The sequence below is a fragment of the Leopardus geoffroyi genome, chromosome E2 (assembly GCF_018350155.1).
Source record: "Leopardus geoffroyi isolate Oge1 chromosome E2, O.geoffroyi_Oge1_pat1.0, whole genome shotgun sequence".
NCBI lineage: Eukaryota > Metazoa > Chordata > Mammalia > Carnivora > Felidae > Leopardus > Leopardus geoffroyi.
In genome coordinates, this window is record NC_059335.1 from 6,799,358 (window position 1) to 6,920,674 (window position 121,317).

The 121,317-nt window shown below is 48.7% G+C and overlaps 4 protein-coding genes and 1 long non-coding RNA gene across 18 annotated transcripts; 3 read left to right on the top strand and 2 right to left on the bottom strand.

Moving 5' to 3' along the window:
• Positions 1–8,471: 8,471 nt before the first annotated feature.
• FPR2 (formyl peptide receptor 2) lies at positions 8,472–40,948 on the bottom strand. 2 transcript variants are annotated; one of them, XM_045440495.1, is made up of 5 exons: positions 40,836–40,948; positions 33,612–33,855; positions 30,128–30,372; positions 16,294–16,583; positions 8,472–10,622 (listed from the first exon to the last, which is right to left on the bottom strand). In XM_045440495.1, the coding sequence occupies exon 5, from the start codon at positions 10,609–10,611 to the stop codon at positions 9,556–9,558; it is 1,056 nt and encodes a 351-aa protein (XP_045296451.1). In that variant the 5' UTR covers positions 10,612–10,622; positions 16,294–16,583; positions 30,128–30,372; positions 33,612–33,855; positions 40,836–40,948; the 3' UTR covers positions 8,472–9,555. The 2 variants fall into 2 exon arrangements, with proteins under 2 accessions (XP_045296451.1, XP_045296452.1); XM_045440496.1 differs by lacking the exons at positions 33,612–33,855; positions 40,836–40,948 and having other exon boundaries at positions 30,128–30,486.
• HAS1 (hyaluronan synthase 1) lies at positions 36,532–46,811 on the top strand. Its single transcript, XM_045440473.1, has 5 exons — positions 36,532–36,847; positions 40,774–41,481; positions 43,215–43,440; positions 44,044–44,176; positions 45,831–46,811. Exons 1-5 carry the CDS (start codon positions 36,839–36,841, stop codon positions 46,504–46,506), a joined length of 1,752 nt encoding a protein of 583 aa, XP_045296429.1. The 5' UTR covers positions 36,532–36,838; the 3' UTR covers positions 46,507–46,811.
• Positions 46,812–51,826: 5,015 nt separating this feature from the next.
• Positions 51,827–63,930, bottom strand: SPACA6 (sperm acrosome associated 6). Of its 10 annotated transcripts, XM_045440498.1 has the most exons (10): positions 63,241–63,930; positions 61,901–62,488; positions 61,283–61,360; positions 55,132–55,200; positions 54,421–54,444; positions 53,965–54,074; positions 53,768–53,872; positions 53,174–53,330; positions 52,866–53,076; positions 52,433–52,537 (listed from the first exon to the last, which is right to left on the bottom strand). In XM_045440498.1, exons 2-10 carry the CDS (start codon positions 62,112–62,114, stop codon positions 52,504–52,506), a joined length of 1,002 nt encoding a protein of 333 aa, XP_045296454.1. In that variant the 5' UTR covers positions 62,115–62,488; positions 63,241–63,930; the 3' UTR covers positions 52,433–52,503. The 10 variants fall into 10 exon arrangements, with proteins under 10 accessions (XP_045296457.1, XP_045296454.1, XP_045296462.1 ...); XM_045440501.1 differs by lacking the exon at positions 52,433–52,537 and adding an exon at positions 51,827–52,431 and having other exon boundaries at positions 61,901–63,930; XM_045440506.1 differs by lacking the exon at positions 61,901–62,488 and having other exon boundaries at positions 61,283–61,386; positions 63,699–63,930.
• Positions 53,164–57,391, top strand: LOC123578028. The gene is made up of 3 exons (XR_006702197.1): positions 53,164–53,276; positions 53,983–54,144; positions 56,699–57,391. It is a non-coding gene; the product is annotated as an uncharacterized LOC123578028 (long non-coding RNA).
• Positions 63,931–107,039: 43,109 nt separating the features above from the next.
• Positions 107,040–115,270, top strand: LOC123578004 (sialic acid-binding Ig-like lectin 14). 4 transcript variants are annotated; one of them, XM_045440489.1, is made up of 7 exons: positions 107,045–107,182; positions 107,260–107,634; positions 107,858–108,136; positions 108,431–108,478; positions 111,107–111,364; positions 111,480–111,615; positions 111,751–112,809. In XM_045440489.1, exons 1-7 carry the CDS (start codon positions 107,146–107,148, stop codon positions 111,818–111,820), a joined length of 1,203 nt encoding a protein of 400 aa, XP_045296445.1. In that variant the 5' UTR covers positions 107,045–107,145; the 3' UTR covers positions 111,821–112,809. The 4 variants fall into 4 exon arrangements, with proteins under 4 accessions (XP_045296447.1, XP_045296448.1, XP_045296445.1 ...); XM_045440490.1 differs by lacking the exon at positions 111,751–112,809 and having other exon boundaries at positions 111,480–111,619; XM_045440492.1 differs by lacking the exons at positions 111,107–111,364; positions 111,480–111,615; positions 111,751–112,809 and adding an exon at positions 114,823–115,270 and having other exon boundaries at positions 107,042–107,182.
• The last annotated feature ends 6,047 nt before the right edge of the window (positions 115,271–121,317 follow it).

The window sequence follows — 121,317 nt, forward strand, 5'->3', positions numbered from 1 at the left end:
GACAGCATGGAGCCTGCTTGTGATTCTCTCTCCCTCTCTCTCTGCCCTTCCCAGGGCACATGCATGCCTCCTCTCTCTCTCTCTCTCTCTCTCTCTCTCTGTCTCTCTCAAAATAAATAAACATTTTTAAAAACTAATTAAAATATAAATAAATAAATAAAATGGTACAGACAAATAAGTTTCTTAGAGAGTTATATATAGTAAAGCTATAAAGAATAGTTAGAGGAATGCTAGACACAAAATTTAGGAAAGTAGTTACTTACAGGTATAAAAGGGGAATTTGGTCAGAGAAGGGCAAAGACAAAACTTTCATAGCATTGGTAGTGTTCTCTCTCTTAAGCCTGGTGGTGAATGGGAGTCTTCACTAATTTTTTTTTCTATCTTACATGTATATAATAGTCCTTTGTATGAAATACTATAATTTCATAAAGTACTAATCTGTGAATAAAATATCAACACATCACCTTTTTTTGTTTTCACTGTGATACCTGATGTAGAAAATGTTGGGGTTCAGAGCCGATGGCCAAGAAAGCATTCTTGAGAAGTCTTTGGTGCAAAAAGGTGGTTTTATTAAAGCAGGATCCATGGGCAGGAAGAGCTACACTGGGTGACTTGTATATTTTCTTTTTGGTTTAAACAATTTTTTTTAATGTTTATTTATTTTTGAGAGACAGAGACAGAGAGACAGAGCGTGAATGGAGGAGGGGCAGAGAGAGGGAGACGCAGAATCCTAAGCATGCTCCAGACTCTGAGCTGTCAGCACAGAGCCTGACACAGGGCTCGAACTGTCTCTTGAACCAAGAGATCATGACCTGAGCCACCCAGGCACCCCTATACTTTCAAGTTGGGAGGGGGTTCGAGACAGCACAGGTATTTTGGAAAGGTATTTTGGAAAAAAGGTTTCCAGGACCTTGAAGGAGCGAACTATTGTTACAAAAGGTCGTTTATTACTGTCTAATAAAACTTTAGTCATGAGACCCTTCTGATGTATATCAGTGGGCCATATGCTTGGAGGATGATTGCTAATATATATTTTGGGTATAGAGACAAAGGAAGTTTCCAGAGGAATTTGTGTATGTTAAAGTAGACTTACAGCGGGGGGGGGGGGGGGGGGGGGGGGGGGCGGGCGGGGGGAGGGGGGGCAGGTGGGCTAAGATTGCCTTTTGCCCTGAGTAGTATGTCATCATCCAGGAAGCTAAGCTCCTAGAGGAAGGTCACTCTGCCTGTTTCAAGGACTTGCCAATGGGCTGTAGGCAGTGATGAAATTTAATTTTTCATTTGCCTTTGTTTCCCGCATCAATACCTACCTACTTGACAAAAAGTGTCTAACCCAAGTACTTGTGATCAGTACTTAACTATATTTGAACAGTAAGATTTCACAGTGTCTTTCCATTTTTATCATCATAGGAATTTCATGAAGTGCCTGACGATAATGTCACAACACCCTTATTATACTAGTCACATACTTAAGAGAATTTGGGACATTTGGAGCAGTAAAAAATAATTTGGCTTCATTTTTGTTTCACTACAAATTTCCACAAGACAAAATCATTGGAAACCAAGCGTTTTATTGTTTTAAAGCAATAAGGGGGTGCCTGTCTGGCTCAGTCAGTAGAGCATGCGACTCTTGATCTCAGGGTTGTGAGTTCAAGCCCCACAATGGGGGTAGAGATTACTTAAAAAAAAAAGAGAAAGGACATTGCAGAAAACATAAATGAATATACCACGGTTTATCCACACACCTATGAATACACTCCTGGGTTGTTTCCAGTTGGGGGCTATTATAAATAAAGCTAATATGGGGGTACCTGGGTGGCTCAGTTGGTTGGCCTGACTTCAGCTCAGTCATGATCTTATGGCTGGTGACTTTGAGTCCCATATTGGGCTCTGTCCTTACAGTACAGAGCCCACTTCGGATCATCTGTCTCCCTCTCTTTCTGCCCCTCCCCAGCTTCTGTTCTCTCTCTCTCAAAAATAAATATTAAAAAAAATAATAAAGCTACTGTGAACCTTCTTATAGTCTTTTTGTTGAAATATGTTTTGGGTTTCTTTGGGTAAATATCTGGTATCTGAGGAGCCGTTTAAAATATGTAGTTGTAGGGGCACGTGGGTGGCTCAGTTGGAAGCATCAGACTTCGGCTCAGGTCATGATCTCACCATTTGTGAGTTCGAGCCCCACATCGGGCTCTGTGCTGACAGCTCCGAGCTTGGAGCCTGCTTCAGATTCTATGTCTCACTCTCTCTCTGCCCCTCCCCTGCTTATGCTCTGTCTGTCTCTCTGTCTCTGTCTCTCTCTGTCTGTCTCAAAAATAAATAAACATTAAAAAAAATTGGGGGCACCTGGGTGGTTCCGTTGGTTAAGCATCCGACTTTGGCTCAGGTCATGATCTCGCAGTCTGTGGGTTCGAGCCCCATGTGGGGCTCTGTGCTGACAGCTCAGAGCCTGGAGCCTCCTTCGGATTCTTTGTCTCCCTCTCTCTCTCTGACCCTCCACTGCTTGCTCTCTCTCTCTCTCTCTCAAATATAAACATTAAACAATTTTTTTTTAATATGTAGTTTTAGGGGCACCTGGGTGGCTCAGTCATTTGAGTGTCTAACTTCAGCTCAGATCATGATTTCACGGTTCCTGAGTTCAAGCCCCCTGTGGGGCTCTGTGCTGACAGGGCAGAGCCTACTTTGGATTCTGTTTCCCCCTCTCTCTCCCCTTCCCCCACATGCGTTTGTTTTGTATCTCAAAAATAAGCATTAAAAAACATTTTTAATAAATAAAGTAAAGTAAAACATGCAGTTTTGTTGGGATCTAATTGACATGAAACACCATTAAGTTTATGGTGTATCACACAGTAGTTTGGCTTACATATATTGTGGAATGATCACCACAGTAAATTGACTTGTCCATCATCTATCATCTCTTAGATGCAATAAAGAGAAAGCAAAAAGAGAAAAAAAATTTGTTTTTCCTTGTAATGAGAACTCTTAGGATTTACCCTCTTAACAACTTTCAAGTACCCTGTATGGTAGTGTTCCCCATCATCATCATGGTGTCCATTCCATCCCTAGTACTTCGTCATCTGGTAACTGGAAGTTTGTACCTTTGACCACCTGCCTCTGATTCCCCTGCCCCCGTTCCCACTGTTGGTCACCAACAATCACTGTTGGTTGATCTCTTTCTCTAGGAGTTTGATGTGGGTTTTTTTTTGTTGTTTTGTTTTTAGATTCCACACTTAAGTGAGATCATACAGTACTTGTCTTCCTCAGATTTGTTTCACTTAGCATAGTGCCTTTAAGGTCCATCCTTGTTGTCGCAAATAAATGTTGTGGACATTATGGAAAGTCCACTGTGGACTTATGGAAAAATTGCCACAGGTGGTATTTGGGGAAGATATTTGGGGGAGGGTGGGGGAAGCTGGGAATTCAGGGGCGAACAGTATACAGCAGTTATAACCTGTTTTCTTCAGCCTAGTAACAGTGAGGGGTGAGGTGAGGGCCAGTCTCTTGAATACACATTTGGATGGATGAGGATATCCTGGATTTCTTGGAAGGTTGTTTGTTTAGGGGCCCCAGAAAACTCAATCTGGAGAAGCTGACAGAGAGGTAGGCGAGTTAGGAGTCTCTCCCAATGGGGGTGAAGAAATGAGATTCTGCCAAACTTCCTCTTCCTTAATTGTGCCAGAGCTCCAAGTAACCACTGGGTGGGGTTTGTGTTCTTTTTTTTTTTTCTTTTTTCTTTTTTTAAATTTTTATTTATTTTTGACAGAGCATGGCAGTGGCGGAGAGAGAGGGAGAAGGAGAGAGAATCCCAAGCAGGCTCTGCACTGTCAGGACTCTAGTGAGGCTCGAACTCATAAACTATGAGATCATGACCTAGGCCAAAGTCAGATGCTTAACCAACTGAGCCACCCAGGCGCCCCCATTGGGGTTGTGTTCTAACTCAAGTTTTCATTAGCTCTTGAACAAATAAAATAGGAGTGGCATCAATCTCAGGTCAGGCCCAAGTTGTTTTGCTTGCTGTCTCTTTGATCTCCCAGATTTCTCTCTTCTAATAAGCCCAATTTTAGATGACATAGCTCTGATATGAATAGGATGCCCTACTTCAGACTTCCTGGATCCCAGAAGCCAAGAGGCTTCTTTAGTGTAAAGGGAAAGGAATGAATTCATTTTTTTAATGCCCCCCCCCTTAAAAAAAAGTTTATTTATTTTTTGAGAGAGAAAGAGAGAGCACAAGCAGGGAAGGGGCAGGGAGAGAGGGAGACACAGAATCTGAAGCAGGCTCCAGCCTCTGAGCTGTCAGCACAGACCCCAAAGCGGGGCTTGAACTCACGAGCCACAAGATCATGACCTGAGCTGAAGTTGGACACTTCACCAACTGAGTCACCCAGGTGTCCCTACCATTACATTGAGTTAATTGCTTTTGCATTTTCCAAGGCATGTTTGTATCCCCATTACTGAAGGTTTTGCTATTAAATACATAGTTTAAAAATCTAAAAAGAAAATAAAATAAACCTAATTATGTGTACCTAAGTAGTAGAGTAGAATATAACAGATCTATTCTGATATCTGTGGCTTTTTCATTTAGCGTGATGATCTTAAGATTGATCCATGTTGTACAGACTACTTCAGTTATCTTATTGTATAGTAATTCATTTTAGGAATATACTGCAATTTTTTTAATGTTTACTTATTTATTTTTGAGAGAGAGAGAGACATTCAGAGTGCAAGCAGGGGACGGGCAGAGAGAAAGGGAGATACAGAATCTGAAGCAGGCTCCAGGCTCTGAGCTGCCAGCACAGAGCCCAATGCAGGGCTTGAACCCACAAACTGTGAGATTGTGACCTGAGCCGAAGTCAGACGCTTAACCAACTGAGCCACCCAGGCACCCCTGCAATTGTTTATCCTACTGTTGATGGACATTAGATTTGTTTACAGTTTGGTGCTATTATGAAATATGTACGTATTTTATAATCTTGGACACACACTTGTTCAGCTGTGTTTTTCCCTTACCTACGATGTATGTGCCCTAGTGTTCATAGGCACACATTTGTTGGTAGGGCATTTATGCATTTATCTAGGAGTGGATTTGTTGGGTCATAGAGTGACTTTTAAAAGACTTTGAAGTGGAAAATGGAAACATATACAAGAGTAGTAAGCTTCAAAAGTTGAAAACATTCTGCTGATCTCTCACTGATTGCCTTTTTTTCTTCTGGGGATTATCTCTAATCAGATATCATGTGTCATGTCATTTTCCCTGTAAATACTTTAGTATGTATCTGTAACAGATAAGGGTTTAAAAAGACTATAGCCACCATTACACCCAACAATTAACAATAATTTTTAAAAATATATTAGGGTTCTCCAAAGAAACAGAACCAATAGGTTGCATGGGTGTGGGTGTGTGATTTATTGTAAGGTATCCACTCGCATGATTATGGAGGCTGAGAATTTGGAGTTGGAAAGGGTGAGGAAGATGTCTTCCTGATTAGTAACTTGTTAGCTGTTCCTGAGAACCTCTCCTTTTAGAATAGAATTACCTCACCCCCATCTGCCATTTCAAGACCAAAGCAGCTCCAGAGGATCTCAAACAAGATACTGTACAGCATCCTTTCTGTTAAGATTTATTTTGCTGGGGTGCCTGAGTGGCTCAGTCGGTTGGGTGACCGACTTTGGCTCAGGTCATGATCTCATGGTTCGTGAGTTCAAGCCCTGCATCAGGCTCTGGGCTGAGAGCACAGAGCCTGCTTGGGATTCTCTCTCTCCCCCTCTTTCTGCCCCTCCCCTGCTCATGTGTTCTTTCGCTTGTGTGCTCTCTCTCTCTCTCTCTCAAAAGCAAATAAACATTAATTTTTTTTTTTTATTTTGCTAACTTAACTGCCCACATTGATCTCCTAAGAGCTGCCTCACCACCCCATAAGAAGACCATTTGTTCTTGGGTGTGGACTTTAAAGATATATCTGTGTCTCCAAGATCTGTTACTGGTTCTTAGTCGGTTCTCTTGTAAAGAGAACACTTATTCAACTGCTAATCAGCACAGGAATCTGATTGTATACACAGCTACCAGGGAGCTTTGTGAATGAATACAGATTCCTGTATTCTGTATCAGACTCTGTCGATCAGATGGCTTGGTGCTGCAGTGACCTAACCCATATTTAAAAACACACCTCCCCAAGTGATTCTGATGGAACAGCATCAGTTGTAGATCCTTATTTGGGAAACAGTTACCTCGATGGTATTTGGAGCTGGGAGAGCCAGGAGATGGAAACACAAGGAAAAAACACAGTTGCTCAATCCTCAGTGTCCCAAGATTATGAGACATTCACACAAAGTCCCTTTTTATCTAGTAGCGAGTTTATCTAGTATCTTAGGGTGGAATGAGATACAGGAGACATGCCCACTCTCCTATCTCTGGAATGAACATTCTGGAATGAATGAGGGGGACTTCCTGGATTACAAAACAGATTTCCTTGTTCAGATGCACTTGGAAATTCACTTTGGGGGAACTCACCTGGAAGAGAATCTGGTTCTTCTAGAGGATCTCTCCCAGTGAGGTTAGGTTGTAGAGCTGAGGAGGCAGCCAGACGCCTGTTTCCTTGCTTAGTTTTCTGGAAGCCACAAGGTGGAGCTCTGTTTCTAAGTCTGTTTTCTTTAGTGCTTAAAGGACACCAAAGCTGGGATTGTTCACTGCTGCTTGCTTCCCTTTGACCCCTCAGCTCTCCCTGTCCTAATAAATCCAAATTTAGAGAACTGCAGTGTCTGTATGAATGGGTTGCCCTACTTGAATCAGCCTAAATCCAGAAGCTATGAAGTTTTCCTGGTATGAAGGAAAAGGGATCTGAATTTCCCTGAACTGTTAAAAAAAAAAAAAAAAAAAGGAATATAACAAACCTAAGGGCAAAAACAGATAGAAGATAAACATGGAGATTAACATATTTGCATAAAGGAAATCCCCATGTACCACCAGCAGTAGAGATCACAGCATTCCAGAAGCCATCAGCTGCAACATACATTTTCCTGATCAGTTTCTCTCCTTTCTTCCAATTATATAACCACTATCTTGATTATGGCAATCAATTCATCACTTCCCTTCATAATTTTACTGCATAGGTCTGTATCTCTAAACTGTATAGTTTAGGGGCATCTGGGTGGCTCAGTCATTTAAGTGTCTGACTCTTGATTTGGGCTCAGGTCATGAGCTCATGGTTTGTGGATTTGAGCCCCGTGTCCAGCTCTGCACTGATGGTACAGAGTCTGCTTGGGATTCTCTCTCTTCCTCTCTCTGCCCCTCCTCTGCTTGTGCTCACCCCCTCTCTCTCAAAATAAATCAATAAATAAAAATACAGTTCAACTTTATTAACTAAAAATTTTGAAAACATAAATGGAATGCTGTACATACTGTTGTCTTTTTATTTTGTCCATGTGATAGATTCATGTTGTAGTTTTTAAATATTTTATTGCTGAAGAGTAATTTACTATTACTACACTTTATTCTGTTAATGAACTTTTGGGTTGTTTATAGTTTGGGGCTGTTGTAAACAATTCTACAGTGACCATTTGTGAAAACATGTGCTGTTGACATGAATATATAAAATTGAGGGTATGTGGGATTGCTGGGTATAGGAATCTTTTTTTTTTAAGATTTTTTATTTATTTTTATTTTTTTTTTAATGTTTATTTATTTTTGACAGAGAGAGAGACAGAGCATGAGCAGGGGAGGGGCAGAGAGAGAGGGAGACACAGAATCCGAAGCAGGCTTCAGGCTCTGAGCTGTCAGCACAGAGCCCGATGTGGGACTTGAACCCACAAACCGTGAGATCATGATCTGAGCCGAAGTTGGACGCTTAACCGACTGAGCCACCCAGGAGCCCCTGGGTGAAGGACTTTTGATAACAAGACTACCTAATATTTATTTTGAGTTCTTTCTTTTGCCAATGCATCAGGAAAGTATGTTACACAGTAATGGATTATTTGCAAGTGATTATTTGCAGAAAGCCAAAAAAAAAAAAAAAAAAAAAAAGGAAAGAAAAAAAAAAAGAAAGAAAAAAAAAAAAAAACCCGAGTATTATTGTAGACTGATTTATGTCAAAACAGAAGCACCAAGCAACAGTCAGAGTGCTTTACTTGAAGTAGAAATTCAAAACCAGATTCATAAAAATGTAAGCCACATGGGAATTTGTAAATCTTGTAAACTGCAATGATATGAGGGTCAGAGATCATTTTAGCTAGCTTTAAAGGTTCTCACTTGGGGCGCCTGGGTGGCTCAGTCGGTTAAGCGTCCAACTTCAGCTCAGGTCATGATCTCATGGTTCGCAAGTTCAAGCCCCATGCTGGGCTCTGTGCTGACAGCTCAGAGCCTGGAGCCTGCTTCAGATTCTGTGTCTCCCTCTCTCTGCCCCTCCCCTAATCATGCTCTGTCTCTGTCTCTCAAAAATAAATAAAACATTAAAAAATTTTTTAATAAAATAAAGGCTCTCACTTGATATTTGGATGATACCATTGTTTATTCATCAATTCAATATTTATTGAGTGTCTGTCTATCACATGTTAGGCACTATTTTACACATATGGTATGGGGATCCATTGGTGAACAATATGGACCAAAGTCCCTGCCTTCAGATAGCTTACATTCTCATTATGTAAAGGAAAGCATACCAAGTACTACACACAGTTATTATACCATTTCATGCCAATAGATTTGACAGTTTGGATGAAATGGCTAAATTCATTAAAAGTCACAGTTTGTCAAAATTGATGGAAGAGGAAATAGAAAATCTGAATAGTCCCATAACTATGAAAGAAATTGAACTCGTTACTAAAAGCCTTCCCAGAAAGAAAACCCAGGGCCAACTGTCTTCGCTGGTGAATTTCTGAACATTTATGAAAGAATATAGTCAGAGAAATCACTTCCCAAGTCTGTGTAGGAGGCCATTAGAAGTTTGGTGCAAAAGCTGACCAGGATATTAGTGGAAAGGAAAATAACAGACCCATCTTTACATAAACATAAATGCATAAGTTATAAACAAATCTAGTGACGTAAATTATAATTAGACAAAATACATCATGACCAATCCTGGTTTATTCTAGGAACGCATGCAAAAATCAATCAAGGTAATGTATGATGGCGTAAATAAAGGATAAAAATAATATCTTCATATATGCATAAAATTCATTTGATACACTTCTATAGCCACTCATGATTTTTAAAGGAAGAAAACACTTAGTAAACTATTAATACAAAGAAATTCCTGTAATCTTATTAAAAATAGCTTAAAATAAAACCTACAGCAAACATCTTAATGGTAAAATAACTAAAGTTTTCCCCTTACCATACCCTCTTATCTAAGCGTTACCAGTTCCCCATCACTTTCTCTTCTCCTCCCTTGTACCCCTTTACAGTCTCCACTTATCCCAGGGGAAGAAGCTGAGGCCCAAAATCCAAAAATGACATCTTATGTTACTTTTTCCTTTCGTGATGCGTGTCTCAGTATGACCCAAGGTAAGATGGAGCTGGAAATGGGAGAAGGGTAGGAGCATACAGAGCTCAAAAATGTCCCCCAGCTGCCCTCACATTGCCTGTAACTCTGCTTCTTCATGAGGCAAAGTGGATTTGTTTGTTGTGTCACTGGTCTGGGATAAGTCCTCAGTAAGGGCCCTCTCCAGACTGGCAGGCAGGGAGTGGATCAGTCTCTCTCGGAAGTCTTGGCCCATGAAGACGTAAAGGATTGGATTGAGGCAGCTGTTGAAGAAGGCCAGGGAGCTTGTTGGATTAGTCAGGACATCAAGGATTTTGTACTTGCCCTCAAACAGTATCTGTTTGAGCCAGACTGTGCTTAAAAGGGCAACCATTTGAAAGGGGAACCAACAGAGAAAGAAGGAAGCCACAACAGCAGTAAGGACCCTTAAGGGACGGCTGGATTTAATCATGCCTTTTTTACATATCTTGGCAGCAATGAGCCCATAGCAGATAGCAACAATGGACATTGGCATACTGAAGCCAATGATAAACCGGATGATCCCTCTGATTGTCAACATGGTGATAGCCACCTTCAACCTCTGTTCAATACTGTTGCCCCAGCGTGCAAAGTTGAAAGTACAGTATATATTCCCTCTTCCATCATTTACTGTAGTGAAGAAGATGAAAACTGGCAAGGTAAGGACTAGGGCAAAAATCCAGGGTCCAATGATGAGTTTTGTAGCCAGACTTACAGTGCGGTGGTTCTGGGCCCAGACTGGATGCAAGACACAAATACAGCGGTCCAGGGCAATGAAAGCAATGAGGAAGACACTTCCAAACAGGTTGATGTCCACCACAATGTGAATTACCTTACACAGGAACCAGCCAAAAGGCCACCGTTCTTTCATGGCCATTGAGACAATGAGAAATGGCAGAGTGGCAGTGAAAGAGAAGTCGGCCAAGGCCAAGTTCAGGTAACAGATGGTGGTGACACTGCGTGCCATCCGGAATCCAGCCACCCAGATCACAAGCCCATTGCCCAGGATGCCAAGGACAAAGGTGATCCCAAGCACCACCAGTGATAGGATCCACAGAACAGTGTAGCCAGCAGACTCGTGGAGTATCTCTTCATATTCATTCGGAGTGATGGAGAGGTTGGTTTCCATCTTGCACACACCTGAAACATTTCAACAATGGCCATTTCCAATCCATGGTCCATCTTACAGTCTCCCTATTCATGGACAACATCAACTACCACTCCAACTAGGACCCCCACTCTACTGAAACTTGGCCGGTTATACTATAAAATTGACACTCTTTTGGCTATTACTTTGGGAAAGGATAGTTCTCCATATTCCCATAATAATTCATATGCATTCCACCTATCAGGCTGATTGCTTAGCCAAGAGGATTATAAGGCTCCTGTTTACTAGCAGAAAACTACACCGAGGGTGAATAGATAAGAGAAATTGATTAGGAGCCAGTTACAGCTTAGTGAGGGAAGCGCTAGACTCAGAGTCAGCAGAGGAGGCACATTGCTTAATGTCATGCAGTTTCTCAGCCTTGGCACCATTGAACATTTGGAACTGGATAATGCTTAGCTGTGGAAGACTTTCCTATACATTGTACAATGTTTTAGCAACATCCCTGGCCCCCATCTAGCAGCCGCACCCCCAGTTGTGACATGCAAAAGTATCTACAGACGTTATCAAATGTCCCCTGGGTGGGTGGGTGGGTGGGTGGGGGAGAATCACTCCCAGTTGAGAGCCACTGTTAACAGTATGAAGAGTGTTGGGCTCTGGGGGGAGGTCAGTCTGTATTCTCATCTGACACCTGCCCAGTGGGTTCTTGGTGACATCTCTTTGAGCTTCAGTTTGCTCCTCCACAGAATAGAGGCCATTTTATGGAGGAGACTGATTTTCAGGTGAGGGTTAGTTGAGAGCGGACATGGAAATCTTTCAGGCAAGACCAAGTGAGTCTAACAGATGGGAACTTTCTGTTTTCCCCAGGCTCTATGCTGTGCCCTGGGGCTTAGTCCTGGGCCATCCACGCATCATGGAATCTCAAGTTCAGGTCAAGTACAGTGCTCACAACAGTAGCAGCTAGTACTTACGAGCATTTTCCATATGCCAAGAGTTCCTGTAGCCCTCACCACAACCCTTGTGTATGGCGTTTGAGGATTGACGTGTGCCAGAATTTGAGCTCAACCAGACACATTCCACCAGAATTGTCCTCTCAACCTTCTTCCACCTGCTATAACAGAGTCAAGTTCTCTCTACCCACTCACTAAGCACCCTACAGAGTCAAGTTCTCTCTACCCACTCACTAAGCACCCTACAAGGCACTCAGAAGGGATGATGTTGCTGCAACAGGGAAAGCCAATTGTGCAATGACAGGAGAGGAAAGACCAGTGAGACAAAGTTGTAAAATTAGGGCCGCACCCTGGTTGCAGTGTGGGACACAGAACCTGCAAACCACAGACGATACCCCAGTGGATTATGACGACTACTATTTGGTAAGCCCCTCAAATGTGCCAGTCACTGTACCTTTTATGATCTCCAATTACAACAGTCTTGCTTTTGGATAAGTATGATTACCACATCATTGGGGCGCCTGGGTGGCTCAGTCAATTAAGCGTCCCACTCTTGACTTCTGCTCAGGTCATGATCTCGCTGTTTGTGAGCTCGAGCCCAACATCGGGCTCTGTGATCGCGGAGCCTGCTTGGGATTCGCTCTCTCTCCCTGTCTCTCTGCCCCTACCTTGCTCTCTCTCAAAATAAATAAATAAACTTAAAAAAAAATAAAAAACTGAAGTATCATTACCACATAACGTAAAAGGAAGCCATGACTCTGGCAGGGGAAGTGACTTGTCCAGTGTCGCAATTACTAAGGGGCACAGTTGGATTTCTGACCGAATTTCATATGGCAGCTCAGCATTTGTGTGTCTGCTGACTCTACTTCTCCAGCATATGTGCATTTCCAAGTTTTGAATTAACCGTTGTAGTTCCACTTCCTCCCATCTGCTTTTCCCCGGCCTCTCCCCTCCTCATCTGTGCGCTCATCTGGTGCCTTTGCCTCATATTTTAACGGGAAAATGGTAACCATTGGAACTTTTTAGCCTTCCCTGCCCCAAACCTTCCAATCTGCCTGCACTGCTACAGTCAGTGTAGAGTTCTCGTTCATCCCAGTGGCTACCTTCCCATGTTTGCTCTGGATCCCTCTCTACCTCACCTTCCCAAGAACTTTCCTCCTGCATTATCCCTTTTTTTTTTTTTTTTTTTTTTTTTTTTTACCAAGAACAAAAACCCAAGATTTTCTTAATACTAGATTATGTTATCTTATCTCTTCCCCTTACAAAGAAACCATCCCAGGGGCTCCTGGGTGGCTGAGTCAGTTAACCAACAGACTTGATCTGGGCTCAGGTCATGGATTCGTGGTCGTGAATTCAAGCCCCGCATCAGGCTCTGGGCTGACAGTGCAAAGCGTGCCTGGGATTCTTTCTCCCCTCTCTCTCTGCCCCTACCCAGCTCTCTCTCTCTCTCTCTCTCTCTCTCTCTCTCTCTCTCTCTTGAAATAAATAAACTTCAAAAAAAATTTTTTTTTTAAATAAAAAGAAACCATCCTGGGGACCCAAGGGGCCCAGTTGGTCAAACATCTGACTCTTGATCTCAGCTCAGGTTTTGAGCTCAGGTCTTGATCTCAGGGTCGTGAGTTCAAGCCCCACGTTGGGCTCCATGCTGGGTGTGAAGCTTACTTTAAAAAATAAGTGGGGCACCTGGGTGGCTCAATGGGTTAAGCATCCAACTTCAGCTCATGATCTCACAGTTTGTGGATTCAAGCCCTGAGTTGGGGTCTCTGCTGTCAGCACAGAGCCTACTTTAGATCCTCTGTCCCCCTCTCCTTTTGCTCCTTCCCCACACTCTTCTCAAAAATAAACCTAATAAGTAAATAAACAAATAAATGAATATTTAAAAATAAAAAGAAACCATCCTGTTCTGTTTTTTAAAGATTTCATTTTTAAGAAATCTCTATACCCAACATGGGGTTTAAAGTCACAGCCTTGAGATCAAGAGTCACACACTCCACTGACTGAGCCAGCCAAGAGCCCCCTCTAAATTTCACTTTCAATGTTAGGGCAGCCCAGGGTTTGTACCTGCTCCCCTCCATCCTCTCTATGTAGTCTTTCCATAGGTAGTATCATCTGGTCTCATGGCTTATAATACTACACTGATAACTTCCTTTTTAGGTTTTGTTTATTTAAGTAATCTCCACACCCAACAACCCTGAGGTCAAGAGTCCCACACTCCACCAGCTGAGCCAACCCAGGGCACCTATACTGAAAACTTCTCATCTAAGGCATCAGCCTTGGCTTCTCCTTAGAGCTCTAGCCTGATATAACCACCTGACTTCTTGACAGCTCCCTGTGGGAATGCCATAGGCACTCCAAACCTGACATTACCCAAACCAAACTCAACTATTCCATCCTCCCAAACCTGCCTCTCTTACAGTATCCTGTATCTATTTGGAATGTAAACACCCAGCTGTTAAAGCTCCAAATCTAAATCGTATCCTTGCTGTCTTTGCCTTATCACCCAAAGCAATCCAAGTTTATAGATTCTGTCTGCAAAGCAACTGAATCCACACCCAGAATCACTTCCATCTCCACTGCCCTTGCCCATGCCCCCTCTTCTGGTCTGCGTGTTTCCACTGACCTTGCAAATAGCTTGTTCTTGTTCCGAATGCCTCCCCCCACTCACCCCAAAACATCCATTCTCCAGGCAGTGGCCATATGACCTTTTAAAAACACAGATCATGACATTATTCTGTTCAACACCCTCCAGTGGTTTCCAAACTCCTAACTCAAGCTTACCAAGCACTGTTGGATCTGCCCTGTCTATCCTTCTTTTGTGACCCAATTTCCAAAGTGTGGGGGAGTCCCCACACCAACAAACAATTGCCAAGAATTCAGCTCAGTTCTGACACCGTCAGATCACACCGGTTAAAGGTTCAGTCCTAAAAGATGCCCCTCCTGCCCCTGGGCCAAATCAGACACCAGCTGCAAGCCCAGGGTACCTGTGCGACTGACTGACTGGCTGTGAATCAGAGGTTCCCATAACCTCTTCCTCACAAAACTTAATGATTTCCAGAACCCAGAGAAATATTTTACGTACTAGATCACCAGTTGATTAGAAAAGGTTGTAACTTAGGAACAGCCAGTTGGAAGAGATGCACAGGGCCAGGTATGAGGCAAAGGCGCGAGGCTTCTATGGGCCGTCCAGGTGTGCCGCTTTCCAGGCATCTCCATATGTTTTCACCAACCCAGAAGCTCTCTGAACCCTGCGTCCTTTTGGGGTTTTATGGGGTGTTCATTACATAGGCATGACTGATGAACTCATTGGGGTTAATGAGGATTGGGGATTGAACTGGGGATTGAACTCAGTTTCTACCACTTCTTCTCTCCCTGGAGGTCAGGGGGCTGAACCGGAAAGTTCTGGCAGCCAGCCCCCAGCCTTAGGTGCCTCCCCCAAATCACTCATTAACATAACAAAAGACACCTCTATTGCTCTCATCACTTAGGAAATTCCCAGGGTTTTAGGAGCTTGGTGCCAGAAACAGGGTGAAGACCCGACATATATTTCTTATTATGTATCACAACATCACACTGGATCGTACTTCATACATTCACTGTGATCTTACATAATGGGCTCCATCCAAACTGAATTCCTTCAATTCCTCCAACATGCTGAGCTCACTGCCATCTCAGGGCTTCTGGATCCTCTGTTCCTTCTGCCTACGATGCTCTTTCAGGCTTCCCACATTTGGCTCTTACTGAATATTCAGTCCAAGCTTAGATACTAACATCTTCAGAGGCCCCACCTGGCCCATAATGCAGAGCAGCTATACCAGATATGTTTCCTGTGTACCCATTTGCTTTTTTTTCTACTCTAAATATCCTCCACATTAGCATGTATGCTAGAAGACTACCAAATTCTTTCAATGTTATACTTCTAGAGTAACGCTCTCCAATGGAGACATAAATGTAAGCCATAAATATGAGCCATATGTGAGGGTTACCATTCTCTTTACAAAGTAAAATAAATTGGGGCGCCTGGGTGGCTCAGTCGGTTAAGCGTCCGACTTCAGCTCAGGTCACGATCTCACGGTCCGTGAGTTCGAGCCCCGCGTCGGGCTCTGGGCTGATGATGATGGCCCAGAGCCTGGAGCCTGCTTCCGATTCTGTGTCTCCCTCTCTCTCTGACCCTCCCCCGTTCATGCTCTGCCTCTCTCTGTCTCAAAAATAAATAAACGTTAAAAAAAAAAATTTATAAAAACAAAGTAAAATAAATTGATTATAATAACATATTAACTTTGATAAAATATTCTATGTAAGCCAACGTATCAAAAGAATATTATTTGAAAATGTAACCAATATAAGAGTCATGAGTCAGGGGGCTCCTGGGTGGCTCAGTTGGTTGAGCGTCATAATCTCACAGTGAGTGGGTTCCAGCCCCACTGTGCTGTCAGCACAGAGCCCGCTTTGGATCCTCTGTCCCAGTCTCTCCTTGCCCCTCCTCTGCCTGTGCTTTCTCTCTCTCAAAAATAAATATTAAAAAAAAAAAAAAAGTTACCAATCAGATATTTTACATTGTTTTTTCATGCTAAGTCTTTGAATATAACGTTGGTTTCACACTTCCCAGCACATCGCGGTTTGGCCTAGCAAGAGCTCAACAACCGTATGTGGCAAGTGGATTCTGTATTGGACAGCCCGGCCTAAGGGCTTAGGAGGTATCTGCCACACGGTAGAGGTTCAAATAATAAGTTTTGAAATTGTCAAGCCCCCAACTTACCACCAGCTGAGATCCTTTTTCTGTCTCTAGTTCCTGGCTTCCTGCAGAGTGACTCAACTCGGGCAGATGCTTTATTGGACGAGGGGGAGGGTCAGTGGAGCTGGGACCTATCAGGTGACAGAAACCCAGGCTTCTTGCAGTTTCCAGAAAGCAGCCTGGATGTGTTGTCAGCATCCCCTTCTTAGAAGTCTGAATATTCCCCTCACCTCCAACCTCCTGTGGGAGACAGGAATTCAGCCCTCTAAATGTTAAGAATCAAGGAATCTGGATGTCCAGGCCCTCCCTTTCTCCTTCAGGGATTCAAGAAAATGAAAGAAACAATTAGTGAGATGAGAGGAACTCAAGGCAAGCAATAAAAAGCATAGGAGATAGTCAAAAACTTGTTTCTCTACTCACACAACAGTTTTTTCTTTAGTTTATTTTTTAAGTAGGCTCCATGCCTAGCATGGAGCCCAAAATGGGGCTTGAACTCATGACCCTGAGATCAAGAGTCAGATACTTAACTGACTGAACCACCCAGGCACCCCTGCCCATGTAGCACTCATGATACCAAATGTGTAGTAAAGGGCTCAATCCCACAAGCCTGCCCCCATTTCAGATGCTACTTCTCAGCTTGCCACCTGTACTTCTGACTGACCAGCTAAATCAGGGGCTCCTGTGACCCCCTTAGGTTCAATAATTTGCTAGAGTGGCCCAACAAACTCAGGAAGGCAATTTGCTTGTGTTTACCAGTTTATTATGTAAAGGTTATGACTCAAAAACAACCAAAACCTGTGTCCATCTTGTCATTTCAGATGAAATAAAGAACAATAGGGTTTGTATCAACCCCCAGGCACAGCTGGACAGCCAAGGAATCTGTGGGAACCCTACTAGCTTGTAAGCAGTTAATCAGCACTACCCTAAAGATATAATCACAAGGGGTACCTAGTGAAACCTCTAACATAAAAAATAAAGATATTTTTCAGGGCACCTGGGTGGCTCAGTCAGTTAAGCGTCCGACTTCTGCTCAGGTCATGATCTCACAGTTCATGAGTTCGAGACCGCATCAGGCTCTGTGCTGACAGCTCGGAGCCTGGAGCCTGCTTTGGATTCTGTGTCTCCTTCTCTCTCTGCCCCTCCATGACTCTCACTCTATCTCTCTCTCTCTCTCTCAAAAATAAAAATAAACATTAAAAAAATTTTTTTTAATTGGAAGGAAGTAGGTTCTGAGTCTGAACAAGAATTGAGTTTATTATAATTCTTCCAGTCCGCCATCCCATTGGTTTTCTTCCAGGGGCTTCCTGAACATGACCACGAAATGGCTGCCATTGTTCCAGACATCACCATCATGGCCACATAACCTCCCAAGCCAGGAGAATGGGGATGGGCAGAAAAACAGACTTCATTAATATGCCTCTCTCATTTTATAAGGAAGGAAAATCTGTTCTGCCGTCTTTGCAAAACCTCTTCTTACTTTCCACTGGCAGAACCAAGTAATATACCCATTTCTAGACCAATGCCTCACACACACACACACACACACACACACACACACACATACACAAAGTTTTAATGAAGTTGCCCTGATTGGCTTACGATGAAGGAAATTGCCACCTGGATAAAATGGAATCCACTTATCAAGGAATAAAGGTGGTAGATAACTGTATAGGTATAGATCTCCAAAGGAGTTCTCCCTTGCTGGTTCCTGGGGACGTAGAAAGTAATCAGACATGGGCTCTGACCGACTGGATGAAGAGATGAGACAGTGAAGGGCTTGTGTCACTGACTTAGGTCCTTTGGGTTCTCCGAGCAATAGAAATTTACTAGAGGCATTGACTAGAGGAGTTTCAGGCTTTCATTGGAGCTTATGCTCAAGCACAAGGGTCCTTTGTGCTGGCTCTCTGGCAAAGGCCAGAGAACGTTCTTTAAAATAGACTGAGATGGGGCAGGAGTGACTCTAAGTCATGTAGTTGGGGAGAGATACAGGAAATTGGGTGCACAGGTATAGTGAACAGAACATGCTTCATCGTGCATTGCATGTCTCATTAGTATGTTAAATCTCCACTCCTGGGAGTGTTTTTAGTATTATAATCAGGGAAGAAGTCAGTGAAAGGTCAGTGCTGGGGTCCACTCTTGGCGCAGGCTGGTTTCGATTTGTCTTTGCCAGTCGAGACCCTCCTTTGGTAAGCATCCTGCTCCCACATTCCTGCAAAATATGCTACTTAAGGGGCCTAGGGCTTCACCTATCAAGGGACACTGGGTTGCTTAATCAGGATTGAGGGGACTTAAGTCCAGTCCCTGCTCTGTCTGATTTGGTCACAGTAGAGTGAGAGTATACATAGTGATAGAGAGATGCCTGGGTTTTTATGCGATCCTCCAAAAGAAACAGCTAAACTCAGACTGACAAGACCTAGTAGTATAGAGTTGTTGCCTAGAGGGAACATCTAGGCTGGGTCTTAGAGGCTCAGGTAAAGAAGAGAAAGAAAATTGCATTCCAGGCAGAGGGGAGTGAAAATGCACAGGAAAGAGGCCAAGAAATAGGTTAAGTTGGTTATTGGAGCGTAGGTAGTGAGGCAGAGAGCAGTAAGTGATAGCAAGGGCCATCTCTTAGAGGCTCTCCACTGCTACAAGAAGGACTTGGACTTTCTTCTTAAGGAAATGAAAAGCCATTGGGACCATACCAAAATAGAAAGCTTCTGCACAGCAAAGAAACCCGTTAACCAAACAAAAAGACAACCTAATGAATGCGAGAAGATACTTGCAAATGATATATCCAATAAGGGGTTAATATTCAAGATCTATAAAGAACTTATACAACTCAACACCGAGAAAACAAAAACAAAAACAAATAATCTGATTTGAAAGCGGGCAGAGGACCTGAATAAACGTTTCTCCAAAGAAGCCATCCAGATGGCCAACAGACACATGAACAGATGTTCAGCATCTCTAATCATCAGGAAGATGGAAATCAAAACCGCAATGAGATACCACCTCACACCTATTAAAATGGCTAGAATCAAAAAGACAGAAATAACAAGTATGGTGAGGATGTGGAGAAAAAGGAACCCTCATGTTGGTTGGAATGTAAACTGGCGCAGCCACTGTTGGAAACAGTATAAAGGTTCCTCAAAAAATTAAAAATAGAAACAAAAGTAGAAGTTCGACTACCGGGTATTTATCCAGAGAAAGCAAAAACACTAAATTAGTGTTTCATTACGATTTAATTCTTTTTGAATTAAAAAAATAAAAGCACCCTTATGTTTATTTGCAGCATTATTTACAATAGCCAGTGGGGTGCCCAGGTGGCTTAGTTGGCTAAGTGTCTGACTCTTGATCTCAGCTCAGGACTTGGTCTCAGGGTCATGAGTTCAAAGCCCTGCGTTGGGCTCCATGCTGGGTGTGATGTGTACTTTAAAAACAAAATACAATAGCCAACATATGGAAGCAACCAAAGTGTCCATCAACAGATGAGTGGATAAAAAATATGTGGTATACGTATACAATGGAATATTAGCCATAAAAAAGAATGAGATCTTGCTATTTGCAACAACACGGATCGACCCAGAGGGTATTCTGCTAAGTGAAATATCGGTCAGAAAATGATAAATACTGTATCATTTCATTTATATGTAGAATCTAAAAAAATAAGACAAGTGAGCACACATGCAGAAACAAAACCATAAACACAGAGAATGAACCGTTGGTTGCCAGAGGCGGGTGGCGAGTGGGAATTGGCAAAATGGGTGAAGGGGAATGGGAGATACAGGTTTACAGTTATGCATAGAATAAGTCATGGGGATGAAAGGTACAGCATAGGGAATATAGTCAATGGTATTGTGATCATGTTGTATGGTGACAGATGGGAATTACATTTGTGGTGAGCATAGCATAATGTGTAGAGTTGTTGAATCACTATGTTGTACACCTAGAAGTAATGTAACATTGTCAACTATACTTCAATTTTTAAAAAATAGGCAAAATGAAAAGCCATTTAAACAAGAAAGGGACTTGTCAGATGCATGCTTCAGGGGAAAAAAAAAAAAAAAAAAAAGCCCTAGAGTTCTGCAAAGGAGTAGACTTGAGAATGCTCCCAATTGAAGCCAGAGACCGTAGAGTGGAGGGTCTTGCAAAAGATTAAAGGAAAGTTGTTGAAGTGCTGCCCAGGGCAGGAACAGTGTCATAGAGAGGAAGTGTGGTCTGAGGAAAGATTGTTCAGGCTCAGGAGATGGGCTCTGGAGACTGGGCAGCCATGGGGAATGAGAAGGAAGAAGGGCTCTTAATGAATCCCTCGGTTTTTGAGTTCCTGTTACTATTGCTACATAATAAGCCACCTTAAAACATAGCGATGTTTGAAAACCAATTTGACAATAAATTATATTATTGATTATATTATATCATATTAAAAAAAACAGGGGCGCCTGGGTGGCGCAGTCGGTTAAGCGTCCGACTTCAGCCAGGTCACGATCTCGCGGTCCGTGAGTTCGAGCCCCGCATCAGGCTCTGGGCTGATGGCTCAGAGCCTGGAGCCTGTTTCCGATTCTGTGTCTCCCTCTCTCTCTGCCCCTCCCCCGTTCGTGCTCTGTCTCTCTCTGTCCCAAAAATAAATAAACGTTGAAAAAAAAAAATAAAAAAAAAAAAACATAGCGATGTCAAACAACCATTTTATTATTCTCATGGATTATATGGGTTAGGAATTAGAACAAGGCACAGAGGAGATGTTTCTTTCTGCCCCCCTAAGACTTGAAAGTTTGGAAGTGACTTGAAGGTTGGAGACTGGAGTCATCTGGAGCTTCCTTCATCTACGTGTCTGGTACCTGGGTTGGGATGACCCGAATGCCAAGAACCTACACAAGGCCTTTCCAGCATGGCGCCCCAGGATAATCAGATTTCTTCCATAATGACTGCCTTCCTCCAGAACGAGAGTCCCAAGAGAACCAGTAGAGGGGTGCCTGGATGGCTCAGTCGGGTAAGCATCTGACTTTGGCTTAGATCATGATCTCGCCATTCCCGAGTTCGAGCAGGGCTGTGTGCTGCCAGCTCAGAGCCTGGAACTTGTTTCAGATTCTGTGTCTCCCTCTCTGCCTCTCCCCCGCTCATGCGCTCTCTCTCTCTCTCAAAAATAAATAAATGTTAAAAGAAAAAAGAAAACAAAGAACCAGTAGAAGCCTCATGGCCTTTTCTGACCTAGCCTCGGAAGTCACGTAGTGTCATTTCTACTACATTCCATTGGTCAAAGTAGTCCTGATCCCACCCAGATTCAAGAGGAGAGGGCACAGACCCTACCTCTCATGGGGAGAAGTGTCAAAGGATTTTGCAGCTATTTTCTTTAAAATAACCATACCAGGGGGCACCTGGGTGGCTCAGTCGGTTAAGCGTCTGACTTCGGCTCAGGTCATGATCTCACAGTTCGTGAGTTCAAGCCCTGCGTCGGGCTCTGTGCTGACAGCTCAGAGCCTGGAGCTTGTTTCAGATTCTGTGTCTCCCTCTCTCTCTGCCCCTCCCCTGCTCATGCTCTGTCTCTCTCTGTCTCAAAAATACATAAACATTAAAAATAAAATAAAATAAAATAAAATAACCATACCAGGGTAATTTGGTGGGTTTGGGGGCCATCACTGATAGAATTCCATGAAGAGAAACAGAGAATATTTAGTTTCCTAGGGATGCCTCAACAAAACCACCACAGACTGGGCACCTTAGACAACAGAAACCTATTTCCTCATGGTTCTGAAGGCTGAAAGTCCAAGATCAAGGTGTCAGCAGGACTGTTTTTTTCTGAGGGCTCCCTCTTTGGCTTGTACACGGATGTCTTCTCACTGTGTCTTCACATGATTTTTCTTCTGGGGCACCTGGGTGACTCAATTGGTTAAGTGTCTGACTCTTGATCTCAGCTCAGGTCTTTTTTTTTTTTTTTAAGTTTATGTATTTTGACACGGAGAGAGAGCAAGTGAGGGAGAGGCAGAGAGAGAAAGGGAGAGAGAGAGAATCCCAAGCAGGCTCCACACTCAGCACGGAGCCGGATGCGGGGCTCGATCTCACAACCACAATTTCACGACCTCAGCCGAAATCGAGAGTTTGACACTTAACCGACAGCCACCCAGATGCCCCTGGTTTTTATATTTTTTAATTACTGAATAAAACCAAAAGGATAATAATCTGTGTTCAATGAAATGACATGAAATTCCATTTTCAGCATCTTAAATAAAGTTTTCTTGGCACACAGCCGTGCTCATCGTCTACATACAGCCGATGGCTATACTCATGCTATAACGGCAGGGTTGCATAGTTGTGATAGAGACACTACGGCCTGCAAAACATGAAAGATTTCCTATTCTGGCCCTTTAGAGAAAATGTTAGCCAACCCCTGGGTTAGATGGCCTGATTGATTGCGGAAGGAGTTAAGGGTACATTTGGGTTTCCAGCCCAGGAAATCTGGCTTCACCATCTCAGGCACTGCAGTTTACTGAAAGACTTTGAGGTTCACAGAGGCCACTTAGGATATCAGCTACCACAGGGGTCAGGGATTTTGCAATAAAAGCAGGAATTTGCCCCACCAGGGCCAACCCCAAAATCATTTCCCCTTTGGCCTTACACACAGTAGACAATGTGGACACTCAGGAATCAGAGTCCACTTGGGACTTGCCCTTTTTTTCACCTTAGTCACTTTGCCTCTGTCAGTTCTGCAAGTCCCGGTGTGTCAATCATGGGCCACTTGGTAGCAAAGAATAAAACCTGCATATACTTCATGGCTTATGGGAAACAGGCAGGGGCATCCAAGAAGTCTCGTTTGGGGAAGTCAGACTCCCAAAGACCTGGAAGTTTGAGAGTTACACTCCATGGGGTCCCATGTCTCTTGTTTTCTCTCAGCATCTGGGCCCTTCTCCTCGATGAATAGTAGTGCCCTCTGCCATTCTTTTCACTTTAATTCCCAGCAAGACTGTGACTTCCTTTTGACTCTTGGTCACATCCACACTTGTTACCCTTCCTCCCCTGGGAACATTCTAAACTGTGTCTTCTATGTGTGCCTCCAGAGAAATTTTTATAAAATACACATCTCAACATACCCTACTTCTTTTAAAAATCTTCAGTGATTCCCGTTTCATCCTCATCCTCCTGACTTGAAGTGCTGTGGTGTGAAGTTAGGAGCTGTGGCAGCTGTCTTGCAGCCATTAGGTGGCAGTTGCCAGGAAGAAAGCCACCATATTGGGGATGATAAAATGGAAGAATTAAAAGTAAATGTTCTCTGAATAGACACTTCTCCAAAGACATCATCCAGATGGTGAACAGACACGTGAAAAAATGCTCAACATCACTCATCATCTGGAAAATACAAATTAAAACCACACTGAGATACCACCTCACACCAGTAAGAATGGCTAACATTAACAATTCAGGCAACAACAGATGTTGGCAAGGATGCAGAGAAAGAGGATCTCTTTTGCACTGCTGGTGGGAATGCAAGCTGGTGCAGCCACTCTGGAAAAAGTATGGAGGTTCCTCAAAAAATTAAAAATAGAACCATCCTACCACCCAGCCATTGCGCTACTGGGTATTTATCCAAGGGACACAGGTGTGCTGTTTTGAAGGGGCATGTGCACCCCAATGTTTATAGCAGCGCTATCAGCAATAGCCAAAGTATAGAAAGAGCCTAAACGTCCATCAGTGGATGACTGGATAAAGATGCGAGGGGCGCCTGGGTGGCTCAGTTGGTTAAGCGTCCGACTTCAGCTCAGGTCATGATCTAATGGTTCGTGGGTTTGAGCCCTGCGTCGGGCTCTGTGCTGACAGCTCAGAGCCTGGAGCCTGCTTCAGATTCTGTGTCTTCCTCTCTCCCTGCCCCTCCCCTGCTCACACTCTGTCTCTGTCTCTCAAAAATAAATAAATGTATAAAAAAATTTTTTTAAAAGATGTGGTATATATACAATGGAGTATTACTCGGCAGGCAAAAAGAATGAAATCTTGCCATCTGCAGTAACGTGGATGGAACTAGAGGGTATTATGCTAAGCAAAATTAGTCAGAGAAAGACAAATATCATATGATTTCACTCATATGAGGAATTTAAGATACAAAACAGATGAACATAAGGGAAGGGAAGCAAAAGTAATATAAAAGCAAGGAGGGAGACAAAACATAAGAGACTTTTTAAATATAGAGGCCAAACAGAGGGTTGCTGGAGGGGTTGTGGGATGGGGGATGGGCTAAATGGGCAAAGGGGCATTAAGGAAGACACTTGTTGGGATGAGCACTGGGTGCTATATGTAGGGGATGAATCACTGGAATCTGCTCCTGAAATCATCGTTGCACTACGTGCTAACTGGATGTAAATTAAATAGTTAATTAATTAAAAAATATATGTGATTGGGCGCCTGGGTGGCTCAGTCGGTTAAGTGTCCGACTTCAGCTCAGGTCATGATCTCATGGCCCGTGAGTTCGAGCCCCGCATCGGGCTCTGTGCTGACAGCTCGGAGCCTGGAGCCTGCTTCAGATTCTGTGTCTCCCTCTCTCTCTGACCCTTCCCCGTTCATGCTCTATCTCTCTCTGTCTCAAAAATAAATAAATGTTTAAAAAAAATTAAAAATATTAGGGGCGCCTGGGTGGCGCAGTCGGTTAAGCGTCCGACTTCAGCCAGGTCACGATCTCGCGGTCCGGGAGTTCGAGCCCCGCGTCGGGCTCTGGGCTGATGGCTCAGAGCCTGGAGCCTGTTTCCGATTCTGTGTCTCCCTCTCTCTCTGCCCCTCCCCCGTTCATGCTCTGTCTCTCTCTGTCCCAAAAATAAATAAACATTGAAAAAAAAAATATATATATATATGTGACATCCAAGAAAATAAATAAATAAATAAATAAATAAATAAATAAATAAATAAATGAATAAATACAAAATAAAATAAATGTTGTCCTTAATGATATCACTGAAACAGAACCTAACCTAGTAGTATCCATTTCCAAAATTCTTTTTTTTTTTTAATGTTTATCTTTGAGAGAGTGTGTGAGTGGGGCAGGGGCAGAATGAAAGGGAGGCAGAGGATCTGAAGGGGCTCTCTTCAACAGAGAGCCCCATGAGGGGCTCAAACTCACAAACTGTGAGATCATGACCTGAGCTGAAGTCAGACCTTTAACTGAAGTTGGATGCTTACCCAAGACTGAGCCACCAAGACACCCTTCCATTTCCAAAATTTTTGTAGAAGCGCTGTTCTATCCACGGGGCGTGTGATTCTTGATCTCAGGGTTGTAGGTTCGCGCCCCACATTGGATGTAGAGATTACTTAAAAATAAAATCTTAGGGGCGCCTGGGTGGCTCAGTCGGCTGAGCGTCCGACTTCCGCTCAGGTCATGACCTCGCAGTTCGTGAGTTTGAGCCCCGCGTCGGGCTCTGTGCTGATAGCTCAGAGCCTAGAGCCTGCTTCTGATTCTGTGTCTGCCTCTCTCACTACCCCCCCCCCCGCTTTTGCTCTCTTTCAAAAATAAATACACATTAAAACATTTTTAAAAAATAAAATAAAATCTTAAATTTTTTTTTTTTTTGTAAAGAGTAAGTGTCTGGTTTAAGACATTGTTAGGTGTAATTGTAAATTGTAAGTGACTTAAAATTGAAAAGACCTAATTGATTCAGGGCCTTGGGAATAATGTTTTTAGGAGGACTGCCTTTACTCTTCTCAGGACACCAGAACTTAGAACTATCTGGAAGAAGAACAGGAAAAGGCCAGGTGGGAAATGTATCCTTAGAGTCTGGGGAGCTTGACAAGGGCACACTCGGAATGGAGGGGACGACAGACTCTTTGGAGTGAGTTATAGAAAAATGCACGGTGAAGAAATCAATATATTGAGCATACAGTATTCCTTCAGGATGTTTTTCTGTGAAAGACAGCCAAGGAATTTGTTGGAAACTAAAGAAGAATGTGGCATCTAAGAATTAATTTCTTAAAAGATAAGAGTTCCTGGGGCACTTGGGTGGTTCAGTGGGTTAAGCGTCCAGCTCTTGATTTCAGCTCAGGTCATGATCTCACGGTTTGTGGAATCGAGCCCCTCATCCACAGAGCCTGCTTCAGATCCTCTGTCTCCCTCTCTCTCTGCCCCTCCCCGACTTGTGCACATGCTCTCTCTCTCTCTCTCTCTCAAAAATAAATGTTTAAAAAAATTTTAATAAAAAATAAAAGAGGTTCAATACCATATCAGGGTGCTGATGGGAATGATGGAGTCTCAGAGAGAAAATACTGTTGCGACAGGAGAAAGAGGGGAAAACAGGAGGAAAGTTCTGGAGAAGGCGGGGGTGGGATTCCGAAGAGAAGTAGGAGGATAGGTCTTGGGCAGGGGTACTTGCTTTCTGGTCATGGAAGCAAAAGCAGAGAACGGTGATGTAGTCACAAGACAGGAGGGTAGATTTGGTGGAACATAAAGCAAGTACATCGGCTGTGAGTGGGCATGATAGAGGAGGTCCAGAGCTTTATGGAGAAAGCAGAAGGGCCAAAATAATTATTATAGGGGTGCCTAGGTGGCTCAGTCGGTTAAGTGACTGACTCAATTTCAGCTCAGATCATGACCTCACGGTTCGGTTCGTGGGTTTGAGCCCTGCATCAGGCTCTGCACTGACAGTGCAGATTTCTCTCTCCTTCTCTTTCTGCCCCTCCCTCTCTCTCTCTCTCAAATAAATAAATAAACTTTAAAAAAATAATAGGGGCGCCTGGGTGGCTCAATTGGTTACGTGTCTGACTTCAGCTCAGGTCATGATCTCACTGTTCGTGAGTTTGAGCCCTGCGTCGGGCTCTGTGCTGATGCCTCAGAGCCTGGAGCCTGCTTCAGATTCTGTGTCTGCCTCTCTCTCTGCCCCTCCCCTGCTCAAGCTCTGTCTCTCTCTTTCTCAAAAATAAATACACATTAAAAAATTATTATTATAGAACTTGGGGAAATGAAGGCAATAGGGAAGCAGTAGCCTTCCAGAGCAGTGATCATGCGTCCCCACATGAAGAGACTGGTCCTGGAGGTCCCATGGGACCAATCAACAGGACTCAGCTCTGCCTCCTCGAAATTGCGATCTTTGGGGCACCTCGATGGCTCAGTCCCTTAAGCATCTGACTTCGGCTCAGGTTATGATCTCATGACTCGTGAGTTCAAACCCTACATTGGGGTATGTGCTGACAGTGTGGAGCCTGCTTGGGATTCTCTTTCTCTCTCTTTGCCCCTGCCCCCCCCCTCAAAATAAATAAATAAACTTAAAAAAAAAAAAAAAAAAAAGAAAGACATTGTGACCTTAAACCTTAGGGCAGTCATTTCCCCTCTCGAAGCCAGAGTTTTTTTCTGTCATTTGGTGATGACGATGGTTAGCCAGTTTGGAGCTTGTTGAGCTCAGAGGCAGGAAGAGTCGGGATGCGGTACAGTGACTGCCCCAATAGAAGCGGCTCAACGAGGGCAGCCACCATGATTTGTATTGGTTACAAATAAAAGGTTTCCTCCCCACCCTCAAGCCTTGATGGAGTAACAACCACACAGCCTTTCCTCTGCGGTGTGTCCCTTCCTGGTATTACAGAATCTTCCCTATGCATTGCTTTTCAAATGATTGCCTTAAAGATTCTTGAGGACAAACTGTCCTCAGGGCATCTCTGTGGTTGGTTGGGGGCGAGAAAACATCTACAAGCTATTTCTAGGCTGTAGAGCATTGAATTCCATCGCAAGGTGAACCGTGTCTGTGACACCGGGCATCTTGGGGCACCTGGCTGGCCCAGTCAGTAGAGCATGTGACTCTTGGTCTCAGGGTCATGAGTTCAAGCCCCGTGTTGGTTGTAGGGATTACTTTGAAATAAAATCTTTAAAAATTGGGGAGCCTCGGTGGCTCAGTCAGTTGAGCATCCAATTCTTGATTTTGGCTCAGGTCATGATCTCACAGTTCATGAGATTGAGCCCTGCATCAGGCTCTGCAATGACAGCATGGAGCCTGCTTGGGATTCTCTCTCTCTCTCTGTCCCTCCCCTGCTTGTGCTTTTGCAAACACACACACACACACACACACACTCTCTCTCTCTCTTAAAACAAATAAATAAACTATAAAAAAAGGAAAGAAAACCAACCAAATATTGTGCCTGACCTTTCACAATGGTGGAGGAAATGGGGGCTTTTGTGCCCCTTAAGAGGGGGGGGGGGCAGAATCTGAGACAGAGAAGTTGCATATCTTACAGCTCTCAGGAAGAGACTCATGGGAGGAAGAAAGTCTGAGCTCATGTCTGTCTGTCTGTGAGTCACTGGACTCATCCTCAATCTCATCAATCAATCATCAACCAGATATCCACACACCTTTTTTTTTTTTTTTTTTTTTTGCTTTTTAAAAATTGTGGTATGGGAGCCTGGGTGGCTCAGTTGGTTAAGCATCTAAGCTCAGGTCATGATCTTGCAGTTTGTGGGATCGAGCCCCAAGCTGGGCTCTATGCTGGGAGCAAGGAACCTGCTTGGGATTCTCCATACCCACTCCTGCCCCCCAGCTTTCCCTCACTCATGCACACGCTCTCTCTCTCTAAAATAAATAATAAACTTTTAAAACTTTAAAAAAAATAAAAAAATAATTTTAAAATTGTGGTAAAATACACGTAATATTTACCATTTTAAGTACATAAATCAGTGGCAGTAAGCATATTTGCATTGTTGCACAGCCATCACCACTGCCTAGTTCCAGAACTTTCTCATCACCCTAGACCGAAACTATGTAGCCAGCCAACAGTAACTCCCCATTCCCCAGCCCATGGCAACCTGAATCTGCTTTCTGACTCTGTGAATTTGCCTGTCCTGGACGTGTCAACTATGTGGAATCAGACGATACGTGACCTTTTACGTATGGCTTCTTTCTCTTTGTGAGGCTCATCCGTGTTATAGCCAGCATCAGGGCTTTGTTCCTTTTTCTACAGCTGAAAAATATTCTGCTGTATGGATGGACCACACTTTTGTCTCTCCATCCATCTGTCGATGGACATTTGGGATGTTTCCACCTTCTGGCTGCCCTGGAGAGTGCTGCTATGACCATTTGTGCACATTTTTGTTAGAGTTTTGTTTTCTACATATACCTTTTGCCCAGTCTGTTCTCTTGGAGGGCAAGGACTTTATCTTCTTCTTCTTCTTCTTTTTTTTTTTTTTTTTTTTTGATATTTATTTATTTATTGAGGGAGAGAGAGCAGGGGAGAGGCAGAGAGAGAGAGAGGGAGAGAGAGAGAATCCCAAGCAGGCTCTGCACTGTCAGCACAGAGCCTGATGTGGGGCTCAGTCTCACAAACCATGAGATCGTGGCCTGAGCGGAAGTCAAGAGTCCGATATTTAACCGTCTGAGCCCCCCAGGCACCCCTGGACCTTATCTTCTTTAGCTAAGTGGTCTCCCTGCTAGGTGGCTTGTATGTTAACATCTGTGATACTGTGATGTATAATAAGAAATATCTATTTGATCTTTATCCCTGTTTCTGGCATAAAGCTACCAAATCTGTTGGAATTTCCTGCGTTGGGAGTGATGACGGTGTCTTTGGTTACGTTAATGAGGTGGCTTTTGAAAAGCACCCCAGGCCCGCAGACCCATGGGTGGGACATTGGGATATTCAGACCAAGAGTAGATGGTGGAACCAGTTTCCGGTCACATGCTCCTGGGCACTCTCCTTCATCACCTCCCTGAGTCCCAATTTTGGCATTTGGGAAAGGGAACTCAATACAGGAATCCGAGTTGCCCCGGGGAGGATAAGAGCTGAGTTAGAAACACGCAGCCGGGGTGCTGGCACCAGATGGAAAGCGGAGTCTGCATTGTTTCCTTTTCTCGTCTCCCAGCTTTGTGACTGGAGCCCCCGGAGGGCGCGTGCCTGCAGCACCGACCACAGAAAGGGGCTCCAGGCATCTCACCTGCTCCTCTGACTTCCTCCGTCTGGAGCCCACAGGGGCAACTCTCCTCGACACACCATCTCTGCTGCACGCCGTCTGCTCCCTAAACTTGTCCGAGCTCCTCGAAATAGCCTGGAGTAGGCAGGATCTTCACTCTCCTCCAGACAGGAGGAGGCCGGGGCCCAGAGATTTGCTCCATGGCCGGCCCAGTCCCGTCCACGCACATCAGTGGGGTCGTGGGCTCTGCTGGTCTGCAGGTGGGACACCTGGCCAGGGTAGGACATAGCTTGCCTCAGGCCACCAGCCTCGGAACCCTGGAGCAGCTGACTCCAGACCGTGGGCCCCTCCAGGCCCCTACCGGGCTGACTCCCCAGAGCACCAGTGAGGTGGCCAGGACAGGTGGAGAGTCCCCCTGTTGCCACCTGAATCATTCACGGAGACCCTCCGTGCGGCCACTTCAGGAAGAGCTAACACGTATCTCACGTGGCAGTGTGCCAGGTCGAAGCCCTCTCTCTGACTCTTACGCTGACAACTTGAGATATTCCCATTTCACAGATGAGGAAAGAGAGGCTCAGGGGAATGAAACGGCTCCTTGCCAAGAGCACACAAGTCACCAGGTCCTCCTTGGGGCCCCAGACTGTGCCTCCAACTCCACATCCTCGCATCTGTCTTCTGACTCAGATGGCTGTGTTCCTTCCACGGAAGCTCATCAGGCCTTGGCCTGTGCTGGAAGTGGACTTGGGATTCACAGTGGACTGCTTCCGGAAGGGAGTGGCGGAGGCACGTGGCCAAACCATGCGTGTAAGAGTAACCTGGTTCTCACAAGATCTCCTGTCCGAGCTCGGAAGAGAGGCCAGGGCCAGTCCTCTGCAGTACGCAGAAGTGCAGACCCCTCGCTCAGACCCAGGGGTCCTGCCCCAGCCCCTTCCTCCCTCAGACCCAGTTCAGGCCCCCCGCCCCCTCCTCCTTCAGACCCAGGGGTCCTGCCCCAGCCCCCTCCTCCCTCAGACCCAGTTCAGGCCCCCAGCCCCCTCCTTCCTCAAACCCAGGGGTCCTGCCCCAGCCCCCTCCTCCCTCAGACCCAGGGGTCCTGTCCCAGCCCCTTCCTCCCTCAGACCCAGGGACCCTGTCCCAGCCCCTCCTCCCTCAGACCCAGGGGTCCTGTCCCAACCCCCTTCTCCCTCAGATGCAGGGGTCCTGCCCCAGCCCCCTCCTCCCTCAGACCCTGGAGTCCAGACCCCAGCCCCTCCTCCCTCAGACCCAGGAGTCCTGCCCCCGGCCCCCTCCTCCCTCAGACCCAGTTCAGGCCCCCAGCCCCCTCCTCCCTCAGACCCAGGGGTCCTGCCCCAGCCCCCTCCTCCCTCAGACCCAGGGATACTGTCCCAACCCCCTCTCCCTCAGACCCAGGGGTCCAGCCCCAGCCCCCTCCTCCCTCAACCCAGGGGTCCTATCCCAGCCCCTCCTCCCTCAGATCCTGGAGTCCTGCCCCCAGCCCCCTCCTCCCTCAGACCCAGGAGTCCTGCCCCCAGCCCCCTCCTCCCTCAGACCCAGGGGTCCTGCCCCAGCCCCCTCCTCCCTCAGACTCTGGAGTCCAGACCCCAGCCCCTCCTCCCTCAGACCCTGGAGTCCAGACCCCAGCCCCTCCTCCCTCAGACTCAGGAGTCCAGACCCCCAGTCCCTCCTCCCTCAGACCAAGAGTCCAAGCCCCAGCCCCCCTTCCCTCAGACCCAGGAGGCCTGGCCCCCAGCCCCCTCCTCCTTGCTGCCTCACTCTGGCTAAGGAACTGTTCTCCTCAGGCGTCAGGCTCCCTCTCTGAAAAAGGAGACCCCTCCTCTCTTTCTTCCCTGGAGAGGACAGAACTCCCAGAAAAAGAAGTCTCCTTCTCCCCTCTCCCAGTCTGTGGCTGTCTCTGTTTCTGTTTCCTACAGGGACGTAGACAGCAATGAAGGAATCTGGGATGTGGCTGCAGGGACGTGGTCACGGGAAGACAGGGCCCCGCAGGCCCCACAGATGCTTCCCAGAGGCAGAAGACAGACCTGCAGTCACCCCTGCCTCCCTCTCTCCCTCCCTCCCAGATTTCCGCAGAATCTTGGAGGCCTAGGTGTTTCCCAGAATTCCAGTGTTGGCTGCCACTGTCCAGGGCTCCCCTGAGAGCACTGGACCCAAGCCCTCTGAGTTCCTGGAAGTCCAGAGGCAGTCTGCTTCCAGATTTGAATCTTGGCCATCCTGGGGCGCCTTGCCTAGGGTCCCACCTCCCTGGGAGCCCCTAACCCCACCCCTGTGAGGACTGGCCACTCTGGGATGCTCCCCAGCAACTGGGTAGGGGTGGGGGTGGGGGGGTCCCAGCACGGGGGCTCTCTGCCTCCCACTTTCTCCTCTCTCTGCCCCTCCTCCTCCTCCCTCCCTCCTTCCTGTTCTCTCCTTTCCCTTCTCTTCTTTCTCTTTCCTCTCCGTCTGTCTCGACAACTACCATTCTGTCTCACCATCAGGATCTCACTCATGCCCTCGACACGTGTTTGCTGAGCACCTACTGCGTACGGGCCACGGTCTGGCTCCTGAACAGTCACAAACGAGACAGGCAGAGACCGCGCCTGCTGGTGGCTGGTGGGGAGCTTGCATTCTAACGAGGGAGATGCCCATTATCCAAGAAGGGCAGTCAGTGGGCAAGTGACGCTTTAGGTAGGAAGGTGGAAAATGCTGTGAAAAGCAAGAAAGGGCAGAGGGAGGGAAAGGGGAAGGGGGCTCCCGGGGTGGGGCACGTTTCCGTATTCGACTGGGTGGCCAGGTAAGCCTGCCTCCCTCTTCCCTTCTCTCTCCCTGCCTTCCTTCCTCCGTCCCTTCTCTCCCCCCTTCCTCCCTCCCACCCTCCTCCCTCCTTCCTCCCTCTCCCCCTCCCGCCTCCTTCCATCCTCTGTCTCTCCGCATCTACTCTCCCAAAGCGCTTCCTCGTCCCCCTGGAGGCAGGCAAGTAATCGTCGCAAAGGGTACCCGCCCGAAATGAGGCAAATGCCGTCGGAAGGAGCGCAGCCGAAAGGCTCCGTGCGCTGCCTCCCAGTCCCCTCGCTCCTCAGGGTTTTCTCAGGGACCTCTGCTCGGCCTCTCTCTGTGCGCTTCGTCTCTGCTCCAGCCCCACAGCTTCTGCCCGCATCCCGGCTCAGACTTGCTCAGAGAAGACCGTGATAGAAACACCCTGGCCAGGAGTCCCTGGGCCCTCCATCCAGTCTCTCCCTCACGGGCACCCGCAGCTGACCCAGCCCTCCCACAGCATAGCTCTCCAGCACCCCCAGGACGAATCCCAGCCCCCGAACCTGTCAATCCAAACCCTGCTCCAGGTGAACTCAGCCAGGCACTGCACCCCCACCCCAGGGCTCCACCTATATGCCTCTATGTCAACCAATCTATACTTTGCTGACTGGCCCAGGACATTTCCTGCCTTGCAGGCCCTTCCAACTCCACTTTCTAACCACCAGCCACTGCCACCCCCCCCCCCCGCCCCTGCCCTTACCTTGGCTAATTTCCCATCAGTCAAGACTCTGCTCCTCCAGGACATCACCTCCACCACGAAGCCCTCCCTGACTCTCCAGCGGGGTTGGTGCATCCATGCACTGGTCTTTGATCCTCTGTTTACACAGCTGTCTCCTCCCCAAGATTGGCATCTCCTCAAGGGCAGGGCCCAGGTCTGAGTCATCTCTGTGGGCCTGGCATCACCCAGCCAAGAGCCTGGAGCACCAGCGGTGCAGGAGATGTCCCTACAGTGAACAAGTGTTCTTTTCTCCTGCCTTCTCTCCATTTCTGCCTTATTATCTCCCCACTCTTCACTCCTTCTGTCCTGGTGTTCTGTAAACCAGACCCTGAGGTTTTCTGATGATGATTGAAATCTCGGGAGGGCCACTGTGCACCCAGGGCAGGGACAGAGATCGGTCTCCACTGGAGTGGAGGGTTCTGGGAAAGAAGGCTGTTAGGGCAGCAGGACATCATCCCACCACTACCTCTTGCCTCCCGTGGGAGTGTCCGGTTCCATCTGTCCTTGTCTTGGCTACCACCAAGCCTTGGTCATCTCTCCCTGCAAGGAATTCTGGGAGACTGGATATGTAAATCTGAGGGAGGAGGGGGCTGGGGGCTTGGACTTTTGGGATTGAGGGAGGAAGGGGATGGGGGTCTGGACTCCTGAGTCTGAAGGAGGAAGCTGGGGGCCAGGACTCCTGGCTCTGAGGGAGGAGGGGCTGGGGGCCAGGACTGCTGGGTCTGAGGGAGGAGGGGCTAGGGGCAGGACTTCTGGGTCTGAGGGAGGAGGGGCTGGGGGGCAGGACTCCTGGGTCTGAGGGAGGAGGGGGCTGGGGGCCTGGGCTCCTGGGTCTGAGGGAGGAGGGGCTGGGGGCCAGGACTGCTGGGTCTAAGGTAGGAGGAGCTAGGGGCCAGGAACTCCTGGGTCTGAGGGAGGAAAGGTTGGGGGCCCCCCCCCCGGACTGCTGGGTCTGAGGGAGGAAGGGACTGGGGGCCTGGATCCTGGAAGGGGAAACCATAGGGGTTTAAAGTCCCGGTCCCTCCTCCCTCATCCACACTCTGGTTTTAGAAACATCTGGTTTTATACAGCTGCTCCACCCGGGCAGGGTGGGGTGGGGGCTGGGCAGCCAAATGCCCAGCTTCTGAGTGGAGCCTGGGCTGTCCCCACCCCCACCCTGGGGTAGAGGAATCTCCCTCCCCTCCTGCTCTGGGCTCAGCTCCCGCCGGAGGATCCATCATCCTGACACAGCCGGACACCAGGCAGCCCAGGCTCCAGGCAACAGCGTCACAGACGCGGTCCCGCCCTGGTGAGGCAGGCGGGGTGCCTCTCACTTGGGCCCTGAACTGGCCTCCCCGACAGCCAGGCTCAGGCAAGGCCCAACCCAGCGATGGCCCCCCACACCCTGCGTCCCCGGGGAAAACCAGGGAGTGAGGACTTGGTGTCCTGCAGGGGAAAGCTCCGGGACAGTCTGGGCCGGATGGAGCCGCAGGGAGAAAGAAAGGAGCACTTAAGAGACGGAAAACACAGAGAGAAACAGTGAATGAGAGAGCGTGAGAGAGAGAGAGACCGAAAAAACACACACAGCGATGGAGCCTCAGAAGGAGATGCACAGAGATGCGGGGAGACCGAGGGAGACCGACCGAGACAGGGAGAGAGAGACAGAGAAACAGCCACTGAGAGCAACAGGGAGAAACACAGAAAAACTGGGAGATGGGGCGGGGGGAGGGGGGAGATACGAATACAGATACTCAAAGAGAAACAGAGAAGATAGACAAATGCAAAGGAAACAAAGGCAGAGACACACAGGACGCTGAGAAAGGAAGAGAGACACAGACTAAGAAAGTCAGGGAGACCAGAAATGAAGAGACAGACAGAAACCCAGAGGGTAGCAGGTAGAAAATGACACAGACAGAAGAAGGAAGGGGGGGGGGGGGAGAGAGAGAGAGAGGCATGGAGACAGGAACACATGGAGAGAAGCAGACAGGGGGACTGGGAGGTAGAGCCAGAGTGACAAAGTGACAGAGACTCAAGAAAAAAAGGAGATGGGAATGTACAGCCAGGGGCAGAGGGAGAAGCAGGGAGAGGCAGCTACAGAGGGAGAGAGATGGGCGTTGTCAGTCCACAGGAAGAGAAACAGAAACAATTAGATATAGAGAATCGGGGGGCGGGGGGTGCACCCGGGTGGGGCTCAGTCGGTTGAGCTTTGGACTCTCGATACCGGCTCAGGTGAGGATCTCAAGGTTCCTGGGATCCAGCCCTGCGTCGGGCTCTGCACTGACAGCTCGGAGCCTGCTTGAAATTCTCTCTCTGTGTCCCTCTCTCTGTCACTCAAAATAAATAAAACATTAAAAACAAACAAAAATTTTTTTAAAGATATACTTTTTTGTTTTTGTTTTTAATCATGGAAAGAAGGGCATGGAAGCAATGGCATTTATCACAGTCTCCTTGTCCTGAGGGGCTGGGGGCTTAGATGCCCGGGACCCAGTCTCTTTGACCTCTAAGCGAGGTCACTGCCGCCTTCGCTCTCAGGTCGGGGGGGGGGGGGGGGACGGCAGCTGGGGGCAGCTAACCTACAACTCTGAGTTCGCCAGGGAGCCCCTGGGAGACAACAAAGCCCAGCGCCCAGCGCCCTCCCCAGCCCTGGCACACGAGGACACGCACGCACACGCACACACGCAGACCCACAACCACTCACAGCTCCTGGCAGACGGCGCGCCCCACGGCCAGCGCACGCGGCCACGCCCACAGCCGCGCACGTGTGCGCATTTTCTCCATCCCCGGGGCTTCAAGGGGAGGGGTTGGGGTGCGGGGGGCTGGGCGGCGGGGGGAGAGATCAGACAGACTGGGGGAAAGACGGGCGTGGGGGGCGCCCGAAGGCAGAAGGAACGCGAGGGAGAGGAGCGCAGAAATGGAAAGAGACCAGAGGGGGAAGAGAGCGGAGAGCCGGAGAAGGACGGGTGCGACGGAGGGGAGGCCTCGGAGGGCAGGGAAGGGCGCGACGGCGGCCCTGGGAAGGGAGGCCGTCGGGCGCGGGGGTGCGGGCAATGGCGGGAAGCGGGTGGAGCTGCCCGGCTCGTCCGTGACCTCAGAGCCCCTGGCCCAGCTCCGCCCTGACGTCAGCCCTCCTCCGCCCCCGCCCGCGTCGGGCTTCAAATGACCCCCGGGCTTCCCAGCCCCAGCGAGACCCGGGAGCCCGCAGAAGAGGAGCGCCCGCCGGAGCCATAGCGATGACACAGGTGCGTGCGAGAGTGCGGTCGTGCGGGGCCCGCTGGCACCTGGGTGACCACGTGGGTGGGCGCACTGCGCGCGCTCCTGTGCGTGACCGCCACCGTCAGTGTAGGACAGGGACCCCGTGAGGCCGAGTTCGGGTTCCATATCCCTGTGTGGGTGGCCATCCCGCCGGTAGTCTAGATGTGACAAGTCCATGCTTATCCTGCTTTAAGTCCGCGCCTGTGTGCGGGGTGCGGGTGGGGAGGCAGGGCGGTATTTGCTTGACACATGGCCTGGATTTGTACTTTTTTGTGTCCAATAACTATTAAGTTGAACCAAACGAAATCGCCGCTGTCTGGTCACTTTTGCCCTTTGAAAAGGGCAATTTCATGCAGTTCAACCTTAACCCTGACTTTCTTCTTGCTCCGGACCCAACCTTAACCGTTACTATTTCTTCTTGCCCATGTGTTTCTTGTCCTGTGGGCTTCCCTTCTAGGCTTAGCTCCTTTCTGCTCAAGGGCACGTGTTCCCAAGTTCCCCTGCATGGCTGTTGGTGGGGGTCTCAGGATCACTAAGTTGTTTCTTTAAGTTTATTTATTTCTTTATTTTTGAGAGAGACAGAGCGTGAATTGGGGAGGGGCAGAGAGAGGGGGAGAGACAGAATCCCAAGCAGGCTCTGCGTTGCCAGCACAGGGCCGGACTTGGGGCCCGAACCCACGAACGGTGAGAACATGACCTGAGCACAAACCAAGAGTCGGCCACTTAACCGGCTGAGCCACCCAGGTGCCCCAGGATCACTAAGTTCTAAGAGCAAGTGCCTGGGGAGATCTTCTAGAACATGAATGTTCTCCTATGTTGGCACACTCTCTGGGTCTCCTGTCATGTGTGAGTATCTGTGTGGGGCTGTGTGTCCACAGCTGATACAGGTGTGTTTGTGAGTGTTGGCATTAGAACCCTCTGTTCACCCACCTGTCCCAGCATGAATTGGGCCACCCCCAGCATCTCAGTCAGGGCCAGGTTTAGGGCAAAAGGACAGAGAAGGAGAATTCCAGAAGAAATAATGATGTAATTATTAATATTGAGCATTTATTAGCACCAGGCCAAAAGCTCTACAGAGAAACTAAAAGTAAAGTGAATTTCAATAATATATTTTATTCAACTCCGTGTATGAAGGGTCACCAAACTTTTTCTGTACAAAGCTAGACAGTCAATATTTGAGGGTTTTGTGTGCCATATGGTCTCTACGGCAACTACTCAACTTTGGCCTGGTGTGAAATCAGTCACAGACAACATGTAAACAGAGGAGTGTGGTTGTGTGGCAGTAAGACTTGATTTAAGGATGCTGAAGTTTGAATTTCATGTCATTTTCATATGCAACAAAATTGGGTTTTTTTGTTTTTTACTTTCTTTACCCATTTATTTATTTATTTATTTATTTATTTATTTTTTCAGCGTTTATTTATTTTTGGGACAGAGAGAGACAGAGCATGAACGGGGGAGGGGCAGAGAGAGAGGGAGACACAGAATCGGAAACAGGCTCCAGGCTCTGAGCCATCAGCCCAGAGCCCGATGCGGGGCTCGAACTCACGGACTGCGAGATCGTGACCTGGCTGAAGTCGGACGCTTAACCGACTGCGCCACCCAGGCGCCCCTACCCATTTATTTTTTAACTTTAGAGAGAGAGAGAGAGAGAGAGGCATTGAGAGAATCCCAAGCCAACCCTTGCTATCAGAAACATAATTTAATGGGACGCCTGGGTGGCTCAGTCATTTAAGCGTCCAACTTCAGCTCGGGTCATGATCTCCCGGTTCATGAGTTCGAGCCCCCCATTGGGCTCTGTGCTGACACCTCAGAGCCTGGAGCCTGCTTTGGATTCTATGTCTCCTTCTCTCTCTCTCTCTCTCTCTGTGTCCCTCCTCCACTTGTTCTCTCTCAAAAATAAGTAAACATTGGGGCGCCTGGGTGGCTCAGTCGGTTAAGCGGCCGACTTCGGCTCAGGTCATGATCTCGCAGTCCGTGAGTTCGAGCCCCGCGTCGGCTCTGTGCTGACGGCTCAGAGCCTGGAGCCTGTTTTGGATTCTGTGTCTCCCTCTCTCTGACCCTCCCCCGTTCATGCTCTGTCTCTCTCTGTCTCAAAAATAAATAAACATTAAAAAAAAATTAAAAAAAAATAAATAAACATTAAAAAAATATTATAATTTCATGAATAGATGCAGTAGACTATATTTGCTACAACATAACAAACTTCATAACAAGATTTTTAAAACTATCATTTCCATATGTAACCAATACAAAAATATTAATGACATATTTTCCTTTCTGTTTTTCAAAGGAAAGCCTCAAAATCCAGATGCGTGGCACATCACATACAGATGCTATATTTTCATTGGAGATAACTTGATCTGTATTTAGATTTCATAAAATTTACACTTGAAAAAGTAGGGCTTCCCACGCCCTACTTGTTTCAGACATACTTAAAAGCTTTCCAATAACTGAATTAAGTATCAGTTCCTAAACTTAAATATTGAAATAAAATTAGAATTTCAGTTCCTCTGTCATTCTGGCTGCTTCCCAAGCGCTCAGGAGCCACACGTGGCTGGTGCCTCCTGTACTGGACAACACGAATCTGTATCTTAACTCCCTTAACTCATAAATAAGCCCATGAGGCAGGAGCCCGTGACACACGAGGCAGTTGAGCATAGAGGACGATGCAGCCAAACTGTCTGAGTGCCCCTGGGCCAGAGAATCCCCTCTCCGTGCCTCAGTTTCCTCATATGGAATAGGAGTGATAACAGTATCTACACCATGGAGCAGTCCTTGGCATGCAGAAGGCGCTAAATCCCCATTTTACAAGATGAGAAAATGGAGGCACCCCCCCCCCCCCGTTCTGATTCTGAGCTCTTCCAGCAACATGAACTGGGCACTTGGCCCTGTTGGGGAGACCTGAGCAGTGGAGTTGGAGAAGGTGGCCATGGCTTTGGGAAGTCAGAGAAAAGATTCCTCCTCCTGTGAGCTTCATGACCTTGAGCGAGCCCTTCTTCCTGGCTAATCAGTCCTGTTTTGCCATGTGTATGGTGGCAGTAAACATTATTTGTCCCCCCCCCCCCACCCTCTCCTGAAGAGTAAAAGCAGTATATGAGCTGGTGATTCAGTGACCAGATTCCTGAGGTTCAAATCTTGGCTTCTCTGCTATCCAGGTGTGACCTTGGGCAGGTTGCTGCCCCCCTCTGTGACTCAGTGACCTGATCTGTAAAATGGGGATAATAGTAATAGTACCTATTCCTACGGCTGTTGGGAGGATTAAAATAAGTTAGTTTCTGGGGGCGCCTGGGTGGTTTCAGTCTGTTAAGACTGGGACCTCAGTTTAGGTCGTGATCTTGCCTTTGTGAGTTCGAGTCCAGCATGGGGCTGGCTGCTGTCAGCGTGGAACTGCTTCTGATCCTGTCCCCCTCCCTTCTTCACCTCCCCCCACCCTGGGCTCTTTCTCTCAAAACAGTTTCTGTAAAAGGCTTACAGCAGTACCTGATATATGTCAAACTGCATTATATTTTAGATAATGATGATGGTTGTATCAACACTAGGAAACCTTTGATTGTGAGATGAGTGATTATGTTCTGTGCCACTAAGATAAGAAAGGGGGGAGGCGGGGAGAGAACCCCTGTTCCCCTGTGACATTCCATTGAGTGTAATCCTCACGGATTGACTAGCTGTTGAAAATGTGAAAACAAAAGTACCAGAATGCATATAATCAGGCATTAAGCCTTGCTGTTTGCCACAATTATTTTCAAATAACTTTGCAGTACCCAGGGGATTTTTTTTTTTTTTTTTTTAACGACAAGGGGATGCTATGTTGGCTTGGGGCGGGGGGCGTGGGTGGATCTAGGTCTTCTCTTCCCGGAGGAGGATTTCAGAACTCTCTTCCCTTGCTATCCCCTCTCCCCGCTCCCAGCAGGACGTGCCCAAGCCCACCCCGGCCGCCCGCCACTGCTCCGGCCTGGCCCGGCGGGTGCTGACCGTCACGTTCGCGCTGCTCATCCTGGGCCTCATGACCTGGGCCTACGCCGCCGGGGTGCCGCTGGCCTCCGATCGCTACGGCCTCCTCGCCTTCGGTCTGTACGGGGCCTTCCTCTCGGCGCACCTGGTGGCGCAGAGCCTCTTCGCGTACCTGGAGCACCGGCGGGTGGCGGCGGCGGCGCGGCGGGCGGCGGCGCGGGGGCCCCTGGACGCGGCGGCGGCGCGCAGCGTGGCGCTGACCATCTCGGCGTACCAGGAGGACCCCGCGTACCTGCGCCAGTGCCTGGCGTCCGCCCGCGCCCTGCAGTACCCGCGCGCGCGCCTGCGCGTCCTCATGGTGGTGGACGGCAACCGCGCCGAGGACCTCTACATGGTGGACATGTTCCGCGAGGTCTTCGCCGACGAGGACCCCGCCACCTACGTGTGGGACGGCAACTACCACCGGCCTTGGGAGCCGGCGGCCACGGCGGGCGCGGCGGGCGCGGGCGCCTACCGGGAGGTGGAGGCCGAGGACCCCGGGCGGCTGGCGGTGGAGGCGCTGGTGAGGACGCACCGCTGCGTGTGCGTGGCGCAGCGCTGGGGCGGCAAGCGCGAGGTCATGTACACCGCCTTCAAGGCGCTCGGCGACTCGGTGGACTACGTGCAGGTGAGTGGAAGGCGTCCCCTCCCCACCGTGCCCCTGACACTCGGGATGCCCCTTCTCTGGGATCCTTTTTCGGTGCAGAGATCGGAATGAACCTCCAACTCCCTTTATTTATTCATCCGTTCAAAGTAGCGATTCTTTCCTTCACTCGTTCATTCTTACAGGGAGACAGACTCATTTGTTGTTTTCGTTCGTGCGGCGATTCATTCATTCCTTCCTTTCTTCACTCATTCATTCTCGAGTGCGTGCATACTCTTTCTTTCATTTCTACTCTTTTTTTTTTTAATTTTTTTAATGTTTATTTAGTTTTTTCAGACAGAGACAGAGCACGAGCGGGGGAGGGGCAGAGAGAGAGGGAGACACAGAATCTGAACAGGCTCCAGGCTCTGAGCTGTGGGCACAGAGCCCGACGTGGGGCTCAAACTCAGACCGTGAGATCATGACCTGAGCCGAAGTCGGACGCTCAACCGACTGAGCCACCCAGGCGCCCCACTACTCTTTTTAAGTTGAAGTGTAGTTGACATCACACATTGTTACACCCACCTCCAATATGGAGATTATTCATTTTACTCATTCATATATCTGTTGGATGCAGACTCTCCTTCATGCATTCACTCATCTGTCCATGTAGTCATCCACTCAGTCTAAAGAGTTATTCATTTATGCATCTAATATAAATTTATTTGTTTGCTTGTTTAAGATTTTATTTTTGAGTAATCTGTGCACCCAACATGGGGCTCGAACTCACAACCCCAGGATCAAGAGTTGCACGCTCTACTGATTGAGCCAGTCAGGTAGCTCTTATTTCTGTATTTTCATCCATTCCATGTAGAGATTTCTTGCTCTCTTCATCCAGTGTAGAAATTCTTTCCTTTACTCATCGGTTCATGCATCCATTATCCATCTAATAGGGAGACCGTGCATTCATTTATTCATTCATTCACTTACCCATTGAACGTAGAGACATTCAGTGTGGAGATTACTTTGTTCATTTATTCATCCACTTATCTATTCAATATATTCATTTGCTCAATTAGTCATTCATCCATTCAGTGTAGAAATTCATTCATTAATGTACTGCATTCGTTTTCTATGACTGCATAACAAATTACCACAAATTTGGCCGCTGGAAACAAAACACTTATTATCTCATAGTTTCCATGAATCAGGAAAGTCTGGGCAAAGTCTTACTGGATCCTCTATTCAGGGTATCATCAGGCTACAATCACGGTGTCAGCTGGGTCCTATCTCAGGCCCGGGGCCTCTAACAAGCTCATGTGTTTGTTGGCAGAATTCATGTTCTTGCCGTCCTAAAACTTGCCTCTTCCAGACCAGCAAGAGAAACTCTCAGACTTCTAGACCTCCTTTCAAAGGGCTCACCTGATTAGGTCAGACCTACGCAGGAAATGTCAACAGATTAAGGATAAATTACATTGCAAAACTCCATTACCATTTGTATACAAGGTAGTATAATCATGAGAGTTGTGTCCCATCACTTTTGCCATATTCTGTGGGTTAGAAGCAAATTACTGGTCTCACCCACACACCAGAGGAGGGTGTTACACAGGGGAATGGGTCTCGGGGAGGAGGTCATCTTAAAATGTGATTAGGCGTTGGAAATAACGACAAAATTCAAACGTATGTTCAGATTGGCTGTAGAACTTCCCAGCAGCTCCCCACCCCTGGGTGTCCTCCCCTCAGGATCTGCCCTGATCCCAGCCCCTTCCGCTCCACAGGTTTGTGACTCGGACACGAGGCTGGACCCCATGGCACTCCTGGAGCTGGTGCGGGTGCTGGACGAGGACCCCCGGGTGGGGGCTGTTGGGGGGGACGTGCGGATCCTTAACCCCCTGGACTCCTGGGTCAGCTTCTTAAGCAGCCTGCGGTACTGGGTGGCCTTCAATGTGGAACGGGCTTGTCAGAGCTACTTCCACTGTGTGTCCTGCATCAGTGGTCCCCTAGGTGAGCAGAGGTAGGGCTTGGGAGGGCCATGGGTGGGGTGGCGGGGGAGAAGGGGAGCCAGAACGGGTTGAGGATGTGATTGAGACTGGGGACAGAGATGGGGCTGCAGCAGGAATTGGGATTAGGGATAAGACTGGAAGGTGGGATGGTGTCTGGTGGGATTGGAGAAAGGGTGTGGATGGGGGATAGGTGCTGGGTGGCTTGGGGAAGGGGATGGGATGCGGTTGGAGTCAAGGACAGGGTTGGGGCCAAGTCTGGGGTTGGTGATGGGTTTTTGGATGGGGATGGGTAGGGGAGAGGACTGAGAATGGATACGGGGTTGGGGATGGAGTTGAGGTGGCTTCGCCATCAAAAATGGATGTAGGTGTGGGCCAGGGGCAGGACTGGGGCAAGTTTGGGCATAGGATTGCAATGTGGGTTTGGGGGTAGAGGGTTAAGGAAGGATCGGTGTTGAGAACGGGATCAGGGCTGGAGGTAGGGCTGAGGACAGGACTGAGGTGGTTGAGGATGGGCTGGAATCGGAGGCGAGCTGGGTTGGAGATAGGATTGGGGACAGTATTGGCAACAGTAGAGGCTGATGCTCTTCCTGTACTCCCCACCCAGGCCTGTACAGGAACCACCTCCTGCAGCAGTTCCTTGAGGCCTGGTACAACCAGAAGTTCCTGGGCACCCACTGCACTTTTGGGGATGACCGGCACCTCACCAACCGCATGCTCAGCATGGGTTATGCCACCAAGTAAGCTGAGGGCTTGGGTGGGGTGTGTGTGTGTGTGTGTGTGTGTGTGTGTGTGTGTGTGCTGGGGATTACCCAAACCCAAAATACCTTGCCGCACAGTGGGCTCTACCAAGTGAGACATTAGGGGAGAGTGGAAGACACCAGAAGGGACAGGGGTGGCAATCCCATTGATCACGTGACCCAGTGGACTCTACCAAGTGAGGCAAGGTGAGGGCGGGGGATTCCACCTAGGAGACACAACACGAGATCGGGGCAAGGTGGCTCTACCATGGGCGGCACACATTCCTCCCAGTGACGTGGGAAGGGAAAGAGATAAACAGTGGGATCTAGTGAGCGAGTGAGTGAGAAGAATCACATGCTTCAAGAAGAGTTGTAATTCCATGAAACTAGGGGAGTACATCTTCCAGCAGATCAAGTTCGGGTGGGGTCGGGGGGAAGAATTCTACAAAGCTAGACCCCATGAAAGGGCCAGAGAGCACCTGGGGTATATCAAGAGAACCCATGCATTCATTCACCCAGCAAGTATTTATTACAATGTTTTTGCTTTTTTTAAGTTTATTTATTAAAGTAATCTCTATGTCCATTGTGGGGCTCGGCCCAGTGATCAAGAGCCATACTCTCCCGCTGAGCCAGCCAGGCGCCCCTCATTACAGTGTTCGAAGCTCTAAGAATGCAGCAGAGACACCCGGGGACACAGTAAACACGTGGATGATGGCACATGCCGTGTGGTTGGATAGTCCGGGAAAAGGGGGCATAGGGTGTTTGGGAGCAGGGAATGAAATGTTAACTAGGATGCCCCAGGAAGGGCAGAGGCAGAGGCTGGAAGCGGTGCCGCTGGAGCCCTAGCAAGGGGGAGCGCATCAGGGCAGGACGGAATGGTCACGGGGGCGGGCCTACTACGAAAGGCTTGTAGGCCACGCGAGAACTTTGAAGTCGGGGAGGGTTCCGGGCTTGTGGTAACAGGATCCCTCTGGCTGCTGTTTCGAGTACAGACTGCAGGAGGCAAGGGCAGGGCAGGGAGGCTGCACAGGGGAAGGGGACCGGACACTGTCCAGTAATAACCCGCGAGGATAGAGTAGTTGGACGCCTCCTAACCAACCGACTGCTAGCGGCCACCTGCTGACGTTCCCTAAGAGGGATTCTAGCCTTGCGTGGGCTTAGCTGGAAACTGGGTGGGGACCGATCAGGATGTCTGCTGCGGCCACGGGAAGGGGGCTTGATGGGTCCCTTGAGCTCTAACCCGTTGGGCGGCTGCCTTCGGCGGGAACATCGCCTGGCTTGTGCCTCACCGTGAGGCCTGCCAATACTAGTGAGTGCTAGAGTATTCGTAATAGATTAGTGATAGCATTAGTAATAGGTCAGTAACTGTAATGCTGTTAGTAACGACAGTAGTGGCATTAGTCACCGTGAAAACAGTAGTAGCTGCTAATATTTATTGAGTAACCGGGCTGGTAATCCTGATTCAGCGCTCACGGCAGCCCTGTTAGGTGGGAATCCTCGTGGATCGCATCTTGCCTACGAGAACCGGAGGCCCGGGGAGGTCAAGAAAGCTTACAGCCCAGTGGCCGCGCCGCAGTGGCCTCTTCTGGCCCCGAGCTCTGTCCCGGCCACGGGGAGGGCCGTGCTGACGCCCCGCCTCGTCCCTCCCGTGCAGGTATACATCCCGGTCCCGCTGCTACTCCGAGACACCCTCTTCCTTCCTGCGCTGGCTGAGCCAGCAGACGCGCTGGTCCAAGTCGTACTTCCGCGAGTGGCTGTACAACGCGCTCTGGTGGCACCGGCACCACGCCTGGATGACGTACGAGGCGGTGGTGTCGGGCCTCTTCCCCTTCTTCGTGGCGGCCACCGTGCTGCGGCTCTTCTACGCCGGCCGCCCGTGGGCGCTGCTCTGGGTGCTGCTGTGCGTGCAGGGCGTGGCGCTGGCCAAGGCGGCCTTCGCGGCCTGGCTGCGCGGCTGCCCGCGCATGGTGCTGCTCTCGCTCTACGCCCCGCTCTACATGTGCGGCCTCCTGCCCGCCAAGTTCCTGGCGCTGGCCACCATGAACCAGAGCGGCTGGGGCACCTCCGGCCGCCGGAAGCTGGCCGCCAACTACGTGCCCCTGCTGCCGCTGGCGCTCTGGGCGTTGCTGCTGCTGGGGGGCCTGGTCCGCAGCGTGGTGCAGGAGGCCAGGGCCGACTGGGGCGGCCCCTCGCGGGCCGCCGAGGCCCGGCACCTGGCCGCAGGGGCCGGCGCCTACGTGGGGTACTGGGTGGTGATGCTGACGCTCTACTGGGTGGGCGTGCGGAGGCTCTGCCGGCGGCGGGCGGGCGGCTACCGCGTGCAGGTGTGAGTCCCGGCGTGCGGGGACCCCAGGGGCCACGGACTTGCCGGCCTCGGGTTCTGTGGGCCTCGCTTGCCCTCCTCCGTGAAGCGAGGGGGTCGACCCGAGACTCTTCAGCCTGGACTATTTGGGGGCTGGGACTCGGGGTCTTTGGGCAGGGGTATTTATTGATCAGGGTGTGGATTTTTAGGGGCAGGGGGAGACAGGGGTCCCCGTATGCTGTCCTGGGGTCTGCTTTCTCCCTGTTCGTATTTAATATCCATTTGTACTGTGTGATTAGGACGTAATAAAGAATTTTATTTATTTTCTTCTGAGTCTCTCCCCCTTTTTTTTTTGAGAATGGAGGAGCTGTGTGGTTGAAGGTTGGAGACTCATGGGTCTGTAATGTTTCTTTTTGAGAGACAGAGCATGAGCGGGGGACGGGCAGGAAGAGGGAGCCACGGAATCCGAAGCAGGCTCCGGGCTCTGAGCTGTCAGCACAGAGCCTGATGTGGGGCTCCAACTCATGAACGGTGAGATCATGACCTGAGCTGAAGTCCGATGCTTAACCAACTGAGCCACCCAGGCGCCCCAAGCTGGTTGTTGTTTTTGTTTGTTTGTTTTATTTATGGAGGGTGAGAGAGGGAGAGAGAGAATCCCAGGCAGGCTCTGCACTGTCAGCACAATGTCTGATGTGGGGCTCAAACCCAGGAACCGTGAGATTGAGACCCAAGCTGAAACCAAACGTTGGCTGTTCGACTGAGCCACCCAGGTGGCCCAGCTGCTTTTTGTTTGTTTGTTTATACATTTATTTGCGGGGGGGAGGGGTAGGTGCAGAGAGAGGGCGGGGGAGAGGGCGAATCTCCAGCAGGCTCTGCACCATCAGTGCGGAGCCCGATGTGGGGCTCGGACTCAGAAACTGAACTGTGAAATCATGACCTGAGCAGAAGTCAGCTGCTTAACTGAATGAGGCACCCAGGCGCCGCACCCCCGCCCCCCCCCCAGCTGTTTGAACCTAGACAGGATACCCTCCTTCTTCGGAGTCTCGGTTCTCTGGGAAACGGGGATACTAATCCCATGGGTCAGAGGTGTGAGGGTGAAATTTCTCAACTCCTCACTCACAGACACTTATGGAGTACCTACTACATGGGGACACTGTCAGGCACTGTGGGTGGTGTCTTCTAGTCCATCCGCTCCGCTCCTAAGAAGGGGAACTGGTACCGTCTCTCCTCAAACCCCTAGCATCTCACCCTTGGCTTGCTTCCCAATCACTGAGAAAACAGAGTTGGACGAGAAGACTTCCAGTTCCCACCCACGTCTTCCCACTGCCTCTGTGCCCACACAGGCCACCTTCCCCCACTACTGCAGGTGAACCCTCTGTGTTCCGATGCCAACCCCTTCAGGCACTAGACCTCACGCCGTCTGGTCTGTCTACTCAAAGATCTCCCACGCGCTCACCGTCATTATTCTTCCCTTCCCACAGGGTCCTTCCCACCAGCATCCAAATGTGCCATCACTCGAATTTTTAACACTCCCTTCCTATTCCTATTTCCTCCTGAGCTACTCATTGTTAAAAACGTAATCTCAGGGGTGCCGACCTCGGCTCAGGTCATGATCTCGTGGTTTGTGGGTTCGAGCCCCCCGTCGGGCTCTGTGTTGACAGCTCGGAACTTGAAACCTGCTTCGGATTCTGTGTCTCCCTCTCTCTGACCCTCCCCCACTCACGCTCTGTCTCTCAAAAATAAAGTAAAATGTTTTTAAAAATTTTTAAAAAATAAAAATAAAAAAGTAATCTCCTAGGCACCCCTAGGCGCCTGGGTGGCTCAGTCGGTTAAGCGACCGACTTTGGATCAGGTCATGATCTCGCGGTTTGTAGGCTCGAGCCCCACATCAGGCTCTGTGCTGGCAGTGCAGAGCCTGCCTGGGATTCTCTCTCCCTCGATCTCTGCCCCTCCCCCACTCGTGCTTTCTCTCTCTCAAAATCAGTAAACAAACTTAAAAAGATTTTTTTAAAAGTAATCTCTACCCCCAGTGGGTCTTGAACTCACAACCCTGAGATCAAGATTTGCAGGCACCCCAAACTGTCTCGTTTCTAACAACAAAACTCCTTGAGGGCTGTTTATATTTATCTCCAGTTTCCACAAAGTTCAGCCGTGTAAGTGTATAATTCAATAGACATGTGCAGCCATTACTGTCCTCTGATTTTTGAACATTTTCATCACCCCCAAAAAGGAACCCCATACCCACTGGGAGTCACTTGCATTCCTCACGCACTCATTCTGGGTCCACCTCCACACCCCAGGCAACCATAATCTACTGTCTCTACAGATTCGCCTCTCCTGGATATTTCACACAAATGGGATCACGCGATATGGATCTTTTGCGACAGACTTCTTTTGAGGTTCATCCGTGTTGTTGCATGTATCGGTGGCTCTTTCCTTTTCAGGGCCAAATAACATTCCACTGTAGGGATGTATCGCATTTGGCTGATGCATTTATCAGTTGATCGACATTTGGGATGTTTCCATTTTTGGGCTATTGTGAATAACGCTATGAACATTCACATTCAAGCTGTTGTGTACACACAGGTTAAATTCTCTCGGGTGGAATTCTCTAGGAGTGGAGTTGCTGAGTCACAGGGCAATCCTACGTGTAATTTATTGCCAGGTGGTTTCCACAGTGACTGTACCATTTTATATTCCCACCAGCAAAGTATGAGGGTTCTGATTTCCCTGCATCCTCACCAACATTTGTTATCACCTGGCTTTTTGATTATAGCTTCCCAGGGGGTGTGAAGTGGTATCTCACTGTGGTTTTGATTTGCATTTCCCTGATGACTAATGTTGCCTCCCACTGACTTTTAAACCCATGCCAATCACATGGTTCCCCCACCTCCCACCCCATTGCTCTATAGAGATTGCTCAGGGTAAGTTCATCAGTGTTGTCCATGTGGCTAAAACCAACGGCCAATTCTCAGGCCTCCTATCTCATGATGTGACAGCATGTGACCCAGGTGGTCACTCTCCTTGAAATGCTTTCTTTGCCCGGCTTTCAGAATGCCATAGCTGCCTTGTTTTCCCTCTCCCGTTTTCCTTCTCGGCTCCACGTAATGTTTCAGACCGCTTCACCTTGGAGAAGCCTCCTCCTACCCACTTCTCTTCTCCTACACTCGTTTCCTCTGTGTATCCAGCGATAATGGCTCTGAATGCCTCGTTCATGCTCCCTGCCTGGAGAAGGGACTCTGGAACTTGTATGTTCAGATCAGACCTCACCCCTACATTCGAGACTTGTATCCCCAACCGCCTCCAGGACATTTCCACTTGGGATACCTCAAAACCAGACCCAGCTCCTCATCTGTCTTCCCCTTCCTCCCCCTTAATCCCTAGGAAACCTGACCCTCCAGCAGCACCGATATCCAGAAACAGAACCCCTGCCTTAGAGCTGCTCATGCCGTGTGCGTTGTGCACAACAGTAACCCCTACCACACAGGACTATTTGATTTCTTTTCATTCACTCATTCTTTGACAAAGTCAATCAGTCACAGACCCACTTGCCAAGTATGAATTGAATTCCACACTTTGCCAGGTTTGCAAATACAGAAATGCCTTAAGAGGCAGTGCCTGACTTCCAGGCGCTCCTAGTCAAGTAAACAAAGAGTGTGATCCAGACTATACCCAGGATGCCCAGACACGTCCCTCTGTGACTACTGTTTTCAAAGATGAGGGACAATTTAAATTATCAAAGCTACAAAAGATTATAAATTTAGCTCCTCAGTTGCACTGGCCACATTTGAGCTGTTTCGTGGCCACAGGTGGCTGGCAGCCACCATGATGGACAGTGCACATCTAGAACATTCCCATCATGGCAGAGGGTTCTACTGGACATTGGTGCTGCCCTGACCATTGACACCTGCCCCTTCTCCTTTCTTCCCCTCACACCCAACATTCCGACCCACAAGCAAGCCCCACTGCTCCACCTTTAGGGCAGATGGAGAACGACTGCTCTCACTGTCAGCACTTTGTCCCTGATGCCGGATCTCTTTCCTGGATCAAAGCTGTCCAGGTTATCACAGCACCAAACAGTGGTTTCTGCTTCTACCCTTCCCGCTACGGTGTAGTATCGACACAGGAGCCATGCAAATCAAATCAAATCATGACCTTCCTTGCCTCAAAAACTGCCCATAACGTTCATCTCAGAGGAAAACGCAGACCTTCCAGTGGCCAAGGTCCTGCCTGACCTGGTCCCCTCACATCCTCTCTGACCTCACTGCGTAGCCATTTCCTAAAGTCCTGCTCCAGACGCCCTGCCATCTGGCCACGTCCCCGAAGCTGGGCACACTCAGGTTGTTTCTGACTTGATCCATGCCTCATTTTTGCTTCATTTTGCTTATCGTCTGACCATACGTGAGGACATAAACTCCATGAGGGTGCAGACTTTTGTCTGTCCTGATTTCTTCATTGCTGTCTTGACAGTCTCTTAAAAATGCCCGGCACATAGGAAGTACTAAGTATTCTCTAAACGAATGAGTAAAGGGGAATATATCAGTGAATAAGAACGAGTAGATGCCTAAAAGGAGCTTATCTTTCACATGCGAGGACACAAACCCAAATAAAAAACACAAGCTGACATTAAGTCCCAATGAGTGCTTATGCACAAGCTAAAACAGGGGGATGTCCATGGAGGGGGAGCGTAGTCAGAGAAGATGGCATTTGGGCTGGGACGTGTGCACTGAGAGAGAGGTAGCTTCATGCGGTTCACAGTAAAGTCATTTCAAGTAGGAAAAACAGCATGTGCAAAGGCCTGAACATGGGACCAAGCTTTGTATGTTCAAGGACCAAAAAATGGCCAATGGGGATAGAGAGTAAAGAGGGGGGACAAGAAAAGAGAGTCAGGCAAATACAGTGCCAGGCACACAGAGCTGTCGTGGGGATTCAATAGGTTAATACATGTAAAGGCTTTTCAGAGGAAACCCTAACTGGGTTAACTAGCCATGTAACAAGGTCCTGGAGAGAGTGACAAGAATCATGACAAACGCAAGGAATAAGCAAAGGCCAAACGAACTGCAGGGTAGAAAGATCAAGGGGAAGAGTGGGACAAGGCTTGCCTGATCATCAAGGGCCAGAACCTGGGGTATCTCGGAGGCCTTGACAAGGAACTGGATTCTGTCCCAATGGCAATAGGGAGCCACTGAAGGCTTTTGAGCCGGAGTAACCTGATCTGACACACTTATTTTTTTAACTTTATTTATTTTGAGAGAGAGCATGAACAGGGGAAAGGAGCAGAGAGGGAGAGAGAATCCCAAGCAGGCCCCATGCTGTCAGCACAGGGCCTGATGTAGGGCTCGATCCCATGAACTGTGAGATCATGACCTGAGCCGAAATCCAGCGCTGGACCCTTAACGGACTGAGCCACCCAGGCGCCTCTGATCTGACATACATTAAAATATTACTCTGGCTGCTATGTGGAAGACGGACTGCAGCGGGGCAAGGCCGAGTCGAGGCAGGGGGGCGAGTGGGGATGCTGCTGCAGTGATCCAGGCAAGAGATGATGGTGACTGGGACCACAGAGAGAGGGCAGCTGCACGAGATGTCTAGGAGTTAAAAAGGCTCTGGCATGAAAACCGGAGAGGAGGAGGAATTAAACTTAGGTTTCTGGGGGAGCAGCTGGGTGGACGGGGGCGCCTTTAGCAGGAAAGCCTCAGGGAGGCACGGGCTTTCAAGGAGACATCAAGGACTCTATTTGAGGGTGTCTTCTGCAGGCTGCAATGTCAGAGAGACTGCCAGAAATCCCGGGAGGGGTCTGGGCTTGCACCTAAAGCCCTCAGCACAGGCCCTTGCACTGCGACAACTGTACATACTCCCGCCATTAGGAGCCTATCCGCCTGAACGTATCTGGGGTCCGCTGCCTCTCCTGCTACCTGCGACAGTACTGATCAGCTTCAAAGATGGAAAGAATCTAGAGAGCGGAAAGACATTCTTTATTTTAGGGATGAAAACAGGACAAAGAAGTAAGAAACAGATACCTTTGTTAGTTGCCCTTGAAGTACCATCGAAAGAATACCCTGGGGAAACAAGGAGGCATTTTGTGTTGGGGGGCAGGGTTGGGGATGAGTTCCTGGGGTCCTGGAAGCCTGAGTCCCAAAGGTGGATAAGGCCTGAACTCTTGGATCTGAGGGAGGAGGGGGCCGTGGACCTGGACTTACGGGTCTGAGGGAGGAGGGGCTGGAAGCCTAGATTCCTGGGTCTGAGGGAGAAGGGGCTGGAGGTCTGGACTCCCGGGTCTGAGGGAGGAGGTGGATGGTGGCCTGGACTCCTGGGTACGAGGGTGCCGGACACTCAGGTCTGAGGAAGGGGAGCGGATGCTGGCACTCCAGGGTCCCAGGGACTCACCACACCATAAGGGTCGCACTGGCTGACGCTACGGCTGCGAGGGCCGCGAGCAGGCACTGGTTGCCCGGCGTCAGAGCCTCGGGCCTGGCCAGCAGCTCGCCCAGGCTTGGCCTCCATGGTTCCAACGTCTCCGTCTCCTTCGGCGCCCAGCGCAGCACTTCCCGAAAGGAGACCTGGAGCTCGAGCTCCCCACGCGGGGGCGCACTGGTCACTGCGGGGGCGAGCGCGTCAGTCGGGCGCGCTCCCGGCGCCCCGCGCAGCCCCGCCCCCTCGCGCAGCCCCGCCCCCTCGCGCAGCCCCGCGCGCACCGTTAAGAAAAAAGTAGAGCCGCGCCACTGGGCGCTGGTCGTGCAGGATGGAGCAAGAGAAAGTCCCGCTGTGCGTGGGCTGCACCGGCCGGATCCGCGCCAGGTATCCTTGAGCCCGCGGGATGTCTCGGAAGTAGGACTGGTCCTGCGTCCGGAGCTAAGGGACGCTCGGGCTGAAGCGGTGGGAGGAGCGGAGCCCTGCCCTAACTTGGGTCAGGTTCCCCCTGCAAGCGTCTCGCCAAACCAGAACGTTCGAGTCCCGACCCGAACTAGACCACGCCTTCTCGAGCCTTGGCCCCACCCCTCATCCCTTATTAGCGGCTCCCCCCCCCCCCCCCCCCCGCCTCTACGCATAACCCCGCCTCCTGGGCGCCGTACTCACTCTCCGGCCCTAAATCCTTCCTTACACGTAAGCCACCCTCCTGAACCTTGACTCCACTTCTAAATCCTGGGACCGTCCCCTTGCACGAAACGTGAATCTAGACTCAGCTCCCTCGAGTCCCACCCCCGAGTCCTGACCCCCCCCCCCACCCATCCTCTAGAGAAGCATAACCCGCCTCCTAAACCCTTCGCGTTGGCCCCGCTCCGACTCACACCTCCTCCTGCGAACTTCCAGGAATAGGTGATTTCTTCCTTAGGCAGTTGGAAGTTCACAGTGCAGGAGAACTTAGCCTGCTGACCCCGAGTCACCGTCAAGTCCTGAACTGAAGACATGTCCGCGTCACCACCCGGGCCCGCCCCCGTGCGGCCGCTTCCCTTCCCGGCTCAGCTCTAGTTTCTCCAGTTCGTACCGTTTCTTCTCCTTCCAGGCCCCGCCTCTCACCTGGGCAGTCCAGCGGGAAGTTGCAGGCCTTGGAGTAGCACCCGTAGCAGAGGAAACGCCGGGCGACATCCTGGAACCCTGTGGGACCGAAGCGTGCACCTGGGCTCCGTCTGCGTTCCCCAGCCAGGGTCCCTTTGGCCAACTTAAGGTCTGTTAAGCCTCCGGGCTCTATCGGCCAGACAGGCCCTGGGCGCCGCCTTCCCTGCGCTCACTGGCTGACTCGCCACACTCTCCGGCCTCTAGGACTCCTATTGGCTTGTTTTTGCTGTCAGGCCCGCCTTATATGAGGTTTGTGAGCAATACCTGGTTTTATTCCTTTTCTCCAGGGCTCTTATTGGCCTCCTTCGGACCCGACGCCCACCCAGGTTTCGATCCCGACCACCTCCCTGCCCCCTCAATTCTGAGCTTTGAATGAGGTGCTTACCGCAGGGAGGGACGCAGGCCTGGGCTGTGGAGAGAGAGGAGACATAACTACCTTGGAGGGCCTGGAAGTGCCCATCTGGAGCTCCCATAGGGGATGTTACTGGGCCCGATGCCTTTCTCCTACGGGGCGGGGCCAGGCCTGCCGCGGCCCACCTAGGGGGCGGAGCCAGGCCTGCCGCGGGCGATCCAGGGGCGAGGCCTGATCTGCCACCGCCCACCTAGGGGGCGGGGCCAGGCCTGCAGCATTCCAGTGACATCAGGCCCAGGCATGCTGTTTCTAAGGGCGCTAGGCGGACCCCAGTGTGTTCCACTGAGGGAGCCGGGCTAGACCCCGGCTAGACCCCGGGCGATTGTTTTAGGGACAGGGCCTAACTAGCGGGCTCAGAGTAGAGGTGTTGGCTAGGCTAGAATTCCCCCACTGAGGGGGTCCACTTGGAAAGGAAATGTCAGAGTGCGCCGACAGATCCAGGGAGAGGCCCAGGCCAATCTGGGACGGAACCATCCCAAGAAAGGGTCCTAGCTGGAGAGGAAACCTTCCACCGAAGCGGGGACCACATCCAGAGTGGTCCTGGCAGGGGGAGAGGCTGTGTCAGGAGTGACCCACCGAGGGCAGCGGCTCAGAGGGACTGGGCAGAAGGGAAAGGATGGCTGGCTCAGGAATTTTCTAATCGTGTGTGTCGCGCCTAAGGGAAGGAACTGGAGCCTCTTTTACCTCCTTTAAGCTTCATAATGACCTTCCGCATTTTCTCGGCAGCATCAGGGAAAGCAACGTTAAAGGAGCCTGGGGAATGGAGGGGGGGCCTTGTAGTAAAGACCCTTCCCTTCCTCAGCCCCTCCCCGTCCCTATGTGTCTAGTATATACTGCACCCCCTCTTCTCACCTCCTCCCACCCTGTCTACCTGGAAGCCTGACGGATCCCCAGATGTCCTTCCATCTGCCCCTGGACTATCTCTCCAATGGAACCCCTCTGCATCCTGTGTTGATCTTATTGAGGGGAAAGGGGAAGATAAAGATCAAATTCCTCACCAAGTCCTACTACCCCTACATGGTCTGGCTGGTTTCCTCTGGCTCTCTATTCCATCGTGCCCACCTATCATTTCCCCTAGTGTGAAAACAGCCATATTCTCTAGCACCTCAGGGCCTTTGCACATGCTGGCTTCTGTTTCTAACACATCTTTCCCCCTATTCCTACCCATCCTTCATCTCCAACCTCATGTCGTCTCCTGCGAGGTTTTCCCTGACCACAGATCTAATCCAGTTCCCTATTTTTGTCTCCCGAAGTGTTCCATTCATTCCATTTAGAGTTCTCAGTTTAGAATGATATGTATTTATATAATTTATTTTAAAAATTGTAATGTTTATTTTTGAGATAGAGAGCACAAGCAGAAGGGGCAGAGAGGGAGACACAGAATCTGAGGCAGGCTCCAGGCTCCGAGGTGTCAGCACAGAGCCCGACGTGGGGCTCGAAATCACAAACCGCGAGACCATGACCTAAGCTGAAATCGGACGCTTAACCGACTGAGCCACCCAGGTGCCCCCTTACATAATTTGTATATACAGCAATCATGTAAGGGTGTCTTTTAAGTTCGTAAACACATTGTTCTTCGTTCTTCAGTGCCGTATCCCCAGAACCCAGGGGAGGGCCCTGAGTCTTAGAAAGTGCTCAGTAAGTATGTGCAGAATGAATTCCAGGATCCGGCTGGAATGGCGACCACAACCGGTGGCCTGTGGCTCCAGTCCATCTCTTGCATGTGTTATATTTGGACTGGAATTTATTTTTAAAAATTAACCAGTTGCCAGCATGTAAAATTTGGGAAAGTCACATAAAACGTTTGGCATTCCTTTTAAAACATTTGGAAGAGGTGCAACACAGAGGCTGTGTTTTTGTGAGGGGGCAAGTAACTACAGCTTAGGGGCGGCTACCTGCTCTACACAGGGCATGCACCTGACCCTCCTCTGCGGTCTCCAGTCTCTGTTCGTTCCTACCCCCCTTTTACGCTTTCTTTCTCCGTCCTTGTGGGTGTTGGCAGTTTTGACCCTTGCAGGGGCCTCCCAAATGTAAGGTTTTGTGGCTTTTCCCAAAGTGAACGGCTGGATGGTGGATTGGCGATTGGTGGAGATGGCTTTGCAAATTAGAAATGTGGCAGGTGTTATGGACTGAATTGTATGCAGTCTTCCCAAATCCGTATGCGGAAGTCCTAACCCCGAGTACCTTGGACTGTGACTGTACTTGGAGGTACAGCCTTGAAGAGGTCATTAAGTTAAAATTATGTCATCAGGGTGGACCCTGATCCAGCATGACTGATGGCATTGTAAGAGGAGGAAAGCTAGACACAGACACACAAAGGGAAGAGCGTGTGAAGACACAGCAAAAGAGAAGACAAAGAGAGAGGCCTCAGAAGGACCCAGCCCTGCTCACCCTGATGCCTTGATCTTGGACTTCTAGCCTCCAGAATTGTGAACAAATACCTTTCGGTTGTTTAAGCAACTCAGTTGACGGCACTTTGTTATAGCAACCCCAGCAAGCTAACACACAGGGATTGCTAGTTGCCTCCAAATATCTCTTTAGTAACATCACACTGCATTTCAGCTGGGAAAGCACCCCCGGCCCCGCCAACCACCCAGCTAAAAGGCTAGATTTCTCAACAGCCCTTGCAGCTTGTAGCTGCAGTCATGTGACCCAGTTGTGGTCATATAACCAAGTTCATAGGACAGAGTCTTAAAAGAGACATAGCACATTTTATCAATCCTTCCCCTTTCTCCATTTTGCTGCCTGAAGCTTGGATGGATGGCCGGAGCTCTAGCAGTCATGTAGAACCACGAAGATAAGGGCTCCACCCTAGGATGGTAAAGCAGGCAGCCGGAAGGGGTTTGGGTCCCCAAGAAGATGACATGGTGCTGCCGTACTGAAGTGCCTACCTCAAGACTTCTTTTACATGGGAGAAATAAACTTCTAGCTTGCTTAAGCCGTTGCACATTCCTCTGTGACTTTTTTTTTTTTTTTTTTTAAGTAGGCTTCATGCCCAGCGCAGAGCCCAGCACGGGGCTTGAACTCACAATCCTGAGATCGAGACCTCAGCTGAAGTCAAGAGTCAAATGCTTAACCAACCCAGCCACCCAGGGGCCCTGCTCCTCTGTGATTTAAGACCATATAAAAATGGAAGATATTGGCAAGTGTGGCTGATGTGGTGATCTTTGGGTATAAATTGGAGAGAGGGGGCACTGAAGCCAGGAAGTGGGTTCAGAATGAGGGGTCAAGGACTTAGGTGTCTCTCCTTGGTCACAGGGCAGATGTGTGGTCTGGAGACGGCAGGATGATCAGGAAGATGTGGTCAGAGTGGGGTGCTCAAATGAGAGGCGAGGATGTTGGAGTCGTCATCCAAGGAATATCTTTGGGCCAAACCAAGTGACTCACAGGGAGGATGAGTGTGGGATATACCAAGTGAGCCATGCCCAGGGTATGTGTGCGTGCGGTATCGATCGAGTAAATCATGGGAATAAAACAGGGATAGAGTGAAATGTCCAGAGGCAGAGGGGTGGAGGTTGTCTCAAGTGAGCCACAAGGGGGCGTGGGTAGATGTTGTAAAGTCTCCCCAAAAGAGGTGCATGTAAAAAAAAAAGTGCGTATCCGTAGGAACTTCAACTGTTTCAGACCATCCGGGTTTGAGTCCCGGCTCATCCATCTGTTATGGGTGTTGGGAGTTTTGACCCTTGCAAGGGCCTCCAAACTGTAAGGTTTTGTGGCTTTTCCCAAAGTGAACGGCTGGATGGTGGATTGGCGATTGGTGGAGATGGCTTTGGAAATTAGAAATGTCACAGCTGAGACATCCATTTCCAGCCCTCTTCCTTATGTGACCTTGGCCAAATATTTAGCTTTCCTGATCCCCAGTTTGCAAGACGGGGACAATATCAGCGCCTGCCTCTTGGGGCTGGGGTGGAGGGCGGGGGTGAGATTTAATGCCATACAATATAAAGGGCGTCCCCATGCCAAACGATGTGCCGTTTAATGGCCGCGTGACAGAATGTCTGTAAGCGCTTCGGATGGCACACGGTGAGTGTTACGGACGGGTCAGCTGCTCGTATCGACCACCTCCAGGTTTGAGATGGGGAAACAGGCACAGAGAAGTTAGGAAGGTGGCCCGAGGTCACACAGCTAGACTTCAACCCAGGTGGTTGAGCTCCATGACCTGTGGCATACCTCCCTTCTCTACACCATGCCGTCCACTCCCTGGTTTTTATACGCAAACAGGATCACCTGCCACCACGGAGAGCCTCTCGGAGTCAGCGTGTCCATCTCTTGGGTCGTCCGTCCCGGAGACCTGGAGCTGCCCTTCCCATCCCCCTCACCCTGCACACGCCCAATCCAGCATCTCCTGGGTCCGTCCAGGACAGAAAGTCCAGCTGGGCCCCAGCTTCCCCATCTAGAAAATGGGGCCACAAAACCCCACCTCACAGGGCCGGTATGGAGATGTCCTTGAGGAGGATAATTAACATGTGTAACCGCAGACACGGCCCCTCCCATGTACGGGGCACGTTTGGCACGGTCACATCCTTGACCTTCCTAATCTTCCACGCTCATGCCCAACCCTCGTCTTGGCCCACCTGGCCCACTACAGCTGGTCCAAACACCGCTGACCTTCTCAGTGGTTGCCCTGCTTTTGCCCTTGGCCTACATGGCCTCAGTCAGATACCGTCTCTTTCTTTCTCCCTGAAATCCTCCAGTGTGGCTCCCGCCTCGAGAGCAAAAGCTGAAGTCCGTTCAAGGGCCCACAAGAACGGTTCTCAAAGTGTGTTCCTGGAGCATCACCTGGGAACTTGTTGGAAATGTGCCCTTCCCGGCCCTGCCTCAGACCTACTGGTCTGAAATGGAGGGTGGGGCCCAGGGGTCTGCATTTTAACCGGCTCCCGGGTGATTCTGACATCCACGGGAGCTTGACAACCACTGGCCTACGAGGTCCTACAGGATGTGGTTCTTCGAAGCCTCTGATTTCATCTCTCGCTTTTTCCCTCCGCTCCAGCCCCTTGTGCTGGCTCTTCCCCCAGATTATCTGCATGGCTCTGTCACCTCATGCACATCTTTGCTCAGCCGCATCTTCTAATTTGCAACTCCCCTGACCAACCTACGTGACATAATCACCCCACGGGGCGCCTGGGGGGCTCAGTCAGTTGGGTATCCGACTTTGGTTCAGGTCATGATCTCGCGGTTCGTGAGTTCGAGCCCTGTGTCAGGCTCTGTGCTGACAGCTCGGAGCCTGGAGCCTGCTTCAGACTCTGTGTCTCCCGCTCTCTCTGCCCCTCCCCTGGTCGTGCTCTGTCTCTCTCTCCCTCCAAAATAAATAAAAACATTAACATTTTTTTTTTAAATAATCATCTCATGGGGCACCCTGTTCCCTTTCTGTCCTCTGTTCCCCTCCATATCCTGGATTACCAACTGACACACTATAGTATTTCACTGATTACATTTATTGTCTGTGCCTCCCACCGCCCCCAATACAAGCAACCTGAGGGCTAGTGGTTTGGAGTTCTGGTCACAGCTATGTCCTCAGTGTTGTTTCCGGCACATTCAATAGAAACTTGTCGCTTATGTTGCACCAGCTTCTCCCGGCCTCCGGTCTGTCCCCCACACAACCCCAGAGGATCTTGCTACGCCCAGAGCTGAGCCTGCCCTTTCCCCACTCATAGCCCTGCTCCTTCAGGACAGTCTCCAGTCTCCCTGACCTTGCAGCTAAACCCTGGACGCATGTGTCTAGCTGCCTCCTGGATGTCTCCCGCGTCCCTCTCGGTCACTACATCCTAGCCCAGCTCACCACCTACTCCCACTCCTGCTCTTTTGTCCGGACTCCCCATCTCCAGGGATGACCCAGCCCCCACCCTCGCATGGGGACCCCGGGTGCTGTCTGTTATCATGCAACTCCCCGAACAGCCCATCAGACCCGCCCCCTGTCCCTCTTGCTCTGGACTCTCATCTGCGCCCGTGTCCTCTCCTGCACTGTCACAGCCCTTCCCCGGCTCAGGCCTCCCGGCCTCCACTGTCTCCCCACTCCAGTGTGTCCCACACACAGCTCTAGGGGGAGATCTTTTCCGTGCAGAACGGGACTCGTTCCTGCTCTTTTCAGAAACTTCTGTGAGGAGGTGGTCTACGTGGGGAGAAAAGGTGTTTTCTGGAGTCCTGAGCCCCTCCCCCCACCCCAGCTCTCAGTTGCCCAGGCCTCTCTTTGGGGTTTGGGGGTCTGTAGCTGAAGTCTTCTCCATGCTCACCCCCTCCCCAGACACCCCCTGGGTGGACGGGAACCTCCCCATCTTTCAGGGTCGTTGTCAGAAAGCTTGGTGGGCAAGAGCAGAAAACAAAAGGCCTAACTGCAGATGTAGAAATAAACCCTGAGCCCTGGACCCCCAACGGGCCAGTTCATGCTGCAAACAGCGCTCAGGCCTCCCTCCTCCCTCCCACCCTCGAGGTCTATCTGGTCAGGAGGCTTCTTCCGCTCACCACGCTGCACAGCCGTCAGGGAAGCAAAGCAATTGTCCCATCTTACAGGTGGGTGAGCTGAGACCCTGAGGGAGGCAGCAACACATCCAGAACCTCACAGCCAGGAAGAGGGGGAGCCACACAGCCAGGTGGCTCGGAACTCATGTCTGCCTGCTCCCGACTGGGCTTCAGACTCGAGGTCATTTCTGCACTATTCTTTGACCTCCCTGCCAGCATCCGGCCGTCCCTTCTTCCCGACAGATAATCAAGCTCACTCAGCCTATGGCACCGCCTCAGGATCTGCCACATTTGCCCCCCACGCCCCGCCCTGCACACACACACCTACCCCTTGGGGGCTTCCAACCCACATCCGCCAGACCATCCCCACCCCACTCACCCTGGGCGGCAGCTACCTCCTGGAGAGAGTGGGTCATCTGGGTGAAGGCGTCATGCAGATGGCTTCTCTCATCGTAGTCTGGGAGTAAGGGCTGAGGGCAGAGGCTGGGAAAAGCGGTCCCCTCAACACCACGTCCGAAGTGTGGAGATTCTCTGTCTCTCTAAGATACCTTCTGTCTCCGAGTCTCTGTCCACCCCCCCCCCCCCCCACTGCTATCCGCCATCTCTGAGTCTGTCCCCTCCCAGTGTCTATCCTGCCCTCTCTGAGTCTGTCCCCTATCTCTGAGTCTATCCCCCCATCTCTCTCCTCCCTTGAGTCTGTCCCCCTACACCTCTATTCTCCTCCTCTCTGAGTCTGTCCCCCATCTCTGGTCCCCCCCGTCTATCCCCCCCATCTCTATCCTCTCCTGAGTCTGTCCTCCATGTGTATACGATCCCCTTCTGAGTCTGTCCCCCCAAATGTCTGTCCTCCCCCGAGTCTGTCCCTCACTCTCCATCCTGCTCTAAGTCTGCCCCCCCCATCCCCTCTCTGTGTGAAGCCCAGTGGTTCTCAAGGCACTCGGGGCCCTCCCTGCACATACCCCCCAGGACCCCGGAGGAGAGTGGCAGGTCTCCTCACTGATTTCAATGTCGGCGAGGTCCGCAAAGGCGCTGCTGAATGCCTCCTGACACTTGTCCAGCTCGGGGCCCTGTTTACCAGCAAAGATCTGGCAGATGCGGGTGCGTTCCTTATAGGATGTGAAGCAGATCAGACAGGCCCAGGCGGGGGCCCTGAAGACCGTGAGGGCCACCAGGGCACACGGGACAGCGCTGTCTTGGGCCAGCAGGGCCATAGCGGAGGGTCTAGGCCCGGGGAGAAGCTGGTGACCTTTGTGAGGTCACCATGGTGGGGGGGAGGGGCACGTGGTCTAGGGTCAGAGGTCGGATTTCTGTGGCTGGCCAAACGTCAAGCTCTGGGTTTTCCAGGAGGAAGGGTGTGAGCGGTCAGGGGTCAGGTGGGCAATCCCCAGGCTTGTGGTTGGTCCGGACGCCAGGCTCCCAAGAACCTCACCTGTGACCCTGGATGTCCTCACAGGTTAAAGGGTCTCAGGGACCCAGAGGCCGGCAGTGTGGTATGGGGTGGCCTGACAGGCGCTGGCGTGGGGTGGGGGTGTGGGGTCAGAGTGGAGATGGCACAGAGATACTGTGAGATCCCGAGAGACAGGAGCTGAGACATGGAGGGATGCCAGAAAACACAGTAAGAGAGAGATGAAGACAGAGTCTGAGAGGCCGCTGTGCAGACACACAGAAGACTCCAGAGACACAGTGGAGATGGAGAGACAGCCCAGCTCCTCCACCCAGGGTCCCCCCGGCATGGGGCAGCGGTCCGGGGCTGGGGTCCCCGCCGGGCGTCCCGTGCAGGGCGCAGCCTGGGGAAAGCTAGGAGGCCGTATAGTGATCTCCGTGGGTGTCCTCCTCAACTATACAACCTCCTACCTCAGCCCGGGGGGCGCGGCAGGTGGACAGACAGACGGATGGACGGACAGATGGGGGCCAGGAGGACCAGGGAGGGCGGGGAGGGCCGGGAAGACCCCAGCCGCGATGGTGAGCCCCCGACACGGACCCACAGACTCGAGCTTGTGTGCGGCGAAGGCCCCGCAAGGTCGGTTCTACGGGTGGGTGCCAGGACCCAGGAATCCGGGACCCCGGCCCCCTCCTCCCCCAGGAACCCAGGAATCAGTCCCTTGGCCCCTTCCTCAGCAGGGACCCAGGAGTTCAGGCCCCTAGTCCCTTCCTCCTCAAAGGGCCCTGGAATCCAGGCCCCCCCCCCCCCCCCCAGCCACCTCCTCCCTCAGACCCGGGAGTCCAGCCAGGCCTGCCTCACTGGGGAAGGCATGGCCTGGCTTCCCGGATGCAGAGTCAGAGGGAGCCTCACCTGTTTTGGAGTTGGGCCCCTTGGGCAAGCAGCTCCCTACCTACCTGTCAGATTCTGGAATCCAGGACTAGGGCGGAGGCGGGGATATGAAACCTTCGAACATCTCTGGATATTTTTCCCCTCTCTCATTTCTTCTTTTGGCCTCCCATCATTTATAAGGATGACAGCTGTGATCCCTGAGCGCTAACACTGCCCCAGGCCTAGTAAGGTGCTGTCGGCTCCCCCCCCATTGGGCAGGTGAGAAGGCCGCCGGCGCACTGCCCCACGAGGGGGAGAGGCTGGGCCAGAGCAAGTGGGAGGGGCCGGGCCTGGTAGGCTCCGGGGCGGGCACCCAGCCTCCCCACCCGAGGGCTAACCTTTAGCCCGTCTGTGCACCTGCAGGCGGCAGGTCGGTCCCTCCGTCCAGTTCTGTCTGTCCCTCGCTCTAGCTCCACCTTTCTGACTGTCTCCTCCTGCTGTCTGTTCCTGCTGCGCCTGGTGTCCGTGTCCGCTCCCGGCTTACCTGGTCTCTACCTCCTTCCGCGGCTGTTTCTCCCGGCTCCGCATTGCTCATTCCCCGCTCTCGGCCTTCTCTCTCGGCCTCGCTCAGTCTGTTTCTCCCCTCCTGGGTTCCGGCACTCTCCCTCGCAGATGGCCTCTCCCTCTTTTCTCCTTCCTTATTCTTTTTCTTTCCCTTCTGTCTTTCTTCCTCCCTTGTCCTCCTCCCTCCCTCTCTCTTTGTCTCTCATGCTCTCAGTCTCTTTCTTCCTCAATGTCTCTGTCTCTGGCCGGCTCCCTTCTCCTCTCCCTTTCTCTCCATCTCTGTCTCCCTCTGTCTCTTTCCTCCCTTCCTTCCCACCCCCTTCTTTCTCCCTCCCTTCTCCTTCGCCCCCTCTCTGCCTCTCTCTTCGCCTCTCTCTCTCTCTCTCTCTCTCTCTGTCTTTCTCCTTCCCTCTCTCCCTCCCCCTCACAGCTCAGAGCCAGGTCTGGAGCTGGGGGTGGGGTGGGGGTGGTTGGAGAAGGGGCCCAGGGCTGGGGTAGCGACCTGCTGAGGAGGGGGAGGAGAGGCGGGAAGGGGGCGGAGGAGGAAAGGAGGAGATGGGGGGCCAGAGTCGGTCCGGCTCTCATCCCCCTTCCCTCCTTCCCAACCTCCCAGACCCTCAGGCGGGGGCGAGAGTCAGGCCAAGGTGGGGAGGAAGGGGAAGGGAGGAGGCTGCCCCCGCCCCCCCACAACCTGGCCCAGAGCCCAGGCCGGGTTCCCAGCATGCCCCGGGGCTGCCTGGGGCCTGAGGAGGGGGTGAGAGGGGAGCTGAGAATCTTAAAGATTTGCAGGACCCGAGCATCTCCCCACTCCCCCCCAAAATTTCTCCTTGGGGAAACTGAGACGCAGAGAAAACCGTCAGGACTTGTTCAAGGTCACCGGACACGGCGCTGATGGAGACACGAACTCCCTGGGCCCATAGGCCCGATTTGGGGAGGGGGTTGGCGCTGGACTTCCCTCAGGTCTGGGTCCCCCTCCCCCTCTCTGCAGACCCTGGGGAGCCCCCAAGGGTCAGAGAGCAGACCCAAACAGTCTGGCACCATGGCAACCGGCTGGCCCCGCCCCCTTAACCCCCAGAGGGCTGGGATCCAGCTGGGGCTTAAAGAGGAGGTGGGGACGCCTGGGTTCGGGGGAGGAAGGGGCAAGGGGCCCGGACTCCGCCGTTTTGTGAAGGGTGGGGGCTGGGCTGTGGACTCCCAGGTCTGAGGGAAAAAGAGGCCCGAGGCCCAGTCTCTCTCGGGTCCTGGGGTAAAGAGGGCTAAGGGTTCGGATTCTGGGGGAGGGGGCTGGGTTGCGGACTCCCAGGTCTGAAGGAGGAGGGGGCTGAGGCCTGGAATCCCAGGTCCCCAAGGGAGCCTGGATGCTGGGCCTCTCCTCCGCCAGACATCCCCTGCCCCCGCCGCTGACCCTGGCCTGTCTGGCAGCCCAGACAACCTCCCCCCCCTCCTCCGCCCCCACCTCGCACGGCTCACCCTTGACCCCTCAAAGCCCCACAGCCCCTTCCCTGCCCCTCCCCCTCCCCTCCAGCCAGACGTTAACCCTTCCGCTGCCAGAGGCACCTCCAAAGCCAACCTCTCTCCCTCCACCTCCCCTGAGGGCTCGGGCGGGCGTCTTGCCCCAGTGTCCTCCAGCCTCCGCGTCCAGCTACCCCGGCCCCAGCTCCCTCCTCCTCTGGAATCCGGGAGGCGTTCCCCGCCCTCTCCTCCTCCGGACCCCGGAATCCAGGCCCCCAGCCCCCTCCTCCGAGGATTCAGGAGTCTGGGTCCCCAGACCCCTCCTCCTCCAAGAACCCAGAAACCCAGGCCGCCGCGGCCTCCTCCCCCTGGGACCCCGGGTCCGGGCCCCAGCGCCCTACCCCCGCCCCCCGCCGCCCCACCCCCCGCCCGCTTTCCGCAGACTCACGGCTCCGCCGCTCCCGCGTCGGAGGGCAGGGGCTCCCCGGCCAGCCCCCAGGCCGCGCCGCGCCGGGCCCGCCGCCGCCGCCGCCGCCGCCCGCTCTCCATCCTCTCCCCGCCTCCGCCGCCCGACGGCCTCTCCCCTTCCTCCCGGCGGCCCCGCCATCCTCCTTCCCTCCTCCCGACTCCCTCCGGTCCGCGTCTCCGCCCGGGACCCCGCGGGCCGGCCCCCTCCCCGGGCGCCCCCGCCCCGGCCCCTCCCCGCCGCCGGCCGGGCCCGGCCTGCCTCCCCCGGCCCCGGAGCTGGCCCCGGTCCAGGGGAAAAAATTCCATCCAGCCCCGGGGAGGAGGCGCGGGCGGGGGAGGGAGCGCGCGGGGAGGCCGGCCGGGAGCGTGACGCAGGGCGGAGGGAAGGGACAAAAGGGGCCGGGGCGGCGGGGCGCCGCGCTCCACTTCTCCCTCCCTCCGCCTCCTGCGGCCGGCCCGGCTCTCCCCTCTCCGCTTTCTCCCGCGCCCTCCACCTCTGCGCCCTCGCCTTGTCGCCGCGGTCGCCGCCTCCTGCGCGGTGCATTCTCCTCCCGGTCTCTCCGTCTCTGTGTCTCTCCTCTTCCTCCCCACCCACCCCCCCCCCCCGCCCCAGCGGGGTCTGCTCCCCTCCTCGCTCTCCCCCCTTCCTGCCCTCCCAGCCTCCTTCCCCTCCCTCCGCTTCGCCACCCCCCGCCCCCCGCGCTGGGGCCCCAAAGGTGAATCAGACCCATAGCTGCCCTCGCAGACGGAGCTCACAGTCTGATGGAGGAGACAGCCCCAGACGCAGACAGTTCCAATGCAGGGCGATCGGGGTATGACAGAGCCAGAGGCCAGCGGCTGTGCGAGCCCAGGGGAGGAAGGAGCCCTTTCGGCTGGAGACAGCCGAAGGGACCTCCGAGAACCGGGAGAAGTTAGATCTGGATGGCCGAGAGGGGGGCTGGCCGCAGCAAGGACGTTCCTGGCAGAGGCTCTAAGGCAGGGAACCGGGGGCGATTCCGGGAGGACCGCAAAGCAGTCAAGTCCGCCTGGAGCCTTAGAGGACAGGAGCCGAGGAGCTCTGAAGATGCGGCTGAGGCGGTGGGCGGGGCCAGGCTCGAGAGCGTTTTGAAGGCCAGGCTGGGAACTTTCTCCTGGGGGTGACCGGGAGCCGTGGAGGGTGGTAGTCAGGTCTGGACGTCTGAGAGACCCCTCTGGGGCCCTGTGGGGGATGGGTGGAGGGGGCGGATGCCCGGGCTGGGGCTGGGACCCTGCGGACAGAAAGGAGAGGGTGGGGCAGAGAATGTGTGCCGGCAGGAGGGACTGGGCACTGACCGACTGTGGGCGTGATGGGGAGGGGAAGACGTGAAGAAGATACAGCCACCAGGAGTCTGGCCCAGGAACTGAGGGGACAGAAGTTGTTCCCAAATGGGGACCAGGAGGAAGAGGGAACTGGGGAGGATAGGTGCTATGCGCAGCTTGGAACTTTGTGGGCGTTTGGGTCAGGGGACGTTTAGGGAACACATTCAGGCAGCGGTGGGTATGTGATTCTAGGGCTCCAACAGTGAAAAATGCGTTTGCCAGACACCCAGTACTTGCTGGAGCTAGCTTAGGCTTACCAATTTCTTGTGTATCTTTTCAGCCGAATTCTATATATCTATGCACATATATTATGCCACCCCTTTCTCTTTTTTTGTCCCCAGCTGGGATCACATTGTCCTACACTTTGCTTTTTTAACACTGCGTCTTGAAGAGCCTCCCCTACCCCTGCTTCTAGACCCAACTCCTCCATTTTAGGGGCTATATAGTATTCCATTGCATACATTATCCATACTTAACTCAGTCAATTGGGAGATTTGTTTTCTTGCATACAGAAACTAATGCTTATGCATATGCACATTACTTCTTTTAAAAAATGTTTAATTGTTTTGAGAGAGAGAGAGCGCGCACGCACAGGAACTGGGGAGGAGCAGAGAGAGAGAATCCCAAGCAGGCTCCACACCATTGGCACATTGCCTGATTCCGTGCGAAGCTCAGGAACCCTGATACCATGACCCAAACCGAAATCAAGAGTTGGATGCCTAACGGACTGAGCCACCCAGGAGCCCCATTTGTTTTTTATTTTTATTTTTTACTGATTTCTTCCGATGCTCTTAAGCCTCTGAACTCAGATATTGGATACTGACCTCAAAGTCTTTTAAATTTTGTTTTTAATTACTAACAATAGGAATAATGGTAATGACAACACATACCCTTTGCTGAGTGTCTAGTTTGGGGTGGGACCTGGGCTTGGTATTTGTTATAAATCAGATCATCCAGTCATCACAGCAATCTTACTATTTATTTTTTTATTTTTTTTATTTTTTATTTATTTATTTTTTTTTTAAATTTTTTTTTCAACATTTATTTATTTTTGGGACAGAGAGAGACAGAGCATGAACAGGGGAGGGGCAGAGAGAGAGGGAGACACAGAATCGGAAACAGGCTCCAGGCTCTGAGCCATCAGCCCAGAGCCCGACGCGGGGCTCGAACTCACGGACCGCGAGATCGTGACCTGGCTGAAGTCGGACGCTTAACCGACTGCGCCACCCAGGCGCCCCATAATCTTACTATTTTTAAAATATTTTTAAAATTATTTTATTTATTTTATTTAATATTAATATTTTAGATTTAAATTTTATTTAAATTTAAATATAATTAAAATTAAATTTATTAATATTTTAAATTTAAAATTAATATTTTATTTAATATTTTTTAATATATTTAAAAAATTTTTTAAATGTTTATTTATTTTTGAGACAGAGAGAGACAGAGCATGAATGGGGGAGGGGCAGAGAGAGAGGGAGACACAGAATCGGAAGCAGGCTCCAGGCTCTGAGCCATCAGCCCAGAGCCTGACCCGGGGCTCAAACTCACGAACCGTGAGATCGTGACCTGAGCTGAAGTCGGACGCTCAACCGACTGAGCCACCCAGGCGCCCCTAAATATTTTTGATTTAGAGAGAGAGCGTGGGAGGCAGGGGGAGGAGGGGCAGAGAGCAGGAGAGAGAAAATCCCAAGCAGGCTCCAGGCTGTCAGCACAGAGCCCTATGTGGGGATTGATCTCATCGTGACCTAAGCTGAAACCAAGAGTTGGACGCTCAACCAACTGAGCCACCCAGGCGCCCCTCAGAGCAGTCTTACTATTGGAATTGTTTTATCTCTGTGTAAGGATGAGGGAACTGAAGTTCTGAACAGGGAGTTAGCCAACCTCCAAAGTGAATGGCAATGGCAGGACTTGAACCCTGGTCTCTGTGGCTCCACAGTCCATGCCTCGCCTTTGGAGGTGAGCTGCCTCTGCAAAAATATGCAGCTTACTTGGGATTAGTATTTGGGTCCTGTCATGCACACGAATTCACATGGGAGAAAAAGGACATTCTGTCAGGCCCTACACCTTGATTTGGTATCCAGAATTACTGTCACTCTACATTTACCCCAGATGCCCTATAGTCTGGACAGGACAGTAACTGCACCACCCTGCTGTCTCCTTTTCCTGGCTCTGATCCTGTCATGTTGTGATTCTCGGTGTCTGGGTCTGGCTCTGGGAATTCACTGAGGGCACCATCTATGCCTGAGTCATCTCTGTGTCCTCACTATCACCCAGCATAGGGTGTGGCTCATAGCAGGGGCCCAGGAAAGGGTTTGCTAACGAAATGGAGGGATAGATGAATAACAAACAGCTTTATGGGTTGGGTTGGCTTGGGACTTGCTTAAGCCTCTGGGGTAAAAGAACATACATAATTCCCGTTAGTTCCTAAAACATAAGGCCTACATTCTCATTGGTTAGTGAGTCACAGGACCAACTGTTTCCATCATTCTCTGATACAGAGTTTGCGACTCCCTTGGCACCTAAGACTCAGCTGACCCGTTCCCACTAATCGCTGAGACTCAGGACCCACCATTCCAACGAGTCCCTGAGAGTCATGACCCACCCTTCCCATCAGCCCCTGGGACTCTGGACCCACCCTTCCCATCAGCCCCTGGGACTCAGGACCCACCTTCCCATCAGCCCCTGAGACTCTGGATCTACCTTTCCCATCAACCCTGGAGACACCAAGGCCACCATTTTCATCAGACATTGGCATACAAATACTGTTGTTCTTTTCAGTCCCTGAGACCCAACATCTATAATTCCTATACCCCTAAGATACAGGGCCCACCATTCCCACCAACTCCTGAGATACAAGTTCGGCCATAATTGTTATCCCTTGGAACAGTGTGCCAATGGAGAATAGAACCATCCCACCCATCACAAATACATCCCCACGATCCCAGAACGGGAACTATTAGCCATGAAGATACCTGTCTTGAAGTAGGTCGGAGTCAATAATGCACTGATTAATACTGTAGAAAAGAAGGCACCAGGTCATGAAGAACATCAAAGTAGCAGAGAATCCTTCCATATGAGGGATCAAACCCAAACCCGAGATAATCCTACAGTGCCGCCAGAAAATCCTTCCACGTGGGGGTGAAACTCCAAACTCAAGATAATCCTACAGCGCCATTTAATCCCCACAGGTGCGATAATCCTCAGGCTGGCCGAGCAACCAAAACACCAGATGATCCAAGTACAACACAGGCCCCCGTTGCACCATTAAGTTATCCCAGATGGGCACTTGCCCCTCGTAGGACTTGGGGACAGGGGCACCTTTTCTCTGTGTGTGTGTGTGTGTGTGTGTGTGTCTGTCTGTGGGGCAGGTGCAGAGAACACAAAGCTTTGTCCCTTTATTAACCCTTTCCTGGGTGGAGGGTAGGAAACATGGGAGGGATTTTGAAGGGAGAGTTTCTCTGCAGCCTGTTTCTTCCCCTTAGGGCCGTGCCTTCTGTTCATCCAAATAGTGAAGGACCTCCAGCTACCCTGTTTTTTTTTTTTTGCATCTCTTCAAAAGGTAGGGAGGGTGGTTCTGAGGTTCAAGGAGACTGGCGTGGATGGGTGGTTTTCCAAGCCTCTCAGAGGCCATCTGCTTCCGCTTCCTCTGGTAATAGAGCCTCTTTGGTGTACGAAATCCACCCATGTGACTCTACTGAGAATGTTCTGGGACTAATGCAACTTCCATTCCGCAAAACATGTGGTCTGGGCATTTGACCCAACACAGGCCAATCAGAACATTCATTTGTGTCCCCCCCCCGACCCTGAAACAGAACTGATTAGAATCCAAGCTTTTACTTTTTAATCTTAAAAAAAATTTTTTTAGAGGATTTTAAGACTCATAACCCTGAGATAAAGAGTTACATTCTCCACTGACTGAGGCAGCCAAGCGCCTCTTTACTTTTTTATTTTGACGCCTCGTTTTGTTATTTATTTTTTATCTATTTGGTCTTATAAAATATACAAGCATTAAAAATTTTTTTCTTTAACGTTATTTGTTTTTGGGAGAGAGAGAGAGAGAGACAGAGCGCGCCTCGGGGAGGGGCACAGAGAGAGGGAGACACAGAATCTGAGGCAGGCTAGCAGCACAGAGCCTGACCCAGGGCTTGAACCCACGAACCGCAACTGAGCCACCCAGTGACTCCAAGTATACAAGCATTTGTACACACATGTAGTGTTTTTGTTTTCCAAGAACAGAATTATATTGTATATAGCAAAGTGTTTAAGAGCACAGATTCTGAAGCCAGGCTGAATCCTGGCTCAACCATTTTCTTAGCTGTGTCTTTTTATGCCTCAATTTTGGCATCAGAGAAATGGGTATGATAATTAATAGTACCTACATCACAGGGTTGAGATATGAGGATTACAGGAGTTAATATGTATAAAGTGCTTAAAACAGTGTCTGGCTCCTAGTAAGCCACAGATAGGATTATCTGTTGTTATTATTCCCACAAAAAATAGAAAGCTAGCTCTTTAGTCTAATTTCTACATAAACATGCACAGCATTTTCTAGAAACAGGACAATTTATACTTATGGAAATATTGTTTACTACATTCTTCCTCCTCTCCCTCCTCTTTCTTTTTCCTTTGCTTGCTTTTTTTTTAAAGGTCTTTATTTATTTATTTTTGAGAAAGAGAGCGAATGAACACAAGTAGGGTAGGGGCAGAGAGAGCGAGAGGCCGAGGATCCGAAGCAGGCTCTGTGGCTCAGCGCAGAGCCGGATTTGGGGCTTGAAGTCATGAACCGGGAGATCATGACCTGAGCCCAAGTCAGACGCTTAACCACCCGAGCAGCCCAGGCGCCCCTAGCTTGTCTTTTCTCGACTCCTTCCTTCTTGTCCACACCCCAGGCACCTCTTCACCCTGAATTACATATGGTATCTGTCATGGGTTGAATTATGTGCCACCCACCCCTATGTTGAATTCTTAACTCCCAGTACCTGTGAATGTGACCTGATTTGGGGGTCTTTAAGATGTAATCAAATTAAGATGAGATCATACTAGACTAGAGTGAGCCTTAAATCCAATGACCGGTATCTTTTTTTTTTTTTTTAATGTTTATTTATTTTTGAGAGAGAGAGACACAATGCGAGCAGGGAAGGGACAGAGCATGAGGGAGACACAGAATCTGAAGTAGGCTCCAGGCTCTGAGCTGTCAGCACAGAGCCTGACGTGGGGCTCGAACTCACAAACCGTGAGATCATGACCTGAGCCGAAATCAAGGGTCAGACGCTCAACCAACTGAGCCACCCAGGCGCTCCTAAGATCATAATAGCCACTTTTAAATTTAAGCATCCTGGTGTAAGGGGAGTGAAAACCTTGTGTGTGCATTCAAAGTCAAAATTTTATCTGTCAGTTGAAGTGTGTGTATATGTGCGCGCATGAGTAATTGCATAATTACAGGAGTAAGACGCTGAAATAATTAATGATGATTGCAGGCTGTAGGTTGGGTTTTCAGGAAGGGGACTCTGAAAAAGAAATTAGGGTTTAGGATATTAACTGGGGAGCGCTGTCAGGTTCAGCAGCGTAAAGGGGGGCAGGGAGAGGAAGAAGCTGAACTATGATACCTCATCCAGTCCCACAGGCAGCTAGAGCTGAATGCCCCCAGGCATGTGTCTCAAGAGGCAAGAGGACCAAGTCTTTGTATTACACATTGACCTGGCATTGGATGTGGGCTGCCCCTAGGGAGGGGCTGTGACCAAGGGCAAGGGAGTGGGCAAGGCAGCCCTTTTCCTCTGAGGGCAGGCTCTGGGATGGGCACTCAGCTGCAAGACCTCAACACCCTCAGCAGTGTCCTGGAGGGGAAGTCTGTCCATTATAGCATGCCTTTTACATGCCCCAAACAAATTTTGAGAGCTTCCGTGTAATTAGGTAAATCAGGAAGGAGAGTGAGTGTTGGTGTGAATATTAAAGGTGCTTCATTCAGATACCATTAGGAAGACAGTTTTCTCCTCTTGCAATGGACAAATTCCTGTAAAAATGTGAAGAATAAATAACGTGAGGCAAAACAGCAAAGATCAGATCGAATGGAAATTCAGAGATCATTTCTATGGCAGGCAGCCTTCTTTGTAGAATTGTTTTGTATTCTACCATTCATACTATTAAAAATAATCTTTAATAACTATATTTGATTTTTTAGTTATTTAATTGTATTTTTTTTTAATTTTTTTTCAACGTTTATTTATTTTTGGGACAGAGAGAGACAGAGCATGAACAGGAGAGGGGCAGAGAGAGAGGGAGACACAGAATCGGAAACAGGCTCCAGGCTCTGAGCCATCAGCCCAGAGCCCGACACGGGGCTCGAACTCACGGACCGCGAGATCGTGACCTGGCTGAAGTCGGACGCTTAACCGACTGCGCCACCCAGGCGCCCCTCAGAGATCATTTCTATGGCAGGCAGCCTTCTTTGTAGAATTGTTTTGTATTCTACCATTCATACTATTAAAAATAATCTTTAATAACTATATTTGATTTTTTAGTTATTTAATTGTATTTTTAAAAAGTATTACTTCAGGGGTGCCTGGGTGGCTCAGTCGATTAAGTGTCCAACTCTTGATCTCGGCTCAGGTCTTGATCTCAGGGTTTTGAGTTCAAGCCCTGTGTTGGGCTCCACACTGGGCATGAAGCCTACTTAAAAAAATAAAAAATAGGGGCTTCTGAGTGGCTCAGACAGGTAAGCATCCAACTCTTGATTGCAGCTCAGGTCATGATCTCACAGTTTGTGGGATCGAGCCCCACGTTGGACTCTGCACTGGCAGCACAGAGCTTGCTTGGGATTCTCCCTCTCTCTCTCTCTCAAAATAAATAAACATTAAAAAATTATAATGAAATAAAAAGGTAAAAATAAATAAATAAATGGTAAAAAGTATTCCTTCACATTTGTGAGGATGAATTTTAAAAGTTTGACAGCTTTGCTGACTTAAATTTCTTGAAGTGGAAATAAAACTCTCTAAAATTATGTACAACAACTTGTATGATAAATCACCTTTGATCCGGACATAATAGTGAATGCAAAGAGCATGAGGAAAATAGGAAAGTGTTAGAAAATTAGATCCGCTGAATACATGTTGTTCTTACCAATCAAACCTCAAAACAACATATTTTATAAGAATACTTTTGAGGGGTGTCTGGGTGGCTCAGTCAGTTAAGCATCCAACTTTGGTTCAGGTCATGATCTCGCTGTTCCCGAGTTCAAGCCCCATGTCAGGCTCTGTGCTGACAGCTCAGAGCCTGGAGCCTGTTTCAGATTCTGTGTCTCCCTCTCTTTCTGCCTCTCCCCTGTTTGCACTCTCTCTCTCTCTCTCTCTCTTTCTCTCTCTCTCTCTCTTTCTGTCTCTCTCAAAAACAAACATTAAAATTTTTTTTTAATAAAGTAAAAGAATATTTTGGAAGGATAATTTATATAGATACAAGTGCATATATAAGTTTTGAGCCTATTAAGGCCAAAAGCTTACATCAAAGCTGCCAAGTTGACTGCAAAATACTGTCAACTGTTTTCAGAAGTGGAAAATGAATGATTTTCAAAATTTTCCCAAGCTATTAGTCCCACAAGTTCTTTCTAGAAAACATGGTTTGAAAAATTGTCTGGATCTTATTAAGCTGTGCACGGACTTCCTGTGTGTATTACTTCCGTATCTTTTTTTAAAAAAAATTTTTTTTTTCAACGTTTATTTATTTTTGGGACAGAGAGAGACAGAGCATGAACGGGGGAGGGGCAGAGAGAGAGGGAGACACAGAATCGGAAACAGGCTCCAGGCTCTGAGCCATCAGCCCAGAGCCCGACGCGGGGCTCGAACTCACAGACCGCGAGATCGTGACCTGGCTGAAGTCGGACGCTTAACCGACTGCGCCACCCAGGCGCCCCTACTTCCGTATCTTGTACATGGAACATTTGGATATGAAGAAACCATCAGGTATCTTTTTATCTGATTTGTAATGAAAAATTTTTAAATTTATTTATTTTGAGAGAGAGAGAAAGAGAGCACATGTGCATGCACAAGCAGGGGAAGGGGCAGAGAGAGAGAGGGACAGAGAATCCCAAGCAGGCTCTGAACTGTCAGCACAGAGCAAGATGTGGGACTTGATGTCACGAACCATGACATCATGACCTGAGCTGAAATTGAGTCAGATGCTTAACTGACCGAGCCACCCAGGTGTCCCTGATTTATAATGAACTTAACCCTGTTTCTACTTGATTGCTGAGATATTTCTAGGTCTTATACATAGTTAATAAGACAGTGAATATGGCTTATGAAATATATGTGGAATGGAAAAGCAGTGTTGTCATTGATGATGGAACGAAAATGGAGATGGCTATGAGGGAATTAGAAATTGCAAGCGTATTATGATGTGTTCACACTCTTTAGCTGTGTGTCTAAAGTGACTGGAGCTCAGTACCAGGTGAACAATTACCGGCCATAAGCAGAAAGATGGTGGGCTACACTGTTATGGTTCTTCTTCAGCCAAAATCAATCTCATGACATACAACAGGTTTTGGAACTGCATTCAAACAAAATGGCAAAAAAGCTTTTCTATGTTCAAAGGCCCACTTGAGCAAAAGAAGATATTTTTTTATTTTTTAAAGTTTATTAATTTTTTTTTTTTTTTTAGTAATCTCTACACCCAAGGTGGAGCTTGAACTTACGACCCTGAGATCAAGAATCTCATGCTCGGGGTGCCTGGGTGGCTCAGTTGGTTAAGCATCCGACTTCAGCTCAGGTCATGATCACACAGTTTGTGGGTTTGAACCCTGCATCCCGCTGTGTGCTGACAGCTCGGACCCTGGAGCCTGCTCTGGATTCTGTGTCTCCCACTCTCTCTGCCCCTCCCCGACTCGTGCTGTCTGTCTGTCTGTCTCTCTCTCTCAAAAATAAAACATTAAAATATATTACAAAAAAAAAAAAAAACCAACAGAAGGTCATGCTCTTCCAACTAAGCCAGCCAGGTGCCCCAAGAAGAGATTTTATGGTATACTCTGCATGGCAATATTAACATATCAAGACTTCCTGACAACTGAGAGTTGCTTGTAGAAAAAGCGGTTGGTTTATCTGATGAGCCTCCTGAAGAGGTAGCCAAACCAAGGTGCTTGGAGCATGGAGGTAGTCTATACAGATACGTGTTATAAAAAGTTTGTCGCCATCCTGCTCCTACCAAGGTGCCAAAATTGGTGTGCAGCTGTTGAAAACCGGGCTCACAGATGGAAATTCAGACCCCATTCTTGTAGTGTAGGTGCCTTCTAAAATGGCTCCCAGGGGCGCCCGGGTGGCGCAGTCGGTTGAGCGTCCGACTTCAGCCAGGTCACGATCTCGCGGTCCGTGAGTTCGAGCCCCGCGTCGGGCTCTGGGCTGATGGCTCAGAGCCTGGAGCCCGTTTCCGATTCTGTGTCTCCCTCTCTCTCTGCCCCTCCCCCGTTCATGCTCTGTCTCTCTCTGTCCCAAAAATAAATAAACGTTGAAAAAAAAAATTTAAAATGGCTCCCAATGATCTCCACTTCCTGGTACTCATGCCCTCGTGTAACCCAGCTCCCCTGAGTATGGGCCGCACCCATTGACTTGCTTATAACTCATAGAATATGATGAAAGTGATGGGATGTCATTTCATTTCCAAGATCAGGTTACAAAGGCCTGGGATTTCTGTCAAATTCTCTCTATTGCCTTCCTGGCTTTCATTATTAATGAAGTAAGTGGCTATACTGTGATCTCCCATTTTGGAAGGACCTAGGTATTAAGAACCTGAGGGAATCCTAGCAAGAAACTGAGGCACTCGGTACAACCTCCTATGAAGAATGTTGCACAAAACCAACGAATGAGCTTGGAAGTGAGTCATTCCAAGTGGAGCCTTCAAACGAGACTGCAGGTCTTGGATCAGCACCTTGGTTTTAGCCTAGTGAGAAAGTATGAAACAGAAGACTGAGATAAGCTATGCTCAGACCCTTGACTCACAGAAACCTTGAGATAATAAACGTGTTGGGTTTTTTTTCTTTTAATTAAGTAGTCTCCACACCCAACGTGGGTCTTGAACTCATGACCCTGAGATCAAGAGTCACATGCCCTACCAACCGAGCCAGCCAGGTGCCCCAATAAATGTGATGTTTTAAGCTGCTTAGTTTTGGGATCATTTGTTACACGGCAAAAGATGACTAATACAGTTTTGACATCCTGGAAGTCAATGGCCTTGCTCCATTGTCATGTTTCTCATTCGAGATGGAAGAACAGATTATTCCTGAGTAATTATGCGAAGTAGCCAGTGCCTGCAAAAACCTCAGGGGATGGGGCGCCTGGGTGGCGCAGTCGGTTAAGCGTCCGACTTCAGCCAGGTCACGATCTCGCGGTCCGTGAGTTTGAGCCCCGCGTCAGGCTCTGGGCTGATGGCTCAGAGCCTGGAGCCTGTTTCCGATTCTGTGTCTCCCTCTCTCTCTGCCCCTCCCCCGTTCATGCTCTGTCTCTCTCTGTCCCAAAAATAAATAAACGTTGAAAAAAAAATTAAAAAAAAAAAAACCTCAGGGGAAAAGAAAAAAAAAATGTGAGAGAGGGCAGGGCTTTCTCGCTTTTGACAATGTCAGGCTGGGTTATTTCAATCAGCCCTTCTAATGAAAACAACTAAAAGCACTGGATAAAATGCTAACAACAGTTCTTGCAAAATCATGAAAGATAGGACAATCTAGTGAGGAGTTTCCCAGGTTAGGGTTTTTTTTTTTTTTAATTTTTGTTTATTTATTTTTGACAGAGAGAGAGAGAGACAGAGCATGAGTGGGGGAGGCAGAGAGCAAGGGAGACACAGAATCTGAAGCAGGCTCCAGGCTCTGAGCTGTCAGCAGACAGCCCGACGTGGGGCTTGAACCCACCAACTGTGAGATCATGACCTGAGCCAAAGTCAGATGTTCAACCGACTGAACCACCCAGGTGCCTCTCCCAGCTTAGGTTTATTAAGGGGGAACTCAGAGAAATAAGAAAAGCATTCTGAGCTGCTCTGATTATGAAAATGAGCCATAGTTTTCAACAGGCTCCCGGAATGAAGGGAACCCAGATCAAAGTGGTACCCTGCTGCTGCTATGGCAAATGGAAAAGCAAACTTACACCCTCTCTGGAGGAAGGTTCTTAAATCACAAAAAGAAAATGGTCCCAGCTGGAAGGTGTGAGATGGACAGAGCAAGAAAGTGGTCAATGTATAGAGTTTCCATCAGAATCTCACTGTGAAACTCATGGCCCTGTGAAGGGCTCAGTTGAACATAAGCTAATGGCCCAATTAAACATAACTAGTTACAGAGGTGTGGCAGGATGAAGAGGTCCAGTAAGGGATAGTGGGATTTCTGGTACCAGCAATGGTGGGGAGCCATTACCACCCCCAGATCTGATGGGACAAGGAAGGAAATGATGGTACCTGAAGCCAGTGAGACATGTAGGCTTGGAGGATGGGTCTCTTAGGGTGGTCTGGAGAAACAGAACCAATAGGGTATAGATACATAGGAAGAGATTGTTTATATGGAATCGGCTTATGCAATTATGGAGGCTGGGAAGTCCCACAATCTGTTCCATCAAGCAGACACTAAAAACATTCCCAAACAGGCTGATGGTGGCTTGGTCCGTTAAGCATCTGACTCTTGATTTCAGCTCAGGTCATGATATCCCAGTTCGTGAGTTCGAACCCCACGTCCGGCTCTGTGCTGACGGCACTGAGCCTCCTTGGGATTCTCTCTCTCTCTCTGCCCCTCCCCTGCTCACGCTCTCTCTCAAAACAAATAAATAAACAAAAAAAAAGCATTCACAAAAATGTAAAACAATGCCATTCTTTTCATTGGCTTTTGTTTTAAAAGAGTGTTTTCTATTAAATACATTCTTTGTGTTAACTTGTAGTTTTAAAATGTGATTTTTAAATGAATTAACACATAAATATTTTGAAAGTTCCTCTATTTTAATTCCTCATAAGGTGCGTATTCATAGTTATAAACTGCATAAGCCAAAGCTCTTGGGGCTCTCAATACTTCTTTTTTTCATAGCGTAAAGACGTCCTGAAACTGAAAAGTCTGGGGCCTGCTGAGAAGCATACAACTATGTATAGAATTCTCACACACACTGTGTTGTAGAAAATAAGATACAAAAGGATACAGAAAGTCTTGTTTCATGTGCATAAATATCTATCCTTGAAAACAGGCAAAAGAAAACTTAAGTGAAGGCATTAAAAAGAAGAGTCAGAACAATGGTGCCTGGGTGGCTCAGTCTGTTGAGCATCTGACTTTGGCTCGTCATGATCTCATGGTTTGGGAGTTCAAGCCCTGCATCGGGCTCTCTGTCTCAAAGATAAATAAACATTAAAAAAAAAAAAAAAAAAAAAGAAGGTTGAGGACAAGTTTAGCAAAAAGTTAGAATGTTGCAAACTTCTGGAGGTGTGGAGGAGTTACCACTGAAGAAAAGGAAAACACAGCATGAGATCCTGAAATATTGTGTATATTTTGTTTCTTGACCTATGTGACAATAGAGTGTTGAATTTTTAATTTTTTTTTTCAACGTTTATTTATTTTTGGGACAGAGAGAGACAGAGCATGAACGGGGGAGGGGCAGAGAGAGAGGGAGACACAGAATCGGAAACAGGCTCCAGGCTCTGAGCCATCAGCCCAGAGCCCGACGCGGGGCTCGAACTCACGGACCGCGAGATCGTGACCTGGCTGAAGTCGGACGCTTAACCGACTGCGCCACCCAGGCGCCCCTAGAGTGTTGAATTTTTTAAATGTTTTTATTTATTTTTGAGACAGAGAGAGACAGAGCACGATCAGGGGAGGGGCAGAGAGAGAGGGAGACACAGAATCTGAAACAGGCTCCAGGCTCTGAGCTGTCAGCACAGAGCCGGACGCGGGGCTGGAACTCTCAGACTGAGAGATCATGACCTGAGCTGAAGTCGGACGCTTAACCGACTGAGCCACCCAGGCGCCCCTAGAGTGTTTACTTTAAAATTACTCATGTGTAGGGGCGCCTGGGTGGCTCAGTCGGTTAAGCGTCCGACTTGGGCTCAGGTCATGATCTCATGGTTTGTGAGTTCGGGCCCCACGTCAGGCTCTGTGATGACAGCTCGGAGCCTCGAGCCTGCTTCGGATTCTCTCTCTGCCCCTCCCCTGCTCACACTGTGTCTCTGTCTCTCTCTCAAAAACAAACACCAAAAAAATTTAAAAATAAAATAAAATTACTCATGTGTGAAAATAAAATAAAATTACTCGTGCGTATGAATACATTTGTTTTATGCATCTTTATGTAATATTTCACAAGAAATATATAGCTGAGAGCAAGAATCTTACATATGCTTCTGAAATGGTTGAGGAAGCAGCAAAGATTCAGTCTGTGGAACATCTTTAATGAAATTACATCATTGCTTTTGACCAAATTTTCCCGAAGAGGAAGTAATCCTTTCCTTTAATCACTTTCTCTTCTTAGGGAGGAAGGAAAGCTTAATACCCTGATGGTGACATCACTATCACGGGGATCCTTTACTGGCAAAGTGAGCATTTACTTAGTATCAGAACTGTGCAGTTTTGGTGAACAGAGAGAAAAAGAAATAACAGGTGTTAAGTGCCGAGGGGGCGCCTGGGTGGCTCAGTCAGTAAAGCATCCAACTTTGGCTCAGGTCATGATCTCACAGTTTGTGAGTTTGAGCCCCAGTCAGACTCTCTACCATCAGCCCAGAACCCGCTTCCGATCCTCTGTCTCCCTTTCTCTCTGCACCCCCCCTCCACCGTGTTCTATGAAAAATATATAAACATTAAAAAAATAAAAGTGCCTAGAAATCATTGTTCCCACTCTCTACTGTTAAAATGTTAAAGTTAGATCATCATACAGTTTTAACTCTTTATGTTGAACTCATTTTAGTGTTTTGAAAAGTTGCAAAAATAGTACCGAGAATTCCCACATACTCCTCTAACTTTCCCTAATGTTAACTTCTTATATAACTGGTGCCAAGAATACACAATGGGGAAAGAATAATCCCTTAACGAATGGTGTGGGGGAAACTGAATGTTCATGCAAAATAATCAGATTGGACCCTTATCTTATAGCCTACACAAAAGTCAACTGAAAATGGGTTGAAGACCTAAGCACCAGACCTTAAACTATAAAGCTCCTAGAACAAAACACAGGGAAAAGCTTCATGACAAAGGTCTTAGCACTGATTTCATGGATATGACCCCAAAAGCACAGGCAACAGAAGCAAGAACAAACAAGGAGGACTATATCAAACTAAAAAGCTTCTGCACAGCCAAGGAAACAATCAAGGGTGAAGAGACAACCTATGGAAGGGGAGAAAATATTTACAAACCATATATCCGATAAGGAGTTAATCTCTAAAATATGTAAGGAACTCCTACAATTCAAGAGTAAAAAAAAACAAAAGCCTTAGTTTAAAATTTAGCTCAATTTAAAAAATGAGGTGAAAATTGAATAGACATTTCTTCCAAGAAGACACATAGATGGCCAACAGATACATGAGAAAATGCTTAACATCACTCATTATCATGGAAATGTAAATCAAAACCACAATAAGATATACCTCACACCTGTCAGGATGGCTATATAAAACAAAACAAAACAAAACCCCAAAAGTGTTGAAGATGTGGAGAAGTTAGAACCTTTGCACACTGTTGGTAGGAATGCAAAATGGCAGGGGTGCCATTGGAAACAGTATGGAGCTTCCTTGAAAAATTAGAAAGAGACTACCTATGATCCAGCAATCTCGCTTCCAGATATTTATCCAAAAATATTGAAAGCAGGATCTTGAAGAGATATTAGTGCCTCTGTGTTCATTGCAGCATTATCAACAGTAGCCAAAATGTGGAAACAACTTGTATGTCCATTGACAGGTGGATGGATTGAAACAGAGAAACAAACAAACAAACAAAACCCCTGTGGTATATACATATGATGGGATCTAATTCAGCTTTAAAGAAAGGAAATTCTGCAACATGCAACAACATGTCCTTGAGGACATCATGCTAACTGAAGTAAGCCAGGCACAGAAAGACAAATGCTGGATGATTCCACTTACATGAGGTACGTAAAATAGTCAAACTCAGGGATACCTGCCTGGCTCGGTCGGTAGAGCATGTAATGCTTGACCTCAGGGTTGTAGGTTCGAGCTCCACATTGGGTGTAGAGATTACTTAAAAAAATAAAATCTTTTAAAAAATAGTCAAAATTTGGGGCGCCTAGGTGGCTCAGTCAGTTAAGTGTCTGACTTTAGTTCAGGTCATGATCACAGGGTTCGTGGATTCGAGCCCCGCGTCGGGCTCTGTGCTGACAGCTCGGAGGCTGGAGCCATCTTCGGATTCTGTGTCTCCCCCTCTCTCTGCCCCTCTCTTGCTCATTCTCTGTCTCTCTCTGTCTCTCAAAAGTAAATAAATGTTTCAAAAAAAATTTTTTTTTTTCAACGTTTATTTATTTTTGGGACAGAGAGAGACAGAGCATGAACGGGGGAGGGGCAGAGAGAGAGGGAGACACAGAATCGGAAACGGGCTCCAGGCTCTGAGCGGTCAGCCCAGAGCCTGACACGGGGCTCGAACTCACGGACCGCGAGATCGTGACCTGGCTGAAGTCGGACGCTTAACCGACTGAGCCACCCAGGCGCCCCTCAAAAAAATTTTTTAAAAATAGTCAAATTCACAAGATCAAAGAGTGGAATGATGGTTGCCAGGGGCTGGAGGAAGGAGGAAATGGAAAATTACTTATCAACTGACATAAAGTTCAGGTAAGCAAGATGAATGAGTTCTAGAGATCTGTGGTACAACACTGTCCCTGCAATCAACAGCACTGTGTTGTACCCTTAAACTTTGTTAGAGGGGGAGGTGCCTGGGGGGCCCAGTGGGTGAAGCCTCTGGCTTTGGCTCAGGTTGTGATCTCACAGTTCTTGAGTTCAAGCCCTGCATCCGGCTCTGTACTAACAGAGCAGAGCCCATTTTGAATCCTCTGTACCCCTCTTTCTCTGCCCCTTCCCTGCCTGTGTGCTCTCTCTCAAAAATAAGTAAAGACTTAAAAAAAATTGTTAAGAGGGTAGATCTCCTGTTAAATTTATTGCAATAAAATAAAAAATGTCAAAACTCAGGAAATTGGGGCACCTGGGTGGCTCAGTCGGTTAAGCGTCCACTTCGGCTCAGGTCATGATCTTGTGGTTTGTGAGTTCGAGCCCCAAGTCAGGCTCTGTGCTGACAGCTCGGAGACTGGAGCCTGCTTCGGATTCTGTCTCCTTCTCTCTCTGCCCCTCCCCAACTTGTGCTCTGTCTTTCTCTATCTATCAAAAATAAATAAATGTAAAAAGAAAAAAATTTTTTAACTCAGGAAATTAACATTGGTATAATGCTACTGACCTTACTGTATACATATATATTTTAATTTTTAACGTTTATTTCTTATTGAGAGACAGAGACACAGATCGTGAGCAGGGGAGGGACGGAGAGAAGGGGAGACACAGAATCCGAAGTAGGCTCCAGGCTCCGAGCTGTCAGCATAGAGCCCGACGGCAGGCTCGAACTCACGAACCGTGAGATCATGACCTGAGCCGAAGCCGGATGTTTAACCGACTGAGTCACCCAGGCGCCCCTGTTATATTTTTAAATAATAAAGTTATCAAGAACCTTTTAATGTAACCCGTGGTCATTTGGACTTTCTGTGAAGTGTGCTCAGGGCATTAGGCAATTTTGGTATTGGGTTGCCTAATTCTTTTTCTAATTAAGTTTGTGGTTTCTTTACAATCCTCATCCAATGAGAATTGCTGTCAAAAGTATTACAACCACATTGGTTGTAGGGATCACCTAAATAAATAAAACCTTAAAAGAGAGCGAGAGATTGTTTTACATTTTTGCAAACCTCTTTAGTCTCCGGCTTAATGGGAGTTAACAGAATTCTCATACCTGCGTCTTCATTCAATTTGTTGTGATAGTTGGCTTTTTTTTTTTTTCAATTTGCCTTGTTTTCAGTGATGTCAGTGAGCCAAAGTTCATTCATCCATGATTCAGTTGGTGAGCGTTCAGTTGGTGTTCAGTTTTGTGGGTTTCGTTTGGTTTGCTACCATTAATATCCTTGTTTGTTCATCCTTACGTGTTTCTACCTCTGCTTCCGTGGAATTAATTCTCTAGAGTGGGATGGTTGCGATCAGGGCAGCGTGTAGATGTAATGCTAGTGGCCGATGCCGTATCGCTTCCACATGTAAGCGTGTTCTTTCGTCACACTCACGCCAGCTAAGGGTGTTCAAATTCCTTATAATTTTGCCATCTAAAGGGGCACCGTATTTTTACTCAGATACGCACTTTTCAGACTCCTGGTTAATTTGAGCATTTGTTTCATGGGTAGCTTTTTGGATTTATTTTGTTCTATGAATTCTCTATTCTCATTCCTTGCCCATTTTCTATTGAGTTGTTTCTCTCTTTTTAGCTTCTTGTAGGAGAATGGATCTCGATTTTTAATAGCCATCGGTGTTGAAAGATGTACTATCCATGACCCTCGGTACACTGATGATTGTTTGGGTGCATTTTGCTATATAGAAGTTTTTATTTTTACATATAGAGAGTATTTATTATTTCCTCCCCCAGGTTTTTATTTAAATTCCAGTAGTTAGGGGTACCTGGGTGGCTCAGTCAGGTAGGCATCCGACTCTTGATCTCAGCTCAGGTCTGGCTCTATGCTGGGTGCGAAGGCTACTTAAAAGAAAAAAATTCAGCTAGTTAACATACAGTGTAATATGAGTTTCAGGTGTATTTAGTGATGCAACACTTACATGCAATACCCGATGCTCATCACAAGCGCCCTCATTAATACCCATCGTCTATTTAATCCATCCCCTCACCCATCCGCCCTCTGGTAACCATCAGCCCATTCTCTGTAGTTAAGAGTCTGTTTCTTGCCAAAACTTCTTTTTTTTTTTCATGTTTTCATTTAATTATTTTGAGAGAAGGCGAGTGGGGAGGGGCAGAGGGAGAGGGAGAATCCCAAGCAGACTCTCCACTGTCACCACAGAGCCTGGCACGGGGCTCTTTGTCATGAACCGTGAGATGGTGACCTGAGCTAAAATCAAGAGTCGGATGCTTAATGGACTGAGCCACCCAGGCACCCCTTGGCAAAAGTTTTTATATCCATATAGTCACATGACTATTTTTTCCCCCAGACCTTTTGGTCTCCTGCTTAAAGTTACCTCCACAGTCGCATAATCGCCTTGATTTTCTTCTAATATGTTCACAACTTAAAAAAAAAAAAAAAAAAGTTTAATCCTCTCATGCCTTTCTGTATGTGATGTGACCGGAGATGGGAGTCCAGCTTTATTATATTTTCATGTAGGTCTGTTTAGCCAAGACCTGTTTTTTTTTAAGAAGTTAGCGTTGTTTTTTTTTTTTTATAAAATTTTTTTTTTCAACGTTTATTTATTTTTGGGACAGAGAGAGACAGAGCATGAACGGGGGAGGGGCAGAGAGAGAGGGAGACACAGAATCGGAAACAGGCTCCAGGCTCTGAGCCATCAGCCCAGAGCCCGACGCAGGGCTCGAACTCACGGACCGCGAGATCGTGACCTGGCTGAAGTCGGACGCTTAACCGACTGTGCCACCCAGGCGCCCCTAGCGTTGTTGTTTTTAAGATTTTATTTATTTTATTTTTTTTAAAAAAAATTTTTTTTTTCAACATTTATTTATTTTTTTTTGGGACAGAGAGAGACAGAGCATGAACGGGGGAGGGGCAGAGAGAGAGGGAGACACAGAATCGGAAACAGGCTCCAGGCTCTGAGCCATCAGTCCAGAGCCTGACGCGGGGCTCGAACTCACGGACCGTGAGATCGTGACCTGGCTGAAGTCGGACGCTTAACCGACTGCGCCACCCAGGCGCCCCAAGATTTTATTTATTTTAAAAAAATATTTAATGTTTATTCATTTTTAAGAGAGAGACAGAGCATGAGAGGGGAGTGGGAAGAGAGAAAGGGAGACAGAGAATCTGAAACAGGCTCCAGGCTCTGAGCCATCAGCACAGAGCCCGACGCGGGGCTTGAACCCACAAACCATGAGATCATGACCTGAGTCGAAGTCGGACACTTAACCGACTGAGCCACCCAGGCGCCCCAAGATTTTATTTGAGTAATCTCTACACCCAACGTGGGGCTTGAATCCACACCCCCAAGATCAAGAGTCACATGCTCTACCAACAGAGCCAGCCAGGCACCCCAAGGCCTGTTTGTTACATACACTATTCTTTCTCATTTGAATGGGACCATCACCATTGTTATATTTAAAATTCTCATGTAGACTTGGGTCTATTCTGGATTCCTTATCATGTCCTTTGATCTATTTTTCTATTCCTATTCCAATATTACACTAGTTTGATAACGCCAAATTGATAGTATATTCTTCTGCATTAAAACAACCAAACAAACACACACACACACAAACACCCTTCATTACTTTTCTAAGAGGTTTGATAAATGAATGACAGGAAAGAGTAAGGACCCTACATGCTCTGTCATCGTAGATTGTAGGAGCCATAAAAGCCTGGATCAGCCTGTAGCCACCTTCCTGAGCGTCAGTGGAAGCAACTGTCTGTAGGTAGTGAATTAAAGATCATTTATTTATTTATTTTTTAATGTTTATTTATCTTTGCGAGAGAGAGAGAGAGACAGAGTGTGAGTGGAGGAGGGGCAGAGAGAGAGAGAGGGAGACACAGAATCTGAAGCAGGCTCCAGACTCCAAGCTGTCAGCACAGAGCCCGATGCTGGGCTCAAACTCACGGACCCTGAGATCACGACCTGAGCCGAAGTCAGACGCTTACCCAACTGAGAGCCACCCAGGCGCCCCAGATATCATTTAAAAAGTGGAGAACTAGCTTCTTGCCATTTCAGTCTCTTCAGCAGGAGGTGAGAACAATAAAAGGGGGAAAGACCAGCTATGGAGCAACCAGTCAACTGTACCAACCCTCCTACAAAATGATGAACACCAACTCTACTTACCTGCTGGACTCAGAGTAAGACAATGATGGGGATTGTCATCACAGAACAGAAGTATAAATCTATAAGCCTATAAGAGTAACACGCTGATAGGGGCACCTGGGTGGCTCAGTCGGTTAAGAGACCGACTCTTGGTTTCAGCTCAAGTCATGATCTCTCAGTTTCGTGAGTTTGAGCCCCATGTCCAGCTCTGTGCTGATAGCTCAGAGCCTGGAGCCTGATTTGGATTCTGTATCTCCCTTTCTCTCTGCCCTTTCCCTGCTCACACTCTGTCTCTGTCTCTCTCAAAGATAAATAAAACATTTTTAAAAAGATATAAAAGTAAAAACCAGGGGCACCTGGCTGGCTCAATCAGTAGAACATGAGACCCTTGATCTAAGGGTCGTGAGTTCAAGCCCCACATGGGGTGTGGAGCCTACTTTAAGGAAAAAAAAAAAAGTAAAAACCAGAACTAAGAAAAACAGCAAAATCAACTAAAAATTGGGTGTGGAGGAGATGAAAGGAAGTGGAAATATTCTAATTTTGTCATTGCTCATAGTGAAGAATGATCACACACACCCACACACACACAACAAAAAGAAATATAGACCATATTGTGAAATATAATTTCAAAAGAAGCAATAAAAACAGAAAGTATAACATTAAAATGTTGATAAAACTAAGGGAAAATATATGTCATAAAAATGAATTTAAATGTGCTTATTCTACATTTTTTTTAAAAAGCAATTATCACATCAGATCACACAGTAAAACCCAACTATTTTCTGGAAATAGTAGAAACATGTTAAAACAAATGGATGCAGAAGGTTTGCAAATGAAAAGATGGGCCAAGGCATGTGAGACCAATTGAAAGAAAAAGAAAGCAGGGCTTCAATTTTAATATACAACAAAGTTGAATTTAGGACAATAAGCCATAAACAGGATAAAGAGAGATACTTTATGAGAATAAAAGATATATATACACAAGAATGATCTAATAACACCCATGATATTCTACATACCAAATAATATAGCATCACAATTTTTTCTCAACAGAAATGTCTTTTTTTATATATATAATTCATTGTCGAGTTAGCTATTTATATATATAATTCACTTGTCAAGCCAAGTGTGCTCTTGGCTTTGGGAGTGGATTCCCATGATTCATCACCTACATGCAACACCCAGTGCTCATCCCAACAAGTCCCCTCCTCAATGTCCATCACCCATTTCCCCACCCACCCCACCCCATCAAGTCTTAGTTTGTTCTCTGAATTTAAGAGTCTCTTATGGTTTGCCTCCCTTCTGTTTTTAACTATTTTTTCCCTTCCTTTTCCCCATGGTCTTCTGTTAAGTTTCTCAACTTCCACATATGAGTGAAAACATGACATCTGTCTTTCCCTGACTGACTTTATTTCACTTAGCATAATACCCTCAAGTTCCATCCACGTTGTTGCAAATGGCAAGACTTCATTCTTTTTTGTTGCTGAGTAGTATTCCATCATTTTTTATCGTTTTTTACCACATCATTGTTATCCATTCATCCGTTGATGGACATTTGGGCTCTTTCCATAATTTGGCTATTGTTGATAGCACTGCTATAAACATGGGGGTACATGTGCCCCTATGAATCAGCACTCCTGTATCCTTTGGATAAATTCCTAGTAGTGCTATTGCTGGGTCATAGGGTAATTCTATTTTTCATTCTTTGAAGAACCTCCACTCTGTTTACCAGAATGGCTGCACCAGTTTGCATTCCCATCAACAATGCAAGAGGGTTCCCCTTTCTCCACATCCTCCCCAACATCTGTTGTTTCTTGAGTTGTTCATTTTAGCCACTCTGAGCAGTGTGAGGTGGTTTTGATTTGTATTTCCCTGGTGATGAGTGATGTTGAGCATTTTTTCATGTGTCTGTTAGCTATCTGGATGTCTTCTTTGGAACAGTGTCTATTAATGCCTTCTGCCCATTTCTTCACTGGATTATTTGTTTTTTGTGTGTTGAGTTTGGTAAGTTCTTTTTTTTTTTAATTTTTTTAAATTTTTATTTATTTTTGAAGGAGAGAGAGAGACAGAGCATGAGTGGGGGAGGAGCAGAGAGACAGGGAGACACAGAATCCGAAGCAGGCTCCAGGCTCGAAGCTGTCAGCACAGAGCCTGATGCGGGGCTTGAACCCACAAACTGTGAGATCATGACCTGAGCTGAAGCCGGATGCTCAATCGACTCAGCCACCCAGGCTCCCCGGTAAATTCTTTTCAGATTTTGGATACTAACCCTTTATCCGATATGTCATTTGCAAATATCTTCTCCAATTCTGTTGGCTGCCTTTTAGTTTTGTTGATTGTTTCCTTGGCAGTGCAGAAGATTTTATCTTGATGAGGTCCCAGTAGTTCATTTTTGCTTTTATTTCCCTTGCCTTCAGAGACATGTCAAGTAAGAAGTTGCTATGGCCGAGGTCAAAGAGATTGTTGCCTGTTTTCTCTTCTAGGATTTTAATGGTCTCCTGTCTCACATTGAGGTCTTTCATCCATTTTGAATTTATTTTTGTGTATGGTGTAAGAAAGTGGTCCAGGTTCATTCTTCTGCATGTTGCTGTCCAGTTCTCCCAGCACCATTAGCTAAAGAGACTGTCTTTTTTCCATTGGATACTCTTTCCTACTTCGTTGAAGATTAGTTGGCCATACATTTGTGGGTCCAGTTCTGGGTTCTCTATGCTATTCCATTGGTCTATATGTCTGTTTTTTTTTTTTTTTTAATTTTCTTTTTTAACGTTTATTTATTTTTGAGACAGAGAGAGACAGAGCATGAACGGGGGAGGGGCAGAGAGAGAGGGAGACACAGAATCCGAAACAGGCTCCAGGCTCTGAGCCATCAGCCCAGAGCCCGACGCGGGGCTCCAACTCACGGACCGCGAGATCATGACCTGGCTGAAGTCGGACGCTTAACCGACTGCGCCACCCAGGCGCCCCTATATGTCTGTTTTTGTGCCAATAACATGCTGTCTTGATGATTATAGCTTTGTAGTAGAGGCTAAAGTCCAGGATTGTATAGCATCACAACTTAAACAGCAAAACCACCGAACATTAGGAGAAATACACAAATATTGACCTGTACTAAGAGATTTATTTATTTATTTATTTATTTATTTATTTATTTATTTAGAGAGCTAGAGTGAGCAGGGGAGAGGTAGAGAGAGAGAATCCCAAGCAGAATCCCAGGCAGGCTTTGTGCTATTAGAGTGGAGCCAGACGAGGGGCTCAATCCCATGAACTGTGAGATCATGACCTGAACCAGAACCAAAAGTCAGATGCTCAACTGACTGAACCACCCAGGCATTCCTGTACTAAGAGATTTTAATTTACCCCTCTTGGCTATGGTAGAATCAATGGGTAAAAATAAATAAAATTTTAGAGCTGTCCTGTCTAATACAGTAGCCACTAGCCACATATGGCTATGTAAGTTTAAATTAATTAAAGTGAAATAAAACTGAATATTCAGTTAGTCACAACTAGCCATATTTCAAGTACTCTTTAGTCACATGTGGCTAGTGACCACTCTATTAGACAGCACAGATGGAAAGTACTATTAGACACATTGTGTAGAGGATCTATTTCATGTAATTAATGAGTCATCGTATCTATCACAAAATGGTAAAAGTCACACATACACAGAGCCAAAATGGAAGGAAAACATTCTCTGACAATAGGCCCGTCAAAATCGCTATTTCAGAATATCTAGAAAAATAATCATATCAAACCCAACAGAGTCCAGCCATCTCAACTGCTAAAGAAATTTAAGAGTCATTAGTGATAATGGTGAAATTCTAAAGTCTTCCCAGTTATGCCAGGAACCGGGTGGTCTATTAACCCAATTGTAATTGCTTCTGAAATGCTAGCACAGGCAGCTAGACAGGAAATTGAAATAAACAGTGTAGATATGAGAAATGAGCGGCAAGCTGGTCATCTTTTGAAAATGATATGATCCTTCACCTAAAAAACCCAAGAGAATTTACAGAGAAACAGAACTCCTTATCAAGTTCTTTGACTTGGCAAGATATAAGATAAATATACTCATCAAGATCTTACGAAGAATCAACAGGTAAAATTAAAAAAAAATTTTAATGTTTATTTATTTTTGAAGGAGAGAGTGAGACAGAACATGAACAGGAGAAGAGCAGAGAGAGAGGGAGACACAGAATCCGAAGCAGGCTCCAGGCTCTGAGCTGTCAGCACAGAGCCCGACGTGGGGCTCGAACTCACGAACTGTGAGATCATGACCTGAGCTGAAATTGGATGCTTAACCGACTGAGCCACCCAGGCTCCGCAACAGGTAAAATCAGATGTGTATTTCAAACAATACACAGTGTCATTCCAGATGGATCTAATATGATTTTTAAGGTAATTTATGTACGAACAAAAAACATTTTCCATTATAATTTTGGATTGGGTGTTTTTTAATGTAAGAAAGTTATTGATTTTTTTTATATTGATTGTACAACCCAATCCAAGCGGGGACAATTTTGCTTTCCCTCCTGGGGGCACTTGGCAAGGTCTGGAGACATTTGTTCATCCTGATTGGGGGAGAGGGGTGTTCCTGGCATCGGGTGAATGGAAGGCGGATCAGTAGTGCCGAAATTGAAAATCTGTGGTGTAACTCGACACCTTAATGAGATATCACGTTGTTTCTAACAGTGTTTCCAGTTCATTTTGGATTTCCCAGGGATGCAATCCCACTAATCGCAAAAAATAAGGATATATCCTTTCCAGTATTCATACCTCTTATTTGGTTCTGTTTTGTACTTGCATTTGGCCGGCACTCTTAACCCGTGTTTGCACTGAGCAGCTGAACTCTACTTCTCTGTTTGGGAATTCTGTCATTGTGAGGGCCCACTTCCCACCATTAAGGACCTAACGGCTAGATTACTTGCTTTCCCTGAAACCTAGCGTGCAGGTGTCTGACTGAACTCACACTGAGACTTTATAAAGACATCAAGAAGGGGTCAGTGCTCACTTTGATGGCTTTGGCACTGAACCAGGCTGTCCCTAGGCAAACTTGGCGATGATTCTCCTTTCATTGTTTCCTTGGGTTCTGACCCATTTTCTAAACTTGGTACTTTAGCTTTCTCAGCTGCCCCGTGTCCTATGAATGAACTCCTTTTCTTTTTTGTTGTTAACCCAAATTGGTTTCCTTCGCAACCAAGAACCCGACTATTAGAATGTTAAATAATAATTGTGATAGCAGGTGCCATTGTCTTGTTCCTGACTTCGCTGGAAATAGTCTCTTGTTTGCACACATTCATTAATTCATTCACAAAATGAATATTGAAGTCCATGCATTCATTCCTTTACCTCTGGTTCCAACCCAATTACCACATGGGCCATTCTAGTTTCCGCTTTCCTGCTTGTGTAAATCCCTTCTCTGAAAAATGGGAAACCTGTTTCCCATTATCCATCATATGTATACTTATTTCATCAGTCCCTCTGAATGTAACTAGCTCTCCCTCTCAGCCACCATTCCTCCTTATTGGCTCTGCTTTCGGGGCTGGGATGTTCCCACCCTCCTCCACCAAGGACTCCCTCTCATTCTGCTGGGTCATTCCAGAGAGTAAACACATGCAAATGCCCTCCTCATCTTGCTCAGGTTCTGACATTCCCCCATGACATTCTTCTTCTTCTTTTTTTTTTTTTTAATGTTTATTTATTTTTGAGAGAGAGCATGAGCAGGGGAGGGACAGAGATAGATGGGGACAGAGGATCTGACGTGGGTTCTGCACGGACAGCAGCGAACCTGATGTGGGGCTTGAACTTACAAACCATGAGATCATGACCTGAGCCCAAATCAGATGCTCAACCGACTGAGCCACCCAGGCACCCCTCCTCTATGACATTCTTGAGTAGACACCCTCTTCACTGTGTTTGAGACACCTCATTCTAGGCCACCACTCTACACAGGTATCCGTCTTGCACCTGAGCCCTCCTGATCAGAAGAGAAAGAGAAAAGAAGAGACAGGAAAGGAAGGAGGGACGGGGCGGGGAAAGGAGAAGATGAATTTTCAATATATTTTGAATGCAGAGCCGAGGGGATTTCCAGCTGGATGTAGGGTGAATGAGGAAAGGAGACAAGGATAACTCTGAGGTCTTTGGCCTGAACAGATGGAGTTAAGCTCTCCCGAGATGGGGAAGGCTGTGGGAAGAGCAGGCATGGAGCAGAAATCTAGACTAAGGTTTGGGCATGATGAGTTTAAGAGACATATTATTATTATTTTTTTAAAAATTTTTTTTTTCAACGTTTATTTATTTTTGGGACAGAGAGACAGAGTATGAACGGGGGAGGGGCAGAGAGAGAGGGAGACACAGAATCGGAAACAGGCTCCAGGCTCTGAGCCATCAGCCCAGAGCCCGACGCGGGGCTCGAACTCACGGACCGCGAGATCGTGACCTGGCTGAAGTCGGACGCTTAACCGACTGCGCCACCCAGGCGCCCCTAAGAGACATATTAGATACCCCAAGCAGGCAAGTAAATTGAGGAACCTGGAGCTTTGGTGAGAGGATCAGAAGGAAGATACACATTTGGGAGTTACCAGTATTTTGTCGTCTTTAAAGACTTCAGACTGGAGTAAATTGCTTCGGGAATGAGTAAAGATGGCAGAGAGAAGTGGCCCAAGGCGTAGGTCTTGGGGTAGGCTGCCAATGCAGTGTTTTACAAGGAAGCATTTAACTTGTCTTTGGTTTTATGTGACCTGAGAGATTGGTAAGTAGAACTCTCAAGGTTTTTTTTGTTTCATTTTTTTTAACGTTTATTTATTTTTGAGACAGAGAGAGACAGAGCATGAACGGGGGAGGGGCAGAGAGAGGGAGACACAGAATCTGAAACAGGCTCCAGGCTCTGAGCAGTCAGCACAGAGCCTGACGCGGGGCTCGAACTCACGGGCAGTGAGATCGTGACCTGAGCCGAAGTCGGCCGCTCAACCGACTGAGCCACCCAGGCGCCCCTCAAGGTTTTTTTTAAGTGCATGTATTATTTTTAGTAATCTCTACATCCAACGTCGGTCTTGAACTCCCGACCCTGAGACCAAGTCCCATGCTCTTCTGATTGAGTCAGCTAGGCGCCCAAGTAGAATTCTAAATTAAAGGAAATAACCCTATGTAAGGGGATTATTGTTGGGAAAGGTATCTGAAAATTAGGAGATCTATCTGGCCATGGTATGTGTGTGTGTGTGTGTGTGTGTGTGTGTGTGTGTGTGTGTGTTTGTATAATATTTATTTAATTATATAAAAGAAACTGGAGGTTTCTTTTATTTATTTATTTTTATTTGAGAGGAAAAGAGAGGAAGAGAGAGAGAAGAAGAGAGAGAGAGAGAGAGCACAAGTAGAGGAGAGGGGCAGAGGGAGAGAGAGAGAGAGAGAGAGAGAGAGAGAATCCTAAACACGTTCCACGCTCGGTGCAGAGCTCAACATGGGGCTCAATCCCACTACCCTGGGATCATGACTTGAGCTGAAACCAAGAGTTGGGTGCTCAACTGACTGAGCCACCCAGGCGCCCAGTACTGGAGGTTTCTATTGCTTGTTATCTATGTGTCTGTAGTTTTCCCTTATTGTGTTACCATATTCAATTTTTATATTATGCAGTGCTGACTCTATAAAGATAATTTGGGAGTTTTATTTAAAAAAAACATTTTTTAATGTTTATTTTTGAGAGAGAGAGACAGACCGTGAGTGGGGGAGGGGCAGAGAGCGAGGGAGACAGAATTTGAAGCAGGCTCCAGGCTCTGAGCTGACAGCAGAGAGTCTGACAGGGGGCTCGAACCCATAAACCATGAGATCATGACCTGAGCTGAAGTTGTATGCTTAACCAGCTGAGCCACCCAGGTGCCCCAGGAAGTTTTAATTTTTATCTTTAGTTTATGTGGAATCAGAATCGTCTGTCTGTTGATAGTTTAAAATAATATGCTTCTGTCCATTTATTTCCAAAGAATTTTTTTAAATGTTTATTTATTTTTGAAAGAGACAGAGAAACGGAGCATGAGTGGAGGAGGGGTAGAGGGAGAGGGAGAGGGAAACACAGAATCTGCAGCAGGCTTCAGGCTCCCAGCTGTCAGCACGGAGCCTGATGTGGGGCTTGAACTCACGGACCGTGAGATCATGACCTGAGCCGAAGTCAGACGCTTAACCCACTGAGCCACCCAGGCGCCCCTCTGTCAGTTTATTTCATCGTGACCAATCTATTTAACATGTTCATCTCTTCCTGGGAATATTTTTGCAACTTAGGTTTCTGAAAAATCATCCATTCATCCCACGTGTTTTACTTATTAGCAAGGAGCTGAACAGAGTTCTCTAATGTGGTTCCTCCAGAGCTGTCACCGTCCCTCTCATTATTTTCACCCTTTGGCTCTTTCCCCCGCATCCTGTGTGATTTTCCTGAACTTGGAAACCATGCCACTCGTGTTTATTTTCTGTGTGCGGAGTCTTGTATTTTATGCTTCTAAGTCCCATTTTAATTTTTCATTGTCATCATTTTCTCCTTAATAGTTTGCCCTCGATTTACCAGTTCCATTTGCATTTTTCTTTCTTTTTTTTCCAAGTTTTATTTCTATTTATCTTGAGAGAGAGAGAGAGCGCGCCTATGCACCTGCTCGAGCAGGGGAGAGGCAGAGAGAGAGACAGAGACAGAGAGAGACAGAGTGAGGGAGAAAATCCCAAGCAGGCTCTTCACCGGCAGCGCACAGCCTGACACGAGGCTCATTCTCACTAACTGTGAGATCATGACCTAAGCTGAAGTCAGATGCTTCACCGCATGAGCCACCCAGGTGCCCCTGTATTCTGCTTTCTTATCATTGCTCATATAAGTTTTCTTCAATTTCCATATAAGTGGAAGCTGCTAGAGCCTACCATTGTTTTGCTTCCTGCAGTTAATAAATTAAAATACTCTTTTATAAATAAATAAATACTCTTAAAAAAAAATCTTTTATTTTTAAGTAATCTCTTCATCTAATGTGGGGCTCGAACTCACAACCCTGAGATCAAGAGTCACATACTCCACCGACGGAGCCAGGCGAGCAGCCCTCTTTATAATTTTTTCATTCTCTTTTCTTTTTCTCCTTTATTATTTGTCAAAATTGTGTTGGAAGAGAGAGCTGGAGCGTTTTTTAGGCATCTAAATTGGGAATCCTAGGAATTCACTCCATGGTTTACGGGCCAAGCGTGCTGAGCGCACTTTGTCCAGCAGGGGGCACACTTGGACTTTGATTGCTTCGCTGCCTCAGGTTCAACAAGATCCGTGGCTGAGAAATGAAGTTTTTGCTTCATGAGTCAGGGCATCTATTTTCCCAGCAGATGCAAAATCAAACCCCTACAATAGAAAGGCAGGGACAGAAAACGAGGTAGCAGACGTGCGGTAAAGGACAGTAGTGGGGCAGGCATACATGCTAACAACTGGGACCTGAGCTTTGGCCCCAGTTCCACTGAGACCACGCACTGGCTGGGAGAATGTCGCCAATTAAGGCCCTGCAGATTCTGTTCAGCCCTAGCTGATCTGTCATATGGGAATGCCAGAGGATCAATACATTCGAGAAAGGGTGGACATTCAGATTATTGGAAGAGATGTCCGAATTTTTTTTAGTGTTCATTCATTTTTGAGAGAGAGAGAGAGAGAGAGAGCACGTGAGCAGGAGAGGTACACAGGACCCAAATCCGGCTCTGCACTGACAGCAGAGAGCCCGAAATGGATCTCGAACTCATGAACTGTGAGATCACGACATGGGCTGAAGTCAGATGCTTAACTGCCTGAACCACCCAGGCGCCCTAAGATCTCCAAATGTTAAACTGCGACCAATGAATTAAAACTGTTTCAGGGGGCACCCCAGGGGGGCTTCAGTTGGTTAAGCATCTGACTCTTGGTTTGGGCTCAGGTCATGTTCTCATGGTTTGTGGGATTCAGCCTGATAGCTGGGAGCCTGCTTGGGATTCTCTCTCTCTCTCTTTCTCTCTGCCCCTCCCCCCACACTCTCTCTTTCTCTCTCAAAATAATTAATTAACTTTTTTTTTTTTTTTTTTTTTAAAGCGTGAACATATGTCAGTGTCTTTCCCGGAAGTCCATGGAAGGCTTATGAACTGTGAAAGTGAAGTCAAGTTTCACAGGGAGATGCTGGCAGCTTCAGGGGTTGAGGCAGAGTAGGTAACCTCTCTCTGCCTCTCTCTCTGCCTCTGCAGGGGTTGAGGCAAGCAGGCATGGGCACGATGGTTAGCGGAGAGGGGGTGTTAGACCTTTTGAGTACGTGTAAGATCAGCCCAGTTCAAACTGGCCTAATGGAGGGGGAAAAAAAAGTATTAACTCACTACAATTCTCCCAATTCCAACGTCTTTTTCCTTACACATCCAGGAAATTCTTGGACACTCGTTGAGCGTCTTACAGTTCAACTTAACTCTGACACTGGCTACCTGGAAACAGCCTAGGATCCCACAGGTTAAGGGCTCAGTCACAAGACCACCCCCTTCCCCTAGATGCCAGTCAAGGGTCCCAGCTTGTCACCTGTGCTTCTGACCCACTGGCTGTAGATCAGAGGCTCCCAAGACCCCCTCCTTGGGTTCAGTTAATTGGTTAGAGCAGCTCACACACTCAGAAAACCTGTTTACTCACTAGGTTACCAATTTATTACAAAGAATATCCAAGGCTAGGAATCAATAGCCAGATAAGAGGTACATAGGGTGATGTCCTGAACAAAGGAGCTTCTGTCCCTGTGAGTTTGGGACCCTGCACAGTGACACATGGATGCGTTTTGGTTCATGCATCTGAAAGCTCTCTCTAGACCCTGTCCTTTTGGGTTTTTACAGAGGCTTCATTATATAGGCTTGAATGCTTAAATCATTGGCCAGTGGTGTTTGAACTCAACCTCCAGCCTCTCTCCCTTCCCTGGAAGTCAACATGATCGGACTGAAAGTCCCAGCATTCTTTTTGTTGTTGTTGTTGTTAATATTTCTTTATTTTTCCGGGGTGGGGGGGAGAGAGAGAGAGAAAGAGAACAAGTGGGGGAGGGGCAGAGAGAGGGGGAGACAGAGCCGTGAGACCATAACCTGAGCAGAAGTCAGATGCTTAACTGACTGAACCACCCAGGTGCCCCCAGAAAGTCCCAACATCCTAAGAGCAAGGTTGTTTCCCCTGGCAACCAGCTCCGCCCCTTAGGTGCTTTCCAAGTTGCCTCATTAGCATAACAAAAGAAACCTTTATCTGCTCTCCTCACTAAGGAAATTCTCCAAGGGTTTTAGGACATTTCTGCTGGGAACTGGGACAGTGACCAAATATATATTTCTTATTATAAATCACAGTAACACACTCTGCTGGCTGAAAGGTTTTGAAATACACTGGCCTGTGGCACAGAGGGTTCTAGAGCTTGGTCGATGTCACCGAAATCCTTTAAAAAAATTTGCTACCCCTGTAGCTCTGCTCTCCTCTGTTGGCTTTGTTCTCAGGCAGGCTGTAGCCCAGTTGGGCCCTGACAGCTCCAGGCTTGAATCTTACCCTTTCAGAGACCCCAAGAGAAACAGGGCAGCTATATTTCCCGAAGGTATAGCAGAAGTCCTGGAAACTCGTTAGAGGAAAATGGATATAGGCTCATCCAGGAGCCGATAAATTGACCGTGGGTGTTATCGGTGATGAAATATGCCCACCGGTTAGTGTTGGTTCACAGACTCACCCATAGAATAGGGAATCGGGTTGATAATGGGACAATGGCTGTCCTCCAAAAGGAAATCAAGATGCTTTTATTTGGTTTTTTGTTTGTTTGTTTATTTATTTATAATTTTAGTTAATATACCCTGCGGTCTTGGTTTCAGAAGTAGAATTCAGTGACTCATCACTTAGGTACAACACCCAGTGCTCACCACAAGTGCCCTCCTTAGTACCCATCACCCATTTAGCCCACCCCCCACCCACTTCCCTCCATCAACCCTCACTCAGTTTGCTCTCCATTGTTAAGAGTCTCTTGTGGTATGTTTCCCTCTCTTCTCTCCCCCCCTTCCTATATGCTCATCTGTTTTGTTTCTTAAACTCCACATATGAGTGAAATCACATGGTATTTGTCTCTCTCTGATCGACTTACTTTGCTTAGCATAGTACATTCTAGCTCTAGCCACATCATTGCAAATGGCAAGATTTCATTCTTTTTGATGGCTGAGTAATATTCCATTGTATGTGATGTGGGAAACAAAGGCAGAAGGAAATGGTGGATACAATTAAATTTCCTTATAGCCTGCAGCCCATTGACAAAGACTTGAGGCAGGCAGAGTCTACCATTTCTCCAGGAACCCCTACTGCCCTAACGTTAATGCTTCACTAGAGAGGACAACAACCTTAGCTTGACAATAGCTAGGCTTCCAGGATCCTAGGAGTCTTCTTTAGCAAATGAAAATCCTTTTGGGAACCTCTCTTTTGCCTTTTCCTCCCCCAGCTCCGTAGTATATAATCTGTCACCTGTCACAACCCCAGGGCAGCAATTCCTGCCCATAGGTCTTGTCCCCGTGCTTTGATAAAACCACCTTTTTGCACCAAAGACATCTCAAGAATTCTTTCTTGGCTGTTGGCTCTGAATCCAACCATCGCTACAAAATCGCATCATTTTTGGTGTCCAACGTGGGACTCCTAGTCTTTGCATCTGGACTCTGAGCTTCGGTGCAAATTTGCTGAGTATTTTCTCTTTTCTTCCTTTACTCTCATTTCAGGGGCTTTTCAAGGAGTATGGTCTTATTGGAACATTTTCATGTTGATTGCTCGGGCTGCAGTCCTCTAGCCCATGGCTACTCTAATGGGGAGGAGAAAGCCTGCGTTTTGGCTGGAAGTTAGTAGCCTGGCTGAAATGGTAATAAGGCCCAGAAACTTGATGCCCTCTCTTTATTCCTATCCTTACACAAAGTTGTCCATCTTGGGCACGGGACTGCCACCAAAGTGACTAGCATAGGTTCCAATCTTAAGACTCCCTTGTGAGGTTTTCTCCTCGTTGGTCTTATGTGATCCCCTCCACATCTCTAGTCTAGCAGCTTCTGGCTGTGGGACCTCCCGCAGAGCTGGTCAAAACCAGTACCTGAATGAATTAAAACCCAGTCAGAGACTGTTTGCTAGGAAGTCGGCTGTAAGGACTACATGTGTTGGAATGTCACTTAGATAATGATGGATTTCTAGCTTTACTGTTTTCCATCATTGTTTTCTACTACATAAGTGGGTAATTTCACCTTGTAAACTTTTCCAGTGTTTTCCATGGGTTAAAAATGACGGGTTCTTCACAGCCTTCTCAGCAAGGCAAACTCAGTCCCTATGCCAGCGTCCATTGTAGTCTAGAATGCAATGGGGAAGCAGGGGGAGGGCCGTCCTCTCTTCTACAGGGCCTTTATGGCAGGTGGTGATCATAGCAATTTAGTTCCAGGGATGCCTTGGGCCGCTTTGACACCAGGAACCTCTGACATATGCTGTGTGGGACACCACCAAGAGTCAGGGGGGATTTTCTTAGTAACTGACCTTCTTTAAGTCCCCAAGGACTCTCCCTTCAGATGCCTTTTTTTTTAAAGTGTTATTTATTTATTTTTGGGAGAGAGAGTTCTAGTGGGGGAGAGGCAGAGAGAGAGAGAGAGGGAGAGAGAGCCCCAAGCCGACTCTACACTGTCAGTGCAGATGCAGGGCTCAAACCCATGAACTGTGAGATCATGACCTGAGCTTAAATTGGACACTTAACCAACTGAGCCACCCAGGCACCCCTGGGATGCTTTTTTTTAACCCACTGGAAACAACTCAGATTGTAAAATTTGAGAAAGGACTGATCTTCTGTAACACTGCATGGCCTCAGTAGGATCTAGCAGTTAGATCTCTTCTGCAGGAAACAGGGCAAATGAATGGAGGTGCCCTAGATCCAGGCCTTTATGGCTCTAAATCAGGACCGAGAGCTAAGGGCCTCTTATTATCTGAACAGGACTCCTCTGAATAAATCCACATTGCTAGAGGAAATACAGGCCACCTCTAATGAAGAGTATACCATCTGTCTCTCACTATTCTTCTCCTAATAGATGTGGGGGCTTCTCCCTCATTCATTTACCCAGCTAATAACTTTAATTGGAACCAACTGTCTTTGATAAGTCTACCTTGGGATGGGGGCTTTAAGTAATATTCCCAAGCAGCTGGTGAAACTTCCTTTGTTTCAGGAAATTCTCTGTCTTCTCAGGCCTAACACGGACTGCTATATCCACTTTGGTGGAAAAAAAAGAACAACACACATGGTGTCTGCTCACCTGTCTGAGCTGATGAGGTTTAGAACCAGGAAGCCTCTTTCTCTGCCTTCTGGGAGCACCTCGACTCTTCTGCCTCCCCCCCCCTCCTCCTATTTCTGCACCACGTTCGGTGCAGCCTCTATAACTGGTACCTATGCCATCCTCGGTGCCTCTGGCACCACTGGCTCCTCCTCCCCCCCTCTCTGTCAAGGAGCAAGAGCACCTGCCTTGGACCACCCACTTCAGATTTCCCCACCAGTGGCCCAGGTAAAAATTGACCACAGGGAACAAGTTGGTGGTCTTTTAAGTGGACCCAAGTGGAACAGGATTTGGTGTTTAATCTAAATTGAGTTTGTTGGTTTAATTAAGATACACATGCCTTTAGAGTTATCAGCATTAAATATGAAACTTTTATTCTTCCTAGGTTTACTGAAGGTCAAACAAACTCATGTTTTCTCTGTTGCAATTTGGCAGCAAAAAGATGACTGAAAATGATAGTTAATTTTTTCTGTCTTAAGGTTTTCATGGGTAGTTGTTAAGATCGCTTTCAGCCTTTGGTAACTTGAAACTCTGAAGTTTTGCTTGCAAGATAAATGGGATTGAATTCATTGGGCATTTAAGCCTTTTCCAAATGAGATAAAATACTAAAGCATTGATTATTGAACGTTTTTGTTTCTTACTTATTACGGAGAAACTGAGAATACTTGAGTGTGCCATCCAAAGAATTCTGGCATCACACTTCACAATCGGTTACTACTAGTTTTCACTGGAGATGAAGGTTTCTAAGAGTTAAAATTCTGCTAAATGTAGTTAGATGGATGGAAATAAAGAAAAAAAAACTGGATTAAAAAGTTCTTGTGAAAGGTTTATGAAGGGAAATCTTTGGAAAGGAATTTTATGTGTGGTCAGGACTAAAGTTGAAATGAATGGATTTTAACAGTACACTGGTATAAGATTGAAATTATGCTTTCTTTCCGTTAAAAAAAACAAAAAAGCTTTCTTGGATTGTTGGTCTGCTCTTGATAAGAAAATGTAAACAAAGGTTTTTGTTTTTCCTCTTTTGTCTGCCCAGAAAACCAGTTTTTATATTTTGTCTTTATCAGGTCTTTGATGACTCAGTCAACACTTCTCAGCATTAAATGAACTAGGTTTTGCTAACACCCATATAACCCTAACTATTTATTTGCCTTTGCAATCTTTTATCGTCACCGTGGTTAAACAAACAATAAGCCTTAGGTTACATTTGGGTAAATGCTATAACTATTCTAGACATATGCTAGGCAATTCCTAAAGTTTTAATATATTTTGGTATAAGGCCATCACTTGATAGTCTTAATTATTGAAGTGTTGTGTGCCACGGAAGCGACTGAATTTCCCTGTCAATTGCATCATAACGCACTCTCCTCAGATCTCTAACCTTGTCCGTTTTTGAGTCTTTTCGTCATTTGTAGTTCTTGTGACTCCTGTTTAAAATACTGCTGTTCTCTAATGTTTGCCCTTCCACGTTAAGGAAACTTTCTCTTAAGGTATCTATGACCCCTTTAGAAATGTGACAAAATATTCATTTGTGAACAAATTGAAGCATTTAACTTTTCTCTCTACCTGAACCTTCAGAAATTCAAAAAACTCCCCTTGAGTGTTCTTTCTTTCATGGCCATCATAATTATTCACATAAATTCAGTAAGAATCTGTTCTTCGAAGCGCCTGGGTGGCTCAGTCAGTTAAGCATCTCTTGGTTTCGGCTCAGGTCATGATCTCATGGTTTGTGGGTTTGAGCCTGCTGTCAGCGCAGAGCCTGCTTGGGATTCTTTCTCTCCCTTGCTCTCTGCCCCTCCCCACCCGCTCTCTCTGTCTCTCTCTCAAAATAAATAAACTTAAAAAAAAAAAAAAAAGGAATCTGTTCTTCATGTAACAGGACACCATTAGAAACGTTGGTTATTTTACCAGGGCTTTGACTGGAATGTCCTATTTGAGAGACATGCATAGACTCAGATATGACCAGATGGCTTTAAGGAACTAAGGTTGACTTTATGAAACGTGGAGTCATAAAGTCCCTTGGAAATGTTGGCCTGATACCTTGCTTATAGAGTTCCCAGCAGCCTCACCAGGTGAGTAAAGAAGGTCACTTCCTGGCAGGTGCAGGAACCTCAGGATATCTTGGGGACCTCGTAAAGAGGAGTTGGCCCAACTCTACAGGCCTTACAGGCCTGTCTGATGGCAAGTATTTGGCTTGGCTTCTGGCCTAGAGAGACTACTAAAAGTTCAACTTAGATTCCTCATGAAAAGTTCCAACAAAGCAGATTTTAAAAGATCTATATGGCCAATCACTATTCTTGCTGAGCTTATGTAAATAATTAGGCAGCTTAGGTAAATAATTATTTGCATTATGTAAATAATGTAAAGTTTGGTGTTTAAAAAAAAATTTTTTTTAAATGTTCATTTATTTTTGAGCAAGAACAGGGGAGGGTCAGAGAGAAGGAGACACAGAATCCGAAGCAGGCTCCAGGCTCTGAGCTGTTACCACAGAGCCCGACGTGGGGCTCGAACTCACAGACCATGAGATCATGACCTGAGCCGAAGTTGGAGGCTCAACCGACTGAGCCACCCAGGCGCCCCAATGTAAAGTTTGTTAAAACTGGACTTGTTTTACAAAAGAATTAGTCTTGATTTGGCTATGGCTCTCCAAACTAAGGTTTTCAGTCTGCTTTCAAAAGGCCTTCCTTCACAGTAGACCTATCAATAGGTAAAGACTATCATGCTCTGTTAAATTATTTGCTTGAGGCCGGGTTAATTCATAAATCTCTAAATGAATATGGAAACCATATCCTCCCTAAACCTGATCTGACAGTTACTAGAAACCCATCCCATATAAACTCAGGAGACCTAGTTTATTTAAAGAACTGGAAATCTTGAGGCACTTGGGTGGTTCAGTAAGTCAAGCCTCCGACTTCAGCTCAGGTCATGATCTCATGGTTTATGAGTTTGAGCCCCACTTTGGGCTCTGCGCTGACAACTCGGAGCCTGGAGCCTGCCTCGGATTCTGTGTCTCCCTCTCTCTCTGCCCTCTCCCGCTCGCATTCTGTCTCTCTCTCAAAAATAAACAAAAACATTAAAAAATTTTTTTTTAAAGAATCGGTGTAATAGGTCAACTTATAAGATATCAGAAAGCTTATTGATATAAGTTCGGCTTAAACTCACCTTTCATGAATAATTGAGACAAAAGCTTATGTAGTTCCCTATTAGGGTTATTGGAAATTACTAACCGCCCTATCTCGCTTCTGTGACCTCGCCTGCTTGCTAAATAGATAACTTAGGATGCAAAACGCTCCCCCACCCCTTCTACCAAGATCTGGCCTAGGCAAGGCCAACATGTAAAAAGTCACGTACTCACTGCCCCATGGTATCTCAGGTGTCTAGCTATGATTGGTCATTTTAGACCCTCTTAGGACAAAGAACTTTAAATTGATAGGTTCCCGCCAAAACTAACGTCTGTATGTCACAATATAATTGGCTACCATGAAATGCTGTAAATTATAATTGGTTAACTAAATAATGACGTATTCTGACTTGCTAAAATCCATATAAGCTCACTGCTGCCTTTGTTCGGGGCCATTCCCTGCACTTTTCTCCTTAAGATCAGGAGGTCAGGTTTGGCCCGACCGTGAATAAAATCTTGCCTCACTTCTATTCGGCGTCTGGTGGTTTTTTTCCGGCAGCACCCTGTTTCAATCGGAAGTCTAATACAACAGGGGATTTAACTCCATAATGGAAGGACTCCTACCGGGTCATATTATGTACTCCCTTCCACGGCAGTAAAATTAGAAGGACATTCCTCATGGACTCACATATCATGAATTAAACCTGTACCTTCCTCAAAGGAATCTAGTATGCCAGCTGACGCACCTCCTTATTCCTGTGAACCTGTAGAAAACCTCAAATTTCTCTTCTAACAACAAGGAAGGCCTTGAGGAAAGTTCAGGTTAACTACAAAAGGCTGTTTTTATCAGGCTTCTTCTTACAATAATATTAACCCTAATTTGTTGTCGTTTCTGGTGTCTCCCTGCCTGGTGCCCAAACTCCTATACTGCTATAACTTGTAGCTGACAGATGATCCTTTCTACTCCAGGAGGTTTATATATGTTGTCCACCTTGGAATGGCTGCCTCTGCCTTTGGTAATTGTATATAAATACCCCACCTGACCAATGTTGACCCATAGGTGGGGACATCTCTAGCCCCTGTTCAGCTGGAGGAAACTACAGATGAGACCTTCCACCCTCAGCAACCTTAAAGATTTCAGGGTCCAAATGGTTCAGGGGGGAATGATGTGGGAAACAAAGACAGAAGGAAATGGTAGGTAAAATTAAGTTTCTTTATAACCTGCAGCCCATTGACAGATAGATACCTGAGGCAGTGGAGTAAAACATTTCTCCAGAAATCCCCACTGTTCTGTTTTCATGTTAATGTCTTACTCAGGGAAAATACAACCTTAGCTTGACAATAGCAAGGCCTCTAGTATCTTGTGAGTCTTCTTTTTTTGGTTGTTGTTTTGTTTTGTTTTTGCGTTTTTCAGGTTTATTTGTTTTGAGAGAGAGTGTGAGTGGGGGAGGGGCAGAGAGAGAGAGAGAGAGAGAGAGGAAGAGGGAAAGAGAGAGAATCCTAAGCAGGCTGTGCACAGTGTGGGGCTCAATGATGAGCTCGAACTCACAAACCCTGAGATCATGACCTGAGCTGAGGTCAGACACTCAACCAACTGAGCCACCCCCCCCCAGCACCCCTCTTGTGAGTCTTCTTTAGCATATGAAAGTCCTTCTGGAAACTTCCCTTTTGCCTTTCCCTCCCCCAAGGCCACAGTATATAACCAGTCACTCCTCACAACCCCAGCACATCTCTTTCTGCCCACAGGTTCTATCCCTGTGCTTTAATAAAATCACTTTTTTGCACCAAAGACATTTCAAGAATTCTTTCTTGACTGTTGGCTCTGGACCCCCACCTCCACTCCCAAACGCATCGTCTCCAGCTGTAAAACAGGGCTTGGCACATGGGAGGTGTCCAGGAAACAGAATTTGGATGAACAAATACCCAGTGCCGGCCACTGCCCTAGGCATCTGATACACGTGAACTCTTTTAAGGTCACATAGCATGTGCAGTAGTGGCCCCATTTTATGGATGAGCAAACTGAGGCACTGCGAGGCTGACTAATTTTGGCAAAGTTGAGCAGGTGGCAGGCGAAGGGGTAGGTAGATAGCTGTCTGGGTTCCAACCTGGCGACTCCAGCCCTCAACTTGCACACTCCAAATGCCCGGCTCTCGGGTCAACTCTGCCTCAACACCGGGGCCAGAGTCTGAGGCGACCTGGGATGAGGACAGTGGTGGGAAGGGGGACCCATATCCAAGGGGTCAGGAGGCCACAGGGTCACTGGTGGCAACCACATCTCTAGGGACTACTGGGGACCGAGTGACGTCTACCTGCTGTATTTGTCCCTGAGAACTTACCTTCCCTGATGCCGCCTGGCTTCTCAGCCTGGGAGCCTGTCCTTAGAGCCCCATCGTGTGATAATGCATTTGTCTGATCTCTTCCAGCGCCCATGGGCTCCCATCCCAGGGAGCTAGCCAGGTGGTGTTGCCTTCTCTTCCCTGTGCAAACATGGTGCCTGAGGAAAGGGCTACTACCGTTCTGGGGCCTTATCCGCCTAGACAGGCCTCGGTCCATCTCCAGTAACTCCCGGGCTCCACCTGCAACAGGCAGGGAGGCAGGAGGAGATGATTTCTCAGCCCCGCTCTACTCCCCCCACCCCACAGCCTGTGCTGCCCAAGTTCCCCTTCCGTGGTGACCACAGCTCTGTCACACACGGCTTCCTGTTGGGGCTTCCTTGGCCTCACCCCACATTTGGGGCATTTCCCTCCCTGACAGAAGGACCTGGATCCAGGCTCCTGCCCTGGCCGGTGCGGACATGGTGCCCCTGCTGCTGCTGCCCCTGCTGTTGGGGGGTGAGTGGGCCTCGGGAGGAGGGCTGGGCACGGGTGGGAGGGGCTGGAGCCCCGGCTGAGCCTCCGTGTGCCCCCAGGGGAGGATCCAGAGTACCAGCTCCGAGTGGAGGAATCCGTGACCGTGCAGGAGGGTCTGTGTGTCCACGTACCCTGTTCCTTCTCCTACCCCTGGAAGCCGTGGTATTCCCGCACGATGCTCTACATATACTGGTTCCGGGATAGGGACGCCTCAAGCAACCGTTCTCCGGTGGCTACGAACAACCCACAGAGAGCAGTGAGGACAGAGGCCCGGGACCGATTCCGCCTCGTCGGGGACCCCTGGGCCTACAACTGCTCCCTGAGAATCAGAGACGCCATGAGGAGTGACGAGGGAGTCTACTTTTTCCGAGTGGAGAGAGGAGAAGACGTGAGATATACTTACACACATACGACGATGACTCTGCGGGTGGCAGGTACAGCAGGGGCCCCGGGGGAGGGCTCTGGGATGCGGACACCCCCTCTTAGAGCAGGCACGGGACGCCGGAACATTCCCTGCCCCGGGTCTTGCGGCTGGGACGGTTGGAAGAGACAACGGGGCCCGGGGTCAGCTTGGGCCCTGAGGCCCGGACCCTCTCAGGGTCACCCCGTGGGTCCCCGCCTCCCTGGGGCCCGGGCACCTCCCTGTCTCTTCCTCAGCCCTGACACAGGAACCCGACATCCACTTCCCGGAGCCCCTCAAGTCTGGCTGGCCCGCAGAGCTGACCTGCCGCCTGCCGGGGTCCTGCGAAGGGGGAAGACCTCTCACATTCTCCTGGGTGGGGGCTGCTCTGGACTCGCTGGACCCCGAGACCCTGCACTCCTCGGTGGTGACCTTCACCCCGAGGCCGCAGGACCATGGCACCAACCTCACCTGTCAGGTGAAACTGCCAGATGTTCAGGCCACCGTGGAAAGAACCATCTGGCTCAATGTCTCCTGTGAGTGCTTGTGGGGGGAGGGCTGGGTCCCTCAGGGCAGTGGGGTTTGAGCAGTTCTGGGAGTAGAGGGAGGGGAGACGGCAAGGACGGCCATCCCCTCCTTCTCAGTGCTCCCTACCCCTTTCCAGTGCTCCCCTACCCATTTTCTGTGCTCCCCCACCCCTTCCCAATGCGCCCCTACCCCTTCTCAGTGCTCCCCACCCCCTCATAGTGCTCCCCACCCCTCTGGGGGTGCTGGGTCAGCTTCCATCCCAATCCTCACCTCTGAAGCAGGACCATATCTTTCTACCCCAGATGCCCCCCACAACCTCACCATCAGCATCTTCTTCAGCAATGTCACAGGTAGGAAAGAACTGTCCTCTTGGGGGCTGGGGCCTGGCCTGGGGTGGGGGTGGGGGTTCAGCTCCCAGCAAGGGACCGTCTGGCTTACTGTCTCCCATGAGTGCTGGAGGGAGGGCTGGGTCCCAGAGGGCAATGGGGGGAAGAGGGATCCAGGCCTGGGATCCTTTTCCCGGAGGACATTGGGGGAAGTCTGAACACCCCGTCCAAGGTTTTCACTTACGGGGCTTCTGGAACAAAGGGCAAGAGCCCACCCCTCTCAGCCACACCGCAGTTGATGACCACCCACAATTTGCAGAGACACAACACAGGCAGGAAAGATCCTCTCTTCCCTGGGGCTGTGATAGGAACTGGGTCTCTGCGTGCTCAGGGCTCAGGGTCAGGGCTTGGGGATTGAGACCCCTCGCCCACTCCTCAGCCCTGTGGTCTGGGTCTGCCCCCCCACCCACCTCACCAGCGTCTCCCATCGTGGATCCTGTATTGCTTTTGGCTGTTGCCTCTTCTTTTCTCTGGTTTGTATGTATTGTTTATGTTTTACTTTGGCTGAGGACTAATCGACACATAACGTTGTATTGTTGTGTTCGTTTTTAGCTATACAACATAATGATTTGTATTGTGACATGTATTGTGACATGATCACCACAGCAAGTTCAGTTAACATCCCTCATCACACGTAGTTACTGTTCTTTTTTCCTGTGGTGAGAACATCTAAGATCTGCGCTCGTAGCAGCTTTCTTTTTTTTTTTTTTTTTAATTTTTTTTTAACGTTGATTTATTTTTGAGACAGAGAGAGACAGAGCATGAACGGGGGAGGGGCAGAGAGAGAGAGGGAGACACAGAATCGGAAGCAGGCTCCAGGCTCCGAGCCATCAGCCCAGAGCCCAACGCGGGGCTCGAACTCACTGACCGCGAGATCGTGACCTGAGTCAAATTCGGACGCTTAACCGACTGAGCCACCCACGCGCCCCAACAGCTTTCAAGTCTGGGGTACCGCTATTACTTACGGTCTCCGTGCCTGCGCGTTACATCCCGTGACTTATTTGTTCTATAACTGGACGTTGGTTCCTTTTGACCTTCTCCATTGTTCCTTAGTTTTAAGGTCTGTGGTGGTTTTTTTTTTTTTTTTTTAATTTTTTTTTTCAACGTTTATTTATTTTTGGGACAGAGAGAGACAGAGCATGAACGGGGGAGGGGCAGAGAGAGAGGGAGACACAGAATCGGAAACAGGCTCCAGGCTCTGAGCCATCAGCCCAGAGCCCGACGCGGGGCTCGAACTCACGGACCGCGAGATCGTGACCTGGCTGAAGTCGGACGCTTAACCGACTGCGCCACCCAGGCGCCCCAAGGTCTGTGGTTTTTTAACTTCATTTTAAGTTTTATTTTAGCGAGAGAGAGAGAGAGAGAGAGAGGCAGAGGGAGAGAGAGAGAATCTCAAGCAGGCTCCGAGCTCAGCCCAGAGCCCTACGCGGGGCTCGATCCCACCACCCTGGGATCAAGATCTGAGCTGAAATCGAGAGTCAGACACTCAACCGACGGAGCCACTCAGGCGCCCCAAAGTCTATGTTACTTGTAGTGAAACAGACACAGGTAACACTGCCTTCCGGGTGTTTAAGGGTAGAGCTCAGCAATGTCCAGTCCATTCGTGGTGTTGTGCAACCGGTCTGCAGGGCTCCCTCCAGCTCACGGAACCGAAACTGTGTCCATCGGCTCCAACTCCCCTCGCCTCCCCTCCCCTCCCCCGCTCCCTGGCAGCCTCCCTTCCACCTTCTGACTCTCCAGGTTCTGCTCCCTGGGCTCGAGTTGCTGTCTGCTCTCCTGCCTCTCTGATCTGGTGGACCCTTCCATGTTCCCTTTCCCCACAGCTCCAGCCTGGACCCCTGTTTCTCTCTGTCTCCACTCTCGTGGGCTTGCTCATTCTGTCCCTGTCTCCACCTGTGCCCCCATCCCTATCCTGACCCTGTCCTGGTGCCTCCCACGACTTTCTAGTCCCCTCCTTGCCAGCATCCCCCCACGAGTCGGGGAGTCTCGAGGACCTCGCTTCCCAAATCATTCCCCTCTTCTTGCCCTTGGCCCCAGACCCGGCTCCAGTCTGCTCCTGGACCCCGAACCCTCACCTCAGCCTCCTCCCCAGCCTCCCTGCCTCCTGGTTAATCTCTCCCCTGCACTCCCCACTTGGCCCCAGCAGGATCTCTCTAGACCCAGTGCTGATTCTGCATTTCCCCTGCTTACAGCCCCTACTGCTTCCCAGTAACCTCAGGGCAAAGCTCAAGGCGCTCAGTCCAGCCCTCAAGGCTCACCCCACCTTCTCTCCCACCGGGATCCATCGGGATGGTGTCTGTCCTGGTTCTCCCTGCCCAGGCACAGGTGTTCCTCCCCTCACGTGCCAGGCCCTCAAGTCTTGGCACATCTCCACGGGAGCTGCCCGCCCACGGCTCACCCTCCCCACCTCAGCGCAGCCCCCCTTCTTTCTGGTGGCCTGACTTGACCGCCAGGGTCGTTAATCAGCCACGAGTAGCCCCGCCGTCAGCCCTTGTGGCATGGCCCTGTCTTTCTACTTCTGGCTCTGCGGGCACAATCCGGAAGGGACTCACGTCACGGCTCCACCCGCCTTGTGGTGAATCTCTTACCCAGTTCCCAAGACGCTGTGCAACGGTATGTCGCTGCCGGTCCTGGAGGGCCAGTTCCTGCGGCTGGTCTGCGTGGCTGACAGCAATCCCCCTGCCGTGCTGAGCTGGTCCCGGGAGGGGAAAACCCTGAGCCCCTCCCAGCCCTCCGCACCCGGAGTCCTGGAGCTGCCCCACGTAGGGGCTGGAGATGAAGGGGAATTCACCTGCCAGGCTCAGCACCCGCTGGGCTCCCGGCACATTTCCTTCAGCCTCTCTGTGCAGAGTGAGTTGCAACACGGGTTGTGGGGGGGGGGTGGACAGCCTGGCCGGGTGTTTGGGATGTGCAAGGGCCTGGGGCCTGCGGGCAGGACTTCATCCTCTGTCCCCCGCTTCGCCAGGAAGCCCGTCTTCCTGCAACTGTGTGACTGACGAGCAAGAGGGCTCCTGGCCCCTGGTCGTCACCCTGCTCAGAGGGGTCCTCATGGGGGCTGGCTTCCTCCTCACCTATGGCCTCACCTGGATCTACTACACCAGGTGAGCGGGCCCGTCCCTCCCCAGGGCAGTCTCCAGGAAGTCCCTGAGTTCCAGGTGGGACGCAGCTGTCCCACCTGCCTGGAGTTAGAATGAAAGGGACAACTCTCTGATCTGAGACCCATGTTGTCCCTGCAGGTGTGGAGGCCGCCAGGAAGCAGGGCTGAGAGTCCAGACTGAGCCTCCCTCCTTCTGGAGACGGGACTGAGGTGTGGCCCTGGAGCCCAGAGGGACAGATGTGGGGCCCTCGTGGTCAGCTTCTTCCTGGACGCTCTCAACTCAAGGCTGCTCAGTTCCTGGGAGTTTAATTTGGAGAGCGGACTGAGCGACAATGTGGGGAGGCCACGCCATCAGAAGAAGGGACTGCTTAGGTTTCAGCAGGGGCTGTGGCACGCCATGCCATTCAGGGCCACAGGGGCAGAAGCAGATGCAGGGAAGCCTCGCCAGAGACGACAGAGACCCGTGGGAAAGGCCAGGCCGGGAGGGCAGCTCGGGACCAGCTAGTTTGAGTCATTCTGGGGGGGCCTTGGCCTAGAAGGGTGGCTCTAGGTGTCTGGTTCCTGTCCTGGGTGTCTTAGGGCAGGGGAGACGGTGGCCTGGCGTGGGAGTGAGAGAAAAGGGGTGTTTGGGGGACACGGGCTGGGGATTGGTTGGTTTGCTCTGAAGGGACTGAGCCCTCTGGTACCTTTAAGACCCGGCCCAGCCTGGAGGCGCCGTCTCCCCAGGGATGGCAAGATTTTTAACACATCCAAAGTCACAAGATACAGGAAACAAACAATCTGACTAGTACACACCCCACAGGCACCCCCTCTCCCCCGTCTGTGCCTGTGGGTGTCTCCTTCTGTTCAGCCTGCTCCTCCTTGCTGGTGTCACCCCTCCCACCCTCCTCCTCTCCATCCCCAGCCCTGCCCCTGCGAAGGGAATGAGCTTCATTCAGGCTTATTTTCATGACCCAGAAGTTACCTGCCTAACCCCCGACTTTCTGGTCTCCCAGATTTCCTGCTCAGTGTAGACGTCAATGCACAGTGGAGTCAGGAACACGTCTTTCCCACCCGAAAGACGCCTACCTCATAATAATTGCAAGAGAATATCACAGGTTATTTTAAGTTTATTTATTTATTTTGAGAAAGAGAGAGGGAGAGAGAGAATCCCAAGCAGCCTCTGCACTGGCAGTGCAGAGCCCGATGTAGGGCTTGAACTCATGAACCTTGAGGTCATTGACCTGAGCCTAAATCAAGAGTTGCACGTTTAACCGACTGAGCCACCCAGGCACCCCCAGAACATCATGTGTACTTATAAATACAAGTCAGTGGCGCCTGGGTGGCCCAGTGCGTTGGGCGTCTGACTTGGCTCAGGTCATAATCTCAGTTTGTGGGTTCGAGTTCCAAGTCAATCTCTGTGCTGACAGCTCAGAGCCTGGAGCCTGTTTCCGATTCTGTGTCTCCCTCTCTCTCTGCCCCTCCCTGCTCACACTGTCTCTCTCTCCCTCTCTCTCTCTCTCTCTCTCTCTCTCTCTGAAAAATAAATAAACATTAAAAAAATAAAAAATTGTATATACGAGTTTGATTAAAAGTGAGACATGACAATTGATTTTATCATTTAATGTCTATAGAAATTTCTAGAGCAAAATTATGTTTTAATCTTCTCTTCTTTTTTGCTGAACAGTTTCTAACCAAGACTTTTCGTTTACTCATTGTGTTTGGGGGCCTCACTTAGAGTAAAATATGCAAATCTAAAGAGTGCAACTCGATCAGTGCTTACCTGTGTCAACACCCTTGCTTCCCCCACCAAGCTCAACCTCCAGATTCTTTCCACTTCCCCCTGGAGGTCAGGTTCCACCACTAAGGTGGGGAGGGTGAGCGGTGGGCGGGCAGTCAGGGTGGAGATGTGCCAAGACCTGAGACGGCCCTGGCAGATGAAGGGGAGGGCCCCTTGCCCGCCGCGTGGCGGGAGTTCCAGAAGCACCAGAGACAGGATCACCGTGGGAGAGAAGGCAGGGTGAGAAATGTTGGAGCCTTGAATGCCCAGCTGAAGGCATTGGGCTTCGTCTCAGGCCCCTTCAAGTCACACATTTACAACTGGATGGCCTCCCTCTCTTCTGTCCCTGCAGATCCGCAGCACCCGTTTTTTTTGTGCGCTACGAATGGGGGCTCAGATACTACACGAGCTTTAGGGTCTGACTTCTTTCTCTCAGCTTTAAGTTTTTCAGGTGTATCTATGTTGTTCCATGCATCAGTAATTCATTTTTGGTTTTGGCATTCTTTTTGCTTGTTTTAATGTTTATTTATTTTAAGAGAGCAGGGGAGGGATAGAGAGAGAGAGAGGGGGGAGAGAGAGAATCCCAAGAAAGCTCCGCAGTGTCAGCCCAGAACCCAATGCAGGGCTCAAACCCACAAACCATGAGATCATGACCTGAGCCGAAATCAAGACTCAGACACTGAACCGACGGAGCCACACCGGCACCCCAGTTTTTGCTTTTAATTAGTATCGTGGGTTGGACATCCTGCCATCTGTTTATTCTAAAATACAATGACTGCATTTGTTCCCGGGGTTTGGCTTTTATCTGTGATGATTTATTTATATGATTTTTTAAATTTAAGTAGGGTCCATGCCCAACGTGGGGTGTGAACTCATGACCCTAAGGTTGCAGGCTCCACCGACTGAGCCAGCCAGGCGCCCCCGATAGGAAAGTTGCGCTGAAAAAGAAGGAACGCTAGCACTCTGCTCCATCACGAGGTAGGCGTGTAATCAGCTGCAGAGAATATCATGAAAGCCTTCTCCCGAATATTCACGTGAATTTGCATCCCCATCACCATGTTCATGTTTTCTTTTAATATTTTAATTTTTCCAGCCTTTATTGAGTTTCTGTATTTGTTTTCAGAGAGAGAGAGAGAGAGAGAGAGAGAGAGAGAACGCTCAGGGGGCAGGGAGAGAAGGGGACAGAAGACCCAAAGTAGGCTCTTGCCGACAGCAGAGAACCCGATGTGGGGCTCGAACTCACTAACTGTGAGATCATGACCCGAGCCGAAGTCAGACGCGTAACCACCAGAGCCACCCAGGCGCCCCCCCGTGTGCGTGTTTCAAAGTTCTAACCTTGCTCCATCCAGCAATTTCCCTTCTAGGCAGATAGATAGATGCCCAGAGGATGGAAAGCAGGGACTTTGACGGATCTCTGTGCATCGGTGTTCACAGCTCCTTCTTCCTCAATAGCTGGCAGCCGACCAGTGTCCATCCGTGGCTCCATGGATAAACCACATGAGGTGTATACACACGATGGGACCTTATTCGGTCGTGAAACGGAGGAACTTTCCAACACGTGCCACGGCGTGGGTGAATTTGAGGACGTTATGCTAAGGGAGAGAAGTCAGACAGAAAATGTGAGGTACATGGACCGTGGTCAAAGTCACAGAAACAGAAAGTAGTGGCGGCTGTCAGGGGCTGGGAGAGGGGGAAATGGGGAGTTGGTGTTTACTGGGTACAGAGTTTCAGTTTGGGAACTTGAGGAAGTGCTCGAAATGCACGATGGTGATGGTTACACAACAGGCTGAGTGTACTGAATACTGTTGAAGTGTATACTTCATGTATTATTATGTTTTTAAACAGTTGCTTATTTTTGAGAAAGTACGAGCAGGGGAGGTGCAGAGAGAGAGGGAGACGCAGAATCCGAAGCAGGCTCCAGGCTCCAGGCTCCGAGCTGTCGGCACAGAGCCCGACGCGGGGCTCGAACTCACGAGCCGTGAGATCATGACCTGAGCCGAAGTGGGACCCTTAACCCGCTGAACCACCCTGGTGCCACTTGAAGTGTATAGTTTAAAATGGTCCAGGGGTAGGGGCGCCTGGGTGGCTCAGTCGGTTGAGCGTCCGACTTCAGCCAGGTCACGATCTCGCGGTCCGTGAGTTCGAGCCCCGCGTCGGGCTCTGGGCTGATGGCTCAGAGCCTGGAGCCTGTTTCCGATTCTGTGTCTCCCTCTCTCTCTGCCCCTCCCCCGTTCATGCTCTGTCTCTCTCTGTCCCAAAAATAAATAAACGTTGAAAAAAAAAAATTAAAAAAAAAAAAAATAATAAAATGGTCCAGGGGTGGGGCGCCTGGGTGGCGCAGTCGGTTAAGCGTCCGACTTCAGCCAGGTCCCGATCTCGCGGTCCGTGAGTTCGAGCCCCGCGTCGGGCTCTGTGCTGACCGCTCAGAGCCTGGATCCTGTTTCAGACTCTGTGTCTCCCTCTCTCTGACCCTCCCCCGTTCATGCTCTGTCTCTCTCTGTCTCAAAAATAAATAAATGTTAAAAAAAAAAATTAAAAAAAATAAGATAAAATGGTCCAGGGGCACCTGGGTGGTTCCGTCGGTTAAGCGTCTCTTGATTTCGCTTCAGGTCATGATCTGGAGGCTGTGGGACAGAGTCCCGTGTTGGGTTCTGTGCGGACTGGGGACCCTGCTTGGGGTTCTCTCTCTCCCTCTCTGCCTCTGCCCCTCTCCCACCTCAAAAATAAATAACTTTGCAAAAGAATAAAACAAAAAGGTCAAGATGGCCACAATGGTCGTTTTTGTGTTCTGTCTTCCGTACCCGAACGAAACCCTTCTATAAACCTAGTCAAGACAGACAGAGTGGGAACAGGAGACGGATAATGCCGCCCAGTGGAAGCCAGACGAGAAAGCAGGCACAGCCCCCTGGGTTTTCTCTCTCCTTGCCCGTGGTGCATGGCTGTCGTGGTTGGAGCCCTTGAGAATCGCTTCCCCCTCCCTCGGCCCGGCCGCACGGCACCGTAAGCCCAGGCACGGGGGTTACCACTCCGTTCCCAGTGCCTCTGGCTCACTGAAATGTTGGCAAGTTGTGCCGCACCTGACTGTCTTATTTCAGTTTTATGCTACAGCGGCGGGTCTGAGTTTTATGGTACAAACCAGCACAGCAAATCCTGCACCCTGCTCAGACTTTTTTTTTTATTAAAAAAAATGTTGTTTTTTTTTCTAATTTGAGAGAGAGAGTGGGGGAGGGCAGAAGAGAGAGACAGAGAATCTTTTTCTTTTTTAATGTTTATTTTTGAGAGAGAGAGAGAGAGCACAGGAAGGAGGCTCTGCACGGAGAACAGAGCCCGACGTGGGGCTCGAACTTACAAACCGTGAGACCGTGACCTGAGCCAGAGTCGGACGCTTACGTGCCCAAGCCACCCAGGCGCCCAGAGAGAATCTTAGGCAGGCTCCACGGTCGGCGCGGAGCGCAATGCGGGGCTCAATCCGGAGACACCGGGATCGCGACTTGAGCCCAAATCAGGAGTCGGATGCTCAACTGACTGAGCCACCCAGGCGCCCCTCATCCTTCTCAGATTTAACATCCACAGAAGGTGACCGGATCTCTCACACTTACTCACTGCAGAGAACCCAAAGCTGCCAACCCAGCATGATACGTGGGAGGCTTCCTGAGGGTGATGTGTGATTGTCACAGGCAAGCTGATGTCCTTTCCCTCAGCATGAGAACAAAAGCTTCTTCCCCGCATCCCCAGCACTCAACCTGTGTCAGGCGTATGTTCCAAGGCCCCCAGGGGATGCCTGAACCAACAATCCTATATATATTATGTTTCTTCCCTCTCTACAAACCTATCGTAAAGTTACATACGAAGCACAGTGAGATATGAGCCAGCGGAAGTAATAACAAAGCATAACCGTGGTAACCATATACTGTCCTATAAGGTATGTGAATGGGATCTCTCAGAATTTCCACTTGTGCTGTCCTCACCCTTCTTCTGAATGCAACGATGCAGATGATCAAGCGCTACTTTCTGAGTCGAAGCGAGGGGAATGAGGTAGGCTTGCGATGCAGCACTAGGCTGCCATTGACCTTCTGGTTGTCCTATGGAAAAAGCATCCAGACCGCAGCTGACCTCAGGGGAACTGAAACCACACAAAGTGAAACTGTGGACTAAGGGGACCCGCCGTCCTGTCAGGCAGTTTTGCAAAGTGACCGTGCTCATTGACATTCTCACCAGCAGGGTCTGAAGAGGTCTGGGTCCCCTGCATTCTGTCCAACACTGGATAAAACCAGGCTTTTCAACTTTAAACCCCCCTGGTGTGTGCAGATGCATGCTTTTTTCATGAGTCTTAGTAAGAACTGTGACTTAGGTCTCAGGACTTGACTTTATTTTTTCAAATGTTTATTTATTTTGAGAGACAGAGAGTGAGTGCACCCAGGGGAGGGGCAGAGAGAGAGAGAGAGAGAGAGAGGATCCCAGGCAGTCTTCACACTGTCAACTCAGAGCCCGATGTGGGGTTTGAACCCAGGAACTGCGAGATCATGACCTGAGCCAAATCATGAGTCAACGCTTAAGTGACTGCGCCACCCAGGCGCCCCAAGATATTTTCATTTTTAAATTTTTTTTTTTCAACATTTATTTATTTTTGGGACAGAGAGAGACAGAGCATGAACGGGGGAGGGGCAGAGAGAGAGGGAGACACAGAATCGGAAACAGGCTCCAGGCTCTGAGCCATCAGCCCAGAGCCCGACGCGGGGCTCGAACTCACGGACCGTGAGATCGTGACCTGGCTGAAGTCGGACGCTTAACCGACTGCGCCACCCAGGCGCCCCAAGATATTTTCATTTTTAAGTATTCTCTACACTCAATGTGGGGCTCAGACTCACAACCCCGAGATCAAGAGTCCCATGCTCTACTGATTCAGTCAGCCATGGAACCCTACTCCAATATAAATTTTATAATGAAAATATCAAGTTCTTCAAAAATCACTCCGGGGGATTGGTTGATATATGGCTCTGATTCTGCATATGAATTTAGGTAGACTTGACTTTTTTTTTTTTTATTTTCTTTTTCAACGTTTATTTATTTTTGGGACAGAGAGAGACACAGCATGAACGGGGGAGGGGCAGAGAGAGAGGGAGACACAGAATCGGAAACAGGCTCCAGGCTCTGAGCCATCAGCCCAGAGCCCGACGCGGGGCTCGAACTCACGGACCGCGAGATCGTGACCTGGCTGAAGTCGGACGCTTAACCGACTGCGCCACCCAGGCGCCCCTAGACTTGACTTTTATACAGTATTATTTTAAACCCATTAACATGACATATTTTTCGATTTACTTACACGTTTAAAAATATTGTTTAAAGATATTATTTTTATTTTATTTTATTTTTTTTGAGAGAGACAGGGCACAAAAGCAAGGGGAAGAGACAGAGGAGAGGAGAAGAGAGAGAGAATCCCACCAGGGACAGAGAGAGAGTGGGTGGAGAGAGAGAGAGAGAGAGAGAGAGAGAAGAGGGGCTCATGTTCATCTGATGTGGGACTTAAACTCACAAACCATGAGATCATGACCTGAGCTGAAATCAGATGCTTAACAACTAAGCCACCGAGGCACCCTTAAAAAAATTTTTTTTTAACTTTTCTTTCTTTCTGAGAGACAGAGCATGAGCAGGGGAGGAGCAGAGAAAGAGAGAGGGAGACACAGAATCCAAAGCAGGCTCCAGGCTCTGGGCTGTCAGCTCAGAGCCCAACGATGGGGTCCGAACTCCCAAACTGGGAGATCATGACCTGAGCCGAAGTCGGACGCTGCACCGACCGAGCCACCCAGGAGCCCCCGGATCTTCGCTACTGTAAATGCTGCTGCAATGAACACACAGGTGCACATATGTTTCTGAGTGAGTGCTTTCATTTCCTTCAGATACAGACCAGAAGTCCATTGCTGGATCATGTGGTAGTTCTGGTTTTAATTTCTTGAGGAACCTCTGGACTGTGTTTCAGAGCGGCTGCACCAATTCACATTCCTTCCCACCAACCGTGCACAACAGTTCTCTCTTTTCCACATCCTTGTCAACACTTGTTTCTTGTCTTTTTGGTCATCGCAGCTTGAGATTTGTCAGACCGACCGCTGTCGGCACAGAGCCTGATGCGGGGCTCGAACTGCTGAACTGTGAGATCGAGACCTGAGCCGAAGTCAGGGGGAGGGGTGCGTTGGGGAGGGGCAGAGAGAGAAGGGGGCAGAGGATCCCAAGTAGGCTCCATGCTGTCAGCAGATTTACCATGCAGGTCTCAAACCCACGAACCATGAGATCATGACCTGAGCTGAAGCCAGAGGCTCAACCCACTGAGCCATCCAGGGGCCCCCACATATGAATTTTTTTTTTTTTAAATGCACCATGTCAAATTGCAAAAGCAAAAATGCTCAAAATCCAAAAATAAGATATCTCACAAGCATTAGAGACTCCTTTCATCAGTCGTTTGCGATACCTTTCTGGCATATATGTGTGTGTGTGTGTGTGTGTGTGTGTGTATTAGGTTTCTATGTATTGATTTTTGTAACCTCTACACCCAACGTGGGGCTCAGAATCATGACCCTGAGATCAAGAGTGGCACGCTCTTCCTACTGAGCCAGCCAGGAGCCCCAAGAACTTGACTTTCAATCCTACAGCTTGCTACGGGAATGTCTAAAGTGTTTATGATCATGGTGCAATTTGAGGAACGCTTTATCAAGGTTGAACCCCTGCCAGTGCTTTCAGAAAGGGTCCCTGAAAGGTAGAGCCTCATGACCTTCATGGCAGCAGGGTAATGCTGCTTTTCTGCTAAAGTCACAGATTTGGGGTGTCCCTGCCCAGTGGGGTCCCGGTTTCCCTTGATCCGTCATTTTGCGTGGCCTGGGCCATCACTGTCCCACAAGACCCTCAGATCCGCAAAGACAATCATTTGAGGATGCTGTGTTCCCAAAACCCGTCAGGGCAGAAGGGCTTTGACCCTGAGCCTTCCCCTGCTTCCCACCCTCCCCTGGATTTGGGTCCGGAAATGCCTTCCTTCCTGGCCTGCACTTGAATGGCTTTAAGGAAATGGTAAATGATCCTTTTCCAGAACCAGCAGTGGTTTTCAGCTGGAGGGTGAGTCACACTGAATCTCTAGGACTTTCCCCTTTTTCTCTTTAGAAAGGATTAATTACAAGACAGCAATCTTTTTTTTTTTTTTTTTTTTTTTTTTAAGAGACTAAACATGATCAGAGGGGAGGGGCAGAGGGAGAGAGAGAAAATATCAAGCAGGCTCCAGGCTCAACGTGACGGGATTCCATCCCGCCACCCTGGAATCATGACCTGAGCCAAAATCAAGGGTCAGACATTTAACCGACTGAGCCACCCAGGTGCCCCAAGACAGCAATGTTTTATTGAAACTTCTTTTTTTTTTTTTAGTCTAAAACAATGGGAGGAGAAACTAATCTCTTCGTATGTTCCTAGGAACATAAGTGTAATATCACTATTCCAAACCAGTATTATTTACAAAAATGACTCTTTACTTTCTTGCCAGGTTCACAAGGACTAGTTTTTTTTTTTTTTTTTGGGGGGGGGTGGGGAGTAAGCGAGAAATACAGAGAGAGAGAGAGAGAGATTGGGAATTGGGGCTTATACTCACGAACCATGAGATCATGACCTCAGCCAAAGTTGGACGCTTAATCGACTAAGCCACCCAGGTGCCCCACAAGGACAAAGTTTTAAGCCCACCTCAGCATAGCTTTGCGAATCTCCCTGCCATCAAATGCCCAACAATCCTTACGGTGGAAAGGTCGGCCTTTTCTTGGCCATGGCAATATTCACCGTGCACCAGGACCACAGAACCCCAGGCAGCAGCAACAAGAGGAAAACCCCTCCACACCATTCCTGTTTGCCTTCCAAAAGCATGCTGTGTCTAAATCTCCCTTGTCTATCCAGACTGAGGCAGATGAACCACGGAGGGTT

What these genes read in the sequence shown, in the direction of transcription:
- SPACA6 (XM_045440498.1), bottom strand. Translation starts at nt 62,114, where the DNA reads ATGGCCCTGCTGGCCCAAGACAGCGCTGTCCCGTGTGCCCTGGTGGCC. An exon ending in GGAGGTAGCTGCCGCCCAGG is followed by an intron (nt 55,201 to 61,282) that starts GTGAGTGGGGTG and finishes TCCATTCCCCAG; the next exon opens with GCTCCTTTAACGTTGCTTTC. An exon ending in GGAAGTTCGCAGGAGGAGGT is followed by an intron (nt 53,331 to 53,767) that starts GTGAGTCGGAGC and finishes AGCGTCCCTTAG; the next exon opens with CTCCGGACGCAGGACCAGTC.
- FPR2 (XM_045440495.1), bottom strand. Translation starts at nt 10,611, where the DNA reads ATGGAAACCAACCTCTCCATCACTCCGAATGAATATGAAGAGATACTC.
- HAS1 (XM_045440473.1), top strand. An exon ending in ACTCGGTGGACTACGTGCAG is followed by an intron (nt 41,482 to 43,214) that starts GTGAGTGGAAGG and finishes TCCGCTCCACAG; the next exon opens with GTTTGTGACTCGGACACGAG. An exon ending in AGCATGGGTTATGCCACCAA is followed by an intron (nt 44,177 to 45,830) that starts GTAAGCTGAGGG and finishes CCTCCCGTGCAG; the next exon opens with GTATACATCCCGGTCCCGCT.
- LOC123578004 (XM_045440489.1), top strand. Translation starts at nt 107,146, where the DNA reads ATGGTGCCCCTGCTGCTGCTGCCCCTGCTGTTGGGGG. An exon ending in GATGACTCTGCGGGTGGCAG is followed by an intron (nt 107,635 to 107,857) that starts GTACAGCAGGGG and finishes TCTCTTCCTCAG; the next exon opens with CCCTGACACAGGAACCCGAC. An exon ending in CTTCAGCCTCTCTGTGCAGA is followed by an intron (nt 111,365 to 111,479) that starts GTGAGTTGCAAC and finishes CCGCTTCGCCAG; the next exon opens with GAAGCCCGTCTTCCTGCAAC.